The sequence below is a fragment of the Echiichthys vipera genome (assembly GCF_963691815.1).
Source record: "Echiichthys vipera genome assembly, chromosome: 7".
NCBI lineage: Eukaryota > Metazoa > Chordata > Actinopteri > Perciformes > Trachinidae > Echiichthys > Echiichthys vipera.
The window spans coordinates 29,848,582-29,992,760 of NC_139832.1; the positions used below are offsets into that span (position 1 = coordinate 29,848,582).

Genomic DNA, 144,179 nt, shown 5'->3' on the forward strand with positions numbered 1-144,179 from the left:
CTGGCACTAAATGTTTTGCCTTGGGCCCCATTGCCATGGGACTGTACAAGAAGCCCACAGACTTCAAGAGGAAGACACTGCAGCTTCTAACAAAGAAACAACTCTATCTCCATCTTCACAGCCACTGCCTTGATAAACAACACGCAAACCGCATCATGTTTTGATCCATCCTGCCGCAAAAAGTCCCAGAATTCTGTCCAGAGTGGTTACAGTGTGCCATAAAGACTTTTTTGATGTTTAATTATTACCATATAAATAGATGAAATAAAAAAAGCTAGATCGGCTTCAGCCCCCCTGCACTTTGCCTCATTCAGATTGAAGTTTTAAGTGACAAAATAACTTTTATGTATTGTTACCTAGATGATTGATTGTTGAATTCTAAAATTGGATCATAAAATGAATATTAAAAGGCTATTCAACTAAACTGTTAATCCATACTCATGTGTCTGCTGATCAAACTCTGCACCATCTCACAATTTGTCTATTTTAACATTTACAGTTTCCGTTTTGTGATTTCTTTAAAATTAACTGACCTTTCACATTACATATAGTCTTTTATTATTAATATACTTTTTTATATTTTTCAATTTTATTAATATTTATTGGCAGTCACAGGACTGTTGTGCTCGTGGACTGACCAAGTATCATCCTTTTCTACAGCCTACTACTTTTATTTTGAAATTTCAGATCACCCTGTTATAAAGGGCTTTAAAATATTTGTTTATTAAAGTTGCATTTAATTTTCGTTTCCATTAAAACTTTGCAGATGTTTATCTTCCCTAAAACATCCACATTGTAATATTTGATTTTAAATTTTATCTTTGTAATGTCAAAATATTCAGGACTAAATTAACCGTAAGATACACTAACTGTGTTTAAAGGACTGAGACCTGACTGAGGGGAATTGTATGTTCTTTTTCAAAAAACAAAAACTTATTTTTTCAATAAAGTTAAAAAAAAAAGATTTCCTCTAACTTACTATGTTTTGTACTTTTTCAAAAAAGTTTAAATAACCTGTTAAAAACCCTATTGCGTCACTTTCAATAAAGTAAAAAAAAACAACTACTTTTGCCTCCCTTCCGTCAAGCAAGGTGCTTGTGACAAGTGAGGGGCTTGTGCTCCGGATCTGCAGCTGGATAGTATTGCCTGGGAGGTAAGCTGACCGTTCTCCTGCTGCCGACACTGGGCCAACCTCAGTAAAGTCGCAGCAGGAACCGGAGTGAATATCCATCGAATAACCAACTTGAAACTATCTTCACCCGGTCCTTCTCGTCCACCTTCTCCTTCCTGCTCTTCTATTTACAGTCTCAAATCATAACAAAAGTTATCTCAGGACACTTTACAGAGTAGGTAAACACCACACTCTATGACTTATCCATGATTGACCCAACAATTCCTCCATAGAGTACGGTGGCAACGAAAATACAAAATACAATGCAAAATACTATACGCATTACAGAATAAAACAAATATGTGCAAAGAAATAATGAGCATAAATTCTGCACAGAAATTAAGGAGTATGTCTATTCCCAGCATGAAGTAATTAAAGGTTAATACAGGAACTTAGACGTGTAGGGGTTGTATTTAAATAGAGTTATATGCATGCTATTTGAAAAAGAGAGGGAATCATGATGAATGTTAACTGTGTTATATTGGCATCTAATTCATTTGGGGACAGAGGGCGCAGAGACGGGAAGTGCGGGGGCATGTCCAACGCGTACCCTGTGTCGGCTAAGCGCCTGAGTAGACCTGTATAAAGTAGTTTCACCTCCACCAGCTATATCAACATCAAACATGAACTGTAATCAGTAATACAGTAATAATCATCAAGTCATTCTATTCTATTCCATTCTATTCTAGATTAATATAATAGTTACAGTTATAGAGCTAATGCTTAGGACAGGAAAGCCGAGCCGATATTACTATTTTATTTACTATTTCGGCACATTTTAGTCAGGTGATTGCAATTTAAAAAGCTCACTAAATAATAAAAACATCGCTTTGCTTGACTCAAACCGTTAATACAGTATATACTATTGTTATTTCAGCAAATTTAAATAAATATATAACTCATGCCAACTACGTATTTGGACAACATTTACTCAATTTACTAACTACCTAGCCATACGATACTCATGAGATGAGCATGGAGGAGACAGTCTCGTGCTTGGCACTTGGGGCGTGGTCAGGGACGTGAAGATTTCTACATCTGCTGAGTCCTCCCGTGTCCATGGGAACCAAAAATGACGACGTCCTGAAGGGAGCCTGCGACACTGAGCAGCTTTCCAAAGGAATGAATGGGCGCCATTCTTCCCTTCGGCCTTCCATTCTTTTTTCTTTGTCCATGAGTAGCAACCTGCGGTGGACACAGCCAAGTTTATGAGGAAACTATTAAATTATAAATCAATACATTATCAAACCTGTGGTCATGAAAGCTGGGTCATGACCGAAAGAACGAGGTCGCGGGTACAAGCTGCTGAAATGTGTTTCCTCAGGAGGGTGGCTGGAGTCTCCCTTAGAGAGAGGGTGAGAAGTTCAGCCATCCGTGAGGAACTCGGAGTAGAGCCGCTGCTCCTTAGTGTTGAAAGGAGCCAGTTGAGGTGGTTCAGGATCATCTAGTAAGGATGTCCCCTGGGCACCTCCCTAGGGAGGTGTTCCAGGCACGTCCAGCTGGGAGGAGGCCTCGGGGAAGACCCAGGACCAGGTGGAGAGATTAGATCTCCACACTTGCCTAGGAACGCCTCGGGATCCCCCAGTTAGAGCTGGTTAATGTGGCCCAGGAAAGGGAAGTTTGGGGTCCCCTGCTAAAGCTGCTGCCCCCGCGACCCGACCCCGGATAAGAGGTTGAAGGTGAGATGAGATGAGATGATACATGATTTATTTTTGTGATAGCGTTGTCTGCTTTAGACTTAAATTGGATGACCAGGATGACAAAAGAGTAACAAGGGGGCGTCTCTTGACATTTTGAATAGAGCATTAAATGATGTAAAGGAGCAGGGAAAGACAAAGTGCAAGACACACAAGCACACACACACATACAAGAATACACACCAATTAACCTATGTTAAGAAGTCATTTAAATGCTGACTAAAACAATTGTTTATGTTTTTGTCATAATTTTTATTTCATAATGTAGCAATTCCCCCAAGGCTATGCTGTTACATGGCACCCCTTGTGTTAGACTGCGAGACTAAACTGAGCATTTTCTGTTTGTGTTACAGAGATAACAGCTATAAAATTTAGTATCAGACACATGTGACTCGTTTGTATCCCATTTTGAATTGCTGACTTACAAGAGCTCGAAGTTACAGGCAGGAATGTACAAAATGTTACAGCCATTTCCAGTCTCCCCTAATCCAACACAATGTGTTAAAAAGTGACCAAAGTTGGGTAGTAGTACGTGTGTTAACCACAAGAGGGGGCCAGGAGAACAATAGATTTCCCTTTTTAGATTTGAGAGTAGCCCATATTAATATAACAGAAACGACAGGCTGCTGTGATTCACAGTGCACTACAGTCACACAGAGCACGCGGGATCAAAAAACAATTGGATTCATGCCAAAAACCCAAAGACGGAAGCGCTTCGCATCTGCTTGACAGTGGTGCTTTTATTTTGTCAGGTGAACTCACCGCACTTCCGGTCTTAAGCTAGTGCTGTTACTTTGACACAGCTCGGTCCATCAGATGCTGGGCAGAGAGGACAGAGTCCAGGTGGATACGAGGATGATTTACGGCCGCATACTGTTGCTCCTGTCATAATTCCCGGGATAAAAATGGCAACAGCAACTTGAGTTTTCACTCTTCGGTAGAAAAACAACGAAGCTTTGCGGGATTTTATTTCTCCTCACTGAGCGCAGCAATTAAAGAAATTGTCAACTTAAAGGCGCGAAGAAGTTGGTACGTCATTTACTGAGGTGAGTGTGACGCCAGTTGCCGTTGTTCGTTCCTCTTTGATATTCATTTGTACACTGAACTGATGGCTGCTGTGGTGTTTGCTGTCAGAAGGAGAGTTCGGGGCTGCGGAGACGCGCTCAGGTGTCAAAATGTGCAGTCAGTCTGCTGGTTAGAGAGGTTAAACAAGAAACTACAGGAGGACGTGATATTTGACTCAACACTTGACCAAAGGACACGGACAGAAGTGCGCGCGCCCGTGTGTGTACGACAGAGTTGCTACTTTACTGTTTTGGTCTATTTCATTCTCAGTTTAAATCTCTAAATGATTAGCCTACTGTTTACAGTCCTCCCTTCATTTCTATTGGCCACTTTAGCACGAATACGGTAGACGGGACATGTAATTAGACTTAATGACTGTGTGCAAAGCTCACTCTGATGGTAATACATATGAAACACCCCCAAAGGAATTTCAGTCAAAAGCAACTGGACTTGGTTATTTGTCTCGGACAGGGGTGGGCAATTCCGGTCCTGGAGGGCCTCTGTCCTGCATGTTTTATGTTTCTCCCTACCCTAAAACACCTGAGTCTAACAATAATCAAACTGTGACAAGCATCAGCTGCTTGATAACATGCAAACCATTAGAATCAGGTGTGTTAGAGCAGAGAGACACCTAAACCATGCAGGACAGTGGCTCTCCAGGACCGGAATTGCCCACCCCTGGTCTACCTCTCATCCAAGAGGCTTCATCAGTTCATGCACACATCTGACCAGGCTGGGACTGGTCCGTACTAGTACGTATGAAACAACTTCCATACTGTGTTGTTTGTCAGTCAGTGCTCTCTCTCTGTCCTCCTGCAGAGAGGTTATTCAGGAGGATGTGAATGTGACTGGGTTTCACCAGGGTCAGGACAACAGAAGACCTGAGGCAGGCTGCCAGGTTTCTGGCTAGTTTGTGTATCACCCTTCTATATACAATAGTTCATTCATACCTGTGATGGGCTCAAATATGCAGTATAATGCTGTTCCACTCTGTGCAAATGGTATTAGTATACTGACTCACTTAAAGGGGAGGTGATATGGTCTTGATAGCAGGTCCAGGTTGCTTGCAGCTGCAGTAAATAATTCCAAGTGGAGATGGTTCTGCAGTTTATGGCTTTTGGATTACCATTGGAAGACATTTAACTAATGTCTTTCCTGCCTACAGCCTTGGAAGTTATGTTTGGGTTTCTATCTGATAAAACTCAAACACATGATGGAAAAACATGCTATGTATATAAAAGACAGAGCACTGAATCAGTTGACATTAGGGCTGTACAGCATGGTCTAAAATGTATGCCTCGATATAATTTGAAGCATAGACAGTAACGGTATTATATCACAGTATATACATTTAGCTCACAATTTCTATATACACTGGAGATCAAAATTTGAGAATAAGTAATTAATACTTGATTTATTCTGAAATATTGTTGTTTTTTATTGTTCAGAATTTGATTGAATATCAGCTGTGTCTATACCACTGCTCTACCAGCATTTTTCTTCAAATGACCAGGGCACTTCAACAAAAACCTTTATTATGTGAAAAAACATTGATAAAAATGAGAGAACAGTGTTGAATGTGTCAGAAGAGAAGATTTCAACAATGTTTTCTTCTCTAGGATTCAAAAATGAACAGGAAGTTTAGAGGCCACAGCTATGAATGACTTCAGCACATCTGCACCCACAGGACATCACTAGTTTCTCACACTGCTCTGGTTTGATCTTGGTCCATTCTGACTCACACTCTTCCACAGTTCACTAACTGGAGTGGGTTTCTGAGATTTTCCAGAGATTCTCTATGGGGTTTAGATCTGGCCATTTCATTGTTTCAATATTCTTAGCTTCAAGGAACTGCTTCACCTGTTTTGCAGTGTGACAGGGAACATTGTCTTACAAGACAAGAGGCCCAACTCCTGCTGCAGAAAACATCCCCCACACCATGAAACTTCCTCCTCTAGAGTTAACTGACTTATTTAAACACTTTGGGTTCAGTCTTTCCCCAGTCCTATGCCCAACATAATGTTTTCCATCAGACAAAAATAAATTGAACTATAGCAATGTCATGTCATTGGGGGATGTTTTCTGCAGCTTTTGTACAGCTACATGGCAGGGTGAACAGGCGCAGATACAGTCGGAGTGATGCAGAAGTACACAAAGAAGAACGTAGCGGGAGCGTGTGGAGCAAGTAATTGATGCGCTGAGACAGAGGACAGCAGTCAACAACAGCTATTACGGCCAGGAAGTACTCTTTCACATAGGGCCAGTAAATATTCTCTTGCGGGCCGGATCCGTTTTTTGGTTTGCCTTCATGCATTGTGTGGTAACGTCAGAAATGCTCTGCCAATTACACAGTAGAGTCAAATTCCTACCGTCTGTACCTGTTTTACCATACAACCCCTAGTAGACATGAGGGTTTTGTCTGTTAATGGTAAGTGTGAACAGATATTTTTTTGACTTCAATTATTTCATCCATGAACAATGAATGAATGAATGAGTAAAAATATGCTCTTTCAGATAGCCAAAACAAGCTTTGAATGACAGAGTAAATGAATGAAAATATTACACTGGTATTTTCAGTACATCATCACTACCAGTGTGACATCACAGGAGCAGGCAGGGAGGAGCTGCTGGTTATGACACATTAGTATCTTAGCAACAGACAGCATCCTTTTAGCTTGCCGAACAAAACCGCCTTTATGCACACAAGGTGCTGTGTTGTTTATCTGTCCTTAAATGATTCAAGTTATTACTGAGAACAACATGTTAATAACATGTTCAGAGCAACAAGTGTTTCACGATGGATGTTTTCTCTCTTTCTGTCTGCTTTTCCTTGCCTGAGGCTTCTCTATTTTGGAGGTTCTGTGACGGTTTTGATGTGTGTGTATGCTTAATACTGGATGTCATTGGGTTTCCGGAGGGCAGCCATGACCTACAACAGGGTCAACCATCAAGACCAAGGCCTCACATTCTGCATGTTAGTGTACACCTGTGTTTATTCCTCAGTGGGTATTTCTAGCCAAACAGTATCATTAGTCAAGTGAAACTGAAGTAAGTAACTTTAGGGCTGTAAAATCCAAATGAGACTATAGTAATTGTTTTGTTATTGCTTATTTGCAAAAACAAGGCTGCTGTACATTTCCCTTGTTTTTTTTGTTACACATACAGGGCATGACTTTAACTTTTTTGCTCACCAGCCAATAGTGGCCAGTGTTTTTCCAAAGTTACCAGCCATTCAGCATGTTTGCTATCCACAATGTTGTTTTTGGGAAGTCACATTTGATTTGTTTAAACTTGGTGTTTATTTGAAAAACTAGATTTACAACCCTTTTTATTGTAAATGACCACTGTTAACGCCCAAATCAAGACTATATACAATGTATAACACTAGAGTCATGAATTATTCAGCTCTAATAGCAGGATTATTTCTGGCCAAAATTTGGTCTGAGGAGGGCAGGGGAGCAAAAATTTGGTGTACATGCATGTGCACAAGAGCAGAAACGTGCACACTCGTCAAGTAACGCGTGCATGAAGTGCCCAGTCACTGAATACTGAACTAACGTCCACCTGACCTTTTTCATTCACACAACTGTGTCACCAACAGCCCAAGTACCAACACAGTTCCCTACAAAATATCACTCACTGTTTACATTTTTATTATTATTGCCAACCTTATTATTTGTGAGCAGTAAGTGTGCCAGTGCTGACGTCAAAACCCTGAAGTTTAGCAATTTAAAAAGGGATTATGTCAGAAAATAAGATCTGTGACTCACATTTTGTTCAGTCTATCTACATATACGGCAGAGCTGCTTGAGGTAATTTTGAACAGTGGGTTCTGTGAAAAAAATGTTTGTGTGTTTTTTTGGGATAAAAAACCTATAAGCCTATGGGCCAATTTAAAATACATTTTAAAAATAAAGAACAGAGATTCACTACTTTATTGTCATATACACTTCAGTGCACACAGCCAGTGTCTGTAACACACTGATGTAATCAGTTCTCAGATGAATATGCGCTATTAATTAAACTTAACAATAACTCTATAACAATACAATAGATTCGGTCAGCTGGCATGAACCTGAGTTACTTCACCATCTACCTTTATGTCAAACGGGACTCTATTAGCTCCAAAATCCTTTTACGCACATCACAAGGAAATAATATCTGACTATTTAAGCACGTAATTAAACATTAACATTCATTACATTACGCAAAGAACACATGCACAAAATAACACTTTCTGTCTCCATCTCCAACCTTTTTAGGCAAACCACAAGGAAGTAATCTCCGACTATTTAAACGTTATTGAACAGTTCTCCACATCTACACAACAATACTATAGTGTGACGTTAAACTGCATGAATAGATACAGTACGAAAGTGCGCGGTGGCACCATGTACTTACTTTGAGCTACAGACAGGGCGGCAGGTGCGTTCTGGGGTCATGGAGATAAAGTCTCTCATGAGGGGACGAATGCCCAGGGAGTTGAGAATGTCTGTGTGGGCATGTATTAATGAAAGGTGTGTGTGTCTTTTATGGGTCATGGTGCTGCGTACCCATTTCTTCAAAAAAGACAGGCTTGGATGAGATGGGTAGGTACAGACATAACTCGATCAGTTTTCCTGTCTCTGAAAACATGGCTCTTGTTTGTGGCTGGAGATTTTCTCAAACATGATGCTACATCTCGGACTGTGACGCACTTAGGCCCTCTGTCTTTTGTGAGATCGGTAAGCTGCTTGACGATGGCCCAAGCATTTTGAGCTGGAGTTCCAAGTACCAAGCCAATGCCACAGAACTTGAGAACGTTTCATAACCACAACGCCATGCAGGAAATGTGAAACTGGATTTTGGCTAGAAAGGCTGATCTGATCCATCATGCTAGGCTGGGTTGCGGGTGCTGGGACTGGGTTGCGGGTGCAACCGCAGGCAGAGGCGGACGGACAGTCTTCTCACTTACCATTGCCGTGGTTGTGGTCCTAGTGTTCTTCTTTACTGATGCTGGCTTTCCAAAAGAAATCTGGTATGCCTTTCTGTGCCATATTTCCTCCTCATTCTGTCATTAGACTAAAATATTTTAATACATTTTTAAAAAAACAGTGGTGCCTCAAAATTTGTAATGCAGAAAGAACCCTGGATAGGTTGTTTGTAAAGTTGCTTTTGCATGACGACATGCAACCGAATAAGACAAAGACATAAAAAGACACAATATTAGCCTGGTTAAAGCCAGACCTGGCCATTGTAGGGCGTCTGCTCTGATTGAGGATGAATCAGTGTAGGTTACATCCGACACCATGTCTGAGAACCCTCAACCTACTAAAAAGCAAGCATGTTAGAGAATGCCATGTTTCTTCACGGCTTCAATTGGAACACAGAGGGCTCTTCAGCTGGGAACATGGCAACGAAAAAGAGGTAAACTATGAAACAAGAGATAAAGATTTGGTTGGTGCTTTCTTTTTGGGGGCTTTTCCAAACACTGCTGTTGTTTCTTTACATGTTTGTTCCTGGAAGTCAGTTCCTAGCATCTCCTTCCTGATGACTTCACTTGTGTTGTGAAAGACCGCAAGCTTTGATTGGTTGTGGAACAGCGTCTAGTGCAGCGGTGTCAAACTGATCCAGTAAAGGGCTGCAGGTTTTCATTCCAACCAAGCAAGACCACACCTGACTCAACTTATTCAATCATCTGAATCGCCTTCACACAGTTGATTTGACTGTAATCACCTAATCACCTAAAAGGCAAAAATATTGTGTTGTCTGAAACTTGCTAGTAAGAATCACTGTGTTACACACCACTACTGAATTCTACCCACATTTGGCGTGTGGGCAGGTGCTAATGTCAAGCCCTGTATATTCCTTCTTAAAGAAGTAAAAAGGTTACCTTAATTAATTATATTTTAAACTCTGTGATAATGAACCTCTGTAAACCACTGATTTCTGTAGGTAGCACACTTTGGCTGGCAACAGATGGACACCAAGTTAGTTGCTAGCATCTCATTTTCTTTTTGCAGTGGGGTTTCCAGTATTATTTATGATTTTGTCGGCTGTCACTGTAAGACACACATAACACACAATTGCTCTTGTGAAGTGTTACATAAGACCTCTAACAAGTAACTATATGTCATCCTGGACACTAGCCATTTTGTATGTAAACAAAAACCCACATTACAGTTGATTTCACAGAGATCGTGTTAAATGATATGATGGAAATGTCCTTGTTTATTCATTGTTCATTACGTTAAAGAGAGATCCCTGCCCGAGTAGAAAATATTATCAACAAATGAAATTGCATATATTGTTATGGATTACACAACAGAAATCTTCTGCTCACTTTTAAATCTAACGTGTTCACCTGTGAATTTATGAAAATGACATGACACAAATAACAGGTGTATATTTATTGACCACTTGATAGTTCAGTTATTTTCTTTTTACAAATGACATGCTTCACTTCCTCACAAGAATCCATTAGTTCTTGTTGTTTGGACGAAGAGAAGGCCGCTGCACGCGTCTTTTCCATGTCTGCATCAGTGAATGTGTGGTCGACCTCGCAGTCTCCATTTGAAATCCGTGAACGCACATTAAACAGAATTACTTACACCTGGCTTGACATAGCTGCACATTTAGTCCTGGCTGATATCTTAATTCTGCCTTCGTGCAACAGCCCCCTGGTAAGCAGAGGTAGTTAGACTTAGGAGACTGGTGAGTTAATTTCCCTATCATGATCCCCTCTTGCTTGTCCACATGGTGAGGATCGTAGCAAGTGCCCATCTTCTCCACCTTTTCCTCTGTGTTCCCTATCCTGATGAGTGCTTTGTAGCCACATGCTATCACTGACGAAATTCAACCACAAAAGGCAAAAGTAAAAAAAATAGACATATGTTTATGCCAATTTTACTCTCTGTGACTCTGACTGCAGAGTGGTGACAGGAGAGGTCTGCCTCAGGGGTGCAGATGTGACACCTGAAAATACATTTGTTCAGTTGTGAATAATTTAAGGTATTTATATGGGGGGGTTATGTTTTTCAGAAATTGGGTCTATGCACCAATGGTCATAGAGTGTGGTCTTGACCTACTCTTTATGTAAAGTGTCTTGAGATAACTTTTGTTAGGATTTGGCATTGTAAATACAATTGAATTGAATCTGAGCTCACATTGGATGAGGGTACACGCTGTAGAGGTTGCTAGTCTATCAAAGGGCACATATAGACAGAGACAGACTTGTTCAACAAGCATAAACATGCATCATATTTCAGCATAAACAGCCACATTTCCAGCGGCACGTTTTACACAATCACAGTGCTTGTTGACCTAACCATTAACAGCTTGTTAAGAACACACTAAAATGAAAGTTGTCTCTGTGTAGTCTGTTCATCTTAGTTAGCCATGAATCTTAAAATTTGGCAATTGTTTGTAAACTTTAGCTGCTGGCTGAGACAAACCACTGGGGGGCTGCAGCCATTGACCACTATCTGAGCCAAGTTCCGTCAATTCCGATAGTGCGGAAGAGGAGAGCCTGACTGTCTCTGGCAATATATAGATCACATTTGTACGCTGTATAATCGCTAAGATATCGATATAAACGATGAAAAAACATCACTAGGACAGGCCTGCGCAGGTGTCGACCTCAGAGGGTTAACAACCGGCTGCTTTCGGCTTGGACGCTGAATCATCGACGCGTGCTGTTGTGGCATAAGAGTTCTAGTTAACAGTGGACACATTGCATCTTTTTGGCTTCTTCTTTAAGTGTAAAATTACCTCTACCTTTACGGATGTAGTGGTGTGCATCTGCAAAAACGGTCTGTGTGGAACAATGATCCCTGCGCTGAACATGCTGCATAACGTGCGAAACAGGAATTAAAAGAATCATAGAAGCAGAGATGTTTTAATCGAGTAACTCGAGTTACTCGAGTAATGTTTCAGCCCTTATGGTATACTCATCTTACACAGGAATGATGCATCATAGTATACCCAATTTGAATGATTATTGTGTCTTCCTCTCTCTTACCTCACCTTTGACATCACCATTTAGAACAGCTATATACTATATATATCTAGTTTGTTTCCAGCATACTGACACCTAGAAGAGCTACAAACCTTTGTAGAAAGGCTCACATCGCCACGTCACCCACTTTGCGGTTATGTTTGGACTAAAAAGCACACTTTGGTGGGCTTGGTGCTGCACTGGGCCAATATGCAGAAACAATAGTGCGGTCCTTGCACAAAAGCTAGATGGGGCTAAGATGACCAAGTGTTGTTTTAAATTATGTAACTGCAAACTGGACTATCCATTAAAATATCTCTTGATATCCATCACTGATAAAAAAACAAACAAACATCCATCCCTCTACGAACATTTCTTATTGGAGAATCAAAAGTCCTTCTGAAAGACATTTCCCTTTTAAGATGTCACAACAAAGAAGACTTTGTGACACTGTCATGAATTTTGCACATTTTTTCATGGTAACAAGATTCCTTTCTGGTTATGACAAAATATGTCATAACATATATGTTACTTATGCATGTAGCTCAAATCAAGAAACAGTCAGTATTTTGGAAACAAATGTTAATTCTACTTATTTCTCTGTTTTCTTTCATCTAGGATAATTAACTGTGACCTCAGACCATGGCCTACACTCTAGGCCCAACCACCGATGGCCAGACGCGCAGTGTTGGACCACAGCACTGCGTCACTCGGGTAGAGCTGTCCGTCACCGCAGCCAGCCTGCTGGACCGAGATGTAGCCTCCAAGTCGGACCCGTTCTGTGTACTTTTCCATGAGGTGGATGGAAACTGGGTGGAGGTAAGGATGGAGGGATGAGGGGATAGGAAAATAACGGACAGATACAGAGAGAAGTGGAGGAGATATACCAGAGAAAAGGACAGGAGTGAAGAAGAGGCATGTTTTGTCTCCATAAAACAGGTGGGAAAATGGAGAGAAATCAGCAAGTGAGGGGAATGGCAGATTGGGGAAAAAAGGCTGAACTGAGAGTTTGTATATTTGTGTCTGGATCATAAGGAGTCAACCCCATTTCTGATGCTTCTTCACGCTGCTTATTTCAACTCCAGGGAGGTGGAGAGGAGAGGATAAAAGGGAGGCAGAAATACAAAGAAGATTGAAGGGAAGAAGAAATATTTAGAAGTGTAAGAATCACTTTCAGGGTCACGTCCACCATGCTGTCTCTTCTAGCAAAGAAAGACCAAAGGATTTTGTTTGTTGCCTATGTAGCTTAGTTTGCGGGCAGTATATTTTGTGAGCCAAACTCATGATGTCTTTACCATCTGGCATGTGCCCTAGCATGCTGTGCCAAGTAGGCTTTTGCAACATGTGAGCATTCTTCCAACTTTTATCTGCCACTGTCGTCTTGGTTAAAGGCACAATTAGGGGTGCAGAGTTAATGATAAAAGCCTCCACAAGTAGATTCAATAATGGCAAATATTAGCTTATTACAGATATATCTGTGTTAATGTATATGTCAGGGTAAAAAATAACAAATATATGTACATACAGTCTGTACAGACTATGTAGTACAAATTCAACCCAAAATGCGTCTTTAGTTTGTACAGTATCTTGTTATTTTGCCCATTTTCAGCTCCAGTTAATATTTGATTTTCTAAACGTGACTTACCAGTTCACGAGGAATACCAGACTGGAATAAGGTAAAAAGAAATGCAAATATTCTGAATTATGATTTTTGCAATCATTACAATTTTTGGATGGTCGATAAAATGTTACAAGCAGAAAGAGTTTTTTGCTTTCAACATAATGTCAACTTTGTTGCATAGTTGGTCATGTGAGGGTGAAAAACACATCAAAAAACACAACATTGACAATACAGCTTTATCATTTAAATGTGGGATACCTGGGTACATGCCCAAATTTGTTGGCTTTATGGTAGGGCTGGCAAGATATAGATGTGTGTGTGTACAGTACAAAAAAAACAATTTAATTTAACTGTGTATTTTATATATGTTTCTATATAATTTCTATTGCCATGTCAAAAAAAAAAAAAGCAGCCGAATAACGTTACGTCAAAATTTACATCATTTGGACAGATCTTGAATCAGAATTATATTTAAATGACACTTGACTGTACTGTAGATTTATTACTTAGAGCCTTTCAGTGGTGCTGCGTCATTCAGCGGTTGAGTGCAGACACTTTGTACTTTTGTGTTCCTTGTTTGGGGAGCCTTCTCCTTCGCTTTAATTATGTGGACAATATGTGATGCATGAAATGCTGTATTTTCATGGCGTAGAAAAATAAAAACATCAGTGCTAAGTTGAAGTTGCTGAAGGGGAACATGTTGATGAAGTTTGGTGTGTAGGCTGCTGCCTCTAGGCTTTTCTGTAGGGAGCAGCTGGTCAACGGGGCAAACTTGCTTTTCTGTATATGTGTGTGCATGTGTCTGTGTGTGTGTAGGCGAGTGCCTCAGGTTATAGCTAGCTGTCGGTCAGCAGGGCATGTGGCTCCAATGTGAAATTGCCAACAGTTACCCTGGCAACGGGAATGGAAACAAAAGCTTAGTGCTCCTGGAGTGAGGAAGCGATGGAGGAGGCGAAATGAGGCCCGAACCTTTTCTCAGATATTATCCACAGCTCGTTCTTTCTCTCACATCACCGCTTTCTCACTTTCTCTGATCCCCCTCCTTTTAGCATTGTTTTCTCTCTACTCATTTCTCTGATTGTCTTTCTGATTTCTGTCACCAGTCTTCTCCTCACTCTCTGTCTCACATTCTGTCTATCTTCGTCTGTCTTATGAGATAGAGGTGTGAGAAGCAGCTGGGTCCATCAGGGGGAAAGAGAGAAAGAGAGGGTGGGGTTGGGGGGCAAGAGTGTGAGTGCAAGATGGTGTGAGAGAGAGAGAGATGAGCAAAGGGTGGAGGGAATGAGAGGGTGAGGGGAAATAAGTGAGAGAAAGAGAGGATTGAGAAGAAGAAGAGGAAGACAGAGATGAGAATGTGAATGAGCGACAGAAAAAGAAGTGAGACTGAACAAGAGGAGGAGGATCTAAATAACATGTAAGGCCTACAGAAATATGGACATCAGCTATGTAAATGATGTGGGACCTAGTCTGCAGAGTGCTTTGGCTATTTCCTCAATTCCTTTAATTTCTTTTTCTCTACGAACTGTAAATCCTCCTACTAATCTCAACATGTGTTATGGACACAGATATACGCCTGAAATACTGCAAGTAATACTCAAATTCAATGTGATGTTTTACCACATACAGTTGTCGGGTTTAAAATCAGGTCTTTAGTGCAGCCTTGTGTGGCCTTGTAATGTCATTTGCCTGATACATTTGTGTGATACTGAACATGTTTTCAATATTTTGTTATTTATTAGCATATTTAGACTAAGTATCTAAGGTAGGAGTGTCAAACTCATTTTAGTTCAAGGGCCACATACAGTACAATTTGATGTCAAGTGGGCTGGACCAGTAAAACCATTACATAATAATCTATGAATAACAACATCTCCAAGTATTTTCTTTTCTTTCCTTTCTGTAAATAAGTGCAAGTATATTCTGAAACAGACACCAACACTTGGTGTCTCTTCTGCACTTGGACCCAGAGCAAGAGAGCTACTCCGGCTGCTACTTGAAGGATAGCGACCGTGGGAGCGTTTCAGAGGAACATTTTTACTGCACAGCCATGTAGAGACATGAATTGTATGCCGCCATGTGAATAAGAGAAATATAGGGGTGCACCGCAATTTTCTTTTTCAATTGAACCAAACTATAAAATTAAATATGTAAAAAACATGAGTGTAAATATTTGTTAAACTATAATTTATTTAAAATGTAACCGGTGAGGTAGTCAGGTAGTAGCAATGCAGAACTGAAGGCACCTTTCAAATGATTATATAAATAAGCTCAAATAAAAAAATGCCTCTCCGGGAACCATCACCTTATCGTGGTGGAGAGGTTTGTGTGTCCCTGTGAACCTGAGGGCTGTGTTGTCTGGAGCCTAGTGCTCCTGGTAGGGTCTCCCATGGCAAAGTATGGGAGACCCGGACTAAGAATGGTTCACAAAGACTCAATGGACAAACAACGAAGAGGAAGAGAGACCCTGCCCGGAGGAAGCCCGGGGCCCCCTTCTGGAGCCAGGCCCAGACGGAGGGCTCGCCGGCGAGCGCCTGGTGGCCGGGTTTGCCACGGAGCCCGGCTGGGCACAGCCCGAAAAAGTGACATGGCACCTCCCTCCTCTCCATCCTGTGGGCCCACCACTCACAGGAGGAACCACTTGGGTCGGGTGCGCTGCTGCACGGGTGGCAGTGAAGGTGAGGGGCCTCGAGGGACCAGACACGGGCAGCAGAAGCTGGCTCTTGGGACGTGGAATGGCACCTCTCTGTCGGGGAAGGAGCCGGAGCTTGTGCGGGAGGTTGAGCGCTACCAGTTAGATCTGGTGGGGCTTACCTCCACACACAGTCTCGGTTCTGGAACCGTACTCCTGGATAGGGGTTGGACACTATTGTTCTCTGGAGTTGCCCAGGGTGTGAGGCGCCGGGCGGGTGTGGGGATACTCATGAACCCCCGTATGAGTGCCGCGGTGTTGGAGTTCACCCCTGTAGACGAGAGTGTCGCCTCCTTACGCCTGCAGGTGGTAGGGGGGAAAACTTTGACTGTTGTTTGTGCATATGCACCGAACAGCAGTTCAGAGTATTCGGCCTTCTTTGAGACCCTGAATGGAGTCCTGCATGGGGCTCCGGTAGGGTACCCAATAGTTCTGCTGGGAGACTTCAACGCCCACATGGGCAATGATGGAGACACCTGGAGAGGGGTGATTGGGAGGAACGGCCTCCCTGATCTAAATCAGAGTGGTCGTCAGTTATTAGACTTCTGTGCTAGTCAAGGATTATCTATAACTAACACCATGTTCGAACATAAGGATGCTCATAAGTGTACGTGGTACCAGAGCACCCTAGGCCAAAGGTCGATGATCGATTTTGTGATCGTATCATCTGATCTGAGGCCGTATGTTTTGGACACTCGGGTGAAGAGAGGGGCAGAGCTGTCAACTGATCACCATCTGGTGATGATTTGTATCAGAGGATGGGGGAAGATTCTGGACAGACCAGGTAAACCCAAATGAGTAGTGCGGGTGTAGTACTGGGAACGTCTGGAGGAGGCCCCTGTCTGAGAGATCTTCAACTTACACCTCCGGCGGAGCTTTTCTGGCATCCCTGTGGAGGTTGGGGGCATTGAACCAGAGTGGGCAATGTTCAAAGCTTCCATTGCTGAAGCTGCAGCGGTGAGCTGTGGCCTCAAGGTCTCAGGTGCCTCAAGGGGCGGTAACCCTCGAACACCATGGTGGACATCGGTGGTCAGGGAAGCTGTCCGACTGAAGAAGGAGGCCTTCCGGGATATGCTATCCCAGAAGACTCCGGAGGCAGTTGCAAGGTACCGACAGGCCAGAAGGGCTGCAGCCTCTGCCTTGTCAGAGGCAAAGCAGCGGGTGTGGGAGGAGTTCGGAGAAGACATGGAGAAGGACTTTCGGGCGGCACCAAGGTGCTTCTGGAAAACCATTCGACATCTCAGGAGGGGGAAACGGGGAACCGTTCAAGCTGTTTACAGTAAGGACGGGACGCTGGTGACCTCAGCCGATTAGGTAATCGGGCGGTGGAAGGAGCACTTTGAGGAACTCCTTAATCCGACTAACATGACCTCTTTTGTAGAGGCAGATCTGGAGGCTGATGGGGAATCATTGTCAATATCCCTGGCGGAAGTCACTGAGGTAGTCATACAACTCCACAGTGGCAAAGCCCCAGGGGTTGATGAGATTCGTCCAGAAATGACCCAGGACTAGGTGGAGAGATTATATCCCCACTGTGGCCTGGGAACGCCTCGGGATCCCCCAGTTAGAGCTGGTTAATGTGGCCCGGAAAAGGGAAGTTTGGGGTCCCCTGCTAAAGCTGCTGCCCTGCGACCCGACCCCGGATAAGCGGATGAAGATGAGATGAGATGAGATGAAAAAAATGCAGCAGGTAACATGACCTTATGTAAGGATTTCTGAGGAGTCAAACTAAGGTGTCCTGTGTGAGAGTCAGGATCCTTACCCCTAGACTACAGGTGACTTGGAAAACTGGAGTGCTGAGACAGAGACAGGGATAATCCAGTAAGGTATAATTAAAGTTCCTTTACTTGACAAGCCAGGTACAGATATCTAAAAGGCATCCAGGCTAAAGGGTACAAATTCCAAATCACCAAATTTTCAACAAGATGGTTTAACAAACAATATACAGGACAAAACTATATTTGACAAGGCTCAGTAGCCAGAGAACAAAGAGACAATACTCAAGAACTCAACTCACATAAGTTGTGGCCTATTGTTATTTCAAGACTGAGCAAAGACACAAAGGATCAGACTGCTTATTCACTGAAGATCAAAATTAGAGAACAAATTTTAAATACTTGATTTATTCTGAAATACCTTTTTACTGTTCAGAATTTGATAGAATATCAGCTGGCTATACCACTGTTGTACGAGCATTTTTTTTTAAATAACTAAGGCACTTTAACAAAAACCTTTATTTTGTGAAAAAAAAAACACTGAGCAAAATTAGAGAACACATTCAGATACTTTCAGATCCCTCTCAGTAATTGGTGTTAATCTGGTGACAATTTACTTAGTTGTTGGACACACCCTATTTATCTGGCAGCTCTCCTAGTTACTTTGCAAGATGGCAAGCAGCTCTAAGGTGAGTGAAACCCTGCGACAGCCGATTGTCCAGATAAAGGCCAAATGGATGACCCTCTCAGCCATTGCAAGAGAGGTTGGGCATTCTAACTGCATTTGAACGTAAGCTGGGCCTTATCCGTAGCACAATATGCAAGTGCTAGTGTCCTAAAGCAGATGCTAGCAGCTACAGGAAGCCAGTGAAGAGAGTGGAGGAGATGTGTAGTGTGAGAGAACTTAGGTAAGGTGAGGACCAGTTGAGTCGCTGCATTCTGGATGAACTGCGATGAGGTCGTATCCCCCTGATGTTGTGCAACATGTATCTGCAGGATTGGGTTATTGCAGCAGTGTTGGCGGTAAGGGAGAGTTGGTTGTCAAGTGTCACACCCATGTTCCTTGCAGTCTGGGTGGGGGCTACCACAGAAATTTCAAGGGTGATAGTAAGGTCTCGGGTAGAGCTTTTTCCCGGAAGAAAAAGCAACTTGGTCTTGTCTAGGTTGAGTTTTCAGGTGGTGTGTGGATCAATCAGACAAGCAGAGATCCATTCTGCTGCATGTGTTTCGCACTGGGGAAAAGAGAGAGCAAGTTGGGTGTCATCTGCATAGCTGTGATAGGACAAACCATGTGAGTGAATAAAAGAACCGAGGGGGCTGGTGTACAGAGAGAAGAGGAGGGGACCCACGACTGAACCTTGAGGGACACCATTGGAAAGGGTTCTGACACAGAGCCTCTCCAAGTTACCCGGTATGTGTGTTTTTTAGGTAGGATGTGAACAGGGAGAGTGCAGAGCCTGATATACCTAATCGCTGAAGGGTGAAAGGGTGGTGAAGGGTGAAGATAGGAAGAGAGTTGGTTAAAGACAGCACACTCCAGTGTTTTGGAGAGAAATGGAAGAAAAGAGACAGGTCTCCAGTTATTTACTTCAGATAGGTCATGGGTAGGTTTTTTGAGCAGGGGGTTCACTCTCGCCTCTTTAAGAGAGTTAGGGAACCAGCCAGTTAAGAAAGATGTGTTAATAAAATGGGTGAGAAAAGAAAGAAGGTCAGGAGAAATGCAATCTGAGAAGGAGAGAAAGGATGGGATCAAGGGGGCAGGTGGTTGGGCAGGCAAAGGTAAAAAGAGTTAAAACTTGATCAGGAGATAGGGGGTGAAAGAGGAAACCAAAGGGGGTGAAGATGAGGTTGGTGGATGAGTAAGATCAGGAGGTGGGGTGGAAAATGAAGATCTGTCATCTACCTTTTTTATGAAGTAGCTGACAAAGTGGCTTGGTAGAAGGAAGGATGAGGAGGAGGACTTGGGGGTCTCAAAGATGTTAGAGAAGATGGAAAAGAGTTTTCTGGGGTTATATTAATATTAGTCTGATCTGAAAAATGTTGACTGATAGAGGCAGTGAAGGAAGAGAGAAGAGATTGATAGTTAAGCAGGTCATCAGGGTGTTTTAATTTCCCCCATTTCCTTCTGCTGCCGGTATAGTGGCTCACTCAGCTTGCACGTCAGAAAAGCACGGGGCTTTGCGGCTTTGGGGAGGACTTGCGAACCGGCCTTGAATTAAGGGGACAGAAAGACTTGAAAGAGTAGGACAGAGTAGAAAGGAGAGTGTCTGTGGCAGAGTTAGGATGCTTGAGTTAGAAAGAGTCAGATGAAGGGAGGGCTTAAAGAACAGATGAGGCCAAAGAGGAGAGGGACAAGGATCGCATGTTGCGACGGACAGGTACTGTATGTTTATAAGATCTGGTTGTCAAATTGGGAGAGTGGGAGAGAGTTAGATATGAAAAAGTGGTCGGAGACATTAAGTGGAGTTACAGTGAGGTTTGAGGTGAGCAGTTTCTGATAAATATGTAATCGAGATAATTACCAGCTTTGTGAGTAGGTGGAGAGGGAGTGAGTGAGAGAGAAAAAGAGGAAAGTAGAACAAGTAAATTGGATGACTGATGGATGTTGAAGTCGTCAAGAAAAAGACGTGCAGGGCCAATTTCTTGGATGTTTGAAGGAGGACATCTAGTTCCTCCAGTAAACTCTCCAGGTGGACCTGGTGGACAACAATGTTAATTGTACCAGATGAGTTATAGTCCCAGCATGAAATTCAAATGACAGTGAAGTCAATTGTGACAGTGGGTAAAGACAGAAACTTGGCGTTGATGAGCTAACCTGTCCCACCGCCTCTGCCAATGGGTCTGGGTGTGTGGGGTTAAGAGTAAGCAGAGGAGAGAGCAGCAGGGGTGGATGTGTTGGCTGGTGTAATCCAAGTGTCAGTGAGAGCAAGGAAGTCAAGGTATTGCTCGGTAGCAAATCAGAGATGAACTCAGTCTTGCAGGTAGCAGTTCCAAAGGGCCCCCTGTGACAAGGTGTTGGGTGTGTGTGGAGCAGGTGGGATAGATAAAGGTGGAAACATTACAGTATTGTTTTTGAAAGAGTACAAGGCTTGTAGTATCTACGAGAGGACACATGAACAGGAATAGAAAAAAATGCATTTATCTTAAACGAGAGGAACAATGACAAGATTATATTTAGCCCACTTAGCCTCCCACGAAGACTCCTGTGTAGACTCCTTTGCCTTGGTCTTCCTGAGTCTTCTTCTGAAGTGGCTGCTGCTCCAAACAAATGCCATTTTTAAAAAACCAGACTTGAAGCGTGTTGGCTTCAACTTGGATGACCACACCCCCAAAACTGTCTTAAGTAGCCAATACAGCTAGTTAAGAGTCACTGAGCAGGAGAAGCTAACTTTTAACCAAGGTGAGTTTATCAAAATAACCTAATATCTTCTATACTGGTTCAAGAAAGTCAATTTATCCAACAAGTAGAAAGTAAATCAGAACTTAGCTCTAGGCTGAGTCAAAATCAAGGCAACCTTAAGTCTAACTGCTACTAGCTTACTTAAAAATATGAGCAATAGTCCTAGGTCAAAAAACAGCACAACAAAGCAGACAAGTAAACCTAAGACAGCAGATATAGTAATAATCAAGCAGAAAGGCCTAGCTAAAAAGTACTTAGCCTTATTTCAAGCAGCCTTGTAGTTGGAACCCAGGAAGTGAAATGCACATTGTTTCGAAATTGCAAAATACGCTGAATGTGCCAAATCTACTTTTTCAAACTCCTGCTAGGCTGATGGTCCGATCACTACAAACCATGGCATGAATTATCTTTGGACTATCATGATAAAACATCAAAAGACCTTTAATAATCCAAAAAATGGGCAAGATATAAAAAAAAAAAAACCTTCTGTATGGTTCAGTCAAAACAGTACGTTTTTGCTTAACTTCGTTTGCTTAACTTAACTTAACTTAACTTAACTTAACTTGCATCCTACCATTGGACCTGCAGGTCCAAATTGCATGACCTCCGTGGGTTACCTGGCCTGACTTGCGTGGGGGGCCTGGATCCCATTGATACCTGCTTGCAGGTCTAGTTCATTTTGAAGTTTGACTACGGTCTTAAGACATTATTATATTCATAACTCTGGAGTAAGCCAGTGTTTCAACCAAATGGGGATATTGTTATTACTGTCTAATTTATATCTCAGAGGAAAAGGCCTGTTTTGTTGGCTTCTATTTTTTGTCTTATTTTTCAGATAGTAAACATGGACAGATAATATAAGAGAGTAGAAAATAGATAAAGTGCCACAAGGGTTTTATTTCCATAGACCAGTGAGCCAGGTTCAAATCCACAGTGGCACAAATATGAGACATGCACTTGAGCCTGCTGGGCTGCCATGTTGCATCACCAATATCAGTTTTTAGGCCACAAAGTGCAGTCATACTCCTCTGCTCACATCCCATGCATCAGACAGATGGATAAGTGTTGTAAGCATTGTTAGCTCTCTGAAGTAGGTCTACAGCCTGTGTGTTCTCAATTCTTCATTTATAACAATTTCTACAGTCAGAGAAATGTAAAATATTCTGGATAAAAGCATGTAAAAGAAATATTTTTATAGAGGTATACAGTTATTCATGTTCATCATGTATGTGAGAGAACTAGTATGGAAGGAGTAAAATGGAAAGTTCTACAATCCCTAAGTGCCTTCAACAATAGTTGGAACTTAGGGCTGGGCTATATGACGACATATATGGTTTCTATAGCAGCTGTACTGGGCTAAATACTGCATTACTACATTATTAATGTCATTTGGACAACTCTTAAGGTTCTCATCCTTTCATATTATGTCAATTTTGTGCTCAAGTTCTAAGTAAAATGAGAAAATGCTCAGTCCTTTTTATTTTTTACAAAAAAAGGCTATACCATGTGGTTATTCCATACGGACTACCAAAAAACATGTTATAGCATGATATCAATATCGTTATCAAGATATGAAGTAATCTATATCTGGATAGAAGATTTTGCCCATATTGCCTAGCCCATGGAAAAGCAGACTACTACAATGCTGGGCTCTGTGAGGCTGTACTCCGGCCCAGCGATGCTTTGGGCTAGATGCTAATGTCAGCCTAATAACATGCTGATATTTAGCAGGTATAATGTTTGCCATTTCACCAGCTTACTAAATAATAATAATAATTATGATAAAAATAATTAACACAAGACAAAATCTAAGGCAAATGGGAATATGATTAGTTATGCGGGCAAACCAAATTATTGGACAAATCGAAAAGCCAAACAGGTGTTTCACAACCAATACATGAATGCAGATAGATAATAAAAGTTATATTTCTCCTCTCCCCAAATAAATACTATAAAACAATAACAATACATTTTTATTATAAAATATTTAATTCCATATATAGTGAAAGACACTATACATGACACACTAAGTAAACAAGACAAAAGGTCCATTGAGTCAATAGTTATATATAGTTATAGATATATATATATATATGTTTTTTAAAACGTCATCTAAAAACATTATTACACACAGAAACCTTCAGGATGTTGGTGGTCAAAGAGTCTCTCATACAACTCTCGCACAACTGTCTACTCCACTCTTGTGCCGGATCGAATTGCAATTCAAGTGTGATATTCACTAGTCAATGTACAATATATTATAATACCTGCATTTGCATTCTGGATAAGGAAGTTTTCATGTATATGGTATCTTTTATATATACCTAAATTCAGAGGTGGTGACAGGCTAGACATATACTGACCTTGTCTAATTGTGGATAAACACACTATGCAGTGTTCAGTCAGACTGGAGAGTAGCATGGCCTGTGAGTATTAGTCATCCAACCAGCTGGCTTGGAGGACCCAGAGCAAATAACATGACTCTCACAGTGCTGCGTATTACAGACATCCACACACTTTGATCTGTCTGTGTGCCTGTCTTAAAGTTGGATCCACCTGGGAAATGTAGTGGAGAATCAGGTAAATATAGTTTAATTATTTATTTATTTAAAACGCCAACAATCTGAAATAATCTTCTTTGATTTAATTAATTATTGTTTTAACATTGAATCAAATTACCCTGTAATGCAAGGGGGTCACTCACAGTGCTGAAATCAAAGTCAAACACCTCTTACTTTTACTTTTGTTGTCTTTTGGCCTTTTTTATGTCTTTCTTTTGGTTTTATGGTATATTTACCATTTGGGTCAGTGTCACCATAGTTTAATTTCACTAAATGCTGTTTTTCTAACTTGACCAGTGTCTGACAAAGTTAGTAATTAGTTCAGGAAGAGAGCAACTAAATACTCATACTTTGAGCAGTTCTCAACAATTGTTGGATGGTCCTCAGGAGGAATTTTGATAAGATTGGTAATCCTCTGATTTTTCAACCAGCCAGTCTATCGCAGGGCACATAGATTTTCGAGTTTTTTAATTTTTCAACCTGGATCCTAATTACCCATGTATTGTTTTTCTTTGTAAGTGAATCAACAATGGAAAAAAACTGCTGACAGCGCTGCTGTCTTGCTGCTGCAAGTTGAGCTGCAATGTAATCTAACGGGGCATTCATGCACCGTCAGTTTACTAAAAGTGCTTGTTTTTGATGTGCTTTGGTAGGATTTCTTCTACAGTAGTGTCCAAGTCAAAAGGTGCAGTGTATCCGGAGTTATTAGGATCCATTTGTAAGGCAGGCAAGGCAAGTTTTTTTTGTATAGCACAATTCATCAAGGTAATTCAAAGTGCTTCACATAAAACATTAAAAGCATTGGAGAAAAAAACCTCATAAAACATATAAATGTAAAACACATAAAAGGTCATTTAAAACATATAAAGATTTAAAACGCATAAAAGGTAGTTACAGTGCAGTTAACTGAAAAGCAACGGCAAACAGAAAAGTCTTCAGCCTTGATTTAAAAGAACTGAGAGTTGCAGCAGATCTGCTGTTTTCTGGATGTTGTTCCAGATTTGTGGAGCATGAAAACTGAACGCTGCCTCTCCATTTTTAGTTCTGACTCTGAGTATCTGAGAGGTCTGGATGGTTCATAGCTGAGCAGAAGATCTGAAATGTATTTTGGTCATAAACCATTCAGTGCTTTGTAAACCAACATTTTGAAATCAATTATTTGACAGACAGGAAGCCAGTGTAAAGATCTGAGGACTGGAGTGATATGATCAACTTTTTTGGTCTTAGTGAGGACTGAAGCAGCAGCGTTCTGAATTAAGTACGGCTGTCTGATGGACTTTTTAGGGAGACCTTTAAAGACACTGTTACAGCCTGCTGAAGATAAATGCATGGACAAGTTTTTCTAAGTCCTGCTGACACATAAGTCCTTTAATCCTTGATATATTCTTTAGGTGATAGTAGGCTGACTTTGGAATTGTTTTAATGTGGCTGTTAAAGGTTTTTAGCATTACTGTTTGAAGTTGGGTGCTGACTTTTGATTCTTCTTCCTTGGCTCCAAAAACAATAATTTAATATTTAATAGTTTAATTGGAGAAAATTCTGCTCCATCCAATTGTTGATTTTCTTGGTGCATCTGCTCAGTGCTTGTATTAGACTACAGTCGCCAGGTGATATAGATAAGATTTGTGTGTCGTCTACAGGGCTGTGGTAACATATGTTGTTGTTTTTCATGATCTTAGGCAATGGAAGCATTAAACAGAAGAAGCCCCAGAATGGAGCCTTGGGGAACTCCACATGTAATTTTTGCCCGCTCAGATATGTATTTACCTATAGACACAAAGTAGTCCCTGTCCTTCAAGTAGGATTCAACCCATTTTAATACTGTGCCAGAAAGTCCCAGCCAGTTTTCCAGACGGTCTAGTAATATGTTGTGATCAACTGTGTCAAATGCAGCACTGAGATCCAATAATACTAAGACTGAAATTTTGATATTGTCCGTGTTTAAATGGATGTCATTGAAGTCCTTAACAAGAGCCGTCTCGGTGCTGTGATGTGGTCTGAAACCTGAACCTAAAACCTGGAAGACGTCAAAACAGCTGTTCATTAACAAGAAGTTGTTCAGCTGCCTAAAAACGACTTTTTTAAAATGATTTTGCTGAGGAATGGGAGGTTTGATATTGGTCTATAATTATTCATTAGTGAAGTGTCTAAATTGTTCTTTTTTAAGAGAGGCTTGATAACAGCAGTTTTCAGGGCCTGTGGGAAGACACCTGAAAGAAGAGACGTTTATAATATGTAGAAGATCTGAGGCCATGCACTGTATGTTTGCCTAATTTTTTTTTAATTTTGTCATTGAAAAAGGAGGCAAATTCATTGCAGGCCCTGGTGGAAAGCAGTTCAGGTGCTACTGACACAGGAGAGTTTGTTAGCCTGTCGACAGTAAACAAGGCACGTGCATTATTATCATTTTTGGCAATGATGTCTGAGAAGAAGGATTGTTTTGCATTTCTCAATTTTAAGTTGTAGATTTGAAGTGTTTCTTTATAGACGTCATTGTAAAACCTGGAGATTTGTTTTCCGCCACCTGTGTTCAGCTTTCCGACACTCTTTTTGAAACGTGGAATTTCTCCATGGAGACTTCTTTTTTTGACCACTTTCACCTTAGTGGGTGCAATTGTATCAATAATATTTGTAATTTTTTACATTAAAAATCATCAACAAGCTCATTTACTGGGACCTGGGGAGGGTAGGTGTGGCGGTGAAAGCCTGAATAAATGCTCCACGGTTTTCTGTGATATTACATTTTGTGGTGACTTTTCTTTGAACATCACTCTGCACAGACATCAGAAAAAGCAACATCCATCACAGCAACCTTAGAAATGCTCACACCCTTGGACGTGACCAAGTCCAGAGTGTGGCCTTTGTTGTGTGTGGGCTCGGTTACATGCTGAATAAATCCATAGTTATCGATGACGCAATAAAGTTCTGGTCCCCTTGTCATGAAGTTTGTCAACATGAATGTTAAAATCACCAGCAATAACTACACAGTAAAAGTTAATACAGATCATAGACAGCAGTTCAGAATATTCTTCAAAAAAGGTTGCACAGTATTTAGGTAACTTAAGAGCTACATATTCAAAGGAGGCAAAGTTTTCATAAGATATCTGCTTGCATTGGAGGGAATCCTTAAATAGTAATAGTAAATACTGGCTCCCTCTGAAGCTCAACTACAGTGTCTTTTCCTGCAACAAATCATATCACATGATTTCAGAACAGGTTTCTCTTATCTTGAATATGATCACAACAAGGATATGACTTACAGTTTTTAAAAGTAAATAATTTGATATAAACTGGCCAGATTTATTTGAATGACTATTTTTTATCGGCAGTCCTTGGGCAATTTGATGTTCAATTCAGTTAAATTTTATTTATAGTGCCAAATCATAACAAAAAGTTATCTCAAGACACTTAACATGTAGAGTAGGTCTACACCAAACTCCATGACTTATTTATGATCTAGAAGAGAGTTGCAATCTGTTAAAAGTTAAAGCGGAAAAACTGACTCTTACTGTTGCCTTTTCAGTGAACCTCTCCACTGGTGAGGATGCATACCGTAGTCTCTCCAGTTGGATTGCATGTGTTTAAATTATTTTTTGTTCTAAGTATTTCTCTCTCCATATTTCTTGTCTTTTAGCTTGGTCGCACTGAAACAGCTGTGAACAACTTGAACCCAGTGTTTGGAGTGAAGTTTCAAGTGGACTACCACTTTGAGGAGATCCAGAAGCTTCGCTTTGCCATGTTTGATGAAGACAAGTGTGCCACACAGCTTTACGAACATGACTTTCTAGGAGAATTCATTTGTACACTGGGACTGGTATGGAATGATTTCTCCTTTTCAGTTCAGAGTTGGCTCTATTAAATTGGATGACACATTATAAGATGCCATATAATGTATTGACCTAATTTTGGCCTACCCAATCCATTTCTGGTTTATACTTTAAACTTCTGGTCGCTATTAAAGCTCAAAAGTCTTGTTCTTGATCAGTTCATGCAGACTGCTATTCTTTTCTCGCAGTTAGGACAACAAGACCATATTTCCCACCTCTCATATTTTTCTTTAGTTTTGTTTCTTTTGTTTTAATTGATTCTTGTCCTGTTGTTTCTATTTTGAATTGTCCACTAGATTGTGTCCAATAAGAAACTTCACAGACCGTTGATCTTAGCCAATGGGAAACAAGCTGGCAAAGGATCCATTACGGTAAGATTCAGTACTGGCAAGGGATGGGACAATAATAGTTTTTTATTGATAAAATATAAAAAACACTCACAAGTAGGTAACTGTGGGGAATTTCCATTTTCTATTTGCGATTATTGTGAATATAATGAATATCCTCACAAGTGAATTGACCAGAGGATTGACTGCAGTTTACTTCAGTTTTTCCTCTAAGCATAACATTAATTTAGCCACAGCCCATACTGTAAGTAACAGTTCAATATCATCCTCTCATGTGATGAGCCTTATAAAAGAAGTAGAATGTAAATGTTACACGTACACACGTAACATTGCTGTCCATAATGTATTTATCTACCACAACAACAATTAAAGTCATTAAAGGCAAATTATTAATTAGTAAAGGCTATATGGATGTAGAAATATACAGCATATATAGCATTTCCACTGGGCTTCTCTGTGATGCTATTTCCAGTGTGCTTTGGTGACATTTTAAGAGTTTTAAGCACATTTTGATGATTATTGTTATAATATCGTGAATCATGAATCATAATTATATATAATCGGGACATGAAATTTTCCTATCGTCCAATGCCTAGTCCTGTCCCTCTGTGTATGATAAGCTTTCCTTCTGTCTCTCCTATTGACACACACACACACACACGCACACACACACGCACTATACTGTATTATCAAAGGTTGTTGGTCTTTTGGATGCAAGCACTGTTGTTTAGTATAATGTAATGTATTAATTATTATTGATGTTGTTGAGGCTGCTTCTGTAACTGTTGTTGACACCTGTTATTGCTGCTGTTGTTCCTTCTGTTGATTTGAATGATAATAGTTGCCAGTACTTTTGCTGCAGGTAATGTTGTGCTGTAATGTTATTTTAGATAACTGCTCAGGAGCTGTCTGACAACAGAATCATCACTTTGACCCTGAGTGGGCGTAAACTGGATAAGAAGGTAGGCGGTTGGACCCACACACTCTGGACGCAAATGCACGCACACACACTGCATTTGAGAACCACATACTACTTTAGGACACACAAAATAAGCCCACACAGAAATAATTTAAAGTAAATGTTTTCACACCATTCACCTTTGTCTGCCAACTAATGAGCTAAGAGGGGCGCAGATAGTTGGAAATGAAAACCATGCAGGATTTGTATTTATTTGTACTAGTTTATTTCCAATCTTGGACCTATTGAGTAGCTGTTGGTGTATGGTTAAGGCAAGAATGACAGTGGGTCAGACTCAACACCACTTGAATTGTGATTTGAACCTTGATGTGTACCTGCTGTGCACCTCATCGCAGGAGCTCAGAGTATCTTTTTTTAAAATACATTAATTAAATAAACAAAAGGACAAAGAAGGTATTCACCGATGGCAGTGGCCGTAAAAAAATGTTTTTTTTCTGTCTTTGTCCTCTAAAATGACTTGTATATAGGGTTGCAAAATCCTTGGAATTTTAAAAGGGATTAATGGGAATAAACAGGAATTAACCAATAAAATTGGTAAAGGTTGGCCTTTAACAGGGATTTTAAATATAGTTGGGGAAAATATATTTTAGTATTATCTTGACTAAAACAACCAGATGTCATGCAAGTACACTTGAGAATATGAGAAATGCTTCTCCTCAATCACATGCACAGAGGTTTTCTAGAACCCTGGACTATTTAAGGCACACATTTGAGCCTGTGGACTACATACAATTTTCTCTCCTGAAGGAGGAGATGTCTGCGCATTTCTTTGAAATCTGACATTCAAACAGATGGCCAAACATTAGTTGAAACGTCACTACTGCATAAACCAATCGCTGGCTAACTTGTGAAACACTGTTCGACGGGTGAACAACTTAGACACAACACTGGCAAAGAAACCTGAAACTTCCAGCTCAGAGAAAACACAACGCCACAGACAACAGAAACTAATAAAAGATGCTAACTACACTTACCATTCTGATACGTCTGCTCGTCGACCAGTTTAGTGACAATATATTCCTCATCTGAGTCTGGGTTCAGGATGTTACAACTATAACTTAGTTGCAGATTGCTAACATTAGCTCCGTGGACAGGCAGCTTGTTCGTCCATCTACCTGTGGGAGTTGCACCGGCCATACCACGATTCTGTGATCCAAGAGGCTCTGTTGCCCCTCCTCCTGTCTGAAGCTGACTCAAACATGTAGGCCTATGGCTGATTCTCTCTGATGTGCTTAGTCATCTTGATGAGTCGTTAGCATGGTTCACTTTAAACCTTGGGCATCTTCCTTAACCTCCGGTAGAAGCTACAAGTAATCATGAAAGATCTCAAGCCAATGGGACACGCACAGACACAAGCAGCGGTGGCGGAGCGAGGCCAGATGCAGAAACAGTAGATGTGCTTTTCAGCTCCATCTCTGAGTTTTTTGGGAAATCCAAATTAAAGTGTAATTCCGATCTTTTTCGGCACTTACATACATCAAATAAGCCATCGTGTAACAACTATACTATACTACTTCGTTTTATGTGTAGCGATACTTCTCATGCTACTGCAGAGGTTTGGTGTAATTTTGAACAGTATTATCGGTTAAAAAAGCCATCTTAATGCCTTCACTGTGCTGCCCCGAGCTAATCAATGTTAGCCACATCCGGCTGTCAGCAACTCTCCCGGATTTCTCCGTTAATAGTTGTTACAAGAAAAAAAACTGTCTCCATGGCTTATTTAATGTATGTAAGTGCCACCACGGGATGATTTATTGCCGGAATTTCACTTTAAACAAAATTAGAATCATATTTGAGTAGTTTTTTAATACTTCAACACGTGTCTGGAGTGGGACATTAAATAGACTTTTGAAGCAGTTCACAAAAAATATAATAATGATAACAGAGTGTCTATTCACACCCGGGGGAAAAGAGCCTTTGCTACGTGGTCTGGTTATCTACACCTAACCCTCTAACCATCGCCTCAAAGAGCAACAAAGTGTGGTATTGTAGTACCTAACTGTGGGTGAGTGGGTTATGCATTAGTCTTTCACTCAGGAGAACATGATTTGAATACAGTCTGAGACATGATATAAAATTGTTTTGACTTATTATTTTTGCAGTTTGGTTAGATTTAGACAACAAATTTACTTGATCAGGTTTAGGAAACAAAAGTACTTCGTTAGGATTAGGCAAAAAAATGGGTGAAAAAGGCCTTTGCTACCAACATCCGGGAACAGATGGCATACATTGATATTTATAAAAGGGTTTAAATAGCTTTTACCTAAAAATAATACTTTATATGTGAAAGAAGGTCATATTAATGGTTAGTATGATTAAATTTGTCATTTGTTGAAGATAGTGTGATGAAGGGCAGAATTACTTTGAAATAGTCAGTTAATTTTCTATAACTAAGATTTCTTTGTTTCCCTGGCACAAAAGCGGGAATAAGTAACAACAAAATCAAAACAAACAACAACAAAAAAATGATTTGCTGTCAGCTAAATTGTTATTTCAAACATCGGTGTCAGCATCCGCCCAGAATTGACAATAGGTGCATCCCATGTGTTGCAGTTTTGCTGAAGAGAGAAGAAATAAGGATATAACAGGACTCATCTTCAAAAAGACTTTACAACAAACTGTCTCTGTTCTCTGTAGGACTTCTTTGGGAAGTCAGACCCATACCTGGAGTTTCACAAGCAGGGAGAAGACGGCAAATGGATGCTGGTGCACAGGACAGAGGTGAGTCATCGGTCATCAGTTCATCTGTCATTATTGTAAACCAGGTCTTGCAAAAGTTCATACACTGTAACTTTAACAAAAAAGTGTACAGTCCCAAGTGTAGGTAATTTAACTGTGGCTCCAACTGCATTATATATCTGCTGCTGTGTAATTCAAGGTTTACATGCCTCTCTATATCTGTGACTTCAGGTCATAAAGAACACTTTAGATCCAGCATGGAAACCATTCACTGTTCCACTCATTTCTCTCTGCAATGGAGATGTGGACAGAAACATCAAGGTTAGTCATTCGAGTTTCATCTCTTACAAAACCTCTGTGGAATTTGTGCTATGTATATTAAATGTACATTTACTGTTAAATGTTGTCAGTGCAGATTGACAATGGACAGAAGGGCAGGATATAGCATGTTTATGCACTGGTTAGCATTGAATAAAAGTTTGATTGTGTTGTTTCATCATCATATGCTGTGTTATAATCACAAAATTTTGTATAAAGTGTTGAAAATACAATGTGTTACAAGTTAACATTTAAGAAGAGACTTTTTATGATGAACAGTATGGAAAAGAGGGCAAAAATACCAAAGAAATAACCCATTGAGTCTCTAAAAGGAAGCTCAACAAGCTAACAACTTTGACTGGAAAATGGAAAAGGTGATGCCATGATGATATGTTCTACACAATGACAGGTCCTGTGTTATGACTATGATAATGATGGAGGACACGACTTCATAGGAGAGTTTCAAACCACAGCTGCCAAGATGAGTGAAGCCCAGAACTCAGTGGAGGTAAAACATACAGCATTTGACATTAGTAAGATTAAGTATGTGTTTGTCAATTCAAGTTACTGTAATCTGTTGCAAAGTGAATTCAGGCAACAAGGATTGGACAAAAATGCAGACGGTCAAACTACATGGGCTGCGAGCATCCCGCGACACAATTGTCATGGGATGCAGAGCATGTCAATTATATCCAAATGAAGCTGCTACGTGAGGGCAATGTGAGACAGCATAGTTTCCAAACCTGCAGAACCATCTGCATTAGAACTCAATGGTGCCATTTGACAGCTGGCAGCTGCCAAATGTTACTGACGGAGTCTGTGTAGCAGGTAAACAATACACTATTCCCCACTGTTCCCCCATGTATTTTGGCTGTAAGCAGGCAGACAGGATCAGGTCAGTGATTTATTGCCAAAGTAGACATGGGCTTTCAAGCAGCAAGTCCAAATAAGGCAGTAGGTCTGGAGGCCAGGTTACAGGCACACAGGTAACATAAAAACATGTCACAACTTTGATGAAGTGACTGTGGATTTGGACTGGTATATGGTATAGCAGCTGATGAGGGAATGAGGTGCAGGTGTTGATGTGAACAGGGTACAAAATAATTGATTGATTTGCACAAAATAAATGCCATTAGCCAAATGATGGTCATTTTATTTTAGATTTTAGCTATACTGATTTAGCCAAAACTCTGTCCAGAACTGGCTACTTTACAGTTGGATGCATTCAGTCGCATGTATCAACAGTGAAACAGAAAAAAATCATGTAGCCAATGTGGAAGTGCCAAAAACTGCAGTTCCTCGAATGGCCACTCGAGGCTGGCTCCAAAAGGGAGTCATCCCCATAGAGCCCCATGTTAAAATGCCGGACTTTACAGAAGAAATAAACATTTTTACAACCTGGTACAAAAAACATTTTTTTGGCTCTAGCTTATTTCCCTCTTCATGACAACTGTACGAGGGTGAATTTTTATATAATTAGATTACATTAAGTTGAACTTGAATGTATACATAATTAAGGGTTGGCTGTTGAGTGACAGGTGGGTGCCATCCTTCAGCAACCAGGCTTTATTCGGCCCGCCTCAGCTCCATTCACACTACCACTCTTTTCCCTTTTTTGGATTGGTGGAGTCTTTAACATGGTTTACATTGACATGAATGTCCCATTTATGATCTGGTTATTAGAGTATCCCTTTTATGAGTTTAACCGTGTAAACGCCATATCCTGTTTTCAGAAACCTGGATAACCCTTATCCTATTTATGAGAAACTGAATATGCTACCTGGAGTTCTCCAAAAGAAACCGAGATACTGCTGCATGTTTACATCTTATCCTGGCTAATGTGCGCCGCTGACTATCTGCTCAGGTGATGCTTCAGCCAAGTATTGTAACAGAAATACAAACAATAGTGGCAACGAAAGTGTCTCATTCATGGTCTCACTTCTGGAGCAATGAAGAAACAGAGTTTTGTCTTTCGCTAATAAGAGACTGCGTAACTTCATCCAATGATTTGCTGTCCTACTTGGTGATGGTGACAGGCTGACAGCAGGGTGGAGGACATTATAGCAGTTTCCTTTTTTCAGGAATAGCTCAGTAGTAGTAGTGTGTGTGTGTGTGTGTGTGTGTGTGTGTGTGTGTGTGTGTGTGTGTGTGTGTGTGTGTGTGTGTGTGTGTGTGTGTGTGTGTGTGTGTGTGTGTGTGTGTGTGTGTGTGTGTGACACAGTGCAAAAAGTTTTGTGATCCATATTTCCTGCTTTTTTTGTAAACACAATGCTTGTGTAAATAGAGCTCAGTAACTGGGTTACTAGTATTTATCATGTATACTGGGAATATGAATAACCAGATTGCTCTGTACTCATGTAAACACCATATCCCAAATATGATTATAACCTGGATAAGCCTCATAAACTGGATATCCATGTCTATGTTAACCTGCTCAATGGCTCTTTAGGAACCTGTGGGTGACGTCACAGTGACTATGTACATATTTTATAGTCTATGATTGACATAATATGGACAGTTTGGGTCGTAAGTCTGAGCTGCTAATGAATCAATATTATTGAGATTTATTCTTTTCCCGTTTATATTTCTGGTCTGCTAAAGATGAAAAGATGCAGAGATCAGAAAACTGTTCATTCATTAGTAGCTTTGTATGTGTTTGCATGTGCATCTGTGTGTGAGAAAATGTGTGTGTGTGTTCATTTGTGAAACTGCGTGTCTGCATGTGCCAAAGCAGCCTCATGACTTGTTATCTCACTGAGTCTCTTCATGTGTGGTAATGATGTGGACACACACACACACACACACACACACACACACACACACACACACACACACACACACACACACACACACACACACACACACACACACACAATAACAAACTTGGGGGATAGAGAGAGAGAGACGGTGTGAAAGAAAGATGACAAAATGAGAGGTGCTATTGAGATGCTAAACAGCCTTTAGCTGAGCCCTCGTAACACGACAAGGCATTTAGAGCTACCTGTCATATGAATCACCAGCTGACTCAAGGCACGTGAGTTTGAGTTGTGTGTGTGTATGTGTTTGTGCGTATGCGTGCATGCGTGTGCACGCTCAAATGTCTGTCTTTATCAACCACATTGCTATCTAATGTGTGTGTTTGTGTTATTTGCAGTATTACAAAACTGCAAAGAGATATTCTGATGTAAAATCATCCCAGGGTCTTTTTCACCAAATACACTCATCAAATAAGCCATCGAGACAATTTATTTTATGTAACAACTATTACAGTTTGCTCCAGTTGCTAACAAGCGTTTGTCCAACCAATTGCCACATTTTCAAAACTTTTAACACAATTAGCACAGCATCGGCCTTTTGTGGCCATACCATTCACACATTTCATGTCCTTTTCACACAATATGCTATCAGTGAGCACATTTCCACAGTGCTTACATTTTCTTAACAGACAAGCTATACCTCCCAACAAATTCATGGATTGTTTTTGTATTATTTACGAATGTTAATACAGAACATCCCACATTAGCAAAAACAATATTCCAAACCATAGATACGGTATAAAAACCTCTGCTTCTGCAATGATTGAAAAACAATATATCTCTGCTGATAATAAAAAAACAATTAAATAATTGACACACAGCTGATTTATGTTGGGTGAATTGAGCCGACCACAGCTGATTCTTAGACTTAGACTCAGTGGTAGGGCTTTGGGAGGACTTTAAGGAGTGATGTTTTTGGAAACAGAAAAAAGACAAACACAAATACTATAATGTTTGGACGAGGAGTAGGAGCAAGGGGCCCAGGGAGAAGAGCAGGCCCAGTGAGAGATGCAGTGAGTGGAGCAGGAGCAGTGAGAGGAGCAGGTGCAGTCAGAGGAGCAGTGAGAGTAACAGGAGCAGTGAGAGGAGCAGGTGCAGTGAGAGGTGCAGTGAGAGGAGCAGATGCCGTGAGAAGAGCAGGAGCAGTGAGAGGAGCAGTGAGAGGTGCAGGTGCAGTAAAAGGAGCCGTGAGAGCAGCAGGTGCAGTGAGGGGAGCAGTGAGAGCAGCAGGTGCAGTGAGAGGTGCAGGTGCAGTAAAAGGAGCAGTGAGAGCAGCAGGTGCAGTGAGAGGAGCAGGAGCAGTGAGAGGAGCAGATGCCGTGAGAAGAGCAGGAGCAGTGAGAGGAGCAGTGAGAGGTGCAGGTGCAGTAAAAGGAGCCGTGAGAGCAGCAGGTGCAGTGAGGGGAGCAGTGAGAGCAGCAGGTGCAGTGAGAGGTGCAGGTGCAGTAAAAGGAGCAGTGAGAGCAGCAGGTGCAGTGAGAGGAGCAGGAGCAGTGAGAGGTGCAGTAAGAGGAGCAGGAGCAGTGAGAGGTGCCGTGAGAGGTGCAGGTGCAGTGAGAGGAGCAGGAGCAGTGAGAGGTGCAGTAAGAGGAGCAGGAGCAGTGAGAGCAGCAGGTGCAGTGAGAGGAGCAGGAGCAGTGAGAGGAGCCGTCAGAGCAGCAGGAGCAGCGAGACGTGCAGTGAGAGGAGCAGTGAGAGCAGCAGGAGCAGTGAGAGGAGCAGGAGCAGTGAAAGGAGCCGTGAGAGCAGCAGGAGCAATGAGAGGAGTAGTGAGAGGAGCAGTTGCAGTGAAAGGACCAGTGAGAGGAGCAGGAGAAGTAAGAGGAGCAGTGAGAGCAGCAGGAGCACTAAGAGAAGCAGTGAGATGAGCAGGAGCAGTGAGGGGTGCAGGAGCAGTGAGAGGAGCAGGTTCAGTAAGAGGAACAGGTGCAGTGAGAAGTGCAGTGAGAGGACCAGGAGCAGTGAAAGGAGCAGGTGCAGTGAAAAGAGCAGGTCCAGTGAGAGGAGCAGGTAAAGTGAGAGGTGCAGTGAGAGGAGCAGGTGCAGTGAAATGAGCAGGTGCAGTGAGGGGAGCAGGTGCAGTGAGAGGAGTAGTGAGAGGAGCAGTGAGAGTAGCAGGTGCAGTGAGAGAAGCAGTGAGAGGAGCAGGTGCAGTGAAAGGACCAGTGAGAGGAGCAGGTGCAGTGAGAGGAGAAGGTGCAGTGAAAGTAGCAGGTTCAGTGAGAGGAGCAGGAGCAGTGAGAGGAGCTGGTGCAGTGAGAGGAGCAGGAGCAGTGAGAGGTGCAGTAAGAGGAGCAGGAGCAGTGAGAGGTGCCGTGAGAGGTGCAGGTGCAGTGAGAGGAGCAGGAGCAGTGAGAGGTGCAGTAAGAGGAGCAGGAGCAGTGAGAGCAGCAGGTGCAGTGAGAGGAGCAGGAGCAGTGAGAGGAGCCGTGAGAGCAGCAGGAGCAGCGAGACGTGCAGTGAGAGGAGCGGTGAGAGCAGCAGGAGCAGTGAGAGGAGCAGGAGCAGTGAAAGGAGCCGTGAGAGCAGCAGGAGCAATGAGAGGAGTAGTGAGAGGAGCAGTGAGAGGAGCAGGTGCAGTAAAAGGAGCAGTGAGAGCAGCAGGTGCAGTGAGGGGAGCAGTGAGAGCAGCAGGTGCAGTGAGAGGTGCAGGTGCAGTAAAAGGAGCAGTGAGAGCAGCAGGTGCAGTGAGAGGAGCAGGAGCAGTGAGAGGTGCAGTAAGAGGAGCAGGAGCAGTGAGAGCAGCAGGTGCAGTGAGAGGAGCAGGAGCAGTGAGAGGAGCCGTGAGAGCAGCAGGAGCAGTGAGAGGAGCAGTGAGAGCAGCAGGAGCAGTGAGAGGAGCAGGAGCAGTGAAGGAGCCGTGAGAGCAGCAGGAGCAATGAGAGGAGTAGTGAGAGGAGCAGTGAGAGGAGCAGGTGCAGTGAAAGGACCAGTGAGAGGAGCAGGAGAAGTAAGAGGAGCAGGAGCAGTAAGAGGAGCAGTGAGAGCAGCAGGAGCACTAAGAGAAGCAGTGAGATGAGCAGGAGCAGTGAGGGGTGCAGGAGCAGTGAGAGGAGCAGGTTAAGTAAGAGGAACAGGTGCAGTGAGAAGTGCAGTGAGAGGAGCAGGAGCAGTGAAAGGAGCAGGTGCAGTGAAAAGAGCAGGTCCAGTGAGAGGAGCAGGTAAAGTGAGAGGTGCAGTGAGAGGAGCAGGTGCAGTGAAATAAGCAGGTGCAGTGAGAGGAGCAGGAGCAGTGAGAGGAGCTGGTGCAGTGAGAGGAGCAGGAGCAGTGAGAGGTGCAGTAAGAGGAGCAGGAGCAGTGAGAGTAGCAGGTGCAGTGAGAGAAGCAGTGAGAGGAGCAGGTGCAGTGAAAGGACCAGTGAGAGGAGCAGGTGCAGTGAGAGGAGAAGGTGCAGTGAAAGTAGCAGGTTCAGTGAGAGGAGCAGTGAGAGGAGCAGGAGCAGTGAGAGGAGCTGGTGCAGTGAGAGGAGCAGGAGCAGTGAGAGGTGCAGTAAGAGGAGCAGGAGCAGTGAGAGCAGCAGGTGCAGTGAGAGGAGCAGGAGCAGTGAGAGGAGCCGTGAGAGCAGCAGGAGCAGTGAGAGGAGCAGTGAGAGCAGCAGGAGCAGTGAGAGGAGCAGGAGCAGTGAAGGAGCCGTGAGAGCAGCAGGAGCAATGAGAGGAGTAGTGAGAGGAGCAGTGAGAGGAGCAGGTGCAGTGAAAGGACCAGTGAGAGGAGCAGGAGAAGTAAGAGGAGCAGGAGCAGTAAGAGGAGCAGTGAGAGCAGCAGGAGCACTAAGAGAAGCAGTGAGATGAGCAGGAGCAGTGAGGGGTGCAGGAGCAGTGAGAGGAGCAGGTTAAGTAAGAGGAACAGGTGCAGTGAGAAGTGCAGTGAGAGGAGCAGGAGCAGTGAAAGGAGCAGGTGCAGTGAAAAGAGCAGGTCCAGTGAGAGGAGCAGGTAAAGTGAGAGGTGCAGTGAGAGGAGCAGGTGCAGTGAAATAAGCAGGTGCAGTGAGAGGAGCAGGAGCAGTGAGAGGAGCTGGTGCAGTGAGAGGAGCAGGAGCAGTGAGAGGTGCAGTAAGAGGAGCAGGAGCAGTGAGAGTAGCAGGTGCAGTGAGAGAAGCAGTGAGAGGAGCAGGTGCAGTGAAAGGACCAGTGAGAGGAGCAGGTGCAGTGAGAGGAGAAGGTGCAGTGAAAGTAGCAGGTTCAGTGAGAGGAGCAGTGAGAGGAGCAGGAGCAGTGAGAGGAGCTGGTGCAGTGAGAGGAGCAGGAGCAGTGAGAGGTGCAGTAAGAGGAGCAGGAGCAGTGAGAGGTGCCGTGAGAGGTGCAGGTGCAGTGAGAGGAGCAAGAGCAGTGAGAGGTGCAGTAAGAGGAGCAGGAGCAGTGAGAGCAGCAGGTGCAGTGAGAGGAGCAGGAGCAGTGAGAGGAGCCGTGAGAGCAGCAGGAGCAGCGAGACGTGCAGTGAGAGGAGCAGTGAGAGCAGCAGGAGCAGTGAGAGCAGCAGGAGCAGTGAAAGGAGCCGTGAGAGCAGCAGGAGCAATGAGAGGAGTAGTGAGAGGAGCAGTGAGAGGAGCAGGTGCAGTGAAAGGACCAGTGAGAGGAGCAGGAGAAGTAAGAGGAGCAGGAGCAGTAAGAGGAGCAGTGAGAGCAACAGGAGCACTAAGAGAAGCAGTGAGAACAGCAGGAGCAGTGAGGGGTGCAGGAGCAGTGAGAGGAGCAGGTTCAGTAAGAGGAACAGGTGCAGTGAGAAGTGCAGTGAGAGGAGCAGGAGCAGTGAAAGGAGCAGGTGCAGTGAAAAGAGCAGGTCCAGTGAGAGGAGCAGGTAAAGTGAGAGGTGCAGTGAGAGGAGCAGGTGCAGTGAGAGGAGTAGTGAGAGGAGCAGTGAGAGTAGCAGGTGCAGTGAGAGGAGCAGTGAGAGGAGCAGGTGCAGTGAAAGGACCAGTGAGAGGAGCAGGTGCAGTGAGAGGAGAAGGTGCAGTGAAAGTAGCAGGTTCAGTGAGAGGAGCAGTGAGAGGAGCAGGAGCAGTGACAGGAGCAGTGAGAGGAGCAGGAGCAGTGAGAGGAGCAGGAGCAGTGAGAGGAGCAGGTGCAGTGAGAGGAGCAGGCCCAAGAAGACGGCAAGGTAGAGGTGTAAGAATGCGTGGTGGTGGCATTCCAAGGGCTGCAAGAACAGTAGTCAGTGATGAAATGTGTGCAACTATCATTGAGCATGTAATAAACCACTTTCACTAAGAGAGGCTGGTGAAAGAGTGCAGCCCAATTTGAGTCGGTCAAATATTGTAAAACTTTTTTCTGTTCTATCATATTGTAAACAGTATTTCTACTGTACCTCCAGTAAAGAAAGTCCTAGGCTTCATTTTTCTTTCAACTTCATGTTTTTGTTTTCTTCAGAATACTTTTCTTATAATACGCCTCCATTTTGCTGTCAAGTTGGAATCTCTTTGCAACCGTGCTGTCATCCCTACTTTTACAATCATTTCTCTCTTATTTCTCAATCCCCTCTTTACTGATACTGATACTTTTTCTTTCTTATCTCTTCAATCGTGTTTGTGTTTCTTCAGGTGGAGTTCGACTGCATCAACCCCAAGAAACAGAAGAAGAAAAAGAATTATAAAAACTCTGGCTTCATCATTGTCAAGTCCTGTAAGGTGAGGATTGATGGATAGATGGATGGGTTTGATAAAGGATAGGATAACTTTATTATTAGGACTGCAACTAACAAACTACCAATTATTTTCATTGTTGATTCATCTGTTGATCATTCAGTGGCGGATCTAGAAAACTTTACATGGGGTGGCAAAGGGGTTGCAAGAGATCTCATGGGGAGGCTGGTAAGCAAAATACCCATATGTAAATGCTAAAAACATACCATACCATAGTACCACCATACCAGGGATAATTGCAGTCATACCCTCTTCCTCCCTGTAATCTTCATCTGCCTCCTCCTGGTGGTCACTCCCTGCCTCTTTCCCTCTTTCTGAATCTGCAGCCTCTGCAGGATCTCTTCGTCCCTCACATTCAATTCTTCTTTTTTCTTCTACTACACACTAATATACACACTCATCTCCTTCTGTGGCCTTCCCCGGATCTGACTCTCCAGTTTACTGCCTTTTCCTTCTTAATGTCCCTCCTTCTCTTCCTCCTGTGCACTTCTCTGAATTTTCTTAGCAACAGAAATGGCAATATCCCCACTTTTAGCTTTTTCCTTTTCATTTTGATGCTTCAGCTACTCTTCCAGCTCATCCGGCCTGCAAGAGTCAGGATGTGAAAAGCTCTGCTTATCCTTGTATTACATTATACTGTAGCTAATAAGTATAACAATTATAAAATCAGAAAAGATTTATCATGCACACAACAGTTATGTTTAGAAAACCCAAATCCCATGGAATTTGTTATTTTCCCAGTTTGACAATAAGGTATGTGACCTGGTTTAATGTGTGCAACCTCATTGCTGTGATATGGGAGTGGATTTTATATTATTGCTCATACATGTGTATATGAGACATGTGTGTATATATACTGTATATATATATATATATATATATATATATATATATATATATATATTAGGGGTGACGCCGAATAGTCGACTCGATTCTCTCCGAGGAGCTTGATTTCAAATCTCACAGTCGAATCGTCAGATATGCGCAAAATGTGGTTATGAAACAATGGATTATTCAATTCTGGCTCTTGGGGGCTGAATGTCTGATTTTACATGTAGATGCTTGGTTTCTCCCAATAAACCATGATAAATAGCATATTTGGGTATGAATATAAGTCTATTAATAAATACTGTTGCTAAAAATGTGAAAATAACTAATGTGCTTTTAATCTATCTCCTTAATGTGCAGGATTAACCCGCTCCCCCTCGTAGACTTAGTTGTTCTATCCAGGATCGGCACCGTCAGAGCTCATCTTGGCTGGGCTTTAAATCTATCTGGGCGTCAGAAATACAACAGTCTGCTCCTGTTTAATCATCAGCATCATTTACTCTGAATATTTGACCATTTGTTGTTTTTCATTATAGACGTTTAATCCGACACAGTCTGACACAGCACCAAGAAAGTGAAACACGCCGTGAAAGTGAAACTCAACAGTTCTAAATATACCGTTAGCCATTGTCAAAGAAAGATACAAACAGTACACATTTATGTTATAACAACACATACTTTTAATCAGATGCTCCTATCAGAAATCTGAAATCACATCTCTCAGTAACCCTCACGTGCACCTGCTGCTGTCTTCTTCATGTCTATGGCTCGCCACTGGATCAGAGGGTTTTTTCATGAGCAAAAAAACAAAACAAAACGTACTTGACAATTAGACTATAGACAAGACGAGACGAATCAGATTCCACTATGAACATCTTTAGTCGGAGACACCCTAATATATATATCTGTGTGTGTGTGTGTCTGTAGGGAATTATGAGCTAACTAATTAATTTATTAATTAGTGATTAGTTCATTCAATTTTTGATTTCTCGTGAAAGGGGGCATCACCATCAATTTAAACAGTACTGTGTTTAAACCCAACGGAGATCTAATCAACTGAAGGAGTCAGAAAGAAACTCTAATCTCATTGAATAATTAATACAATAATTAACGTTATTTTTTGAATCTCATAAACTGAAGCACCTAATTCTGATGAAACAGTGACAACAACCTTTGCAAAGAAAGAAATATTAATCAGAGACAATGACTTGGGTTTTGTAATTTCACTGATCAACTAATAAATATTTGATTTTAACATACACATAACAATAAGCAACATGAATAGATCATCAGACAATGGCAAAAGCTATGATACTGGGAAGTTATAATTTATTCACCACACTGTAACTTATAAAGAGAAGGGAAGTTATTATAAAAAGTGCCAACGTCTACCAGATGTAATCAAACAGATACCAAACCAAAGCCACTTCTCCAGCTGTTGAAGAAGGGAAACCAGTGAAAGGAGAAGAATAGTGTTGTCGCCCCTCACAGACCCACACAGGCTTCCAGAACACAGTGGTCTTTCCCAGGGTGCAGGACGGCCCAAACATTGGAACAGCGTCCAGAGTCCAAAACAGCACAAACGTCTCCACTAACACCAGAAACAGGGACACATTTGTTTCTAGGATGGAGGAGGATTTGGGGAGTCTCCAGATTTGGAGAGAAACTCTCCGGTGTTTGTATTCTCCACAGCATCTCCCCGTCTTTTCTGCTTTGTTGTTGGTGTATTTCTGTGGCAGTTAGAGCTCCACATCCAGGCCTGGCATGTGTACTACAGCGCTTTTAGCTGGTTTCACTGGTTTCCTGTGGACGCAGATATATCTTGAGTCGAGTCAGAGTGGACGGAAACTTTTTAAGAATGACGGAGAAAAAAAAGGTAGTTTTCAATCGTGTGGACGTATCCAGAGAGAGACACACAAACAACAGAATGCACACAGCAGAGACACACCTAACTATACCATTTTAAGCAACTTCAAAAAATGTTGTTTGTTCAAGGCAAATTTTCATTTAGATCAAGTTATAGCCACTAAACATCCGAGCCAGGCAAGCAAAAATAACTCACTAGATCGTCAAAACAAATCTGTGCACGTTTTGTCAGCTCATAATGAGCCATCTTACCATCGACTCCATGGAATATTTAATTAAACCATTGTGGGTTTTGATCAGCTGACACACTTCTAACTCGGTGTCAATAACTCGCTGAATATCTAATTAGTGCTGTGGCTTTGAGCCCAACAGAGGACACATTAAGCTGGATCACTGAGTCTGTGGATGCCTATTGGAATGACATTAAAGCTGTATACATATGATGAAAAGCTTTCATAATTGATTCTTTTCCTTCTGCACACACACATACAGACATTTACACATACACATCCAGCACATGCACACAATGGCTAATACAGTAATTATATTTGTTGACTGCCAGCAGAGATTAGACTAATGACATTAAAATCCATGCTAAATATTCATTGTGAGTGGAGTGAAATTCTTGTTCAAACAAGATAGTAATTGGTGCTCCACTGGTGGCATGTTAAATCTAAAAAAAAATCTGGGCTGTTATGTCATTTTAACACAATTATGCTAATGAAAAGAGTTAAGAGTTGTTTTTTGATAATGTGCTGTGTTTAGTTGGGTTGTTTACTACATAGTCTAATGGTGTTGCAATAAGACAATGTTCTTATTTGGGCAGAGTTAACAGTGTATTATGAGGGTGAGATTAACAACAGTCTGATGATTTAAGTGATTGCAATGTTTAACATTCCCGCTCTCTTTCTCAATGAAGTAATATTCTTCTCCTCGCTTGCTGGTTATGGTTATTTTCTTAATTTACCCTTTAACTCTTGTCTCTCTAGATTACAAGAGACTACACTTTTCTGGATTACATACTGGGAGGATGCCAGCTCATGTTTACAGTGAGTATAATAATATTAGCATGCCTGTCTTTTTACCTCTGCAATGATATGGTGATGAGGTATATTTTTCTGCACGAAAACATTACGAGTTTCTATTTTAATCCTCCAGAGTTACAGTTGGATCACGGTCATTGACATACAGAAAGGAAAAAGTATGAGGGACAGAAAAAAATGAATGGAGAGGAGTAATAGGAAATTATGAAACACTGGAAAGTGGGTACTTTTGTTCGATTTGTGAAAACAGGAAGACTACATGGAAACAGGTGAATACAGGGAGTGAAATGGCTGAAAGTTGGTGTGATATTAAGATAAAGGGATAGAAAGAGAACGAGGTAGAAACAGATATTTTGGTCTCTAAACTATTGTGTATCCTTGTTGATGTCACACCTTTGAGTGAGTAAGAAAGAGTCCTATTTTGTAACAGCAAATCTCTCTCTCTCTCTCTCTCTCTCTCTCTCTCTCTCTCTCTCTCTCTCTCACACACACACACACACACAGACACTCACACACACACACACCCACCCACACACAGACACTCATACACATATTGAGTGTGTTTGTCCGACAATACAGCTACCTTTCTGATAGATCTCAGGACCATTCCGGCTTGCTAGCTGTTACTGTAACACACACAAATGTACACAAACTATGGAACCCCATGCACACACTCTGTGCCAGCTTTACATATGCACATACACACTGTCCATTATTTTTCTTCTCTATCTTTATCTAACAATTTCTCAGCTTTGTGAGCTAGAACCAGGCTCCAGATGCTGCAGGGTCCAGATAATGTATTTTGTTACATGTTTTGGTATTTCCTTAAAAGTGTGTTCTGGGACTAGAGACCCTGCAGCTCCTTGTACTTTACAGTTTTTCTCGATTGCTAAGACACATTTCTTGAAAGCTTCTCTCCCTTTCTCTAAACTGTAAACACAAACCCCAATTTTCAAGCTACGTTCACAAAACCTCAGACTCTTCTTGCAAAACCAAACTTTCACCTCAAAACAGTTCAATGAGCAGCCACTAAACACTACATAGAAAAATAGAAAACACAATGCTCAGGACATGAAGCTGAATGCATGTTGCAAAACAAAAAAACTTGCACTTAGCACTTTACACAAAGACAAAAAACAGAAATCTTGTGCATTAACATGTAGCACTTGTACAGTACAAAAAACAAAGATCTTTCGCATTTACAGTACACATATTATTTGTTCAAAACAAACAGAAACAGTATGCATTTGCCACTTGTGTACAGTTCGGCATTGTCCTCACCGACCATATCAACATACCTGTCCTCACACCCTTATGTGACAGTCTTTTAATTCTACAAAAAGAGAACATGCAGTTACAAAAAATATACATGGAATACTAGGCCTACAGACAGTTAGACTAACCCTCCATTACAATGCTACAGTACATCGGCACAGTGATGTACTGAAACATATATTTACTAACAGTATACTGTGGTACAGTATATACTGTAATATGCCATACAGTAATTTGCTCTCAACATTTACATACTGTACTATAATGTCAAAAAAGACCTGTTCTCTTCTCTAAATCTTCGGATTATGGTGGACACAGGGAATCTAGCGATGTTTGGTTGTACACTTTGTCCGGCCTCCCTCATGCTCATACCATAGACAAGAACATGGTCAATCACAGTAGCTCTGATTTCGTCAGATATTACTGTTCTTTGTCTTCGCTGACCACCTTGACCACCTTGACCTCCTCGACCTCCTTTCACACAAACTCTTCCTCTTAGATTTCTATCCATTGTAGTGCCTCTCAAATCAGTGCTCTCTGAACTGACTTTATATATTCCCTCACATCATTAGCCACAAGTGTTATCAATTTTGAGTTGTTGTGTTCAAGTAGTGACAACAGTGCTTAAATTGTGTTTGACTTTTGCCACCTGTGCTTACCATTATGCAGCACATGTGCATCACAATGAAAATGTGTTGGTAAGTTGTGTCTAAACAGGTGAAAAGTGCTCATGGTTTTGCCAAAAGAGTGATTGATTCAATCAGTGTGTTCAGGCAACAGAGAAATTGGTTCAGACAACAGGGTTTAGTGTTTTAGCAATTGAGAAAAACTGTAATATTTGTTAAAATCTTGCTTTTGTTTACTACCTTTCCTGATGGGTAAACTTGAAATTAAATGTTTTTGCATGTAAATAATAAGTTATCAGTCCTGAGAATAGTTTAAGTCTTGCATATACTCCTGTTTGGTGTTACGTTGGGTGTTCGGCTAAATGTGCTATCATGTGACCGTAGAGGTGAAGCAACGCCTCTAACGATGGATGCATCATTTAAAAGATCTGTACTGTATAGATTGTTTTGCATGTTTTAGCCCATGCTAAAGCAGGAAGCTTTATTTTGTACGTCACTAATCCATGAAGCAATTGCTGTCTAACATGTGAAACACTATTCGACATGGGAACAATTTCAACACCAGCCTAGAGTGAGTAGAGAGAGAAAACACACTGCCATGATACAGATGTTTCCCCTTTCATTTGACGTGAGCTCTGCGTGAATGCCGTAGTGTCATTAAAGTGAAATTACGGTGTAAAATCATCCCAGGGTCTTTTTCTGCAAATTCAGTCATCAAATAAGCCATCGAGATAATTTTTTTTGTGTTTTAACTATTTTCCGGAAAGACACTAACACAGATTAGCTCAGGGCACTGAGATGAACGCATTCAAACGTTTTTTTTAACCACTAACACTGCTCAAAATAACACCTCTGCAGTAGCATGAGAAGAGTCCCTACACATTAACCGAAACACCAATAAATGTAGTAAGTGAACCCAGAGTTTATTAAAAGTGTGTTTTGAAGACTTACCAACTGGACTCGGTACCAGCTCCTAAAGTAAAGTCCATTCAAGTGGATTACCAAAGTTAATCCAAAAGGAAGGAGCCCATTGATTTATTCCAGCAAAACACGTAAACGCGATTTGTGGCAGTTTGGTGAAAGATCTTTACCTCCAGTCTATCCGTAGTCAGTTGCTGCACTCGTGGAATGGCATTCTTCTTTAATCAGGCCTTCTTTGGGTTCTTTTGGTCAGAAGCTTTTCTAGGAATTATGAAGTCGTCCTTTTCCAAATGTTTGCTGCAGACACAGTAATCCCTCTGCATAAGCGTCTCGGTCAGCTTATAAATTTCCAGATTCAAACAATAAGCCACTGGTTTATCAGAGGATGGTCATCGTACCGCAATGGCAGCCTATGAAAAGTTTCTGGTTGTAAGCTTTAATTTTTGTTTCACACCCGGGAAAAATACAAACACGAAACATTCTCTCTTCACTTCAAGTTGCAGGCTAGTCTTCTTTACCTGTTTCTGTACTCACATCTGCTGTGCGTCTTCTAGCAACACACGCCCCCTGACCCCTGAGATCTTGCGGAATGATTCTGTCCTTCAGGGCAAGATGCTGTCTGGGATTTTTCCAAACCTTTTACCATCTATTATTAACTTCTATTTCACCAAACTGCCACAAACCACAATGTTTACGTGTTTTGCTGGAATAAATCATCAATTTTGGATTGCATTTGGTAATTGACTTGAATGGATTTTATTACGAGGAGGAGCTGGTACAGGGGCCAGTAGGTAAGTCTTTCAAAACACTCTTTTTATAAACTCTGGGTTCACAAACCACGTTGTTGGTGCTTCAGTTAATGTATAATGACTCTTCTCATGCTACTGCAGAGGTTTGGTGTTATTTGGAGCAGTATTAGTGGTTAAAAGAGACGTTTTAATGCGTCCAACTTTCCGCCCCAAGCTAATCTGTGTTAGCTGCATTTGGATGTTAGTGACGCCTGTCCCTAACCTGTTCATACACCAAAAAAATTGTCTTGATGGCTTATTTGATGAGTGTATTTGCCTAAATAGAGCCTGGGATGATTTTACACAGGGGATTTCACTTTATGGGGGGTCAGAAATTTTTTCCCGGAATACTTTCAGTGGCTGCAGTAGCTGCAGTGCACACCTAGTGGCACTTGTGAGCAGTCCGGATGAGTGCAGACGGGCAATGGGAGAAACGAGATGAAATCATTCCGGGAATAAATCAATTCAATTCAATTCGATTCAATTCAATTCAATTTTATTTATAGTGTCGAATCATAACAAAAGTTATCTCAGGACACTTTACAGAGTAGGTAAAGACCACACTCAATGACTTATTTATGATTTACATAGACCCAACAATTCCTCTGTAGAGTACGGTGGCAACGAAAACCTTCCCTATAACAGGCAGGAACGTCAGACAGACCCAGCTCTGTAGAGGACGGCCATCTGTCTTGACCGGTTGGAGAGGAAGAAAAGGAGAGAGAAAGAGAGAAAAGACACACAGATGGACAGAGAGAGACAGACAGACACACTTCCAGAGATGCAAGCAAAGCCTAACAGTAACTATAATAATATTTATAGTAATGTGAATATAACGTATATGTTAAGACAGTTAATACAACAGAATAGTAGAAACAAGCACAGCTGAGGTGACAGAATATGAAAATGATAATAATTATGGTGGCAAACATGATCAATGATGAGTAGTGGCAATAGCAGCTACGATACAGCTACAAATTTTATAGTTTATTAAACTAGTGATAGTATATATGAGTAACAGTGATAATAGCAGCAGGAAGCGTCATGTAGGACCACGACAGCAGGCACCACCACGATCAGCAGAGACCTGCTAGACGACAAAGCACAAACAGCTCCGGGGAAGAAGCTGAATTAGTAACATGCATTGCTGAGACATGAATGGTACAGACAGAAATCACAACACTTCATGACATTATCTGCTGGACTTTACAGTATACATACGGTTTCTTAGTCTTAGTTTCATAGTGGACATTGTGTAATGACCATAGATGATATAAAATAAGTGGACAGACGTGCTTGCAGGTCTGAGTGTGCGCCTAAACCTTACAGTTTATGGTCTAAATCCCTAGTTTCTAGTCTTCTTCAATACAGTATGCCGTTCATATAGTAAATTATGATCCCATTTAGAGTAAATTAGATCAACTGCTTTAGGGCGGGGCTAGGATGTGTGTAAACATAGTTGTATGTGTATCTAAAGCATGGTGTACATTAAAATAGTCGTGACTTGTTTTTGGGTGTTGTCTGCGTGAAAGTCTCAAGACTTGCACAGCGTTACTGTGCCACATGCATAGCTGCATATCTCACTCTCACAAATACAAGTGGTAGTAGTAATAATACAAACAGGTATAAGAACAATAGTCTTTATTTATATTGCCATTTTAAAAGCTAAGCAACAATTTGCTTTATTAGAGAAAAATAAAAATGCAAATGTGAACTTCATTTAATGTAGAAAAAGTAGACGCGCTCATAACAAGTAACTTGCCCGATAATGTACCCCTGAGTTTCTTAATCCTTTTGTTCAGACTGATGGGCCATTTACTATGCCCACGTTTGTATTAACAACCCCCACACACCGTGCAGTCATTTGATTCACTAACACACCTACAGTATCACTGTAACAGTTCACCAACAACAGCTGAGTTCCTCCAGTTCTGTGGCTTCACGTCGTCAGGGCAGATAGAAAGGTTCAATCACGGACCTACAGAATTAAATGGGAAAAGAAAGAAAAAGGAAAGACAAAAGAAAACATTTGTTATTTCACAATTTTCACTTTTAAACAGAGATTACACATTGTGCTTTCTGCACAGTCACGGTTTTTTAAGCTTAAAAAAGGACATGCAGATGTTATATTCTGAGCTGATCAGTGACTTCATCTGTGTAATATGAGCATGACTGAACAATGACTCACAGCACATGAAAAACGGCAACTTTAAAAACAATATCCAGTTTTAATCAGGCTTTTCGATACCAACGGCCAACTGAAGAACGCAGCACAAACCAACAGTTTACTGAATATAGCCTACCAATGGATGATCGCACATATCACATATATATATATCCATAAATTAGAAATTAATTTAATTGGGGTTATCTGTTATTAGGAAAATTAAATGTTTACTGTTATATATAATAATCAGCAAATACATGCAGATATACGGTCGTATATGGAAATATAATATATCTTATGAAGAAAAACAGCTGAGCAAATGCATATAAATGTACTGTGTGACACATTAATGCCAGCTCAGTGTCCATTTTGGTTTAAAAATGGATTGATTCAAAAACACATGTTAACACATGTAAATAATGCTGAAACTGACAGACAACAGGACGGTCATGTCTCGTCTTACTGTTGATTGGGCTTCACAGAATCAGTCCGCCAGTCCACATCAAGTCCTGTGATTTTTATTCATCAGAAATATGGCAAGACATGACTAGCTCATATTTTCGGTTATTGTTTTCAATTAATTGTACCTGTCACTGTCATGTTACTTATTCAGCTGCTTAATTCCTGCGGCACCAACATGCAGAAATACGGCAATGCCACTCTATCATTATAATCGACTTTGTGGTCGGGTGGTGTATTTTCCTTAAATCCAGTCAACAGATTTCCAGCATATTGCTGCCCCCAGTGTCTACAGTTATCAAGTGCAGTCCCGCGCTTACCGCCGCAATGCACTGCCGTGGAGTGACAGGGGGGGCGGTCAAATGAAAGGGGAAACATCTGTAGCTTTCAGCCACTGACGGTTACAAGCTAACAAGCTAACCAATAACAGAAACAGACCGCCATACGAGTCTGCGATCTGCCCATGCACTGCCCCGTCGCCTCCAGTCCCAAGCCGGCTCAAACATGTCGCCTATGTCTGATTCCCTCGATGTGTTTAGTCATCTTGATGGGTGAATTGTATGCTTCTCTTTCTCCTCGGGCCTGCTGGTCGACTTTGGGGAGAAGTTAGTGTGAGCAGTGGTGGGTGGGATGAGGCCAGATGCTCAATGAAAGAGAAAGAGTAGTTTATTACTTTCTACATTGGAAACCCATGTTAATCAAAATATTAATGATAGCATAGTAGTTTTAAATGCTATAAAATGTGTCTGGAGTGGGACTTTAAAATCAAAATATCACAATTTGTAGAACTTGCAAATAATTGCTAGAAGCCATTAATTTCCACATCAGGACCTTATTTGGAATGAGCATAATTTCAGTGCAATGGCAACATTTGCCTGTTCTAGAGGTAGTGAGATGAGCAAATGGGAACTCGTAAATCCTCACTGCTCTTTCCTAATCTTTTGCCTTTTGTCACAGACCTGCAGCTCTCACCCTCACACACACACACACACACACACACACACACACACACACACATACACAAACACACCTAATTCCGTCTTGACACAGATATTCTCTCTTATATTCTCTCTTACAAAGTCATTTAAATACACATGTGAGCATAAACATATAATATCCTCGTCACACTCCTGCTTTCACACTTACACACTACGACCGATTTACTTGCAAACTCCCAAACCACCACACAAATCCAGACACAGTATCTTCTTCATACAGACATTTTATCACACGTACCTCTGCACTCTGTAGAAGACTTGTACTGTGCTCACACGTATACAATATCTTCAAACATGCACCGTCCCTGCTTACGCACACTGACTGATTTAGACATGCACAAGCACACATAATCTTGCAAGAGGCTCAGCCACCGATGGCATCTTCTTCTTGTGTACACACTGCCACTTATATGCACACATTTGACATACACACACATACAATAAGGAGTAGCGGTGTACAAAAACACACCCGTACAGGCACACACACATGCAGAAAGAGCTGTTTTGCGGTGTTCAATCAGACTTAGTATGGCTCTAATCCTAATCTCCAGGAGAGGAAAGTCTCTCCTCTGGGCTGTGGGAGCTGGTGGAGAGATGAACGTTTCTCTGTTACACACCCCAACACAAAGAGACAGCCTGCTACGGCTGATGGGCTGTTTGTAAAGGACTCATTTCAACTGAATCACGCTATTATTCATATCTTATGTTTGATTGTTTATTCAGAGTTGTGTGGAGCATAGTGCCCCTGTCCCTGAGGATTCATGGGAGAAAACTGTTCATGACTGAGAGCACAGACAAGCATCTTCACAGCTCAAGATGTTGTCAGACAAAATTAGTTAAGACCAGTGTTGGGAGTCATTCCGTTACTTTTACTTTTAGAGTTGATACAGTGAATTTTTGTTACAAATACCATTTTAAAAGAATATCTAACAATGTTATTAGAGCACTACAATCTACTGTGAGCCATCCTTTAATGCATGCTTTGACTTACTGGGATTTGTACATGCAGTGGCTGTTATTTGTTCCATAAAACGGGTCATGACGGACACAATACACAATAATACACAATAGCAAATATAAATTGATTCAATAGACCTTAACAGTGAAAGTCTGGCAGTGGACAGCAGCTAGTTGTCACTGGGAACAATTTAGAGTGAGACTAATAACTACAGAGGATGTTTGCACAAGCTCTAACTATTGAAGCTTTTTATTGGACCTGTAAAAACACAGCAATGTTGTCAAACCTCATAATACAATTAACAAATGTGTACTGTAGGTGCAACTGGCATTCCACAGATGACTGTTCATTTCTCGATTAATGTGAACTTTCAGTTTGTTCAAAATAAAGGGGAAGGCCCAAAACCTTTGTTTCTGAACACATGGTCCCCCAGTACAACATTCCAAGGGACCCACACTGTCAGCTTCCATTGGCCAAGAACCTGACCCAGACTGATAAATAGCACTGTTTCACATCAAAGTTCAAGTAACTTGGCAGATGCGGTGTCAGTTCAGAAATGTGATTCAACACCAGCTGAGGTGTTAAATGACGCTCCTCTACACCCAGAGTATTGATAGCGAAATATATTCCTACTAAAGGTATCCCTGAACACAAGCAGTAGTCAAACTTATAACATAAACTCCAAAAATCTATTAATTGATCTATCTAATCTCATTTTATTGTCTTAACTCCAGATAAATCAAATCCAGAAAGCTTCTTTGCCAGCTTGGCCTTACGGTAGAATTTAAAAGAAATATCAGTGTTCATAGTTCTGTATTTTGCATTAGTTTTTTATTTTCAATTCAGCTAAAAAAAGGTTTTGTTTGGTTTAGGTGTAAATAGGTTACTTTTACGTCGAAGGACACGTCTGTCTTTCCTTGAATGAACACTGACCTCTTCGTTCCACACGATCGCCACCTGCTGGTGGACCTGTCTGACTGCACCTTAACATTACAGAATTCAATTCTACAGATCCCTGCGGTAGGACAATATTACGTCACAAATGCACGTGACTTACAAACTCAAAGTAAGTGACTTGCGAATATGCGAACCCAGTTTAAATTGTTTAAATGGATCCGTTAATGCGTAAATATGAGTTGACATGTATTTTTTGTGGTGAAACTATTTCCATAAGTTACATAAATTCTTTATATTTTAAAATCACTATTTATTTTTGTGGATTTAAGTTTACAAAACACAAATACACTGGTACAAATTATTGCACCCAAACCCAGTTTCACGTGTAGTAATGGATCTTTAAATGCGTAAATATGACTATGTATTTTCAGAGTGAGTTATACATATTTGCAAGTAAACAAATACATATCCGTGGGTAGGCAAATATGTGTGAATCATGGTACACATTTGTTAATTGAGTTCTGTAGTTTTCTGTAGTTACCATCCAAACTCCCCTCCATCCATCTCTCTGGCTGTTTAACTGCAAATGAGTAGATAGGTCCTGGCATGAACATTGGCTGATACACGACAAGGCACAGCTGAAAAAACTCCAATGTGAATGTCAGTATGTCAGTTATTTGACAGTAATTTGGCAGTCGTAGAATCCCTCTAATTTATTTCAGTAACAGCCGTTTTCTGCCATATTGCTGCTCTGAAATATACAGTAATGAGATGCTGCTCTGTCGCCCCCTGTTCATTTTAATTACGTGCACTTGCTTGTTGAAACTTTGTTTGTCATGTTATGTTTAGTCTACTTGTATGTTAGCAATTACTAATAGCTTGGGGTGAGGAATAAGTTGGTAACAGAATGGTTTCATCTTCCACTGTCGTCATATTCACAGCCATCAAACTAATAATGTCTGTCACCGGAGAAGACTGGAGGAAAAATACTGTAATAGTTTGGAGGCCCTGTCCCAGTTTAGGCATACATACATATAGGTTCATAATAACACAAATGATTTGATTCCAGGGCCAAAATGTGGCACAAATAAAAACAACAGGAACAAATTAAATCTCCATATAACCATTTTAGAGCCACAATTTACTTGTATTTTAATGGGTTAAAGTTACATTATATTCCCGATATTTAGAATGCTTGCCACCTTTGTACGTTCATGAAAAGACAGAAACAGAATTGTATTTACAGCTATGTTTACCGTAACCTCTATGAAACCCTGAGTGGTTCAGAAAGACTTACAAAAATCTCACCTGGAGCAGGGATGCCACAGCCTGCTTTCTAAATCCAGGCCCGTGAGTGCTGTTTGAGACTGCCAGCCTGTTGGCTCGTTGATAAAAGTAACTCTGAAAATGCATTCTGGTTCTCATTCAACAATTTTCTCTGGGTAAAGGAAGCTATGGCTGCTGCAACAGCTTCAGAGAGAAGACATTGATACACAACTTAGACACATTGTGGCAGTTTGGAATATTCTAGGAGAAGGTGTCTGAGGTGCTGATGGAGGTTTTGCCCTTTAAGGGTGCACTCACACGTACATGCCCAAGCATGATTCATGGTTAAAGTCTAGTTTGTTGCGTCAGTATGAGTGCAACGGAGAGGTGGGCTTCGGCGCAACAAGATTGCACATGTACCAGCACTAGCACGAGCATAGAAGGCGGCCCTGTCGTTATTATGATTTATATAGAGCTGAGTCCTGCGACGAACATTTAAAAGATGAATGAATACAGGTTTTGATTAGTAACGTGACACTGAACATAAGCATTGTAGAAATTAGAAAACTGAAGAAACTAGCTGTAATTACATGGGAAATGAGTTGTTCGCATGTGAAATATAAGCAAACACTATCTGCCAGACTGAATGACAACGCAGATTTCGGTGCCTCATTTCGATATCACTTAAATGTGTGCGCTGCTTTCTGGTGCTCCAAAACAACAAACACGGTAACAAAAAAAAAACCCAATGATACAAACCCTACTTGGAACCAAGATTAGTATGCTACATGGATCTTTTTCCACACGTCTTCCAGGACTAACACACAAGTTCACACTTCTGCAAAACACACAACAGCACCCTAATTCTGTCACCCTGCATCTCCTTGTCCGTCACTCTTGCTGCTCTTTGTGTTCTATCCTCCCATTCATTACCTCCTTTGCCCAATTTCTCTCTTGTACTTGCATATATACCACAATTGCTCTTTCGTCACGCTTCTCCGTTTTCTTTACCCCTGGTCATTGTCCCCATTGAACCAGAACATTGTTCTCCAGACCAAGAGAGAAAGAAGGAAATGCTTTAGACTGTCTTGAAGCTAATAGGAGGGAGACAGAGTTTCTGGGTCGGCTTCCTGTCAGTGCACAACTGTTATTCACCGCCTGAGGAAAAGCTTGTCACTCTTAATCTCATATTATGTTAGGGTGTGTGTGCGTGTGTGTATGTGTGTGTGTGTGTGTGTGTGCCTTTGTACTCTGGGCACGTGTTCAAAGCATCTGTGTGTTCATATATCTGTTTACTGTATGTCACCCTGTGGTCATCTGTGTTAAAAATATGCGTGTGTGTGGTTTCAGGGACATTCTGTTGTTTTTAGACGCAGCTGCGCTACAGGATTTTTTTCATCTGTCTGTCAGATGAAAATTTATTTTTTAAGAAAGAAAAAAAACATGTTAATTCCTTGCTTGGAGACCTTGACATTTTGAAATAACAATATTTGAATGTTTGACTTATTAGAAAAATGAGTAGACAAAGGACAATTTTTTAGTCAAATTAAATGTATTTTCCGGACTATAAATTGCTCCGGAGTACAAGTCACACCTGCTTAAAAATACATAATGAAGAAGGAAAAAAACATATATAAGTTGCACTGGAGTATAAGTCACATTTTTGGGGGAAGAAACCAAGAACCGACATTTTATCAAAGGAAAAGGTCATTCATATAAATCGCCTGGGCAACTACCTGGGCGTGGAGATGTAACTACACCGGTGACAAGCCTCTCCTGGCACCACGTTGCTCCCGTTGCTCCCGCACCCGAACTTGTTCCTCTAGCTGTGGCCACCTAGCTTCTAGCCCATGATTAGCTTTTTTTGTTTTCTTCATTGCAGTTGCTGCTCAATTATTGTTTTCATCTTCAGTGGTAAAGGAGTAATAGGAGTAGTCGATACTGGCACAGCCTAGAGTGCCCTCTGACAGTGTGAAAATATCAAATATGTGAAATTATATATGTTGATATCTAAGTTGCACCTGAGTCTTAGTCGCAGGACCATAGGACCAGCTTAGGACCATAAAGGGGCGCTGTGCATATTTTTACTCAACCCTAGGTCACAAAGGTCAAGGTGACAGGTGTTCTTGCAAGGACATCAGCATATATATAGAAGCTTTGAATGCCAGACTTCAATAGTATAAAATAACTGTTTCCTGCTGTTTGAAGAGAATCTTGTCTGTATCTCCAGTGCGGAAGTAAAGCTGCCCCCTGAACAGAAGATCCTGCTGTATTCTCCTCCCTGAGTCCGTCCTCTGAAAGTCAACACTTACGACATTATTCAAAAATGAATCACAATATCAACTAAATCATACAAATTGGCTGTCAAACAAGGTTTAGCATTAAATAATGCTAAACCTTGTTTGACAGCCAATTCAGAGTCAATTAATTCCTAATAGTTTGATGATGTATTCTGTGGGCGGGACTAGATAAGCTTTTGCTTCTCCGGCTTTCCCATTCGGTCGTGGCAATTGTAAACCAAGATAATGTGTGATGATGATTTATCTAACTGGCATGCCTGAAATAAACAAACAAACAAATAAATAAATGTAAATGGGCATCACAACAGCTGTTCACAAGGTTGTGTTTTTTAATTTTGCATGTGACTGCTGCTCTTCGATGTGTTTAGTCATCTTGATCGTTGGAACAGTTACAGTATCTTGAGCTCAATACTCAACACTTGCAAAAACACTGCACGTTTATAAGATGACCTCTAATCTGTCACCTCTTTGTCTTTTCTTAGGTTGGTATTGACTTCACTGCATCAAACGGGAACCCTCGAGAGCCGTCCTCCCTCCACTACATTAACCCATTGGGCAGCAACGAGTATCTCGCTGCCATTTTAGCTGTGGGACAAATCATACAGGACTATGATACGTGAGTTAGGACTACAGTTATCTTAAGATACAGGAGTTGATCGTTCCCTAATATCCATCTTAATCCCATCATACCAAAGAACTTTTGTACAAAGCTCTAATATGGATGTCAGTAGTGCACACTAGGGCAGAAACAGTTAATCAAGTAACTTGAGTTAGTCGATTACAAAAATTAATCGAGAAAAAACATCCGGAAAAGGCAGAAAATGAGTTTGGGATCATTTCACACTTAAAAAAGAAGCCAAAAAGGTGCAACAGGTCCACTGTGAACTAGAACTGTTCTGCCACAACAGCTAATCGATGATTCTGAGCTGAAAGCAGCCCGTTGTTAACGCCACTCCACCGAGTGCCGCTGTTTCAGTTTAAGGAGAGTGGTTGCCGTAGTGACAGCAGATGTTAAAAACAGGAAGAGAATGCGTAACGTTAGCTGTCCTTGTGAATGCCTCTATGTTTAGTTTTTCATGAATGTTCAACAGAACGTCACCTCCCTGATCAGTCTTTTTAGTTTGGTTTGACTAAATGTGTCAGTGGAGTTTTGTACGTTGTTGTTGTTACAGTAAACAGGAAGAGAGAGAGTCGCTCTTCCTGATAATATCTATATCTAATTTATTTTTTCTTAATTAATCTATTTGTCTTGCCTGTTTAAGTAAACATGTTTGTCACGCGGAATTGTATGCTCCACTTTGAATTGTTTAAATAATAAACTAATTCATGTTAAATTTTTATTGCCTTCAACACATCTCTCTCTCTCTCCCCCTCACGCACATGTGCACACTCAAATACAAACACACACACACCCCTGTTAGATTACCACACCAAATTCTTGCAAAAATAACGCAAATTCTAATAAATTATAATCAATTTTTATCCTATTAATCGATGGAATAATCGGTAGAATACTCGATTACAAAAAGATTCCATAGCTGCAGCCCTAGTGCACACCATCACACACACTATCTATTTTAACTGTTTTTTAAAATCTAAGAGTAAAGGCAAGTTTGTGTTAATGAAAACATACTGTAGGCCACTAATTATTCATAAAACAGTTCATTTACAAATAAAAAGTGTGATGAAAATCACAAAAAGACAGTATGTCCGAATGTTTGTGTGTCCTGTCCTTCAGAAAAAAGGTGTTTCTTAGCAAGAAGCCATTTTACGTTGTTTCATTTTTCTGCCAGCTCTCTGCTAGTAGCTCTGTAAATGGCTTTGAATGTGTTTCTTTGTGAACAAAGGTAACAGGATTCCCTCTGCTGTCTAAATACAGCTTGTTGAATTTGGATTAAAAAAAGCTAACATTCCAATATGTTGTCATGGTTTCCTCCTCAGTGACAAAATGTTTCCTGCTCTGGGATTTGGAGCTCAACTCCCACCAGACTGGAAGGTATGTGTGTGTGTGTGTGTGTGTGTGTGTGTGTGTTTGTTTGTCAGTGTTGTTATTGTTATTTGCGTGTGTGTGTGTGTGTGTGTGTGTGTGTGTGTGTGTGTGTGTGTGTGTGTTTGTGTGTGTGTGTGTGTGTGTGCTAGACCCAGATATACAGGTATGTGGGATAAATGTATGTGATGTGTGTATGTGTTTGTCAGTGTTGTTATTGTTATTTGCGTGTGTGTGTGTGTGTGTGTGTGTGTGTGTGTGTGTGAGTGACCGAAAGCGAAATGGAGGTTGTCATATGCACTCTTACAGTTAGAGCAAGTCTACATCATAAATGCATTTTACACACAAACACACACACACACACACAGATAAAACTGGAAACATTATACGTGCATATTCACATGATTACGCAACTGTCAACCCATCTGTGTTGCCATGGCACTGAGCTGATGAAAAGGACAAAGGAGAGAGAGTGGTGGGAGGGAGGGAGAAAGTGTGGGAGAAATGGACAGTATTTCTCAACAATATTCTACAGTGTAGTGAAGGAAGAGTATCAAGTTTATTGTCTGTGTTTCTTGTGTCCGCAGGTGTCACACGAATTCGCCATCAACTTTAACCCCACCAACCCCTTCTGTTCAGGTGAGTCACTGTGTAAAAGTCTAAGACACCATCCATGACCTCGCTGCTACCTTTGAACATATTAATGACATTTTTACATCATGTTACAATTTTTATTATTATGAACAGACTGATCTGACCAGTATTTGTGAGGCAAAGACAAATATTTTTGTCCAAAAATCTAATAACGATCTCCTAAATTTTCAATTAAACGTATGACCAAAAAACTAGTTGTGAGCGGAACCTTTTACAGTCTAAACAAGCTGTATGTTGTGATGTACATATATTTGGAACATAGTGTATATGTAGTGGTCTTACTGATCTTAAAGGAGCTGTACTCAACATTCAGAACATTAATATAGTAGCAAACAATTTACGTATAACACTGTATTATAATAATAAATAATAATGTAATGGCCTCAGAGAATGAAGTCACTCTCCCTCTGTGTGTGGTGTAGTCTGAGTTTTCTAGTCCGCTCAGCTCATAGAACCATTTGGGCTCTATCTTCCACCTGGGGCCTGTTTCACAAAGCAGGTTCAAAAAACTCTGAGTCTAACCCGGAACTCTGAGTTGATCTACTCTGAGATAGGAAACTCTGAGTTTTCGGTTCCAGAACAGCAGATTTGCGTTAGGTTGATCAACTCAGAGTAGTTTGACCTGGAGTTAAGCGCGTGCACCACAAGTAAAAAAAGACAGCATCAATGGAGCCCTGATTCGACGAGTCACCATGGCAACGGGGAAGCGAAGGGCTACGCTACAACTGGAATTGGAAATATTAATGCGCTCATACGGAGAGTTTGAGCAGGTTTACACCGCTGCAGCAGCAAAAGAGAGGGAGACGGTGCTGGAGGACATTGCGGCTCGGGTCAGTGCGTAAGTTTAAATGTAGTCCAGTTGCAATCACAGTAATATCACAGGGGGAACTGCTTGAGTGGGAGCCTATTCATTTATTTCATTTAAGTGCAACCCCGCGGGGGAGAAGCGCAGCTTAAGATGAAACATAAAAACATTTTTCAAACAGGTAAAACCTCAGCACAGTCTCATGGTGACGCCTCATTTTGAGCACGTTTTACATGGTAAAGTAAATATTACCGTAAGTGGCTGTTTTTTATACAACATATCAATGTTGTATAAAAAACTCCCATTTGCAAAAAAAAACGCAGCGCAACACACAATATCTGCTGTGATATGAAAGCATGTCTGGTTGTTAATGTTGGAAATGTAAGGAGGGATGAGATGGACTGTGACATGAAACGGTGTTGTGCGTATTCAGCCCCCTCGCATTATGGGCGATATTCTGGATCAGAAGGCTATACAGTATAGGAGTAGTTTATATACCGGTAACCAAACTAAAAGCACACACTTTTGAACCTATGAATTGCAAGAAAAGCTGGAATTATATTTAGAAACGCTGAGTCAAATACATTCAACTTGCTCAAAAGATCCATTTCATTCATTTTGTAATTATGGCTGCAGCATATTAAGGACGTCTATGCGCGGTCTGATAATCATCTCCCGACGAATATTTAATTCTCTTTGCGAAATGCGTCACCTTCATTCACGGGATCGTTATCAAAATGACACGCCATGGTAGTGTAAATATTCACCACCTAATATAACTTCTAATGTAGGCCTACTGAATGACTTTTATACGTTGTATACAAAAACTCCCGTTTGCAAAAAAACGCAGCGCAACACAGAATATCTGCTGTGACATGAAACGGTACCGCTCAAACAGAGAATTGCCTGGAAATGCAAGAACATCTATAATCAATAGTCTGATAATCATCTCCCGACGAATATATAATTATCTGCGCAGTAATGCTGCAGCTTCATCCACGGGATTGTTATCAGAAGGACACGCCATGGTAGTGAAATAGTCGCCACCTAATATAACTTCTAATGACTGATGTTTGCAGTGATTTTCTGAAAAAACAGACGGAACTATAGCAGAACTATACTTCGCCAAAACTCGCCCGCTGACTGAATGAATGAGGAAATGAAACACCGTGTGTGGCTGAAAGAGGGCGGAGACAGAGAGAAACTCAAGGTTTTCTGAGAAAAACCTGGTCCCGACCAGGTTAGTTTCAGAGAGCATGTTACCATGGTAACTGACCGAGAGTTTAAGTTACCTCCCTTTGTGAAACAGGCTAGAGTTACCCCTCTGTCTCTGGTTTGAGTTACCTCCCTTTGTGAAACGGAAAACTCAGAGTTTCCCTCATTTCAGGGTTAACATACTCAGAGTTTTCACTAAACCTGGGGCCTGTTTCACAAAGCAGGTTTAGTGAAAACTCTGAGTATGTTAACCCTGAAATGAGGGAAACTCTGAGTTTTCCGTTTCACAAAGGGAGGTAACTCAAACCAGAGACAGAGGGGTAACTCTAGCCTGTTTCACAAAGAGAGGTAACTTAACCTCTCGGTCAGTTACCATGGTAACATGCTCTCTGAAACTAACCTGGTCGGGACCAGGTTTTTCTCAGAAAACCTTGAGTTTCTCTCTGTCTCCGCCCTCTTTCAGCCACACACGGTGTTTCATTTCCTCATTCATTCAGTCAGCGGGCGAGTTTTGGCGAAGTATAGTTCTGCTATAGTTCCGTCTGTTTTTTCAGAAAATCACTGCAAACATCAGTCATTAGAAGTTATATTAGGTGGCGACTATTTCACTACCATGGCGTGTCCTTCTGATAACAATCCCGTGGATGAAGCTGCAGCATTACTGCGCAGAGAATTATATATTCGTCGGGAGATGATAATCAAACTATTGATTATAGATGTGCTTGCATTTCAAGGCAATTCTCTGTTTGAGCGGTACCGTTTCATATCACAGCAGATATTCTGTGTTGCGCTGCGTTTTTTTGCAAACGGGAGTTTTTGTATACAACGTATAAAAATCATTCAGTAGGCCTACATTAGAAGTTATATTAGGTGGTGAATATTTACACTACCATGGCGTGTCATATTGATAACGATCCCGTGAATGAAGGTGACGCATTTCGCAAAGAGAATTAAATATTGGTCGGGAGATGATTATCAGACCGCGCATTGACGTCCTTAATATACTGCAGACATAATTACAAAATGAATGAAATGGATCTTTTGAGCAAGTTGAATGTATTTGACTCAGCGTTTCTAAATATAATTCCAGCTTTTCTTGCAATTCATAGGTTCAAAAGTGTGTGCTTTTAGTTGGGTTACCGGTATATAAACTACTCCTATACAGCCTTCTGATCCAGAATATCACCTATAATGCGAGGGGGCTGAATACGGCACAACACCGTTTCATGTCACAGTCCATCTCATCCCTCCTTACATTTCCAACATTAACAACCAGTCATGCTCTCATATCACAGCAGATATTGTGTGTTGCGCTGCGTTTTTTTTGCAAATGGGAGTTTTTTATACAACATTGATATGTTGTATAAAAAACAGCCACTTACGGTAATATTTACTTTACGATATAAAACATGCACAAAATGAGGCGTCACCATGAGACTGTGCAGAGGTTTTACCTGTTTGAAAAATGTTTTTATTTTTCATCTTAAGCTGCGCTTCTCCCCCGTGGGAATGCACTTAAATTAAATAAACTAATAGGCTCCCACTCATGCAGTTCCCCCTGTGATATTACTGCGATTGCAACAGAACTACATTTAAACTTATGCACTGACCCGAGCAGCAATGTCCTCCCGCACCGTCTCCCTCTCTTTTGCTGCTGCAGCGGTGTAAACCTGCTCAAACTCTCCGTATGAGCGCATTAATGTTTCCATTTCCAGTTGTAGCGTAGCCCTTCGCTTCCCCGTTGCCATGGTGACTCGTCGAATCAGTGCTCCATTGATGCTGTCTTTTTTTACTTGTGGTGCACGCGCTTAACTCCAGGTCAAACTACTCTGAGTTGATCAACCTAACGCAAATCTGCTGTTCTGGAACCGAAAACTCAGAGTTTCCTATCTCAGAGTAGATCAACTCAGAGTTCCGGGTTAGACTCAGAGTTTTTTGAACCTGCTTTGTGAAACAGGCCCCTGCTTTGTGAAACAGGCCCCAGGCCAAGGCAGCGCACAATGCAACACAACTACATTGCTGGTTTGAGACTGATGCAGTTTTAACTTTCACACTCAGGGGTGCGATCAGATGTCAGGATGGGGGGGACACAAAAGTGATTTTCTTTTTTTTTTTTGCCCATATGACAATCCAAACTTCATAGAGGCGCATGTTATTCAAAAAGTACTGCACTACTTACCTTTATGTTTATTGGTCCTCAACAGCCAAAAGTTTATCACTGCTTACTTAACTGTTATATTAGTAAATTATCATTTTAAGGGGCCATGTAATGTCTACTCACACCCCCGTTCTTCTCACTATCTTCCTTTTCTCCCAGTGTAGGGGACTACTTTATGCATGATTAACTGATGTGGATGAATATGAAAATATGAAGCCCTCTTTTTAAAGCCTGCTGTTAATCAACATCTGTGTAAGAAACTCCCCGTCCATTTCATTTTAATAATTTCTTTTTAGATGTGAATCTAAAGTGTGAAGAATGTCACGTCTGAAAAGACATTTGTTCGATTTTGAATTAATTAGGATGTTTTTATTGGAGGGGACAATTCATGTTTTCAGCGCGCAACTATGTGTTGTAGGTCACAAATGTACTTGTGCCCATCTGTGCTCCCGTGGGTGTGTTGATATTAAAATTAGCTGTGGTCAGATGCATTGTTGGCGCATCTATTTAGCTATCTTGAGGCAGCAGAAAGTGATGGCGCCCTTTACCAACAAAAACCTGGCCTAAGGTCAAAGGTGCAGTATTTTCCTGCTTACTCCATATATAGTCATAGTAAGATTTGTCACGGACTGCAGTTATATCTACGACTCTGTGGTTAATCAACCCTGCGAGTCATGAAAAATAACGTTGTGATTAATAGTTGATGGGTAAAATTAACATTTAAATATAAATGTATAAAAAACATTAATGAAAAATAACTCCCACTCCACTGTGCACATTTGCATATACGAAACAGCAACTTTCCTCTGTCAAGTTTAAAACTGCAGTTTTTAGTTATGCTGATTAAATGTCCCACGATATTTGCTGCAGTGACTTTATGGCGCACATGGAGATGTTTACAATTACTGACAGCGGCCTCCGATCATTAAATGAATCCCTACAGAAAACACTCATACATCAATACATACTTTAAAAAGCAACACCCTAGAGAGCGAGTAGAAATAATCCATTCAGGTTAGTGGCAGATGGATTATCTTGATTATAAGAGTATTAAGTGGAATCGGATAACATCAGAGCGCGTCATTGTTTTCCACACATTCACACATACTGTAGCAGCACTCCTTCTCCTCCTCAGTTACACAGGTAATGGGTGTAATTGCTAATATGCAGTCAAATGGAATTGTTGATGGGACAGAGAATTGGGAGATGGTGGAGGTTCTGCTGCTTCGAGCGCGAGCAGATCTGTTTCCTCAGCAGACAACTGCTCACGTCCCTAATACCCCGAACCCGCTGTTTAAATAGCAACATACCCGCTGCAGGCACACCTAGCTTTTTGAGGGTATGGGAGATGACACTCTGATTGGTTTCATTCATATTACACCCAGAACACACCCATGATTGATGAAGCGTCTTATTACAACCATTTTGCTTTGTTTACTTTGCGCCAAGAATATGCGTCGTCGCAAAAGTGGAGCAGGACACACCCTAAACACGACAGTTTCAGTGGAACCACGTAGAAGGTGTCCCATAACACTTTTAAACAGATACTCTGCAACCAATCAGAATTGAGTATTCCCCCAGGCATTGTATAAACATGCAGTTACCAAAAGGTAATATTGTCCAATATATCTGTCCTATATAAACTTGGGCTGGGGCAGTAAAGTCTATTGCAATATTGTACGTGATACAGACAAACTTTATTTCCTTAACCATTAACAAGAACCCTCTGAACCTTTGTCTGCCCTCGATGCCTCACAAACATACTGAATTGTTTTCTGTTTACAGCTCTATTCCATTTATAATAGCATCAGCTGAAAACACTTTTGCTTATCCATACTTTGTTGGCGTCTTTATGTCCTGGACCCACATTTTACGCCAGCAAGCTGCATTAAGTGATAAAAGTTACTAAGCTCTTTCTTTTCTTATGAAGATGTCAAATGTAATAACGTGTAAACATCGGATGTGTCTGCATTTGTTAGGCCCATATTAAAATGAGACTACACTAGTGATGCAGCTACAGAAAGGTTGGCACCACTGCTTGAGAGACTGAAACACATTTAAATTTCTATTAAAAGGAGAGTAAATTTAGCAACTGTTTCTGCTGTTATTGGAAACTTTTGTGGTGTATTGGACTCTGACGTGAAAGCACTTATGACTCTGCAGGTACTGTCCTCAACGAGCAGCAGGTGCTGTTGTGGGCCCTTCCCCCATCCCAAAGCACTCACAAGCGGACAGCAGTGTTGATTTTCTCACTAGATTAAGTGACTTTTCAGACCTTCTTGTCAAGTTTATTTATAAAAAGTAACTAGCAACAAAGTAGCCACTTAGTAAGACCATTACGGGAAAAGGAAGAAATACAGTATATGGTAATCCATTCCAATACATCCCCATGTCATCTTCCACGGCAGCTGAGGCCCGTCAAACCCCCTTTCTCCTCTTATGCGGCAGCACCGCACAGGTACTTAGTAGGGGTGGGGGCAAGGCTGGGACTAACAAAAATATAGGTTTAGCTGTTTCTTTTTTGCTGTTTTTTTTATCCACTCTTGGACCTGGCTTCAGAAAATATTTTTTTTAAGGCTGCCATAACCCCCCATCTGTGTAGATGATTGGCCAAAGCACAACACAACACTTGTGGTTACAGCAATAGTTGTCTTCGGCCCCTGAGTTTTTTAACAAACATTTGTTGATATTGCCCACCTTTCTACTTGCAATTTAAGTTATAACCAGAACACTCTCACTATGAGGTTGGCATGTGGTTTTGAATGAATTGTCAATTCGCAACTAACGACTATTTTCATTGTTGGTGAATCTGTCGATCATTTTCTCGATGAATAAATTTGTTTGTTTTATGCAAAAAACGATTTTTGAAAATTAATAAAAAATTAAAAACTAGAAGAGCAGTGTTGTAAAAGTGATGAGTCCCTTTAGAATAACCATTATAAACATTTTCAGGTATAACCAATCACCTTCCAGATTAGACAACAAGTTAATTTTCCTCCACCTGAAATCAACTGTTGTGCTTTTGATTTGACTTCAGAATAAAATCACCTGTTCCTTGAGGATTCCACTCCTAGTAGTGCATGGTAACACAGAGAATTCACCATGGTTGGAAAGATGCTTTCAAAAGAGTTGTAGATGGGCACAGGTTAGGAGAAGTTTATAAAAAGATTACAGAGGCTTTAACTTTCCCTCTGAGTACCGTTCAGAGTATTGTCCAGAAGTGGAAGGCATATGGCTCCACCGAGACCTGGCCTAGACCGGGCCGTCCCTCCAAACTGGAGGACCGAGCCTGGAAAAGACTGATCGGGAAAGCTACCAAGAGGCCCATGGTGACCTTGAAGGAGTTACAAGTCTTAATGGCAGAGGTTGGTCGATCTGTGCATGTGACAACAATTTCACAAGTTCTACATGTTTGGTTTGGTGGAGAGAAAGAAGCCTCTTCTGAAAAAATGTCACACTTAGTCTCATAAAAAAACATACTGAATATTCTGATCCCATGTGGCAAAAGATTATATGGTCAGATGAGACCAAAACTAAAATTTCTGGGCTGAACTCTAAGCTCTATGTTTGGCAGAAACCACAAAACAGCACACCACCTAAAACACCCCATCCCTACAGGGAAGCCTGGTGGTGGCAGCATCATTATGTTGTGGGCTTGTTTCACTTCAGCAGTGACTGGGCACTTGGTCAGGACTGAAGGGAACATGGATGCTATCCACCCAAATTCTTGAAGAAACCCTGCAGCCCTTTGTCAGACACTTGAAAATGGGCAGGTGGTTCACCTTCAGCATGACAACCACCCAAAACACACCTCCATAAAAACAACACAGTGGCTAAAGGACAGGAAGGTGAATGTCCTAGAGTGGCCCAGTCAGAGCCCTGACCTGAATCCTACAGAACATCTGTGGATGGACTTGAAGAGTGCAGTCCATCAGCGCTCACCACAGAATCTGACTGAACTGGAACAGTTCTGCAGGAAGAATGGGGAAATATTTCCCAGGCTAGGTGCACAAAGCTGGTAGAGACAGATCCAGACAGACTGACGGCTGTAATTAAAGCAAAAGGTGCCTCCACAAAGGATAACATCTGGGGACTCCTCACTTTTCCAACACTGCTTTTCTAGTTTTTCATTTGTAATAAATTTTCAGAAATTTTGAATTTTTTTTTAACTGTGTACAAAATGTGTAAATCACGCTGGAAAAATATATTTTTATGTATCATCATTTCAGGCTGTAAAACATAAAAAAAGACTTTTTCAAAAGGGTATCATGACTATCTATAGGCACTGTATACACTGTGAGTAACATTTCCTGATATTTATCATTTTGATTTGTAAATCATCAGCATATTGCACCTTGTTTAAAAGTACGCCCTTTTAACATGATGCATCTGTTGACGAGGTTATGCTAAATAAGAACATTAGGTCCAGCTTTTCATCATTAGAATATGTGCCTCCAAAAAACACCTTCTTTTTAAGGTTAGCTGGTGAACTGCTCCTCTTTAATCTACGTAAGAGAACATTACAGCTCACCTTTTCTTGCAAAGGCCAATTCAGCCTCCAGTGCACTCTAAAATGAAAAGTTCTAGGCCAATTAATAAAACCTGATTTGGAGGACCGCAGTCAAAAAGTGCTGCCATAACTGATTGGTTGTTGTCATCTATTGATATACTGTATTTTGAAATATCTTGTTATGCATACCATTAGTCCATCGTATTTTACTCTACTGCTTTAGGTGTATATTTTAGGCATTAAAATATGAATGAAGAGAACCAAATTTTTGTATGAACAGAGAACAAGATCCTGGAATGTGTTTAAGTCGCAGTGTTAACTCCCCGGAAGAAGAACATGCAGGTGACTGAAAAAAGAGGCAAGCATTCAGTAAATTAACTCATTCACACATTCAGTTGTCTGGTTGTTTAAGCTGATTGGGAAATAAAATAGCACTGCTAATGAGAAACAATCATTGTCATGAGCTTGTGGTCTTCAGTTAAATATGTCTCACTTGAGTTAAGAGATAAGCAAAAGACACTTTTTCCAGACCTCACAAAACTCTCTTCCTCCTCCGCTCGCTATCTCCTTCCAGCCCTCAACACTTCTCACCCATCTTCAAAATTAAGCTTTGTTGGAATTTAAATTCCTTCTGCATTTCTCTTGGTGCAGGTGTGGAGGGTATTGCCCAGGCCTACTCTGCCTGTCTCCCTCACATTCGTTTCTATGGGCCAACAAACTTTGCCCCCATCATCAGCCATGTAGCACGTTTTGCTTCCCAGGCACTTCAACAAGAGAAAGCAGCGGTGAGTGACAACAACTTACTTATTTATCTGCCTTCACATGTTTGAATTATTCTTCAGTTGACCATGTATAATGCAGACATGAATGATGAGACACATGTTAATACTGTGCAGAGTGTAAAACATATTTGCAAATATGCATGCTGTATTCCAGTACCCACTACGTCAAGTAACCACTACAATTTCATGCCTATACATAGCCATTTATCACAATCCGTCGGAACACTCTCCTCTGTTGACACACATGACCATAATGCTGTCACATGCCCATGTTTCAGACATTGACTACAAAAAAACTATGTAGCATCTGTGATTTTGCAAGGATTTTTTAAGTAATATGCCAATTTTAAACCAGCTCTGTGTCATTGTTTTGTAGTAATCATCTGCACACTACCATGACACGGAACTGGTTAAAAATCAGTAAGCCTCCCTTTAAACAAATGTAAGAGAATAAGCCAAGTTAGCTTCTCATCCCAATCCTGCCATGTATGCGCAGGTCATGAAAGAGAGTTGCAAAACAGCAAAGCTAGATTCGGGTTAATGCTGATGTGAACTCCACTTTCCATTTTGCTATGTATGTGTGTACCTCTTTGGTTAGATCCGCCGCGTTTTGCAGTTTTCTTTATTTTAGGACAACAATTGCATATAATAATTTTCCTTTTGTCTTTTAATGGAATCGTATCATGATGAAATTATATATGGAGATATCATTTTATGTATTTTAGTCATCTAAAAGGATAATAACAAGCGCATACTAACTCAGATTTTGAGGTAATACCATTTAAAGATTGTTGTTTTGTTTTTACAATCAGCTATTTGTGCGCATGTAAAAACTGTTATGCTAATTGTGCACAAAAGTGCGGAAAGAATGAAATGAGAAAATATTCAGTACTACATGTGGTTGTTTCACATAGAATATTTATTTTTTAAATTACAAGAAAACATGTACTAATTTATATTTTTTCTGTATGGGGTCCAGATCTAAACCCCATAGAGAATATCTGGAAAATCCTTGTCAACAAAGTAAAGTCTAAGAAACCCACTCCAGTTAGTGAACTGTGGAAGAGACTGAGTCAGAATGGACGCAGATCAAACCAGAGCAGTGTGAGAAACTAGTGATGTCCTGTGGGTGCAGATGTGCTGAAGTCATTCATAGCTGTGGCCTCTACACTTCCTGTTCATTTTTGAATCCTAGAGAAGAAAACATTGTTGAAATCTTCTCTTCTGACACAATGAACACTGTTCTCTCATTTTACTCACAGTTATTTTCACATAATCAAGGTTTTTGTTGAAGTACCTTGGATATTTAAAAAAGAACACATGCTACTACAGCAGTGATATAGACACATAGGATATTCTATCAAATTCAAAAAATCTATATTTCAGAATAAATCAAGTATTTATCATTTGTTCTAATTTTGATCTCCAGTGTATGCAGATATCTGATTTTACTCTCAGTGGCACCTACGCATTTCCCTTGAGGATTCTGTCCAGTGGTATTTTTATTTTGTTCATTGATCCCTGCTCTTTTATGATAGTTTGCTGTCCAGACTCCTGTGTTTATGTGTTATGAGCATTGTGAACTAGGAACTACTGTATATTCGTATTCCTACCTCTAAGGGCGCACTCACACTGTCCATCCGTATCGTGCCCAAACAGGTTTTACGGGTAAGTCTAGTTTGTTTGACCAGTGTGAGTGCAACCGTACCGCGCCTAGCTGCAGCCCGCTTGCAGTCCATGGGCCTGTTGGGAGAGTTGGGCTTTTGTAAAGCACGTTTGCACATCTACGAGCAAGAGCGTGCGCACGTGTACAAACACGAGCACGAGGCCTACGACGGTTCTGACGTCATTTTATGTGCGCGTATTTGGACATAGAAAAAAGGACGGACCATCATAAATAAGTCATAGAGTGTGGTCTTTTCTATCTCAAGTGTCCTGAGATAACTTTTGTTATGATTTGACACTATAAATAAAATTGAATTGAATTGAATTGAACCATGCGCGGACATTTAAAACAATGGCGGCGAAAGGTTCACGTTGGTGTGATGCTGAGGAGGAGTGTTTACTGCAGATTTGGTCGGATGAAAAAAAAAACAGTCAGACAAGACACACAAAAACTCAGAGGTCTATGAAAAGATTTGTAAACAAAGCGACGCATCGCGATGACGTTAATCAATGCGTGTGACGTGTTACGGCGTTATGACGTATAGGCAGCAAGAAGCATCCGCTGAAACCCAGGCAGTGTGAGTACAAACGGGCCTGGGGTGCGGGGGTGAGAGGGAGGGGGGGACAAGTGCCCTAAAGCACAGGGCACGGTAAGGATGGACAGTGTGAGTGCGCCCTAAGGCACCACCCTCTCTTGTAGTCTTCCTGTGTCTCTGTAACCGTCCACAGTCAATCCTTCAAATTCCCACCCAGACAAAGTTTTGATCATGTTGATTATCATTATCATTCTATAGGGCAAATTACACCAAGAAAACACAAACAAGGCCTGCCACTAAATATTATTATTTACTCACCTCTAGTAGAGAGGCAGTCAGTAGTGAGTGCCTGTCAGGGCTCTGACGGCTGACTGGACATCCAAGTGTGTGCATCTGTTGTCTCCTAATCCTGTGCTGACCAGAGTGCCAGCAGGGTGACAGACTGGAGTGACAACATCTCCTCTCGCCTTCCATCTCATCTCTTTTCAGCTGAGACACCGACTCAGAATTTCACACATTTTCAGGCTAAACAGCATGATAAAAAGGCAACCTCAATTTCATTTTCTCCTTTTTTTTTGTCACTTTACCTGTAGTTTTCCTCCTCTCCAACCTCTCACATGGTTGACTCTTTTATGCTTAGCTCTACTGCTGACAAAGTCAGACGCTTTGGCAACCACTTTATCACCTTCATCTAAATTATCGGATGGATTGAAGTTTGGATGTTAACATGCTAAACTAAGAGGTACACATGTACACACTACATGTTTTGGACTGTGACTACCTGCTCAACATCAGCATTAAAAATGGCATTTACAGTAGCATGCTGTTGTTAGCATTTAGCTCAAAGCACTGTTGTACTTTAAAGGCGCGTTTCCATTAGGGTAAAATGTAGCCGCAGGAAAGTTGCAGGGCACGCCCTCTCAAAGGTTTTCTCGCCGTGTTTCCAAGGGGAATACAGGGGAATGGCGCTCCGTTGTTTCTCCAAGTGCATTACAGTGTGTGTTGAGTGTGTGTGAGTGTGTGTGTGTGTGTGTGTGTGTGTGTGTGTGTGTGTGTGTGTGTGTGTGTGTGTGTGTGTGTGTGTGTGTGTGTGTGTGTGTGTGTGTGTGTGTGTGTGTGTGTTTGTGAAATTGGGAGAGTTGAGAGAGAGCAAAGGGCCACAGGTCAGAATCCAACCCGGCACGCAAGCTCGTGCAAAGATAATTTTCTGTGCTGTGTTCTTCTACACCACTGGATAAAAGTGTGTTGTTGTGTCATCAAGTACTACCACACGTCACATCCCGCTGAGAGTTACATCCAATCAGCAACCGGGCTTCTCTCAGGGCAAACCCGTTTTAGGGTAGGGTAGGGTTTCATCCAGGTCTCTGTAATGGTAATGTGGGAATTGTGGTCAGATAAACTGTCTCCGTTGTGGAAGTCCTCAAAGAACAGAGCAACCAAAATCCTTGGAATGATGAGAAATGCGTCATTCAGCGGATTTCCACAGAGAGAAAAACCCTTAACACAGAGGCTCTACAGTCCGATTCAACATGGCAAATTTTATTCCTTTCTACCTTGACAAAGGCAGCACATACCAGATCCACTTTTTCCATTCTTACCCTTCACAATAAAAGCCCTGCACTGTGTAACTGTTTAGCTGACCTGCTAGGCCGGGCACATTACGGAATGAATGAATATTCACAGGTGAGCATTTCATAGTTTCATGTTATATATCCGTCACACACATTTATTCGTCTTGTTTGGAGATGACCTGCACTTATGAATAAAAAGATGTGCTTGACCCATGGGTTCTCCCAGTATCATGATTGTTTTTGGTTTCTTTAAATGCAAAATTAGTGCCAATTACTTATTGGTAAAATATGTGAGTGGCTTGTAGGTTTGCTTCACTCAACAACCAAAAAAACAATGACTATTTTTTGAGTGGCTGGTAAAATTTGAACATTCGCCAGCCATTTGTCGATGGACATTGAACAAAATGTATTCATCTTTATACTTCACAAATAAGATTAGTGGCACACCTGTAATGACCATCTCTCCTGTTCAGAAAGCCTTTTTTGATAGAAGAGAAAATCATAGCTCAGCTTGTTTGATCTGTGTGTAGTTTCAGTGAATTTCAGCATAATGTATTTCCATCTGGTAGGAAATTGAATCATGAGGCAGTAACACATAAAATCCAAATTGAGAACAAGCCTAGGCTTACCTAAGGCTCTGTCTCACACCAAAGAAGGCTTTCTATTTTGGAAGCAGTTGTTGGTAGGAAGTCATAGAGTATTCCTCAAGGGACAATCTCAAGAGGGGGTTATGCTTCCCGAGTGCACAAAGGTCAGGTAATGTCCGCGCGATGTAAATTTCATCATCAGAGGGTTTATGCGTAATATTGGTGCGGACATCTCTGACTCTGACTGTGCATTTACGTCTGCTACAATACTGCGCTGGACAACCAAAATGGGTGCTGTATTTGACTGCGTGGAGAGATCTGTCACTACCCGCATTTCTACGGTTCAACTTTTAAACAGCCTTAAATCAGTTTGGCCGATCAGTGGAACTGGGCTCCAATAATGGCCAACGGCTGTGGAGTTTCCACCAGTCAAGCTGGGACATACAGTTTTTCATGGAGGCTCCATAGTCAGTGGACCTGAGATAATTTATATGTAAGTGAGTTAACTGTATATAAAACAGTAAGTATATGAGACCAGCACCTCATTTACCAATTTGGCGTGCTCTTTTCCAAGTTCATGAAATCAAATTGCACACTTTAGGATCCTCCTTACCGGGGATAGTGTCTGCTGAAATACATAGCGTTTTTGCATTTTTACCCAAATATAGGCAATGGACCACTTATTTTCAACTTAGGAAACTTTATCTGAAAGGTTTATTCACTCAGCAATCTCAAGAAAACAACTTTAGAATGATAAAATAATTCAAATTAAATAATAAATAAATGAATAATACAATTAAAATGCATTATTAAGGTGCAACTTAAATTGTTCATGTAGATTTTTAATAGATATTAAATACACCAAAGTTTAAATTAGAAATAGGGTGGCGTTATTAAATGGCTGCCTTTTTCTTGCTTAAAACTATTCTTATTATATCGGCCTTTACAAGTAGGCAGAGCAGAGTAGATGTCGTTACCTTGCGTACGAAGCAATGTCTAGAAAGTGATTTAAATTAAATCAGCTGGTTCGACTATGGAGGTGACAGACGGCTAGCCTGACTGCGATCGGATATATGCACTAGTCCAGAACAAAGGACATTCTTCCTGTATTTACTGTCTTGCTCCCGCCCCAGACACATCTGACAAAGAAGCAGAGTGCACGTTCTCAGGGGGGTTAAATTTTGTATGGGAAAAAATACAAAGGAGGTAAAGAGTTATCCAGTCTATTAGACCCAGGGTTGCCTTGTTTTTTGTGTGACCAAAATGGAAAACAGCAACGCGGATAATTCACCCCACACACGGTGTGTGCATAGTTGGCATTTCGGCAGATTATTCCGCACAGCATTTCCTCCACACGCTGGTAAAAAACAGCTTGTAGTCATTCTACGACAAAAAGCATCAATCCTGTAAAAAATTGTAGGCATGCAGCTGGAGGAAGCGTGTCCCCGTCCGAGGTTTAGTCCGTTTCAATTTATTTTCATGTTTCGGACTGCGTGACTACTGCAGCTTAAACAAGACAAGTTTGGGGTACAAAGAGAAGTCTTGCACATGTTGCTGACGTCTGTAGGGCAGCTCAACATGATTTACTCACTAGGGGTCATTCATACAAAAAATGTACGTAGTGACACTCACAGGAGCTTCGGATCTACAAACTTTCAATAAATGGTACATATCCCCCTCTTGTATGTATCCTGTGGCACGTCTCCTGCTTAAATCTGAAGAGAGTGCAGTAGCTGGGTATCATTATGCTCCCACGGTGCTTTTTGTCCCTAATTGTATCCTGTCACCCCGTGGAGAACAAACACATGAGCGAAATACACAAAGGATTGTACTCGTCTGTGTGTTGTGTGCCAGAATCCTTTTGTTTATGTAAGGAAATGATTGCAGGGCCTTTTCTTGTTTTATATTACAGTGAGTTCAAACAGGGGTGGAACATACGAAGGAGTGATAGACAATGAGATGTGACAGCCACAGCAGAGGTGTTTGTAGACCACATGTTGGGGTAGTGGTTTGACTGGTGTGTATGTGTAGAGAATGTGTATGTGTGTTTGTATAAGTAGGTTGTAGGCTGCACAAATCAGCTGCTTCTCTGCCTCAGTGTTCGTGTTCCTCAGATAATGAGAGGACCTGCGACTGCAGACTGTGTCACTGTGTACTAACACACTCCTGTTACTGCCTCTCGCACACACAGGCTGCAGGCCAGTGCAGTTTGTGCGTCTCCCAGTGTGTGAGCGACCCTGTCTGTGTGATAATGATTCTCTAATGAGCGCTGCTGTTAGCACATTAAAGAGACAGGCTTCAGAGCCCTCCCTGTGTGTGTGTGTGTGTGTGTGTGTGTGTGTGTGTGTGTGTGTGTGTGTGTGTGTGTGTGTGTGTGTGTGTGTGTGTGTGTGTGTGTGTGTGTGTGTGTGTGTGTGTCTGTGTGTCTGTGTGTCTGTGTGTGTGTGTGTGTGTGTGAAAAAGTAAGAGTGTGTAAAGTCAGCGTGTCTTCATGTTGTCTGTCTCTTATCATAGAATAACCATTCGAGGCAAGGCAAGGGAAGTGTATTTGTACAGCACAATTCAACAACAAGGTTATTCAAAATGATTTACATAAAACTAAAAATTGGAAAGATTGCATTGGAAAGAAACACATATGAAATTACATTTAAATAAAAATAAAACAAAAATTAATTTGAGTTGTGGCGCGGGGTAGATTGGGTCTTCCCCAGACAAAAGATCAGCTGTTTGATCCCCGGCTCCTCTGGTCCACATGTCGAAGTGTCCTTGGGCAAGACACTGACCCAGAATTGCTCCCTGTGTTGTGCATGGGTGTGAATGGAAGTCGCTTTGGATAAAAGCATCAGCTAAATTAAATGTAATGTATTGTTGTTTTAGTGAATCCAATAATTTGTGGCAGGCTTTGGGGTCCTCACCGCAAAGCCTGCCACACCGACTCTTGGGACACAGAGCAGACCTGTCCCATGTTTAGTCCTGACTCTTGGGACACAGAGCAGACCTGTCCCATGTTTAGTGCGGACTCTGGGGACACAGAGCAGACCTGTCCCATGTTTAGTTCTGACTCTTGGGACACAGAGCAGACCTGTCCCATGTTTAGTCCTGACTCTGGGGACACAGAGCAGACCTGTCCCATGTTTAGTTCTGACTCTGGGGACACAGAGCAGATCTGTCCCATATTTAGTCCTGACTCTGGGGACACAGAGCAGACCTGTCCCATCTTTAGTCCTGACTCTGGGGACACAGAACAGACCTGTCCCATGTTTAGTCCTGACTCTGGGGACACAGAACAGACCTGTCCCATGTTTAGTCCTGACTTTGGGGACACAGAGCAGACCTGTCCAATGTTTAGTGCTGACTCTGGGGACACAGAGCAGACCTGTCCCATGTTTAGTCCTGACTCTTGGGACACAGAGCAGACCTGTCCCATGTTTAGTCCTGACTCTGGGGACACAGAGCAGATCTGTCCCATATTTAGTCCTGACTCTGGGGACACAGAGCAGACCTGTCCCAACTTTAGTCCTGACTCTTGGGACACAGAACAGATCTCTCGCATGTTTAGTCCTGACTCTGGGGACACAGAGCAGACCTGTCCAATGTTTAGTGCTGACTCTGGGGACACAGAGCAGACCTGTCCCATGTTTAGTCCTGACTCTGGGGACACAGAGCAGACCTGTCCTATGATTAGTCCTGACTCTGGGGACACAGAGCAGACCTGTCCCATGTTTAGTCCTGATTCTTGGGACACAGAGCAGACCTGTCACATGTTTAGTCCTGACTCTGGGGACACAGAGCAGACCTGTCCCATGTTTAGTCCTGACTCTGGGGACACAGAGCAGACCTGTCCCATGTTTAGTCCTGACTCTGGGGACACAGAGCAGACCTGTCCCATGTTTAGTCCTGACTCTGGGGACACAGAGCAGACCTGTCCCATGTTTAGTCCTGACTCTGGGGACACAGAGCAGACCTGTCCCATGTTAAGTCCTGACTCTGGGGACACAGAGCAGACCTGTCCCATGTTTAGTCCTGACTCTGGGGACACAGAGCAGACCTGTCCCATGTTAAGTCCTGACTCTGGGGACACAGAGCAGACCTGTCCCATGTTTAGTCCTGACTCTGGGAACGCAGAGCAGACCTGTCCCATGTTTAGTCCTGACTCTGGGGACACAGAGCAGACCTGTCCCATGTTTAGTCCTGACTCTGGGGACACAGAGCAGACCTGTCCCATGTTTAGTCCTGACTCTGGGGACACAGAGCAGACCTGTCCCATGTTAAGTCCTGACTCTGGGGACACAGAGCAGACCTGTCCCATGTTTAGTCCTGACTCTGGGGACACAGAGCAGACCTGTCCCATGTTTAGTCCTGACTCTGGGAACGCAGAGCAGACCTGTCCCATGTTTAGTCCTGACTCTGGGGACACAGAGCAGACCTGTCCCATGTTTAGTCCTGACTAAGGGGACACAGAGCAGACCTGTCCCAGAGGATCTGAGAAGTTTGGATGGTTCGTAGCTGAGCAGAAGATCTGAAATGTATTTTGGTCCTGAACCATTCATCACTTTATAAACATACAGAAGTATTTTGAAATCAATTCTCTGACAGACAGGAAGTCAGCGTAAAGATCTGAGGACTGGAGTGATATGATCAACTTTTTTGGTCTTAGTGAGGACTGGAGCAGCAGCATTCTGAATTAACTGCAGCTGTCTGATGGACTTTTTAGGGAGACCTGTAAAGACACTGTTACAGCCTGCTGAAGATAAATGCATGGACAAGTTTTGTCCTGCTGACACATTAGTCCTTTAATCCTTGATATATTCTTTAGGTGGTCGTAGGCTGACTTTGTAATTGTTCTACAAATGAGTCCATGACTAAATCTAAGTTTCTAGCTTGGTTTGTTGTTTTAAGCATTACTGTTTGAAGTTGGGTGCTGACTTTTGAACGTTCTTCTTTGGATCCAAAAACAATAATTATAGTTTTTTCTTTGTTTAACAGGTTGGATAAAATTATGCTCCATCCAATCGTTGATTTGCTCAGTGCATCTATTCTATAGTCTACACTACTATAGTCTATAGACTATAGTCTCCTGGTGATATTGTTATGTAAATTAGTGTATCGTCTGCATAGCTGTGGTAACTTATTTTGTTGATTTCCAGGATCTGAGCCAGTGGAAGCATATGATATATCTACACTACATGTTGAACAGAAGAGGCACCAGAATGGAGCCTTGGAGAGTTCTCGTATGCAGAATTGATGCATGTTCTTTGAGTGCGTGCGTGCGTGCGTGCGTGCGTGCGTGCGTGCGTGCGTGCGTGCGTGCATTGGTCTGTGCGTGTGTGTGTGTGTGTGTGTGTTTACCATAAATGGTAGGGATTATGATACACTGATCTCCCATTTGATATAATCCATAATACTGGGTTCACAATTGACTTTCCCACATTTGTTTTGAACAAAATTAGATTGAAGACAAATTATGAAAAAGTGAAAAAGATCCCTTTATTAAAATCTACAAACTATATTTTCATTTTTCTTTTTTATTATTTCCAAGCAGAAGCTGAGATCTCTGCACATTTACAATGTCTCCTGTTGTCTTTCACAGGGACAGGGATGGATATTCCAGGGTCCGTACGGGTGCTGGAAATCCTTGAAAACACACACACAAAAACATTTAGTGTGGTGTTTTCAAGGTTTGATAAGTGCATAGTGCTTGAAACTGCTTGAGATTTTATTTCAATATTGGAGAGAGTGAAAACAGCATTTTCTGACATTTTATCATGAAAATGGACTTTTGATGATGATCAGATTATCAGAATATTTGCTGATTATATTTCTGTCGATCTTCTTGTCGAGTTCCTTTCATTTGTCGTTCTGTAGAAAGCTGTCTTAAAATCTAACCAACAGTCTGTCCCTATTTTCAATTTTCATTCATGCCAAGTGCGTTGGCAAATAAATGAATGTAACAGTAGTTGCCAGTTTGCCAAGGTCAGTGCAAATTTATGCAGGCGCATCTGCGCAAGTTGAAAATGTTTCAAGTTGAGCAAAATATTTGCAGCTTCATAAAAAGAAATAACAGAAAGAGTTTCTGAGTTATGTGTTCAGTCAACGGCTGAGCCGAACACAGATACACATGCACACTCCTACACACTCAGCAGCCAAATTTGCACAAACAATGTGAGGTGAAAATATGACTTGACACCTTAAACCTCTAAATATGGGAATTATTACATAAAACTTTTAAAATAGCGTTTGCATTTTCAATGTGTCCAATAGGTTAGAAAGAATAAAAAGGATATACAGAACAATTTCATTATCCATCGATAATTTATTTCAGAAGGTAAAAAAGAGACAAATAAATAAATTAGATTATTTATTAATAGAAAGAAAGCATTCCTTTATTTGCAATTTTATCACTCTGTTATCATAAAAGACACACACACAGGCCCACAATACACAAATGCACCAACTGTTGCCCCCCACAATAATACCCATCAATGAGCAGATCAGTAAGTGCATTTCCTTCCATCTGCTGAGCACTGGCTGAATAGAAACTAAAAACACCTGTCTTTCCATGTTACTGTAAAGGAAATTGTAGGCACACTGTTCCAAAGGTAGCATAAAAGAAATCTGAATCAGGCGTATTTCCATCAACTGGTTTGGAGCAAATAAACCAGGCTGTAATGTAGTTTGGCACTATAAGCTACACTTGGCAATAATCTGCCAGTAAACAGAGTAGTAAAAGACACATTTGCCTTGGCCATCAAACACATCTACGAGAGAGAAAAGGAGAGAGGTCTTCAGGAATTTTTGTTCAACTGGGCAAGTTTCAATAGTTCCTTTATGTGAGGCAGTATTGGCCATGTTTCATGCTGTCTGGAGACAAAGACATACTATGTTGGAAGACGCTGACAGCGGAAAACAGCTGGGGCATGTTGAGTGGGGAAACAGTATTCACTGTTTTGCTACGGTTTCCCCCATCGACATGGTTCCTTGAAATGGTGGACAGCGGCGTGCAACAGCTGTGAGATTTTTTGACAGGTGTGTCAGAGCTGTTAGCCAATCAGAAGTGATGTGTTTGTATCTTAACTTGAGGTATTAAAAAGGCAGTTCACTTGCATACACAGTGTTCAGTTCGGATAAAGTTTTTGATAAAATGTCAGTTAATTTGGTTCAGTTCGGCTTTGCATTGTGCATTAAAATACCGGTATTATAAACTTCGTCAATATGGCCATGCTACACATTGTTAGATTGGTTAAATCTTCCGCAATTCAATCGATGAGTTAATTTTATCTATGAATGGAGCTGTAATGTAGAAAAACGTTTATGCTGGCTTCTATTTCTCTCTCCTCTGTTCAGTGTCATTCAGCTCTCTGTCTCCTTCTTCTTGAATCACTCCTAACTCTCTCACTATCCTTTTTTTTTTTAAATGTCTCTCTTGTCTCAGTCTTTGTCCTAGCCCTCCTTGCCTGCCTCCACAATACTATGTCACTCTGCTTACCATTATTGACAGCATAATCCTAATGACTGTAGCCGACTGTTTTCTTGATGCAGATTTTTCTTCAGGTGACTTTAGAAGACATTTAGGATTCAGCAGTGGCATTAAATGTAAATGAGACTTCACATTTCCCTTTGTGTCTTCTTTCCCTCATTTCATTTGCCATATCTTCCCTTCTACCATCCTTCTTCCCCTCTGCAGCAGTACTTTAACCTCCTCATTATAACAGATGGTGTCATCAGCGATATGGACGAGACGCGTCACGCCATCGTACAAGCGTCTAAGCTACCCATGTCCATCATCATCATCGGCGTCGGCAACGCAGACTTCGCTGCCATGGAGTTCTTAGATGGAGACGCCAGTGTTTTAAGGTCCAACACAGGAGAGGAAGCTGTTCGGGACATTGTGCAGTTCGTTCCTTTCAGGGATTTCCGAAATGTAAGTATTGGTCTCAAAAAATAGGGGGGAGGACGTGTGAAAAAAAAAAGGAATTCTGTTTCAAGTTGTGGTTGAAGTTTACTTTAACAGGGCATTTAATTTGTCATTTAAAGGTCTTCAGTCTTAACACACTGGGCTATGTAGTAAAGCCAATTTTAGCAAAAATATTAATGTATATGTAGATTACTTTACATATACAGACACAGAAAAAAAATCCAGTCTGAAGATGACTTTCCATTAAACACATTCGGTACAGTACCTTTAGAACAATATTTAACCTATGTGGGCATGTACCTAAACACTAGATCTGTTTAGCGTTTCCAACACAGACAGTGCTTAAATAAGGTGGAGTTGTTATCAGATTGGAAGAGCCGAATGAATGGTATGGTGGCCCTGAGAGCTCACAGCACTGCAGCTAAAGAAAACACATGCAAATTAAGAAAACATCGTCATCAATTTGACAAAATATGCGCTGCATTTAGAAATTGCGCTGCCAGGAACACAAATCAATATAAATAACACTGTATTGACTGGTCTGACCATGAGAGACGATGCTGCTTTATTCACTGGACCAAGAAACATTTTGTCATCTGCTTCCACAAGGTTTACAAACTGAGGATGGTTGTGTGTTCAGTGATATATGTGATAACTCCCAAGTGACCAAAAGGTCTCTTACTGCAGGTTTCATGTTTAAAGGTGGATTTTGGACCGTTTTTCACATTAATACCTTCTTTTACCTGAAAACTAGCAGCAACAAGATAAAATACTCAAGTATCAGTACTTCAATTATTTACTTCAGTAAATAAGTTAAGTTAATGGACTTGAATACTTAGAAGAAAATACACAATCATCTCTCTCATCCACAAAGTTTAACGAAAAACTAAAGCTAAAGTTTGGTCTTGTTTCAGTGTCACTGTGACTCCATCTTAGTTGTGTAATGGAGGCTTTACCTAATGACATGATGTCATGCTGTCTGAGTGTGAATGTGTTACCAAATGGCAGCCTGTGCTACTCTTGTATCTGCTCACACACTCCTCACATACAGGCTCTGCTAGATGAGGAGAGCTGATGGTTATCTCAGTCCCAACAGAGACAGTGCAAGTGTGTGTGTAGATGAACATACATACAGTACATGTAAAAAGGGTTAATGTGAGTCATATGTGTATGCTGGAGAAAAGCACATGGATTATTAGTGTGTATGTTTTGCTGGGGTGGTGGGCGAGCTGACTTCCTCTGTAGTGGAAGATACACAGTGTTTGCTGGCTTTGTTCCAGTTGGTCAGTGGGAGGGTGAGAGACAGCAGCCGACACAATAGAGAGGAAGAAATTAAGCCTAGAGTAAGTTAATTCATGGGAGACTTCTATGTGTCTCTCCCTCTCTCTCTCAACTCATAGGTAGAATATGGAGATTGAGCAGAACAACGTCATCTAGTGTCATAAGATCATATTGGCAACAACAAAAAATAATTCAAGTACCTACAGGAGACCAGAGTCTGTGTGAGCCTGTTTTGAACCCATCTCACATCAGAAATCACACCATAAAAACAAGTATTAGAGGAGTTTGACTGACAGTTAGTGTTAGCCGTTAGCGTTAGCCGTTCCAGCTAAGTAAAGATGAAAGTGATGTTAGCGATCAAGGAGAAACGTAGCCATTTTGGCCAGCGTTTTAATGCTGTTAAACTCCTTTATCTCAGTCCATCGATATGAAAACATTAATTAAGACTAAATATATATTTTTATGGAAGAGCAACACTTTTATTCAGTACCCCTCAAAACGCCCTGTTGGTGTATATATATATATATACAGTGCCTTGCGAAAGTATTCGGCCCCCTTGAACCTTTCAACATTTCGCCACATTTCAGGCTTCAAACATAAAGATATAAAAGTTTAATTTTTTGTCAAGAATCAACCACAAGTAGGACACAATCGTGAAGTGGAACGAAATTTATTGGATACTTTAAACTTTTTTAACAAATAAAAAACTGAAAAGTGGGGCGTGCAATATTATTCGGCCCCTTTACTTTCAGTGCAGCAAACTCACTCCAGAAGTTCAGTGAGGATCTTTGAATGATCCAATGTTGTCCTAAATGACTGATGATGATAAATAGGATGCACCTGTGTGTAATCAAGTCTCCGTATAAATGCACCTGCTCTTTGATAGTCTCAGGGTTCTGTTTAAAGCGCAGAGAGAACCATGAAGACAAAGGAACACACCAGGCAGGTCCGAGATACTGTTGTGGAGAAGTTTAAAGCCGAATTTGGATACAAAAAGATTTCCCAAGCTTTAAACATCTCTAGGAGCACTGTGCAAGCAATTATATTGAAATGGAAGGAGTATCAGACCACTGCAAATCTACCAAGACCCGGCCGTCCCTCCAAACTTTCATCTCAAACAAGGAGAAGACTGATTAGAGATGCAGCCAAGAGGCCCATGATCACTCTGGATGAACTGCAGATAACTACAGCTGAGGTGGGAGAGTCTGTCCATAGGACAACAATCAGTCGTGCACTGCACAAATCTGGCCTTTATGGAAGAGTGGCAAGAAGAAAGCCATTTCTCAAAGATATCCATAAAAAGTCTCGTTTAAAGTTTGCCACAAACCACCTGGGAGACACACCAAACATGTGGAAGAAGGTGCTCTGGTCAGATGAAACCAAAGTCGAACTTTTTGGCCACAATGCAAAACGATATGTTTGGCGTAAAAGCAACACAGCTCATCACCCTGAACACACCATCCCCACTGTCAAACATGGTGGTGGCAGCATCATGGTTTGGGCCTGCTTTTCTTCAGCACAGACAGGGAAGATGGCTACAATTGATGGGAAGATGGATGGAGCCACATACAGGACCATTCTGGAAGAAAACCTGTTGGAGTCTGCAAAAGACCTGAGACTGGGACGGAGATTTATCTTCCAACAGGACAATGATCCAAAACATAAAGCCAAATCTACAATGGAATGGTTCACAAATAGACATATCCAGGTGTTAGAATGGCCAAGTCAAAGTCCAGACCTGAATCCAATCGAGAATCTGTGGAAAGAGCTGAAGACTGCTGTTCACAAACGCTCTCCATCCAACCTCACTGAGCTCGAGCTGTTTTGCAAGGAAGAATGGGCAAGAATTCCAGTCTCTCGATGTGCAAAACTGATAGAGACATACCCCAAGCGACTTGCAGCTGTAATTGCAGCAAAAGGTGGCGCTACAAAGTATTAGCGCAAGGGGGCCGAATAATATTGCACGCCCCACTTTTCAGTTTTTTATTTGTTAAAAAAGTTTAAAGTATCCAATAAATTTCGTTCCACTTCACGATTGTGTCCTACTTGTTGTTGATTCTTGACAAAAAATTACACTTTTATATCTTTATGTTTGAAGCCTGAAATGTGGCGAAATGTTGAAAGGTTCAAGGGGGCCGAATACTTTCGCAAGGCACTGTATATATATTCTTTTTAAATATAGCTTTTAATAAAGATACTACGTATTCAACCTTTAATCAGCTGGCTCTTTCAGTGAAACCAACCCGATTTTGCCACAATCTCCGTGAGCCAATCACATTGTTGCATTCAAACTTTAAATCTGGTCACCCCTCTCTGTCAATTGTTATCTTTGGCAAAATCAATGCAACCATCCCCTACCCCATTCACCTCCTGTTGTCGTTGCCAGTGTTGTTCTGTCATCAGAAGTTCCGCTCTGCATCGCATCCATCCAGCTTTTCCTTCATCCCTTCACCACCACCAGCATCTTGACTTACTCAGGGGGATATTCCTGTCTACACATGTCCTCTCTACCCCCGATAGATTTAACGGAGTGATGGGGTCTAATTGCCAAATACTCTCACATTTCAACCTATCCCCAAAGCAATTTCAGTCAAAAGCACCTGGACTTGGTTATTTGTCTAGGAAGACGTTTCACCTCTCATGTACATGAAGTGATGAAGCCTCTTGGATGAGAGGTGAAACGTCTTCCTAGACAAATAACCAAGTCCAGTTGCTTTTGACTGAAATTACTTTAGGGATAACGACGACCTGGACAAATGAGAACATTCACAGGCTTATTTCAACCTGTTGTGCACCATTGCTATGATTTAACCTATTTTCACTGTTAAATTAAGTCTCTCCTGATTGAAATGAAGTTGAGAAAGAATAAGCGTAAGATGAGAGTGACCTGAAATGATGAACTGTGTTGGCAGGCAAGCTTTTACTATAAATGAGTATCTTCATAAAGTTGGTGGTGAACTCATTAGGACGTCTGGGTCTGTCATCGGATCTAAGCTGGCCACACTGGAGGAGGTGGCAGAGGACAGAATGCTGGCAGAACTGCTGGTGATCACGGACAGTGCCTCCCACCCCCTACATAACATGCAAATTAAGCTAAAGAGCACCTTCAGCAACAGACTAATCCTACCCCGCTGTACGAAGGAGCGATACAGGAAGTCATTCCTGCCAGGTGCTATCAGACTATAATTTATCTGCCTCTACCAGCACTACAGACACTGAACTGATCACAGACTTAACCTGTTTTAAATATTGGACAATAAGGACAAATCACAACCAGGTGGGATAGATAAAATAACTTTTAGTATGAATGAATGAATGAATTTAAATATGATTCAAAACAGTTTGCTGATTCTGTTCTCCTGACTTCCTGACTCCTCAGTCATAATGTTCATGCTCCGCCCTGACTGAGACCTAAAACTCTGTGCAACTTGGTGGAAACAATCTTTATATGTTCCTTTCACTGGATATGAGGAACCTGAATCAGACAACACACAACCGTGTTGCATTGCACTTAAAAATAATAGAGCTAGTTTGGGAAAGTCACTTAAAGCAGAAGCTAAATAGACCACATTAGCCAGTATTCTAACCTTTTTCAGCCTTCATGTTGCTCTGTGGTTTTGCTTTTGTAGAAATGAATGTGCTCTTTGCTCTTTTTCTTCCTCAGGCACCCAAGGAGACCCTCGCCAAGTCGGTCCTGGCTGAGCTGCCTCAGCAGGTCACCCAGTACTTTAAACAGAGGAATCTACCGCCTGCCAACACGGCACCGAAGTGAGACGCCACAAAGACGAGAGCCCACCTGCTGTACAATAGCTCGACAAATCCTCTCTTCTTGTTAACGGCAAACATGAAAGTGTGTATATCAGCTGTGAACAAAAATGAGTTGTGGACACAAAAAAAAAAGCAAACACTGAAGACATCCCTGGCGTTTTAGTTGCAAAGTTGTTACTGGTTAAATAATGTTTGGTCAGTATCCAGTGTGAATCCTCCACAAGTTATTTCTCTGTTTCTTAAAGCTTTCCAGCACATGGGACCATGATAATAATGTGTAAATTGCAGGTGTCTCAAAATGATTTATATTTATATATATATATATATGTATATATATATATATATATATATGTATATATATATATATATATACCTATATATATATTTATATACATATATATATGGATATGCAGGTAGAACACTGGCCTTTTTTTTTTTAAGAAATGGAAAATATCTTGATTTATCAGGATGTAGGTTTTTTTTTGCTTTTTGCATGTGTGTGTCTTGTGATTGGTTGTGATTGATGCCATGTGATACATGCAACAACTTGATGTAAAGTCTAAGCTGAAATTGATCAGTGGTCGAATTCCCTCGCGTGGTCGTATGATGTTTAGCAGATCAGATGAAGGCCGTTCCCTACTGTGCTCACGTGTGGTGGATTCACAGACTCAGCATGAACAGGGCACTATTTCTTCACCCCTGCTCCGTGGTCAGGGGAGGAGCTTTATTTTGATGTTTTGATCAGCAGTCATCTGAGAGGTGGCTTTGAATGCTCCACTAGGCTTATGTGATTCCAGTGGACAGAATCAGAGGAGGGTGCAGCCGTAGTGGCAGCTGTAGCATTAGCACAGGAAAGATACAGTTTGAACTCCATTAAGCTGTTCAATATAGGGCCATTTTGCAAAGTCCTTGTATTATGACTTTAGTTCATCCTGCATGTCGCCAATATCTACTTACTGTTTACGAACTGATGCTGATGATCACAAACGCATGTTTGTTCCTGTTCTGTTTTCTTAAATTATGTATCAGATTTTGTAAATATTGTAATGAAATTCTGAAAGGGAAGGAAGTGTTACATGGCAAAGACAGACGTGTGGAGATGGCTGTTAGAGTTTTAATGATTGGAAGCAGTGAGGAATCTCTGATATGCATATATATCGAATGTATATTTACATGGCGCTGTTCATGTTCTGACATGTTTTTATTGTACTTTTTATGCAGTGCTGAATCATGTACTAACTCTACTACTTTGTGTTTTGCGGTGTATCTTTGTACCAAATGTGTTCTATTCATTTTATAAAGTTGTGTCTCTGTCCACACTCAGGTTAATAAACTGAAGGAAATGTCACAAGTCCTGTGTCTCTGCATATAAGAGCAGCACACCACAAACAGAATTAGAATACCTTAGAATAATGTGTCTTTGATTAGAGGCTCACACAGGTAAACATGGCCGATGGTGTTATAACTGATAACTCAGACCACAAAGGGTAATTATACAGTCAGTGCCAAAGCCAACCACAATGCAGGTCTGCAGCACCTAGGCAGGCTTTTTTGTTGCTAGATTTACATTGTTTTGCTGGGGCAGTCAGTGTGGGAAGTAGATCGCCGTACCAGGTATTTTTAAGTTTAGTCATACAGTTTTTAACATTTAATGTGCATATTTTGGTTGGTTGCTAATACACAGGCATGAAAACGGGTTGGAGGTGAAAAGGGCGAGATCGATACGACACGGGGGGGGGGCGGTCTTTGAGAGAACCCTATTTAAGAAATATATTCTCATGAAATGCGAAACCACACAACTGTAGTAGCGCAAAAAATGGGTTTTCGAAAAAGTGTTTTGTCAAAATGAATATGGGTGAGAAGGGGCAGTGGTTAGAGCAATCGCCCCATGTAAAGAGACTGAAGGTCCTCAAGGCAGCTGCCACGGTTCAAATCTGACCTGCGGCCCTTTGCTGCATGTCTCCCCCTCTCTCTCGCTCCCCTTTTCCTGTCTGTCCAATATAAAAGGCTTGAAAAACTGCCAACAAAATAATCTATAAAAATACAAAATAAGTATTGGTCAGCAGATCTTTATCTCTCTATTCAAAAATGCCTTTTCAACCTCTTGTTCGAGTCTGGTATCTTCGAAATCTGGTCCTGTTCAATTATTATCACTAGTATCTCTAAAGAGTAATTTACTGTATTATGTACATGGGAGTGGGTGTGTGAGGGGTCTTGCCACACGACGACCGTTCACACCCTTGTGGGATGAGGGTTATTTTACGTCTAACTGTAGAGATGTGATAGTGAGGACCGGATGAAAAATGGCTGCAAGGAGATGCAAAATGACTACAAAGAGACATAAAATGTATAATTATTTATTGATATTATTGCATATTATAATATTCACAGTTGTTTATTTGGCATTCATTTATTACTCTAAATCAATAATGGAACTATGAATAACGCGAAAATATTTCTGCTTTAAATTTGAGTCACACACAAACCCATTTTAACCAGTTTCACTTAAATCGTCCCAGGGTCTTTTTTGACAAATTCGGTCATCAAATAATTGAGAAATTCTGGAAACAGCCGGCAGTAGCTAACAGTGATTAGCTCGGGGCAGCATGGTGAGTGCATTCAAACGTCTTTTTTAACCACTAATAGTGCTGAAAATAACAGCAAACCTCTGCAGCAGCATGAGAAGAGTCCCTACACAGAAAACAAAGCACCAATGGGCTCCTTCCTTTGGGATTGACTTTGGTAATCCACTTGAATGGACTTTACTATGAGAGGAGCTGGTACAGGGGCCAGTAGGTAAGTCTTTAAAACACTCTTTAATAAACTCTGGGTTCACTAACTACATTGTTTCTGTGAAGGGACTCTTCACATGCTGCTGCAGAGGTTTACTGTTATTTTCAGCACTATTAGTGGTTAAAAAAAAGACATTTTTATGCCTTTACCGTGCTGCCCCGAGCTAATTTGTGTTTGCTAACAGCTGCCGGTGCTATAAGCCGAAAAAGACCCTGGGATGATTTTACGCCGGAATATCATTTTACGCCGGAATTTCACTTTAAGAGTCGAGTCAGAAACAGAAGGCTGGGTGGTGACATGAGCATCATATCTGTCTAACTTAAATTGCAATCCACTGCTTCCAGTTAAACACAGTGAACTCAGCTTACACAACATGTGATGTCAAAGAAAAGGTTACAGAGATAAAAAAAAATCCTGAACACCAGATTTCGTCCTCATCCTTCTTCCATTCTTCAGCCTTTTTCAGTGTGTGGATTTCTTAGTGCTTCAGCACAAACCACCTTGAACATACTGTGATAATCGCCAGATTGAAAAAATGTGCTCGCTGGCGACAGATTTTCATCTGCTCGCATTTGTCACGACTCAAATTTTGAAGTTATATTTTGTTTGTGTATGCTGGTTACATTATTTGTTGTCATAGCAACTCCTTTCACAGCCACACCAGTGATAGTGAAGCTTCAATGCTTGTTACTGGCCATGAACACAAGCTCACATTATCTTCCAGTCATATCATCGCTCTGTTTAAACAGGCTTTGAGCCACTCTCTAACCTTGAGCAACACACTCCTACAGACATGTTGTCTACGAAAGAGGATTACAAACGTTGTTGTTTAATGACACTGACACTTCAGTACATTTTGATTTCATCATATCAACCAGCTGTGTTCAGCTTCAGATGCAAAATCATCCTGCCAAGGTTTTAATGAGAACTGAACACATCCCACGATCCAATTACCAAAATTAGTCTAGATCTAATCCAATTTTACACATTTCATCATTTTAGGGCCCATGTTGGTCTGGCTCTGAACCACTTCCCAGATCTGTAAACCCCCAACAACCTCAAGGTCTTAAAGGTTGAATATGTACAGTAGAATCTTCATTAAAAGCTAAAAAAAAATACACATTATTATGCTTTAAGAATAAAATTATACACACACATGTTTACACAGGCAGGTTTAAAAGACAAATTAATCATCATCATTAATTTAGAAAATTAATTAGACATAGATATAAGTAGGACTCTCTCTCTTCCTGTTTACTGTAACAACAATCAACATATAAACTCTACTGACACATTTACTCAAACAGAACTATAAAGACTGATCAGGGAGGTGAGGTTATGTTTAAAAGTGTCATGAAAAGGAAACAGAGGCAAGGACAGCTACGCATCTGCTGTCACTATGGCAACCGCAGACTCTTTCAGCTGAAAGTGTCCAGTTAACAGGTCACTGGTTAAACCCATACACCGGTCTTCTAGTTTGCACAGTTTCAGACCTGCAGTGGATTCAGCCCGGTCCACTTGACATCAGGTTGGTGCATGTCAGTGTTTCTGAGGCTGTAGGCTGTTCTCATGTCTCATTCTGCTGCTGGGGTCTGTGCTGACCTAAACATTAACCTCCTCAGTAGACCTGCCCCCACAGGAGTCACACTTGACCAGGTCTTTCCTTTAATTCCCAAATTACGTTACAATTGCATGTTCATGTGTACAATTTAAAAAATTTCTTGGGGGAGAGACCCCGAACCCTCGTCTGAAAAGGGCTTCTGGGCTACAACCGCGGATGCGCCTGGTTACAGGTGTGCTAAATCAGTGGAGCACTGTATTCAGAATCAGAAATACTTTAATAATCCCTGGGGGAAATTATTTAAGTTAATAAAGTTTAAAAAAGCGAACTCAAAGGCTTGAGCAGTAAAAGGCAGCATGCAACTTTCACGTATGCGCACTAATGTCTGCATTAAAGTAGCACTTAAAAACTTAAACTGTTATTCTGGTGCAAAATCATTCCATGGTCTTTTTCGGCACTTACAGACATCAAATAAGAAAACAAACGCAAAATATATTTTACCCACATGTTGTTCACTTTCTGAGCTTTGCCTCAATGCTGTTAAGTCAGTGTACGTCATACGCTTCATTGATCTGATTGGTTGATTGCGCCCGTATGTTGGTGATAGACAGATGGTTTATACAATCAGAAACCAGGATTTTCACCCCTTCCCAAAAGATCTCCAAACCAGAGTTTCCGGATGGATAGAGGAGTCAGGTTAGAGAACTTATGCTGCTGCAGAGGTTTGCTGTTATTTTCAGCAGTATTAGTGGTTAAAAAAGCCCTTTTAATGCCTTCACCCTAATGCCCCAAGCTAATCCGTGCAGTCACTTCCGGCTGTTAGCAACTCTACTGGATTTCTCCCTTAATAGCTCATACATGAAAAAAATTGTCTCGATGGCTTATTGGATTTATGCCAAGTTAAAAAAAAAACATGGGATCATTTTGCACCAGAATTACACTTCAAGCTCAGCCACATGCATGCTGCACCACTGTGCTTTATAGGCTACTAAAAACTTTTGAATCCATTGTATACACTATTACAGTATTTTAAAGCTGAAGGATGGGGTAAAGGATTTCTGAAAACACACAAAACACAAAGTACAAGGGGAAGCTCTTTATTTCTCTTTGATCAGACCAACAAAACAAAGCACCAACACCTGAGACAGCAGCAAACAGTGAAGCATCTTTCCAGCGCAATGCCACTTTAAAACAAACTAGTGTTGAGAAAACACATCACATAACACAAATAAAAACATTATCTTCAAACCATTCAGACATTGCATTTGCATTTAACCCAGACAGAGAGCGAAGTGTGTCCTGCCCTGGCACCTCTCCTCTGCTGCCGATAGCTAGAAGTGAGAGTCACTTGACACAGTCTAAAGCAGTCTCCTCCTTGCTCCACAGCTGTCAATCACTGTTCCCTCAGCCAACAGCACAGCTTGCATTCACTGTGACTTGGGTTGGGAGTAGGAATGGGTGTGGGGGAAGGGGGGGCAGGATGTCGTCGGGGTAGGCCCTGCAGGATTGGTTGCTCGGCTTAAACTGCGTGAGATGTGATTGAGGGAAGGAAGGGTGGAGGGATCATTTTTGAGTGCCACAATAGCAAAAAAAAGAAAAAAACACAAATAGATGCACAGATTTAGTTCAGACTAGAGTTTAAGTCGGTCCAAATGTTACCGTTTATTAGGATTATATATTATATTATATCAGTCAGCTGAACTTTGTCTGATGACAAAGAGCAACAGTTCAACTCACAGCTGTGAAAACAACAGGAATACTGAACATGTTTGTTAGGTGTGTGTGTTGCTAGTATAGGAGTTTAACCCTGAAATGAACTTGCCTGGCCTGCAGATACACTGTTGAATGAAACCACCAAGAGGAAAGGTAGAGAATGTGTAATCAAAGTGTGTGTGTGTGTGTGTGTGTGTGTGTGTGTGTGTGTGTGTGTGTGTGTGTGTGTGTGTGTGTGTGTGTGTGTGTGTGTGTGTGTGTGTGTGTGTGTGTGTGTGTGTGTGTGTGTGTGTGTGTGTGTGTGTGTGTGTGTGTGTGTGTGTGTGTGTGTGTGTGTGTGTGTGTGTGTGTGTGTGTGTGTACCTGGCCTTTATATCTTTGTCTTTATCCTGCGAGGATACCTTTTCTGACTGTTTGCTAGCCTTTCTGAAGGCATGCAAACTTACTGCACGTGTGTGTGTGTGTGCTGGTGTATGTCTATCTGTAGGCCCTGCTGTGCCGAGGGTGCGGTAACATGATTGCGTCCACGCTACCTTCGCTGTCCGAGCTGCTGTCAGAGTCGCTGCTCCCGGAATAAACCCAGAGTCCTGGTAAAACGCCGACGCACACAGCTGCTGATGGCAGGTGTAATACGCCTTGATTGGAGCTCAGGGGAGCCGAGGGGGTCTTCGCCGGGACTGTTTGCTGATCTTCAGCTCCCCCTGCTCCTCCTCCTGCTCCCTCCTCCTGTTCTGAACAGCACAACATACTGTCAGATTCAGAGCTTGAACAGAGATGAACATGTGGAGGGTAGGGGGTTATATCATGGTGTGTGTGTGTGTGTGTGTGTGTGTGTGTGTGTGTGTGTGTGTGTGTGTGTGTGTGTGTGTGTGTGTGTGTGTGTGTGTGTGTGTGTGTGTGTGTGTGTGTGTGTGTGTGTGTGTGTGTGTGTGTGTGTGTGTGTGTGTGTGTGTGTGTGTGTGTGTGTGTGTGTGTGTGTGTGTATAATTAGGGGTGTGACGGGACCCTCAGTTCACGGGACAAGATGAGATTTTAAAATAGTAAAAAGTATTTTCTTTACAGGGAGTTGATTTTAGCAGAGAGCTGTGGTGGTGCTGCAGGTGTCTTTGAATAGTACTTGTGTTAGCCGCGGTGTAGCCTACGGTACTCATGGAGGTAAAGCTCGGGAGCTGCCAACAGACTTCAGAGACCGTCTAGCCCGTTATATATGCGGAGGCTTCGGGTCCGTCAGGTGCCAACAATGTGACAATAACTTGTAGCCTGATGTTAAAGAAGCTGCGGGAGCCTACGTGTTTGTGTTACGGTGCTGACGGCACTATCTTCTTACTGTGCGTACATATTGTTCCTGTATTATCTGTCACTGTTATCCACTTACATATTGATACGGAGAGACATCTGGTCACAGTCTAGAGCCCTGTGTGTGCTTCAAGACTCTGAAGACGAGTAGAAAGAGGCTAAGTTACCGGTAGCTTTGGGGGTATGACACATGCGCAGTAAAATCTGATCTGCACTACCATAGAAAGAGAACAGTTCCACTGCTTATGTGCCATATACCCAAAACACCGCCATCTTTTATTGGTGTCCTTGCCTCTTTCCATAGCCTTGGCCTCTATCCTCCCAAAAAACTCTCCGGTTCCATGCGATTCACGTGAATGACCCAATTGTAGCAGAAAAGCGACAAGTTTGCAGGTATGAAGGACCAAAAAAATGAAAAATTTGGTATACATGGTTTAACAAGACAAATCGTCTATATAACCAGGTTTCTCAAAATCATCTGGTAAGACAGCTGAGACCTAGGATATAAGATTAGTGGAACTAATTAGTTTAAAGGAGAGATATCAGCTGTTCATGAGCCATTCCACTGACCTCGAAAGTCTAATTAGTCATACAGAAACTAGATCTGTTACTCTAAACCTGCACTGATCAATCTATTTATTATATTATCAATGCCAAAAAGTAACACTCAGTGACATTTTCGTGCAGTTCCCCTCAGCTCTGTGGACCATTTTATGATTTTTCATCTCACAATTGTGGATTTGTGACTGTTTTTATTCACTCGCACTGTTATCAGCCTAGCTTCAACAGCCGCAGCAGCAGGCTGCTCTATTTAGATTTGATAACCCCACTGTGCACTCCCTACTCAGCACCAAACTGCTGTCAGACAAAGCTGGTGAACTAGCAGGCATTTAGCATCTGAAGAGCCAGATATTTCCCTGGAGTTGGTAGAATGCACTAGAAAGAGAGTGAATATTGGACAAATGAAAGCTAATGTTGTGCCACGTCTACATGATCTGCGTAAATAGGCAAATGTTTGCTCATCGGTTTTCTGGCTGAACAGCCCTTAAGATGCGAATGAGTGAGTGTTACACCACTGGGTCAAAGTGAGTGATGATGTCCATTTGTCCGTCGAGTTGGAGCTTCTCCATTGGTTGTTCTTTCAAAGTGAATTGGTGAGCTAGCCAAATGACCTCAATATGCGGTTGTTGCCAATGCTGTTTTGAGCATTTTAACGTGTGGGCTTTTGGCAGCGCGGGCAGAGTACATGAGGATGAATGGTGGTCTGGTCTGTCCTATCATTTAGCAATTCAGAAATTGTCAAAGAGGTGCACAATCCAATTTCTGTCCACTTCAGACATTCCACCTTATAGGCTGTAGCCCACCTGTGTGTCTCTCTCCATTTCCTGTTTTTGCTGCTGTCGTGATATCCACCTTCTGTTTCTTACTGCTGTCTGACGACTGGGAGGAACTGGGTAAGAGAACAAAGAGATTTTGAACATTTAAAGCTGCTCTAATCAGGATTTCCATGCCAACAACGGGTCAAATGATTGAGTGCCATGTGATTGGGGACATTCACAGGGACAACCCACAGATTCTGCAGTTGCACTCAGTTCTCTGGAGCGTTTAAGCATCTTTCAGCTCATTGTTTTCGCATTTTTGTCATGTACAACTTAACTGGGAGGTTCAGCCTTAAAGTTGTACTCTTGTAAGACTCAAGATATGTTGTTTCTAGCAGCCTCTTTGGTAGTAAGACGTAACTGCAGGCGAGCCTGTTCTTTCAGAGCCTCCATCTTGTCAAGATCGTGGTATTTCGTTTTTTGCTCTTTTGTAAACTTTATTGAAACACATTCACTTCTCTACTTCCAGTCCGTACCCAACATGTTACACACACACCATAACTGTTTGGTGACGATCTGGGTCAACCGCTGTCAGCAGAGTCACTATCATGGCCGCTTATTTACATCTAGCGAGGGAATGTCTCCACAGGCACAGATATTAGAATACTCAGTAAATAAGGCAACAAGTGCTTTCATTAGTGGGTCATATGATCAATCACCATTGATTTTAACTCACTCTGTGATAAAGTACACCTTTAACACAGTAAACAGACTTTGTTTGGATCAGATCCTTGCAAAAATGACACCATGATCATTTCAATATATTTTTCAATGACAATGAGAACAATAATGGGAAATCGATCATATGCCAATTGAAACATCAGTAGAATAATCTTCCTCATAGCGTGCAGCCCCGATAAACAGTATTGTGAAAAAAAGCTGGAAGCTCATGGTTAACTTACTAAGCTGTTCCTCAAGCTTTCAGCAGGTGGACCTGTATTGTTTATACATGTATGATAGGCTGATTTAAGATTAGGATCCTTCTATTTACGGGTTAAGTAGATAATTAAGATTTGGTGGAAGCCACAGGAATACTTAAGTACGTTTACATTTTTATCACTCAGAATAAGAATTCTGCTCTGTTCCATATGAACTTAAGAAGGATAGTGTGCTTTTACAGTATGTTCTGCAACCGCCCCCGCCAAAACTAAATCAGCTAAGGCATGTTTAAAGGATGTGTGTCTGTGTCTACCTGCGTCTCTTGACGGCTCCAGCCAATAAATGGGCCTGAGACAGGTGGCTGGTCCTTTGCTCTGCCCCCGACTGTTTAGGTGCCACCTTCTTTTCAGGCTCTTTGCGGCTTTCGGAGGATACGTGCTTCACTAGAGCGCTGTGACAGTACAGAGTTAAGGTGAATAAACCATAAATGAGCCTTGGAAAAGGAGAAAAGAGTAGGGCTCAGGGGCAGGTATAATCACATAGCCTATTCAGCAGCAGTTCATTCAACAAGTTGCGTTCTGTTCTCCCTTCAGGGGGAGCCATTACATCTCTCCATCAGTGTGCTGGAAAAAGTGAGCTAAAAAAAAAAAACAGAACTCATGCAGAATGGCAGAGAGATGTGACACAGATACAAAGCCTAAAAGAAGCCCAGGAAAAATGGACAGAGCTCAGGGGACATGAAACCAGGTTGAGCTGCAGAGACAGAGGAAACACACAAAGACGTAGCACACAAAGTGTAAGACAAATGGGGCAGATGGATGAAAACAGCAGGCACAAATTGGGGCATTAGGTACAGTATATGTGAGATAAGCAGTCATGAGTTTTCACTGCACATGAGAGTGCCTGTTCACAGCAACTGCTTTAAATGGTCACCGTAGTTACCAGCCTATGATACAGTTTCCACGACAACCCATTCTTTCTTCATCTGCAGACAAACCTGTCTGTCAGAAACCTGTATGTCCACAAAGACAAAGAGAGAGTGACGGGAAGGAACAGATGAAAAGCACAGAGAGCAACAACCAACGAGTAAACCTACTGGACATATGTAAGGCACGGTGCCTATGGAGGCATGGGTCTCTACTCAATACATGCATAAATTCAATATTTTAATGCTTCTTTCATGGGCTCAAATTTGAGGTTATGGAATGCAGCGCTTTTAATGCAGATGGGATTTGGCAAGCAAAATAGGCTGGTTTCAGACCTCTGACCTGCTACCCACATCTAAGATTTGTTCAGCGACTGCACCCACTTATAACTGCTTTCTCCAGAAACAGTCAGCCAATCAGAGGTTGGTAGGCAGACTTCTGAATGGAAATGCCATCTTCCTACATAGTTAGCTAGTAGAGCTAGATTGATGAATCAGCAAGGTCGATATATTGGTGTATTAATACAAATTATTTTCTAACTCGGCCTTCATTTTGATCTAATTGATCTGACTTGTAAGGTTTTATGACTGCATCGCTATTGCGGTGACAAAATCTGCCCTCAGACAGCCCACTCCAGGTTAGATAAGAACCATAGCTTTAAACCCCTTGCTCGTGACAACAGTTAGTTCTTTAGATAAAGCTGAAGGACAAAGTTATAGACAGACCCATTTATGTACAGCATAGAGCTAGTATCACACATGAGCATGGGCACATGTAGAGTGTCTGTGTGTGTGTACGTGTATTTATGCACAACGCCGTTACAGCAGGAGCTCGACTATGGTGGAGCTGTGCTTACCTCTGCCAACACACATAAAGCTGCTTATCATTTATGCACCAAGAGACTTCAATATTCACAGCATGGATGTCCTTCAACTGCTGAAAACAGCATGAAGTGCACAAAATTACCTGAAACCAGCTTCACTGCTTAGCTTAGGGAAGCATAGAAACACTTAGTGAGAAACACAATATGCAGTGCTTTATGGAGAGAACTATTTCTCTGCTAGAGCGCTCCAATCACACTCCTCACTATGGACACTTAGTTTAAGAGCGGTGTGCAGGACACCTGGCTCTCATCATGCATTTTCTCACCAATGCATTAAACAAACATTCACACTGATTCCCACAGGTGCATGATGCACCTCTGATATAAATGCTAAAATGACACATGGATTCATCAGTTATCTGACAGATATTCATCAACTCATGGTTTTGTTTATTTAGAATGTACCATTATACAGATTAGCCGGGTATACAGTAACAGAGTTGCTTGCTTTTGATGATTTCATTTTCATTAAAAGTAATTACTGTTTTCTGCTTGGCAATGGTAACTTAGCTTAGGCACTTACGTAACTAATACAAAAACAAACAAACAATCTGCTTTTCCTTTATTCTCATCTTAATACTAATTAATAAGTGTTCTTAGATTACATGTTTTTAAACTGAGACAGGTCATCTACAGAGCACATCAAAGACAACTGTAGTTCAGTGCATAATTTTATCTGCTCTTTGATACAGTTGGAAAATGCTAAGTGGACTTCTATAGCGCCTTTCTAGTCTTCTGACCCCTCAATGTGCTTTTACACTATTTGTCACATTCACCCAGTCACACAGACATTCATTGACGGATAGCAGAAGCTACCTGCCCATCATCTAATAATGTAACCATTCAAACCCCATTCACACACTCATGCGCAGCCACAGCCTCCCACAACATATGTTGTAGAAAGGCCCAAACTTGCTATCCTGGTCTAAGATTCCCACAATTGGAAACTGGCAGCTGTAAACATATCTCACTGTATGAGGACCATTGACATATTCCAAGTGATATGATAATCTAGGACTTCTATCAGCAGGAAGTAGTTACTACATCCTCACAGCTGATTTCTCCCACCCTCACATGTACAGTAGCCTGACGCAAACAATGTCACATTTTCACAGAAATGAAGCAGAGATGCGTGAACTGGCCAACTGAAGCAAACAGGAAAGAATACAGAAGGTACTGTAACACAATATAAACACTAATAATACTAGCATCCGTCACCCGCCAAATGGGTGTAAATTGTTGTTAGTGGAGCATACATTTAGAAAGAAAAAAACTATATAAAAGCAACCTTTTGGCTACAGAACTGTTTTCATTTTGATTGACAATCAAAGCTCACCACATTCTAACCAATCAATAAAAATATACACACACACATATACGCGCTTACTAGTTACCGAAACTTCACTAAATATTAACTTCAGTTTTGTCCCCTAACGTGTTGAATAACATAATTCTTTACATTAAAAGATGTCTAAACGTTCTTTTATTCCATAATTTGGTGGATATAATTCATACGTGGCAGGTACATTTTCTTAGTGGCAGAAAAAGTAACTTGTCTGACAGTGACAGGCAGTGAAAAAAGTTCATATAAAACGACTACTTCGTCAGCATCATCAGAGTTTCTGTTTCAAAATAGTGTATGGGATGGAAAGTGTGTTTTTTACGACTATAGTCAGCCAGGAAAACTTATCCACTGTACTCCACAGGGCAGTGAGGGTCTGCTAATGTTTTTTCCTGACGCCAGCATATTGTTTATTGCTTTGCAACGGGTCTCCTACTGTTGCTAGCATATTTATGGGCCTTTTAGTCCAAAGGCGGTTTGGACTAAAAATAAAGGAGTGTGACCTTGACCTTTGACCTCCAAAATCCAATTAGATTATCCTTGAACACCTTTTTTTTCACCAAAAAACTCAGCACCTGGCAAAGTAAACATATTTAAGGGATATAGTTGAAGGAATGCATCTTCTTTAGAAATGAACTCTTTGACTTCCTTGCTGTAGAGGTAGTTTGTGTTTTAAGGTTGATTGTAGAGAATGAGCAGAACACCTCCATCTAGTGTCTCAAGATCATAGTCGCAACAACAAAAAATAACTCCAGCAGTCGGGTTGCCAGGTTTGTTGCAGAGTGTGTCAGTGATCAGCCTGCTCCATGTCAGTGATGAATCAAACAGGGGAACCACTCATTTAGACTAATCTATTCATTTACAACAGTATTTAACATTAGCCAGTCTTCAACTGGAAGTCTTTCTTTCAGTGCTGTGTAATCCATTAGCTAGCTCTCAACTCAAAAGGATACTTGTTTCTGTAGCAACAACAGACAACCCTGGCAACCAGCAACGCCCAATGCTATTGGCTGCTACCATGGAATCAGAACAGGACAGAAAGTCATTGTCAAACCCTTCAAAAATGTTTTAAAATATTAATTCAGACTAAATATATTTTTTAATGGAAAAGCAATACTTTCATTCTGTAACCCTCAAAACCTTGAGCTTTTAATAATTCTAGATTCTAGATATTCAACCTTTAAATTTTAGTTTGATTTGATACTCGAGATGATAAAACGCAAACATTCAGAAAATTCAGACAGATTGTGATTAAACGTCAGCATCTCAGTGCAGCACATTGCTGCTAGTCTCATCCAATCCTCATTTCATAAACTACATGCACAAAGTGCAATTTCTAAAAAAAACTGCGACTCCTGTGACTTCAACAACTATTCAGTGCTTATTTCAAACCAGCCAAATCTGTTATTTTCGCTCACTAAAATGGGGAAAAACAGATTTGTATATTTAGGCAAATAAACACAGAGTGAACTTTTTTTTTAGTGTACACCAACATGTGATAAAAGGATATTCTGTATTCCAACAGTTCCTGTTTCTCCTCATCCCTGCGTTGCTTCTCCACCAAACACTGTTGCCGGGAGACCTCGTCCAGGAAGCTGGTCTCCTCCTCATCCAATCCCCTCACCATGTTCCCTGTCACCATGGAAACAAACATGCTCTCAACACATGACAGTAGAGTGAATGCATTTTTCAGAAAACAAACCACAGGAGTCTGTGTTTAATCCACACACAACAACCTGCATGTAAAATGAAGTGAGAGAAAAGGTGCGTTTCCACTATGGTCGACTACCCTGAATGAGGCGGGTTCTATCTCGCCAAAAACGCCCCTAATTTGCATGTGAGTCGCTCAGGAGGCTGTTTGACCTAGTAGAAAATGGCCCTACTACTGCAAGCACGGTGCAAGCCTGTCTGTCAACAAACACTTTTACACGCCTCGAATCTTTAAGATGGAGTGTTTTCTTCCATGGTGCTTGTACATAAGTTGACTTTGTGAATCATACGGGCCACCTTAAATCCAACTACAACTATTCTGTATTTCTCTTGAGGAACAACACGCCACTGTATCACTGATCAGCTGATCACAGGCGATCGAAACCCATTCAGTGATACGTCACCTCCGGAGGCCTTTTTTTGTAAAGGAAACAAGGCCATTTGAAAGGGCATACCCTGAAACTTTCTGAGCGGCCACTCTATAGGGCTAGTTGAAACCCGCCGAAAGAAACAGACCTTCATGGTTAAGGACAGTAAGGTGTGTTCACTCTTCACAGATTTAATGTTGATTTGACACTGTCAAATTGTTTTAAACATACTTAAAAAATTGCTATTGTGCCATGTGCAAAATTTTACTATGAATGTTTGAATTGAACGAGTATGAGTTCTTTCCCAATTCTTTACTCATCTCATCTTCAACCGCTTATACGGGGTCGGGTCGCGGGGGCAGCAGCTGTAAAATAATGTACATGACAGGATAAGGCTGCAAATCTGACATCTGATCCATCCAAATGTACAAATGCTCAAAAAAATACTCCTTCACGATTTTTGACGTGCGACTTCCTTTGCAACCTGCATTCCTGCAGCAGGGCCGAGAGTCTTAGGGCGTGCTCACATTATCCTTTTGGCCGCGGCCAAAACCGGTTTTTCAGCTAAAGTCTAGTACCTTTAAGTAGTGTGAGCGCACCCGCTCCGCGCTCAACTGGGGCCAGCTGGGCCGCCACGGCCCGCTTGAAAGAGGTGGGCTTTAGCGGAGCCGTTTGCACATGTACGAGCACGAGCGTGCGCACGTGCACGCGCACGAGCCCTACGGCAGTAGCGTTATGTCCGCCTGTTCGGACATGTAAATAGAAGGACGGACCATGCGCGGACATTTAACAACAACAACAATGGTGGTGAAAGGTTCACGTTGGTGTGATGCGGAGGTGGAGTGTTTACTGCAGATTTGGTCGGATGAAAATATTCAAAAACAGTCGACAAGACGCACAAAAACTCCGAGGTCTATGGAAAGATTTGTAAACAAAGCCACACACACGCGATCAATGCGTGTGAGTGTTACGGCTTGAAGGCGTATGGACAGCAAGAAGTATTGGCCGAGGCCCTGGTAGTGTGAGTACAAACGGGGCTGGGGCGCGGGGGGGAGAGGGAGGGGGGACAAGTACCCTAAAGTCCGGGTCTCGGTCCGGGAGGATAGTGTGAGCGCGCCCTTACTTGCTGAAACCATGAGCAATATATGAAGAAGAAAACAGCGCCATCAAGTGGTGACACTAGGAAACAGCTACACATGTGGAAATAAAACAAGGAGAAAAGAATAAGTGGGGAAAAATTGACATGACGGCTAATGTTAACTTCCCTTCAAAAATACAGCAAATACTGTTTTACATTTGTGACTCTGAGTTCAAATAAAACTGAATCAATATTTATTTAAAATATTTAAATCATATTTTAAAGTAACGACGGACAATAAGATTAAGGAACTTCTGTCTGCCGACACCAAAATCATCACACAAATTCAAGGAACGGTTAGTGATCAAATTATGAACGAGCTCGGTCAACTTGGTGTAACCTGCGTCATGTCCTGCCTCCTGCATGCCTTACTCAGCCCCCCCGTCTAAAGCAGGCAGAGTATCTGACACAGAATCTCCTGTTGTGTGCTACATGTGTGAGAGGAAGACGGAGTTCACAGGAGAAAACGGCAAGACTCACTGAATTTAAATTGCTCCTCATAATCCTCTTGTTTCTTGTCTTTCTGCTCCTGCAATCGTTCAAAGAGGGAGCGTGGGTCATAATCCTCCTCTGGGGCCTCTGAGAAATACACAAACAAATATATTAATATGTGCACAGCTGTATGTATTCCAGAAGTTTGGTGCGTTTTGGATCTGTGTGTAAGTGTGCGGGTTCTTCTTACCCTCTGGATCCTCAGGTTTCCTCACTTTCTCCCATTCTTCCTGTCTCTTCTTCCTCTTCTCATCAAGCTCAGCTTCCGACACAAACTTCCTGCTGAGGTCGACGCCCGGTGCCCCTCCCTCTTCCATAATAACTGACCTACACACAAACACACAGATATACCTTACTTATTGTGTATCATTCCACAAACTATATTTACTCTAGACTCGATAGGGGCCATTTCTGTTGTTCCCCCTAAGAGACTTCATGGTGAAGAAATCAATGAGGGATGAAACAGTTACTGGCTCAATGATAAACCGGGGTAAAAATCACTGCTGTAAGTATTACCGTTTCAAATTTGAATTATCGGAATACCACACTGACAAAATCACTGCAAATACTTTCCAGAATCAACAGGTCACGTGGGTTTGTTTTGCTTCAATAAGAACCTGGGGGAAGGCAGTTACACCACTGCTGAGATTTTTCAGCCTTCTGACACTCAGAGTGGAAAGATTTGAAAACGCCCCCCCGTGGCGTTGTCGTGTGGACGGACCTCAGACCTCTAACCCTGGTCACATAACAACAGTGCTGCTGCGTGAGAGGAGAGAGACGGACCCATAGACTGTTTACTGAACTGGACTCTGAGCCACATGCATGGGACCAAAAGGGAGACCATAGATTTCTCCCTTTTCCCTGATGCTCTGAATAAGGACCTTAATCAGTCGCTAGGAGCTTTTTATAAATAACGTTGCCAAAAAAGGTCGCAAAAATAGTGAGACAGTGCTTTGGGACGGCGAAGCGGCTCCCAGCAGCACCCTCTGCATCAGAGTCCAGAACAGCACAAAAGTCTCCACTAACACCAGAAAAAAGGGACACATTTGTCTCTAGGGTGGAGGAGGATTTGGGAAGTCTCCAGATTTGGAGAGAAAATCTCCGGTGTTTGGATTCTCCACAGCTTCTCACCGTCTCTTCTTCTCTGTTTTTGGTGTATTTCTGGGGCAGTTACAGCGCCACATCCAGGCCTGGCATGTGTACTACAGCGTTTTTAGCCGGTTTCACTGGTTTTGTGTGGACACAGACATTGCTTGAGTCGAGGCTGTGTGGACGGAAAACTTTTTAAGAATGATGGAGAAAAAAAAGGTTGTTTTCGAACCCTCAGACTGAAGTGTGGTCGTTTTTTGTTTTTGATAAGAGTGCAGAGAGAAACATGATAAAGACAGTCACTGTGTCTGCAGGACATGCAGAAAGAAAATTACTTTGAAAGGCTGTTATAACTTTAATATGTATGCAAACAAAAGTGCTCCAAATCGTATTTGTTGCTTTTCAGTATAAAACTTTTTCAACATTTCCGGCACATTTTAATAATACCGTGATAATACTGATATCTGTGATCAATTTGGTCACTATAATTGTGATTTAAAAATGTTTATATCGTTTTATCTTCAAAGCAAATAGAAGAGATTTTCAATGATTGATTTATTATTTTTCTATGTAGTCCAGCAAAGTAATAAATCAATTTCTTTCATTGACACTCAGTTTTAGTCCCACGAGCAAAAAAATTGTACTTTTAAAACCACGGCTCTGAACTCCTGCACATTACCTGTGAGTATTAACTCATCATAACCACCAGAGACTACAAGTCAGAGAGGCATCTGTTGAATATGGAAATCATAAATAAGTCACAGACTGTGGTCTTTACCTACTCTGTAAAGTGTCCTGAGATAACTTTGGTTATGATTTGGCAATATAAATAAAATTGAATTGAATATGCAGTCAATAGGTTTAACATGCAAATCCCCTAAGGAGAGGGCAATAGCATACTGCTACTATATTCACCAATGCAATATTAATTTGTCTTCATGGCATAGAGGCCCCAGCAGGGCTCCAGACTAACTTTTTTCATGAGGAGCACTGCGGCCCCCAGCTGAAAATTTTAGGGGCGCAACCAGAAGTTTTAGGGGCACATGCGGTAAATCAATAAAAGATGCAGCAATTACAATGTGCTGTTTCAAATTCAGTGTCACATTTTGATTGTGCTCTTTTAAAGATGAAACAGAAGGTAAATTTGTATGTTCTTCGGGTCAAATTGACCCGTTTCAAGTTTTTGGAATAAAAAATAAAAAAATTCTACCATAGCTTATTTTATGTCATAAACATGTACAAACCAAAAAACAATAGAGCACACATGCTACTATTCCCAGCACATTTACATCTCCCATATGGTCTTCAGGTCATCTCACACACACACACACGCACACGCACACGCACACGGTTTGCTCTCACTGTCCCCACTCTTTACCCCTCTCCACCAAAGAAAAGAGGTATCACACTTCCATCGATGTGTTCTAGTAAACACTGGTTTCAATTATCAAACATGCATGTTATACCAATTGAAATTTAGATGAACGCAATATATGTTGATAGTTTACTATGTCAATTTGAAAATTCCCAAAAGTGAAGCCAAAACAAGAGGACTCAGCTGAGCTCAGTCTGGAATGGCCTGGCTCCCCCTTGTGGTCACATTTAATCATCACAAGTTCCGGAAATTACAGCAACTAAAAGAACGTTTCGTTAATGAAAAACCGTACGGATATTAGAGCCGATTCGCAATGAGGTGGCGATCCAGTTAAATCACGATAAAAGCTTTTGTGTTATTTCGGCTCAGTTGACTCACTCATGGCGGCGGCGACGATAACAACATTAGCCGCTGATGGTAAGCCTTTTAGTTCAGAGGGCAGACTCGAGTACCGGTGCAATGATTTATCGTCAATGCATCAATCAAACAGCAGTGTGACTGTCAGGCCCAGCGGCCGTCTGTTGTGTTTACGAGGCTCGTGCGGTAAAGCTGAGGACGTGCAGATGCCTTGTGTGCTAGCGTTAGCTTCATTAGCGTTCACGCGATCAGCTGTCATCCCCGTGTGCAGCAGAACGAAGCGTCATGTTGGTAAAGACTAAGAGCTGCACAGACGAGCACACTTAAAATTCAGCTTATATCCCTTTCATATCACGTTGAATCATTTCTGTGTCACTCACCAGGCAACGCTAGTCGATGTGTGAACCTGCTCCAAATCAATGACGTTGTGTGTCACGGTAAAAATACCCCGTCACGATTTTTTGACGTGCGACTTCAGTTCCGACCTGCTCTCCTGCAGCAGGGCCGAGAGTCTTCTGTTGAAATAGACATACTTGCTGAAACCGTGAGCAATATACGAGCTAGGCAACAGCGCCATCAAGTGGTGACACTAGGAAACAGCTACACATGTGGAAATATAATTTACAACAAATGGTACTTCTATAGCGCCTTTCTAGTCTTCTGATTACTCACGGCGCTTTCACACTACTTGTCACATTCACACAGATGGCAGTGGACATCTACATACCATCTAATCTAACCATTCACTTGTGTTGCTTTCGTCAACGAAAATTATGACGAGATATCTTCGTCAACGAAATCATCACGAAATATCACGTCACGAAAAACTAGACGAGACGAAACGAAAATTCTGGGCATGTGACGATGACTAAGAATTTCGTTGACGAATAAAAACGAGACGAAATGTCTCTTAATTTTCGTTGACAAAAACGAGACGAAGTAACGTTGTTTCGTCTCGTTTAGTCACGTTATTATTATTATTATTTTGTAGTTTTCTCCCAGTCTCGCCTCTGGGCGACGTCACTTCCTCAATCCCCACACGCGCATTATTTAAATTCTGAAGATGCCGCTGCTGTGGGTCATCGTTACCGTTAGAGTTAGCGACAACAGACAACTTAGGTAAGTCGAGTCATAACATAACGATACTTTCTGTTTTATTAAGCTCATGCGACATGAGGCTGCGGTTAATGTGTCAGGTTTTAACGCTAGCTTTAGGGCAGGGAAGTCAAATACATCAGAGGGCCAAAAAAACAAGGCCGAGGGCCGGACTGGTTCAATGTTTATTAAAACATATTAAAATGATTGCATATAACCTATTGAACCAAGACCAAACACAGTGTACCGTATTATATATAATAATTAAATAAATAATCCCATATTTTTGTATGGCTCCAGCAGTAATTTCAAGTGAAAACATTTTTCAGCAGGCTCACAGACAAAAACAAAGTTCCTTCAAAGAGAAAAAACATGTCCTGTACATCAAATGAATAAAGCAATATTTTCTTATGACTTTAGTTATTTTAAGGAAAACATTTTCAACAGGGAAACAGCAAAAAAGAAAATGTCCTTCAAATATAAAACCTGTTCCTTAATATCAAGATAAAGACACACAGATTTGCCTTTTACCTCCGTTAACATGTGCTCTGCCTCCCACCTGCTTGTGTGTGTGTGTGTGTGTGTGTGTGTGTGTGTGTGTGTGTGTGTGTGTGTGTGTGTGTGTGTGTGTGTGTGTGTGTGTGTGTGTGTGTGTGTGTGTGTGTGTGTGTGTGTGTGTGTGTGTGTGTGTGTGTGTGTGTGTGTGTGTGTGTGTGTGTGTGTGTGTGTGTGTGTGTGTGTGTGTGTGTGTGTGTGTGTGTGTGTGTCCTATCAGACTGACTCACTTATTCTAGACCTGTACATGCTGTAAACTACAGATATCTGCATGGGTTTGGCTAAAGGAAAATGTTGGTTTCGTCAATACTACTAGGTACTTTTATTATATTGATTAAATATAATTGCATCACTAAAAAGAGATTAGTATGCAATTTTCTTTGACAAAAACTAGAATTAGTCGACTGAAACTAGACTAAAATGCTCAGACTTTTAGTCGACTAAAACTAGACTAAAAGTAAAACAGGCCGCCAAAAACAACACTACCATTCACACCACATTTACACAACCATGCGCAGCACAGTGAGCAATTCAGGGTTCAGTGTCTTGCCCAAAGGACACAACCAAGGAATCAATATGGAAATAAGAGTCATTGTTTTCTGTCAGGTAGAAAGAAAGGTGAGCGTTTTGCATTGCATCATGAACTGAGGTTTTATGAGTTCATGAGTGAATCTGCAGGTCCACAGTAAGTGAGAAACAGTTTCAGACTGCAGGAATAACACTAATTTTGAACTTCCAAAGGTTCAATTTCACAGGAAAAAACATGTGAATCAACTTAAAAGACATTTCTATCACTTCATTAGTCATGAAAAAGCTTTGCTGTAGAGGCCACACAAATTCTCGCCTTTTTATTCTTTCTGCTGATGAGAGGTTTGGTCACTGCAGAGTGGGCTTTCACTCTAAAAGTTTTAAACGATGAGACACTGTGTGCAGAGACAGATCCTTGTCCTGTTCAGCACTGAACTGGAGACCAACTCCAGCTACAGCGTTGAACTAATTCCCCATTGAGAGTCTTCTCATAATCCTGTCCTCTCGTGCACTTGTTTTACCTGGACAACCGGCCTTTTTGAGGGACTTAAAGGAATCTGTTCTCTAATTTGATCTCCAGTGTATATATTTCTTTTTGAATATATATATATATATATATATATATATATATATATTATGTAGAATATACTATTATGTGCAACAAGGTGGTGTGGTGCTTTTGCCTCACAGCAAAAGGGTTCCTGGTTTGAATCCCGGCTGTGGCCCTTCTGTGTGGAGTTTGCATGTTCTCCCTGTGTCTGCGTGGGTTTTCTCCGGGTTCTCCGGTTTCCTCTCACAGTCCAAAGACATGCTCGTGTTCGGTTCATTGGTGACTCTAAATTGCCCGTAGGTGTGAATGTGAGTGTGAATGGTTGTCTGTCTCTGATTGTCTCTATGTGCCCTGCCATAGATTGGCGTCCTGTCCAGGGTAGACCCCGCCTCACGCCCGATGTCAGCCGGGATCGGCTCCAGCGACCCCTACAGGGACAAACGGCTGAAGATGAATGAATGATAAAATGTTATGATATGATATATCATTTATATCTATTCATCTATACATATATTTGTCTATCTATCTCTATCTATCTGTCTATCTATCTATCTATATATCTGTCTATCTCTATCTATATATCTGTCTATCTCTATCTATATATCTGTCTATCTCTATCTATATATCTGTCTATCTCTATCTATCTGTCTATCTCTATCTATATATCTGTCTATCTATATATCTGTCTATCTATATATCTGTCTATCTATATATCTATCTATCTATATATCTGTCTATCTATATACTGTATCTGTCTATCTCTATCTATATATCTGTCTATATCTATCTATATATATATATCTGTCTATCTATATATCTGTCTATCTCTATCTATCTATCTGTCTATCTCTATCTATCTATCTGTCTATCTCTATCTATATATCTATCTATCTATCTATCTATCTATCTATATATCTGTCTATCTCTATCTATCTGTCTATCTATCTATCTGTCTGTCAATCTATCTCTATCTATATATATATCTGTCTATCTATCTATCTCTATCTATCTATCTATATATATATATATATCTGTCTATCTGTCTATCTATCTGTCTATCTCTATCTATCTATCTGTCTATCTATCTATCTGTCTATCTATCTCTATCTATCTATATATATATATCTGTCTATCTATATATCTGTCTATCTCTATCTATCTATCTGTCTATCTCTATCTATATATCTGTATCTCTATCTATCTGTATCTCTATCTATATATCTATCTATCTGTCTATCTATATATCTGTATCTCTATCTATCTGTCTATCTATCTATATATCTGTCTATCTCTATCTATCTATATATCTATCTATCTATCTATCTCTATCTATCTGTCTATCTATATATATATCTGTCTCTCTATCTATCTATCCATCTATCTATCTGTCTATCTCTATCTATCTATCTCTATCTGTCTATATGTCTATTTGTCAGTAAGCAGCAGTTAGCAAATAGAGTGTGATTAAAATAATGTGCAATAAAATGTTTAAAAATGGTTTAAAATGTATATTTACAAAGTGCTTCCATTAGTGGGTCATATGATCAGTTGTTTTTACTCACTCTTTGATGGATAGGAACTTAACAGACAATTATCTAGATGAAAATCTTACGGGTTATATCTTTTAAATCTTGAGAGAACTGTAACTGTACTAACATGTAATGTAATAATACCACACTGTAAAAATACCGTGGGAAAAGGTCCATCACTTAAGTTAAAGTATGTAAGTACTGTATAATCAATATAATATACTGTAGGGATTTGTACAATGTTTTCAAATTAAAAGAGAATGACCTCTGAACTGTGTACTATTAACATTAGATTATTGTTACTCATGAATTAATATAAAAGCATGCTTTGTTCTGTCCAACAAACTACAAACCTCAAAATGATTGAATTAGAAAGAAAAAGCAGCAAATGCTCAAATTTTGCATTCAAAATTACTCAAACAATTATGAAAAACGTTTGTCTGTTCATAACCTGGTCAACTAACCATTTATTCAACAAATCAATGCAATATTTGTATATAATGTTGCATAGTTTAATCTGTCAGAAAACAACATATTTATAAGTTCTTCATATGTTTTGTTTTGAATGCAAAAAAAATAATTTGTAAAGTAACTAAAGCTGTCAAATAATTGAGGTGGGAACAAATATAATATAAATGTAGCGGAGAAGAAAGTGGCATGAAAAGAAAATATTCAAGTAAAGTTTAAGTACTTCAAATGTCTAAGTCTTTGCAAGTACAGCACTTACATTCCACCGCTGGCTGTAATTCATAGGCTTTCTTCACTCATTGACAAACCATGCTAAGCTATATTTGCTTTGTGGCACACTTGGAAAGGAATTTAGCAACAATTAAACAAATAGTTTATATAGTATATAGTTATATATATATATATATATATATATATATATTACATAATGGATAATTCAAACCTGAATGTGTGCCTCTCAGTGTGTAATCTGTTTCTGTTTGATGTTCCCATTCACTTTTAAAGCAGGTACAAAGTGCAAAGTACACAACAAGACGAGGCAGGACTATAAGAGCGGAGCTAAACTTTGAAAGCCAGTAAATGAGCTTGCCTCTTCTGTTCAGTGTGTTCCACCATGCTGGCTTCAATCATCCTGCTGGGGCTCTGCGTTGTCTTCCTCATCCTTCAACTCAGATCCCGGAGGCCCAAGAATTTTCCACCAGGACCCCCTATCCTGCCGATCCTGGGGAACATTTTGCACCTGAGCCTAGAGAACCCCTTGAAGGACTTTGACAGGGTGAGAAAAGCTGTTGAAATGAATGATGTTGCTCTTCCAATTCCAATTAAATCATTATGGCATTGATGTTTAATTACCAATATACTTCAAATGTGTCTAAAATTATGGTGCCACTGGGCAGATTTTCCTGATAGTAGTAATGATTTTCAGAGTTACTGTACTGCTAATCTTTTAAACTATGAATGAAACCTCTTGGCTGTAAGAGCAAGATAAAAACAAGTGGGATGGCCACTTGAATCTCTGCTCTGTATAATGTGCAAATCTAAGAGTAAAGGTTACAACAGGTTGTCTGTACAGAGGTGACTGCCTGTGTACTTAGACTTATGACGCAGACCCTACACATTGGGTGTTGTCTAACTTCCACACAGTACAAGGCTTGGTTTGTTTTCAATACAATATAGCTGGTCGAAGGAGTTAGTTTTGTGTTGCTAAAGTCTTAGCAGTTATCTCAGTACCGCGCAATATAAGCAAAAGTACCGATCTCCATACAAGCTGTGTCTAGTCAGAACTGCTTCCTTCAGGGCGGAGATATAGATTCCCAAAGGCCAGATGCAATAGATTCAAACATACATTCTTATTATGTGCAATGAAATCACTTCATTTGCCTTCTCAACGTTCGTTGTTGATGGTTGTCATAGTGTCTCATTATTTGTTCTTGTTCTTATTTGCTGGTTTTACCTGTTTTTATACTTAAAACTTTATACTTAGTGCTTCTTCGTGTTTGTGTTACTGGTTTACTGGTTTGTCTGTTTTGCCATGATGTAAGCATTAGCCAAATTCCAACTAGCTAGACTGGTCTAAGTGGGCAAATATGCTGTTGTGAATTCAGCGGATTGCCCATTTAAAAAGTAAAATCCACCCGGAGTTACATGATGCATGTGTATTTTAAACACTGACGCGTTATCTTGTTCTCTCCCAGCTGAGGAAGTCTTATGGAGATGTCTACAGTCTGTACCTCGGTACCAAACCAGCTGTCATCATCAATGGGATGAAGGCCATGAAGGAGGCTATGGTGACTAAGGGCAGTGATTTTGCTGGAAGACCTCAAGACCTGCTAGTTAATGAAACCACCAAGAGGAAAGGTAGAGAATGTGTAATCAAAGTGTGTGTGTGTGTGTGTGTGTGTGTGTGTGTGTGTGTGTGTGTGTGTGTGTGTGTGTGTGTGTGTGTGTGTGTGTGTGTGTGTGTGTGTGTGTGTGTGTGTGTGTGTGTGTGTGTGTGTGTGTGTGTGTGTGTGTGTGTGTGTGTGTGTGTGTGTGTGTGTGTGTGTGTGTGTGTGTGTGTGTGTGTGTGTGTGTGTGTGTGTGTGTGTGTGTGTGTGCGCGCGCGCGTGTACATTGTATGAAGGGATGGGGAAGTTGGCAGTGGAGCCCTATCTGAGAAATGTATCTCTTTTGATCAAGAGAATGTGGTATCTAAGATACATTTGATCAAAATAATAAAGTGTATCATGATGAAGTTTTGTTAGTTTATCATGAATATATCTGAAAAAGATGGAAACAAGCATACATATGCTTTGTATGTATGTTTGTACAGTATGTTATTCAGTTTTCAAGAGAAAAGGACATGGAGTTTTAACTGACAAGGCAATCAAGATTCAAGAATTCCTTTGTTGTCCCACACTGTTGGAAATTTGGATTGGGTTTACACCCATGATGCATCTTTGAAACATTCCACATACATAAGGACACACATAATAATACAACTTACACTGATGTTAAGATAGATAAAAAGCAACAAGTTTTGAAGTCTATTAAAGCCCCCACACACACACACCCTCAGAAAAGTCTTTTTCTTTTGTTTCTGTCCTCTAAAATGTATGACATTGACTGTAATGACTTGTATCTATTAAAGTTTGTCACCAGAAATGGGTTTTCACATTCCTCTACTGAAGGAGGACATGACTGTGCACATCACTAAATGGAATTGCCATTCTAGTCTTCTGACTATTCAAGGTGCTTTCACACTACTTGTCACATTCACCCATTCACACAGATGGCAGTGGACATCTACAGACCATCTAATCTAACAAATCACACCACATTCACACACCCATGCGCAGCACATGGAGCAATTCGGGGTTCAGTGTCTTGCCCAAGGACACGTCGAAATGCCGACCGGGGAAGCTGGGGATCGAACCGCCCACTCACTGTCACTGACAGTGACATGCTTTTTTTTACCTTTGAACTAAATGAATTAACTCTAATGTGATGAAACACATCAATGCTGATGTTAATGTTGACATTTCTCACCAGAAATGGTTCGACCCACCACCTACTTATTTAAATCAGCCCTAAGCTAATGCTGATGTAGAGTCGACCAGTTTGGACTTCTCTATGTCATCAAATCTAATCTAACACTAAACGACCTGTAAACTCACTGTATGCTCTTGTGTCACTACACCTGTTGTAGGAGTGATTTTGGCAGATTATGGCCCTAGCTGGAGGGATCATCGTCGCTTTGCTCTGATGACTTTGAGGAACTTTGGTCTGGGGAAGAATTCAATGGAGGAGAGAATTCATGGAGAGATTCAATACATCCTTGAAACACTGGAAAAGAGCATTGGTATGTCATCTGTAGGTCCACGCAATCCTCATATAGCTGGAGAGGGTAACTTGAATCATTGACACTGACATCTGAGACGCACAAATACTCAAGGTAGATTTTGAGCATGCATTTCCATTCATTTCAGGTGGAATTTTAGATAGTGCTACTGTTATTTATTCTTTAGTGTTCTTATACAATTCTGTCATACATTTGTCTTTTACAGGCAATACCATGAGTCCTCAAGTTATGTTTCATAATGCGTCCTCCAACATCATCTGCCAGGTTCTGTTTGGCACTCGCTACGAGTATGATGATGAGTTCATCAAAGTGATTGTTCAATGCTTTACTGAGAATGCCAAGATAGCCAATGGACCGTGGGCTATGGTGAGTCAAACCTGAATAAAGCATTCGCTTCTGGGGTCAAAGCAAATATGTAGGTTTCCATCATCAACTTTGGTGATCTTTGACCAGCAAAGTCACAGCCTTAACCAATAGCAAAGAATTGTGTTGTTGACCCCATTTGGCTGTCATTGGCATTACATCTTGCAATTTATAAAAAGTCTAATTTATAAAACTTCCTGCAAATCTCTCACGTGTTGAAAAAATTAAAGTTGCAAAGAAACCTTTGACAAATATTTTCGTCTCTAATAGAACGCTGTATTTGAATTTTGCGCAGTGAATGTTGCCGCAGACACTTAAATGTATTTCTGTGCAAAGCAGCAAATACAAGTGCTTTCATTAGTGGGTCATATGATCACTCACCATTGTTTTAAGTCACTCTTTGATAGACAGTAACTTAACAGACAATTAACTAGATGAAAATCTTACATATTATAACTTTAAGCACATCAATATCTGCTTTGATATCGACTGAAGGAACTAGGGAATGAATCAGCGTGTCTGGCTCTGTAGGAGGTAGGAGACAGACAAACCCAGGTTTTTTAAAAGAACCTGCCAGCGAGCAGGGTCACAGAGGATCGCAGAGTTTAAATTGTTATTTCCCTCATCTCAGGGTAGACAAGCTTAGAGTTTTTATCATGCTTTCTGAAACAAGGCCCAGAGCTCAGAGGTCTGTTTGTATACAGTTAAGATGGAACGTTTTGCCCCTGGGGGTGGAAGTCCAGAGGAAAATTCAAAGTGTCTCCTGTGTGATCTGAGAGAGGTCAAAAATGAAATGCACTTTTTGTTCTGATGTCCATTAGATGACAATTTCAGACAAAGGCTTTTCTTTAAAATGTCTGCAGAATGTCCTGATGTGTCTTCTACGTCTGATGAATGTAGACTTCAGTTCCTGTTTACAGACAGGGTTTAATCATCAGTTTGAGTTAGATGCCTACCAACAGCATGGAAAAGTAAAAGCATAGTTGAGTAATGGTATCTGAGTATTTTTGTTTATTTTGATAGCTGGTCCAGCCTAAATTTTGTTTTTATAGCTGTAATGCCTGAGTAGTAGGTCTCTGTTTATTTTGCTTTTTTGAACTGTCTTGTAAGCCCATAATAAATTAAAATAATTTTTTTTACAGCTGTATGACTCTTTTCCCATGATTCGTAGCCTGCCACTGCCCTTTAACAAGGCCTTTAAGAATGTTAAGGTACGTAAATTGGACTTAGAGATGGAACGTTTTTTTGTTCTCTAGCTAGTTTCAGATTTTCCTCATTTCCTTTCTCTCCCTCTCATTCACTATTCTATGTCCGATGTTCTGGTCTCAAATTGTTTGATCATGCATGATTCTAAAAAAACACCAAATCCTGCCTTACACTACTTCAAACACAACACAAATGGCAAAGAGACAAACCGGATCTGCAGTTAGACTCCGTTGTGATGATTGTTGACTGCCGGCGATGAAAAACCCTTTGGCCTGTAGGAAAAGGGACCGGCCTACTACAGAGCAAAGATGGGATTCATAACAGCTGAAGTTTAAGTCGAAGACAAGTCATATGTCAAACTTGTAGGTCATTGGATCCCACTTTGAATCATATTTCTGATTTGCAATTGAGGGGCAGCTGCAGTAAAGATTTGCATTCTTCTTTCCTCATTCCCTTTTCTCCACTTCCTCTCATTCCCTCGTTACTGACTGGCTTTGGTTTCCACACTTGTCATTCCTGATTAACTGCACTCCCCGTCTTTCACCATCACATGGGCTGGAGGTTCTGAGGAATTTATCTTCCTCATTTGGTCTTATCCCACGTTCATATAAGTGAAACTGAGAACTTTCATTCGTCTTTCTTTTTTTTAACATGTGGAACTGATTTGATTTGTTGTTTTGCACTGTGTTCATTACACTGACCTCACATATAGTACATGGTGACAACGAAAACATATGCATTTTGTCAGTGTAAAGAAAAAAATCAAATGAATACAAATAATAAACGTTGACTTAAATGTTTTCAGATTTGCCAGAATCTTGCGTTAGCTTTGCTGAACGAGCACAAGAAGACCAGAGTCCCTGGAGAGCCACGGGACTTTCTTGATAGCTATCTGGATGAACTGGATAAGGTGCGTGTGTTAAGAGTCTTTAGCACTTTACACACCAAGGCTCAGCCAGTCGAACGAGATGTGGCATGCTGGCATATCTGAACGCTACAACTAAGCTTAAAGAATGTGTGTGTGTGTGTGTATGTGTATGTGTATGTGTGTGTGTGTGTGTGTGTGTGTACGTGTGTGTGTGTGTGTGTGTGTGTGTGTATAAGTTTAATGTAAGTATGTATGTAAGTAATGTGTGTAAGTATAATTGCATCTAATGTCTGTTTTTATTAAATCCACCATTCTCCTCTAAGAGAGGTGATGATGGTTCTTCCTTTTCAGAGGAACAACTGAAGATGTACGCTCTAGATCTTCACTTTGCTGGGACTGACACTACCTCCAACACTCTGCTTACTGGTTTCCTCTACCTTATGACCTTCCCACACATACAAGGTATACCTGCACATGTAAATCACTTTTCTGCCATTGGCTCCATAGTTCTACAATTGTCTTTAATCTAAAACTCAACTTGTTAAACCTAACAATTCATTTTGTGCTCAGGAATTATTTCTATGAAAGTCTTAAACATAAGGCATTCTTTTCATGGAGACATTTTAAAAAAGAAAAACACCAACCAAGAATACACCAGAGTTTTGCCGCAAATGTGGACAAAGTTGTCACTCCAGTTACAAAAGGACAGTAAACCTATACTGTATATCATAACAACAGTTCAAGTACTCCTACAGTCAAAGCACGTCTTGGCAAAACAATAAAATTCCATAGCTTACTAATCGCACTATAACACGCTATATATGCTGTACAAATATAAACATTGTTGTATGTATGTATGTTTGTACATGTATGTATGTATATATGTATGTAATGGTCACAGGGACATGGCCACAGATCTGCAAAATCCAAAAAGCCCATTTATATTGAAGAGGTAGTCCTTACTCCTCCAGGCTTTCTGTAAGACCAAAGAGCTGGTCCCCTCACTGCTCCTCCTTCATCTAGGGACACACTCCCACTGTCCATGCGTACCATGCCCTGTGCTTTAGGGTACCTGCTTGTAGATTTGCAAACGTGCTTTACAAAAGCCCACCTCTCCCAAACGGGCCGTGGACGGCAAGCGTGCCGCACCTAAGCGTGGTACGGTTGCACTTACACTGGTCAAACAAACTAGCCATGAAACGTGCTTGGGCACGGTACGAATGGACAGTGTGAGTGCAACCTAAGGTTCAACAGTTACCTACAGTCTCATTTTCAGCAAAGTGGCATTGGCATTCCAGCATAGGCCTCTTTCACAGAAGAAATATTTATGTGTCACAGTATAAAAAATAAAATTAATGATGGCTGAATTAGAGGAAGAGAGACCCTGCCCGGAGGAAGTCCGGGGCCTGGCTCCAGACGGCTGGGCACAGCCCGAAAAAGTGACGTGGCACATCCCTCCTCTCCATCCTGTGGGCCCACCACTCGCAAGAGGAACCACTTTGGTCGGATGCGCTGCTTACAGTAAGGACGGGGCGCTGGTGACCTCAGCCGATGAGGTAATCGGGCGGTGGAAGGAGCACTTTGAGGAACTCCTTAATCCGACTAACACGCCCTCTTTTGTAGAGGCAGAGCTGGAGGCTGATGGGGAATCATTTTCAATATCCCTGGCGGAATTCACTGAGGTAGTCAAACAACTCCACAGTGGCAAAGCCCCAGGGGTTGATGAGATTAGTCCAGAAATGCTGAAAACGCTGGGTTTGGAGGGGCTGTCTTGGTTCACACGTCTCTTCAACATTGCGTGGAAGTCTGGGACAGTGCCAAGGGAGTGGCAGACTGGGGTGGTGGTTCTTCTGTTTAAAAAGGGGGACCAGAGGGTGTGTGCCAATTACAGGGGTATCACACTACTCAGCCTCCCTGGTAAAGTCTACTCCAAGGTGCTGGAAAGGAGGGTTCGTCCTATAATCGAACCTCAGATTGAAGAGGAACAATGTGGATTCCGTCCTGGACGTGGAACAACGGACCAGCTCTTCATGCTCGCAATGATCTTGGAGGGGGCCTGGGAGTATGCCCATCCAGTCTACATGTGTTTTGTGGATCTGGAGAAGGCATATGACCGGGTCCCTCGGGAGATACTGTGGGAGGTGCTGCAGGAGTATGGGGTGAGGGGGTCACTTCTGTGGGCCATCCAATTTCTGTACACCCAAAGCGAGAGCTGTGTCCGGATCCTCGGCAGTAAGTCGGATACGTTCCCGGTGGGGGTTGGCCTCCTCCAGGGGTGCGGTTTGTCACCAATCCTGTTCGTGATATTCATGGACAGGATATCGAGGCTTAGTCGTGGTGGGGAGGGGTTGCAGTTCGGTGGGCTGAGGATCTCGTCTCTGCTTTTTGCAGATGATGTGGTCCTGATGGCATCGTCGGTCAGTGACCTTCAGCATTCACTGGATCAGTTCACAGCCGAGTGTGAAACAGCTGGGATGAGGATCAGCACCTCTAAATCTGAGGCCATGGCTTTCAGCAGGAAACCGGTGGATTGCTTACTCCAGGTAGGGAATGAGTCCTTACCCCAAGTGAAGGAGTTCAAGTACCTCGGGATCATGTTCACGAGTGAGGGGACGATGGAGCGTGAGTTTGGCCAGAGAATCGGAGCAGCGGGGGCGGTGTTGCAGTCGCTCTACCGCACCAATGTGATGAAAAGAGAGCTGAGCCGGAAGGCAAAGCTCTCGATCTACCGGTCAATTTTCGTTCCTACCCTCACCTATGGTCATGAAAGCTGGGTCATGACCGAAAGAACGAGTACGCGGGTACAAGCGGCCGAAATGGGTTTTCTCAGGAGGGTGGCTGGAGTCTCCCTTAGAGATAGGGTGAGGGTGGGTCAGCCATCCGTGAGGAACTCTGAGTAGAGCCGCTGCTCCTTTGCGTTGAAAGGAGCCAGTTGAGGTGGTTCGGGCATCTAGTAAGGATGCCCCCTGGGCGCCTCCCTAGGGAGGTGTTCCAGGCACGTCCAGCTGGGAGGAGGCCCCGGGGAAGACCCAGGACCAGGTGGAGAGATTATATCTCCACGCTGGCCTGGGAACGCCCTGGGATCCCCCAGTTAGAGCTGGTTAATTTGGCTCGGGGAGAGGGAAGTTTGTGGTCCCCTGCTAAAGCTGCTGCCCCCGCGACCAGACCCTGAATAAGCGGATGAAGATGAGATGAGATGAGATGGCAGAATTACATTTAGCTACTTCAGTTTCAGGGTCATTTTTACCTCCTCCCAAAGGTATGGTCAAAGATGGATCGGTATAGCCAGGGAAGCAGACAAACTCGCCACGCTCATGTTTTCATTTGCACGCACAGATAAGTCTGGCCCCCCCTCCCCCCTTATTTCATATGATGGGGGTGTCATGCTTGAATGTGTTTACTGGATGGCATTCTCAATCCAGTGCAGCTTACCAAGCTCACAAAACTCTGATCAAACTGTCAAACTGGGCAAATATGAATCAAGAATATGTTACTGTATTGCCTAAATCTCCCCTTAACTTTTTTTATAGAAAATCATTTCTTATTCATTTTCAAAAATCTTGAAAGAAATTCACTTGAATGTTGTAAGGCAAAATGTGTAAATCACACTGGAAAAATATATATATTTTAATGTATTATCATTTCAGGCTGTAAAACAAAAAAACTAACTTAACTAACTTAACTTTTTATAGCCACTGTACATCAGCCAGTAAACAACAGGAAAAAGTAGACAAAGGCTTAAAGTATGTTTTCAAACTCAAGTTCGTCAGTAAGATTATTGAAAAGTGTGTTTTTTTAATTATTAAATGTCCTACCTGTTACAGTTTGTGGTCAAGTGGTCAAGATCCATATTAAAAATGTTAATGTATGGTATGGGTTAACATTACTGTCTGCTGATATAATTTTAGATTTTCAAATATCGATATCTGTATGGGCTCCAAAAGTCCTTTTTTCTGTACAGACACCCACTTAGAGAGAGCACACAAACCTGATTTTTAACAGCAATAGGAGTACATAGAATGTTACTTCCACAGCTGCATACAGGTTTACCTTTCACTGACTCCGTCATGTTGTTTGTGTAATTGTCTTCACATTTTATCTCTCTGCTGTATCTCTAAGAACGTTGTCAGCAGGAGATAGATGTGGTGTTGCAAGGGAAGGATAAGGCCAGTTTTGACGACAGACACAACATGCCTTACGTGCAGGTAAATTATTACACATTTCTCAGAATAATGGTGGATGTCAGTGGTGTATTTGGAGCACAATTAATTGCTTTTTTTTAGTGGCTGAGCTTCGGAGAGCCTGCATTGTTTTTCTTCTGCTGCAAATCGGATAAAGCATAAAAACACGTCTCAATCTCTTCCTCCAGGCTGTGGCCCATGAATTGCAGAGGATAGCCAACACTGTTCCACTCAGCGTCTTCCACTGTACAACTAAAGACACAGAGCTCATGGGATATTCCATTCCGAGGGTAAGAAGCAGCTGGTCGGAAATAGTTTTCGACAATTGTGACAGTGGAGTGAAGTGTTGTGGAAATAACTGTCACTGTATTGTATCTGCACAACATCTTGTGGAGGCAGGCAGTGATAATATGAACGGGACTTTTCTGCAAATCAGAATTCACATTTGATTTAACTAAGAAAACAATTTAGTAGGTTACAGTTCTCAGTAGGTTACATATTTTCCAAACAGACTGTACCATGCTTAAATAAAGGTAGGTACATTGACTTACTTGGGTAGCTTAAATTAATCTAAACCTTTTATCATTGTTTCTGTTTGTGCCCTTTCCTCTTTAGGGTACAATGATCATCCCTAACCTGACCTCAGTGCTGAATGAGGAGGGGCAGTGGAAATCCCCCAATGAATTCAACCCTGAAAACTTCCTCAATGACCAGGGAGAGTTTGTGAAGCCAGAGGCCTTCATGCCTTTCTCTGCAGGTATGAGAGCATAAACCTCAGTATTGTCACACCTACAGTGGCTTGGACAGACACTACGGCACGGTTTTGCCAAAAGGCAACATACCCTTTCTTTGCACTTATTTGATATTCAAAAATCAACTCAACACTGACACTCAATATTTCCATAGTACCTGGGTCATTGGTTTAACCAATTATGTACTTGTCACATGACATATAAATCCTATAAGTCCTTTTATTTCCCAAGCTGTCGAACACCTGAAGGAGAGCTCCTCAGTCTTTGCATATATTTGCAACATTTGAAAAAAATACTGAATACTAATATCTGGTATAATATGACCTGTTTTTTACCATGTAAATCTTGTTTCAAGTAAATAAATATTCCATAATATCCAAACACGGATAGAGGTAAAACTCATGTAATTTTAAAATCATTTAATTTTGCATTTCACAAGAAATGTATTGTTACAGTTTTGCCATATGGCAACATACCCTAAAGCAGCTCTCCAAAAATATTATTTTATAAAACAAATTAAATGATAGATTTTAAAAAGTATGCACTGGAGGGTTTGAATGAATGAATGAATGAATGCTTTATTTCACACATGTGAAAAATAAATTACACTTGAAGCACTCGTCATTGAAACCCTTTGTATGTTTGAAAAGGAGTAGGAAGAAGCATTAGCTTATTAATTCCTACCCCTTCTCCACTTAGTATCTAGTACTATAGGTTTTTTTACTTCCTGTTTATCCTTTTTTTCTTGTTTTTTTAATAAGCTCAACAAAACAAACAATCACCAACAAACAACACAATAATCGCTTGTGTAAAAATAAATAAATGACCAGTATGGCAAAATGTGAGAACCCTAGTGTTTGTCATAGCCCTCTTCTTCCCTGTACCTTGTAATCACCATCTGTTTGTACCGCTGTTTGAATTTGCTCATGGTTGGACATTGTCTGAGCTCCTTCGCTAGTCTGTTCCACAGTTTCACTCCATATACTGAAATGCAAAAGGTTTTTAAAGTTGAGCGTGCATACAGATGTTTTAGATTCAGTTCCCCCCTCAGATTATAACCCCCTTCTCTCTGAAAAAAACATGCTCCAATATTTACTGGTAACGAGTTTTTGTTGCTCTATACATGATTTGTGCTTTTTCGAAACTGACCAGATCAGTGAGTTTCAATATTTTTGATTTTGAGAATAAGGGGTGAGTGTGTTCTCTGTACCCAGTGTTATGAATTATCCTGATTTTTGCTCTTTTTTGCAGAATCAACAGTGGTTGTAGTGTTGATTTATAAGTATTGCCCCAAATCTCACAGTAACTCAAATACGGTAATATCAGTGAGTTGTAAAGAATGTGGAGTGATTTGTGGTCCAGAAAGTGATTAGCCTTACTTAATACTGACATGCTCAGTGACAGTTTACTTCGAACATGCTTTATGTGAGGTTTCCATGTTAGTTTTTTTTTTCATAATTACACCCAGAAATTTATTTTCATGTACCCTTGCCATGTCCACCCCTTCTATCTGTATTATTGCTTGAGTCTTCATTTTACAGTTCCCAAATAACATGAATTTGGTTTTGTTTAAATTTAAAGATAAATTATATAAACCACCTTTTTAATTTACACATTTCTTCAGTGATACACCACAGAAGCTCCTGTAAATTCTCCCCTGAGCAAAACATGTTTGTGTCGTCAGCAAATAGTACCAATTTCAACATATTTGAGACGTTACATTTATCATTTATATATAGTATAAACAGTTTGGGACCCAGCACTGACCCCTGGGGGACACCACAGGCAATGTCCAAGCAGGATGAGCTATAGTCTCCCCCTCTTCACAAATTGACTCCGGTCCTTTAAATAACTCTCATCCCAGTGCAAAACTATCCCCCTGATCCTGTGTCGTTCCAGTTTATTGATTAATATGTCATGATTAATTGTTTCAAAGGCTTTTTTAAGATCAATGAATATTCCAATTGCATATTGTTTATTTTCTATGGCATTAGTAATCAAACTGATGTAGATGACTGAGGGTTTTTTTATGTCTCAGGTCCTCGTATGTGTCTTGGAGAGGGTCTAGCTCGTATGGAGCTCTTCCTCATCATGGTGACTCTGCTGAGGAAGTTCAAGTTCATCTGGCCTGAGGATGCAGGAGAGCCTGACTACACTCCTGTCTATGGGGTCACTCTGACTCCCAAACCTTATCGCATGAAGATCCAACTCAGGGAAAAGCAGTAAGGCTGTCTGCAGACCTGCTGTAACTTGGGCTGCGTTCACACTGCACGTTTCTGAGTTATTGCTCAAATCCGTTTTTTTTGTTTGGCTGTTCACATCACGTCTTTAAATGTGCCCTGCTCATGCTCCTGAAGTGAACCGCATAAGAGTTGTGTTTACGGAAGGGAACATGGCAACAGCAACCGGTTACAATAAGACCCTTCAGGTGTAGCTTGCACAGAAGTGTCCCCCCAAATACTAATGAGGTCTAAAACTTCCCTCTCCCTCCACTGGCCGCCTGCTTCACTGCTGTCCTCCATGTTTGTTTTGACTCTGTTCCTGGCTCCTGCCTTTGGCACATTTTTTTTTTTGAATCAACTTTATTTGTCATTGATTTACCAAACAGTGCAGCACAGGTCAGAATGACGTCATTAAATGCAACCTGGCTGTTCAGATTTGGTCACATTCAAAAAATTCCGATATGTATCCGATTCAGTAGCACATTTAAAAGTGTCTGAAAATGTCAGATTCAATGGGACTTGTGCTGTTCAAACTGTCAAAAGCAAATGCAATATGGGTTGTCCTAGTCACTGCAATAACAAGCTGAATATGACAACACAGTGAAATATGCCAGGCATTGTATCTTTATTGTATCTGCTTAGGCTACAGGCTACAATGGGCTTTTAATATTGTGTATTCTAAGCATGTTCTACTTAACCTAACCAAGTTGTTTGTGTGCCTAAATCTAACCAAAGCTTAACCAGAGCACTGTGATGTCATAAAACAGAAACAGAAGTCTGAAACCATTTTGGAAACAACAGACAAATGGTGTTGTCATGGCAATAGGGGCGTCCTCTCAGGAAACACTTTCATGAGTTGTTCATTTTGCCATTTTATTTCTGTCTTTCTGCTTTGATACGTATATTTAGCACTTACCTATGTATTAAAATGCCATGCTTGGATATAATTGACTTATAAGGGATTAATATGATAGAGGCCATTCTGGTCAATGTGTCACATGTTAAGTCTGGTGTGTAACATTTCTTGCAATAGCATTTTAATGATAGAGATTATTGAAGAGATCCTCCAACGAGTTCAGTAGGCACCAGCAAGGAGAGGACTCGCCTGCTGTTGGACGTTAGGCCCCCACTTCTCAGCTGAATTTGTGGCGAGGTTGAGGAAGGTGCTTCACTCCACTGTGCACAGGTTTCACCGTCAGTCCTGTCCAGCCCGTGCCTCTCACCCCGGTTGCCCACCCAGGGACGCCAAATTGTTTTGGAAATGGATTTCTTCAACAAAGATCAACAAACAGGATCAGGTTTTTCTCAGTGGTTTATTTTGCCAAAGCATTTTCTTCTGCAGATAAAAATATGTTCACCCCTGCTTCCTCACAAAGCCTAGAGTCTGGCAGAAATGACACTGAGCCAAATTGTGCTCCGTCTTTTAAAAGAATAGATAGCATGAGCTAAGCCTCGGTTGGGTGACGTCTTTAGACCAAACAAAACCTGCCTCAGACATTCCAATTCTGAACATTCTGAACCTCTCTCATCACAAGGTCTTTAACACAGAGTGCAGATGCACACATATGCCATCATACCATCAAGAGTTAGTTATTTGCGTTATCCATTAAGAAGGTGAGACAGAGGAGACACTGGACTGTGTCTGACCTGACAAAATTATGATTATGAATTACAAATATCCAAAATTCCCACAACACTGTATTCTGACCATATAATCACACCTCTGTCACAGTGTCCATGAAAAACTAACTATCCTGATATACACAGTATATATATTACTATATATATATATATATATATGTATATATATATATGTATATATACTAAAATAAAAGTGCATACTTCATAAAAGGTATAGATTGACTGGGGCTGTTCTAATGGATTTCATTATGTTTCAGGTGTATCTAATAAATCTAATACAATACATTTTAAACATTTCTGTAGATGTAAAAACACTGTAGTGTTTTACATCTAAAGATTGTATGATATTGTACCAACTACGCATGAAGGTCAGCAATAAGAATAATATTTTTCTTCTTTCTGTTAATTTGTCTCTCTTTTCAAGTCAATAAAATAGTGTAAAATGATGCTAGTTTAAGCAAACAGTAGACTGTACAAAGTAAGTAGTTAGGATGGTAAAACACATTAACTTTAACAAGTTGTGACTAACCAAAAAGTTGCAGTAACAACTATGTGTCAAGGTAAACAGCTTTACGGTCCCATCCTTCACCATCCACTGCAGACTCACACCACCTCCTCATCTGTGAACTGTGTTTCTGGGATGTAGGAAGGTATATGCATGTGAAGTGAAGCAGTTTTGGTTGTAAAAGATAATTACTGTAATAGTATCCTTTGAGATCATTTTTAGTTAAGCTGCAAAGGCTTCTGGCTTGTTTCTGTTCACCTTTAAGTTAAGGACCTTTAGAATAGCTGTGCCAGTCTGGGTCCAATATAATTAGATTCCTCAGACCATTTAATGTAAACACAGCTCGGCTACTGCAGTTTCTGTAAAATGAGGGCAAAAAGACAAGACAACAGATAGTTAATGGCTGCCTCAAGTGGACAGCGTTGGATAAGCGATTTCACATTCAATGTCATTTAGAACATGAAAATCGCTTCATACGTCTTATCTAGATGTATATAAAATAGACCGGTTTGTTTTCTAGAATATGAAAGAGGCAAAGGTATCCTTCTCTCTGACTGAAGCTCAGATCCTCATTTTGGCCACTCAAGGGCACATTTTTTACTGTAGTTCAACAAGTGTTAGACTTCCCCTTACATAAAAAAAATAAAAGAACAAATATTGGGTTGGACAGACAAAGCGCCATTTAAAAACAGCAACAGGGGGTAAAAAGGGGGGAAAATGACCTCCTCTAGCACCAACATAGTTGTGGCATTACTATTACTATTACTGTTATGATCAATTTACAAGACTAAAAACAACCACATCCTCCTGACCTTATCTATCCCTCTTTTCTTTGTCATTATAAGCCATCCTCATTACAAACATACCTCACCTTATCTTACATCATGTCATAAAACACGAGCCAAACTCAACCCCAGCTCAATGGAAACAGTTTGAACACTGTTCAATGTCTCTTTGTCTTCTTGTAATGTTTCAGAGCGCCTATTAAAAAAAAGCTTTAGAGAGAATCAACATTGAATGAACTGTAACCGGGGCAAACAAGCGAATATTAACTGAGGCATTATTATCACATGCTTTCAATTGTTTAAGCATATATAGGTGATCATGTCAGAATGTGCCACATACACTGAAAAAAAACCCAACAACAACTGTCTACCTATGCACACCACTGAGGAGAGTTTGTTCAGAGAGTGCAGTTTTATGGTGTCCTACTTCACTTTCCTATTAATGAACACACTTTGCAAGCGAAATGCTCCCTATTATCAAAATACTATGAGTCCTTAACTGTAGGCCTAACAAATATAGGGGCAGCTGGTTTGACAACAAATAGACTGGCGTCCTGTCCAGGTTGTACCCCACCTCACGCCTGATGTCAGCTGGGATCGGCTCCAGCCCCCCGCGTCCCTGTTAGGGACAAGTTATAATGTCCCACAGCGGGATCATCCCTATGTTCCCGAGCCGCATAAGCCTCTGCCTCCGCTGATTTGATTCAGCATTTTGTTAGGGTTGGAGGGTAGTGTTAGGAATTCGGCACTGATCTTGCATAAAATAGAAAAACGGGAAACAAAGGACAACAAAGGACGAAGGAAGGATTGAGCACAGAGTAAGTAATCTCCTGTTTAAATGTAAGATAACAACAAATTAACAGCTTTTTTGACAAAAAATGACAATTTAAGCATGAGTTTATCAATGCTGAGTTAAACACCCACATTCCCCCAACCCGTTCACAGTCTACTGTATGTGTTAAGTGATCCCTCCACTGGGCTCTGGGTATTCAGAGCTATAATGTAAGGTTCATCATCAGACAGGACTGAGGATTAAGGCGTGTCCTGTGAGGAACATTTAGTGTTAAGTGATAACTATAATGACGGTATCAACTGGTTGATTAAGTAAATGCAGTAACACTGCAGGCCACATGACTGTGCAAAGGTTGTGTGTGTTTTAAAGCCAGCATACTGGAAGAGCAAAGGGAGTGTGAATCAGTCAGAATCAGAACTTCATGATGTTTGCATCTGTGGTTCTTCTTTTAGCAGCTGTTTTGCTGCTGCTGCTTCTCTTTCAGACCCACAGGCCCAAGAATTTCCCTCCAGGCCCTCGACCCATCCCCATCTTTGGAAATGTACTGCAGCTCAATCTGGAGAACCCTATTGCAGATCTGCAGAGGGTAAGTTAAATGATGTTACCAAGAGAGTTGTACTTGAATTTTTGTTGAATTTTAATGTATGGGTTATTTAGGATCTATTAACCTAAATGTGTAAACTTCTGTAGAAATGATTATTTTTGCATCAGTGTTCAATTTTAAAGGACTTAGTTTCTTTAGTTTTTAGTTTAGGATTAGGAACATCGTGGATTATGCCCAATATAGTTCTGTTATATAAAATGATATGTTGTTGTGACTGTAAGGCTTGTCTGAGCTGAGCTCTAACAAACAAGAAATGCATCCAGGCTGACTCATTCTGTCATCCTCTACTCAATCATTTAACAACAATGAAATCTCGAGGAGTAAATGTGTGTCAATTGATAAATATCTGTCACTGGATATATCTGTAATATGCGTCTCTCAATATATGTGTCTCTCATTCAAACTGCTACTTGTTGGATAGTCGCTACTCCTAACTTGTTCATCAATCATTACAGTGGCTGATGATTGCACTGAAATAAGGTCAATCACCTAAGTCCCTGTCATTCTAATCTACTGTGTCACTGTCCCCAGCTGGCCAAGCGCTATGGTGACGTATACAGCATTTTCATTGGTCCCAGGCCTGCGGTGGTCATCAATGGACTGCAGGCCTTGAAAGAAGCCCTGGTCAACAAAGCAGCTGACTTCTCTGGCAGACCACGAGACCTATTGGTTAATCATGCTGTACACACTAAAGGTATAGAGAAAGTGAAGAACTTTTGTGATTTATCAATTCCACTGTAAGCCTACATCCTTCTATTAAAACAGAGAATATGGGAAGAAAGTTCTTTTAGCAAAGAAATAATCATAACATAAATACTGTCAAACCGGGTACATGGTAAATTTAAAGTCTTTATTATGGCACCACCTGGTGGTAGCAGTTGTTGGTAGATGTTGCAGCAGTACTATCAGCAAAATATACTTAAAGTGTCAAAAGTAGAAGTGACTGATATGTTAAATATGACATTATTCAAGATTCAAGAAGTTTTATTGTTACTGTCAAATTATGCACTCGGGTCCCGGTGGGGGAGCAAAGATAAAGAAGAACACAATAGAACATACACAATAAATAGACAGTAAATAGATGTTATAAGTATGTGTAAGAGAGGTAGTAACCCAATCTAATCCAATCATGCTAGGCTGGGTTGCGGGTGTAACTGCAGGCAGAGGCGTGCAGACAGTCTTCTCACTTACCCTTGTCGTGGTTGTGGTCCTAGTGTTCTTCCTCACTGGTGATGGTTTTCCAAAAAAAAATCTGAAATGCGTTTCTATGCCACATTTCCTCCTCGTTCTGTCATTAGACTGTAAATATAGTCTGCTGCTGCAATGGATGTTTGCTGATGGAACGAGCGGGAAACCTCTTTACTTGGCGACCACAAGCCTGCATGACACTTCTATAAACCTGTGTTGATTAGGCGTTAAAAGAATTAAATTAAAATCTGAATTACACGTAATAGCCTACATGTGTCAAAATTATTTCCCAAAATATTTATACAATTCAATTCAATTCAATTCAATTCAATTGTATTTATAGTGCAATATATTGTAATAATTTTTGTTATTTAAGATGTTTAGAGTAGCGTCAAGCTGCCACCACCTTTGTTAACCCGGTCTGGTCCGGTATTAGAGGTCAGAGAGAACCCACCACAGACAGATATGTATAAAAATAGACAATCTTTATTTCCAATTCATTTTTAAGTTAGGGACGTTTGCACTCAGCAGGCCAATGAGGGCAGCTCCAGCAGGTCAGGCAGGTAACTCCACCATCCGGCGACACAAACACTGCACAAGAGAGAACACACCCAGAAAGGGACACTGCACACAAATCACTTCACAGCAACTAGAACAGGTATCACACTACACACAATGGGAGCTCAAAATCACACGGGCTCCTTAGGGACCACTACAACACAAAGGGTCGAAGGGGGAGATAGAGCACTGCAAGAGCAATGAGCCGCCCTTAACGGGGCGCTGGCACACTGACGTCAGTTAATTAATAACTTTTCTTTAAGAGGGAAATCATATAACACATAAAATAAAGGACTTATCCTGCCCCGGTCTGGTGACAAGACACATCCCCCCCCCCCCCCCCCCCCCCGCATGGGGCCTAGGCAATGGAACTGGGCTGTGCACCGGAGAACAGGCTGCTCAGCTGGCAGGCGTGGAGTCGTTCACCGTGGTTGGCGTCACTGATGTGGCTGCCCCCCCCCCCCCCCCAGCAACTAATGCCACCCAATACAGCACTTCTGTGACTCTCTCTACTATCTAATAGGGACCTTTAAACCGCCTCTGCAGTTTAGGACACAATCCCCTCCTTCTAGCCTTGTTAAGAACCCACACAAGTTCGCCTTCAGAATAAAACTGAAGACTCGCTCTAAAGTCAAAATTGGTCTTTTGCTGATTTGACGCTTTAGCCTGATGCTTCCTTACTGCCTCTACTACTGTAGACAGTGTCTCCACCACATGGCCGACATATGCACTGACTGAAGAAAATGCTTCCCCGGCCCCCACATCAAGCATTATGTCCACTGGCAGTACCATCTCCCGCCCAAACAGTACCTTATATGGAGTATAACCTGTACTAGCGTGTACACTGCTGCGATATGCCATCATTACATATGGTAACAAAGTGTCCCAATTGGACTGATTTTCCTCCACAAACAGTGACAGCATACACAACAATGTACGGTTAAATCGCTCAATTAGACCATCTGACTTGGGATGATATGGTGTAGTTCTTGTTTTGTGAAAATTCAAAAGTTGACACAATTCCCTGAACAAGGTCGACTCAAAAGGCCGCCCCTGGTCAGAATGAATACTACGGGAGGGCCCAAATCTAGACACCCCCTCCTCCATTAACACTTTAGCAATAGTATGGGCCTCTTGATTAGGCAGGGGATATGCTTCTGTCCATTTGGAGAAGTAATCCCCGACATCCAAAACATACTTATTTTTGCGAGATGTCTCTGGCAACGGGCCCAAAATGTCAAGTGCCACTCTTTCATATGGTCTTGAAACTGTGGATACTTGGAGGGGGGCGCGAGGAGCGCAATCCTGAATCTTCCTGGAGGCATAGTCAACACACTGTCTGCACCACTCTTTCACATCACCAAACCACCCCAACCAATAAAAGCGATCCTTTACTTTCCCTTGCAATTTCTGTATCCCTAAATGACCACCTGTCGGGGAGTCATGCAACTGAGCTAAAACTTTGGGGACCAGGGCCTGTGGGAGAACAACCTGAACCTGGGATGCTGCATCAGTGTTTGCAGGGGGCGCCCTTACCAAACGTGAATCCCTAATCTGAAGTTGAGGCCACACAGGAGCATACTTCTGCAGGGGCGAGTTCTCAGGAATAACCTTCCCCTGTGTTTTAAGCTCAATCAACTGTTTCAGCTCATCGTCCTCCTGTTGGGCTTTTGCTATTTTGTCACCAACCAATTCCTGACCTGCTGGTGAACTAGCCCCCCCTTCCTGCACAGCACCCACGCTGGGATCTGGAAGGTGCTGCTCCATAGTGTCACACAGTACTCGGCCAGATTGGGGCAGCTCAGCTTTAAAGGCAGGCAGCCTCGACATGGCATCTGCATTGGCATGTAATGTCCCGGCCTGTGGACAATTTGGTATTGAAAACTGGCCAACTGTTCCACCCACCTAGCCAGCTGTCCCTCCAGGCCCTGGAAATTATGTAAGGAGTCCAAACATCTGGACATAGCTGCTTTCAACAGGGCATAATTACTTTTTGCCTCCCCAGAGACCCCATTATACATATCAAGAGCATAACCCGACAACAATTTACATTAGCAGCAAACTCAAATTGTTCCACCCAATCAGACCATTCACGGCCCACCCCAGTAAAAACTTGGGGCATAAACACCGGGCGTGGAATTGCACCAGTTGGAACAGGCAAAAAGCCCATACTACCAGAGGGATTATTCTGGCTAGCATTTGCTTCTAAAGACCCCTGCTGGGGTGAGATACTCTCTGCCTCTGACATTGTTCTTTAATATATTTAATATTTATATATTTGATCCCCCCGCTGCCACCAGTGTAATAATAGCACCGCAAGAGCAATGAGCCGCCCTTAACGGGCCGCGGGCACACTGACGTCAGTTAATTAAAAACCTTTCTTTAAGAGGGAAATCATAAACACTCGGACATTAACTGACAAGACTACAAGTAAGTTTGTATGAAAAATCATTAAAATAAAGGACTTATCCTGCCCCGGTCTGGTGACAAGACCCCCCCCCCCCCCCCCCCCCCCACATGGGGCCTAGGCAATGGAACTGGGCTGTGCACCGGAGAACAGGCTGCTCAGCTGGCAGGCGTGGAGTCGTTCACCGTGGTCGGCTGCTACATGAGAGCACAGGTAAGGCACAACTACTCCCCGGTCCCTCGCTACCTAAAGGAGGTTTCTGTCCTCCCCTCTTGATACAGGGCTGATCGACACGACAAACTCCCCTACTCAGATGTCTTCACTGCCGGCAGCACTATAAGCTGCGAACAGCACCCACCCGCCACAGTGCCACTGGCTCCCAAAAAGCTCAGGCCGACGGCTCTCACATCCTCCCGTCTCTGCCACCCTCGCTCTCTCTCCCGCCCGTTTTCTTCCCAGCCGCTGACCCCGGTGCCTCCTCCCCCTCCCAGGTGAACTGCATCAGCCCTTGATTGCCCCCCACTCCGGGGAGTTCCTCCACCCCACGCCACTCCCTCACTACACTATATTTAATACATTTTTTTAAAACCAGTGGCGAGAGGGAGAACTGCATTGATTTTTGAAGCATTTAAAAAGTATTGTGAATGAACTTTTTTTTCTAAGTGGACCTTTTTTACATGCAGCTCATGCTCCTGGGGTGGTTCTAGCAGATTATAACTCGGCCTGGAGAGAGCAACGCCGCTTTGGTCTGATGACCCTGAGAAACTTTGGTCTGGGGAAGCAATTGATGGAGCAGAGCATTCTGGGAGAGATACACAACATCATGAAGATATTGGAGCAGCGTGTCGGTATGTCCATATTTGTTTTTATTTAGACCAGAATTGACTTTTTTGGCCACGGTCATGTCAAAGAGTCATTTGTGTTGTTTTTCCAGGTAAATCTATGGATCCTCACATGTTGTTCCACAATGCAGCCTCAAACATCATTTGCAAAGTTATCTTTGCTAGGAAGTTTGACTATGACGATGAGTTCATGAAGTTTTTTGTTGGCCTTTTTCATGAGACCTCCAAAATAATCAATGGGCGCTGGGGCATGGTGAGTAATTTTTGACAGCAAAATCATTCCATAACATAACATCACTACTGTAAATGAAGAATAACATAATGTGTAAGAACAGTGTGTGATAGATGGATAGATAGATAGATAGATAGATAGATAGATAGATAGATAGATAGATAGATAGATAGATAGATAGATAGATAGAAAGAAAGAAAAACTTAAGGGCTTCTTAAAGCTTTGTAATTTTTTTCATTTTTTCCCCTCCCATACAGATTTATGACTCTTTTCCCATTGTGCGCAACCTGCCACTGCCCTTCCAGAGAGCCTTTAAGTTATTTAAGGTACGTCTTGTAAAGCATTTATTTTAACAAACAACCCAGTTGCGTAGGCAGAAATAATATTTTAGGTGGGCCAGTAAAAAAGTGGCTGGGCCATCTTTTCCCAGAAAAAATGACTTATTAACATTTACAGCATAACATAGGCCTACATCAGACAGAATTCTCACTTTGATTGTTGCTTCAGTACCACGGTCAGCTCATGAGTAACAGAACATGCACAGATCATACAAATTTGCCGCTAAAGCAAATCAAAAAATGAAAACACCCAGTTGATGTATAATTTCTGAAAGAACAACACAGCTTTAAGTTCTATTAAACAGACCACATACAATGAAGTATGGATGAAATTTGGCTTCTGTGCAAAAAAATGAGCTACTCAAAGCAATTAAGCACAGTTGCTTAATTGCTTTGAGTAACATTAGGTAACATGAAATTCCGTCACAAGAAAATATGAAGCAGTGAAAAATTGGTAAAACAACAGGCCTATCTTTGCTGCTTTCATGAACTACAAAACAAGGCGCAAGCATCAAACACAGAGATGATCTCATCATAGTCCAAAGAGTCACATTTCCTTTAAAGGACAAGAGGGCCAGGTTGTTGAGATGGGTAGTACTCACGGATGCTCTGAGGTCCGTTTCAATCCGAACAGTCTCTCAACATTACAAGAAGTCATGGGAAGGGTGATGATGACCCGAAGTAGTTTGTTGAGGTTTGGAAAAATGTCAGGAGCACAAATGTCCAACACTTCCATGAGGAATGGAAATTCCAGTCCATTCTTTACTTTCCAACGCAGTTGCTCAATGAATACCGTTAATTCAGCATCCTCTACAGTCGGCCTGTCGGAACCATAGGAACTAATTTACGGCCTCCGACAAATTCATTCATCACCTCCGTTTTAATCAGAAGACAAATTAAACACACACAACAAGGCAACCATCAATACAATTTTAAATTTATTTCCTTTCTCACGAACATATTTATATTTTTCTGTAACAAAATATATTTTCATCAAACTTAGCTGGGTCAGGCGGGCCAGTGCCACCTAGGCCCATTACTGGATACGCGTCTGAAACAACCAATTGAATGATGTTTTATTTAAGAGATAATGGGCTGCAGATTCAAATGATGGGGAACCTGGTAATTTCTGTAGTAAAGGCCAACAAAATGTCCTGTCAGCCAGAAAGTATCACTCAAATGGGGTCTCTTCAACATTCCGTGGAAGTCAGGGACAGTGCCAAGGGAGTGGCAGACCGGGTGGTGGTTCCCCTTTTTAAAAAGGGGGGACCAGAGGGTGTGTGCCAATTACAGGGGTATCACACTACTCAGCCTCCCTGGTAAAGTCTACTCCAAGGTGCTGGAAAGGAGGGTTCGTCCTATAGTCGAACCTCAGATTGAAGAGGAACAATGCGGATTCCGTCCTGGACGTGGAACAACGGACCAGCTCTTCACTCTCGCAAGGATTCTGGAGGGGGCCTGGGAGTATGCTCATCCAGTCTACATGTGCTTTGTGGATCTAGAGAAGGCATATGACCGGGTCCCCCGGGAGATACTGTGGGAGGTGCTGCGGGAGTATGGGGTTAGGGGGTCACTTCTGTGGGCCATCCAATCTCTGTACACCCAAAGCGAGAGCTGTGTCCGGATCCCTGGCAGTAAGTCGAATTTGTTTCCGGTGGCGGTTGGCCTCCGCCGGGGGTGCGCTTTGTCTAAATCCTGTTTGTGATTTTCATGGACAGGATACCGAGGCATAGTCGTGGTGGGGAGGGGTTGCAGTTCGATGGACTGAGGATCTCGTCTCTGCTTTTTGCAGAGGATGTGGTCCTGATAGCATTGTCAGTCAGTGACCTTCAGCATTCACTGGATCGGTTCGCAGCCGAGCGTGAAACGGCTGGGATGAGGATCAGCACCTCTAAATCTGAGGCCATGGCTCTCAGCAGGAAACCGGTGGATTGCTTACTCCAGGTAGAGAATGAGTCCTTACCCCAAGTGTAGGAGTTCAAGTACCTCGGGATCATGTTCACGAGTGAGGGGATGATGGAGCGTGAGTTTGGCCGGAGAATCGGAGCAATGGGGGTGATATTGCAGTCGCTCTACAGCACCGTTGTGACGAAAAGAGAGCTGAGCTTTGCTCGGAAGGCATGGGTCATGACCGAAAGAACGAGGTCGCGAGTACAAGCGGCCGAAATAGGTTTTCTCAGGAGGGTGGCTGGAGTCTCTCTTCTCGAGAGATAGTTCAGCCATTCGTGAGGAACTCGGAGTAGAGCTGCTTCGTTGAAAGGAGCCATTTGAGGTGGTTCGGGCATCTAGTAAGGATGCCTCCTGGGCGCCTCCCTAGGGAGGTGTTCCAGGCACATCCAGCTGGGAGCAGGCCTCGGGGAAGACCAAGGACTTGGTGGAGAGATTATAACTCCACACTGGCCTGGGAACGCCTCAGGATCCCCCAGTTAAGGCTGGTTAATGTGGCCCGGGAAGGGAAGTTTGTGGTCCCCTGCTAGAGCTGCTGCCCCCGCGATCCGACCCCAGATAAACGGTTGAAGATGAGTGATGAGTGATAAAATGGGGTGAGAGAGAGAGGGGGAGACATGCAGCAAAGGGCCTCACGTCAGAGTCAAACGCTCAGCTGCTGCCACGAGGATCTTCAGCCTCTTTACATGGGGCGACTGCTCCAACCACAGTGCCACCGGCCGCCTTGCAGTGACATTAGTTTTGCAGGTTTGGTCATAAACCAAAGTATTTGGTATGATGCTGCTGGGTGAAATGTCAGACTATCATCAGTTACTACAATTTATCAAGAGGTTGACATAAAAATCTGTACCTATTTCCATGGAAATTAATTCAATAGTTAAATGGGTTGCAGTTCCGTAACAAGGTGATTAGATTTGCTGTAAAATGAGAAAGTCTGTCCATCTTGTCGCCTGGTGGGCGGGGCTTGGTTTTGCCCCCACTTGGTCACAAACTCATTTTACAGCTAAACCGAACATTAAAATGTTTCTGAAAACACTTTATGTACAGTAACAGAATGTTGATTCATATTTGATGAGTGTACCTAGTTTGACAGTTTGATCACTGACACTGCGTCAGCTACAGCTCTAATTGGTTGTTGGTTAAATGCAGTGGAATGTAGCAGATGGCATTAGCAGCACACAGAGCAGTAGGTGGAGCCAGAACAACATGACTTTTTCACAGATTTTCCGTCTCATTGCGCTGTCAGGATAAAGTGAAAAAGCTTTCAACATGTGAAAAAAACAATTGTTTTTAATTGTACTTCCCAGATTGCAAATGAAAGACGTTTGGAGGAGTTGGCTGAGCACAAAAAGACCAGAGTGCCTGGTAAACCACGGCATTTCATAGACTGCTACCTGGATGAAATGGATAAGGTGTGTGTGTCTTTTTGGTAATAGAAAGAATTCTGTTCAGAGCAACCTGAACTGGCATGCTGGCTAAGATATTTTAGCTGTGGTGGTGGTGACAGAAGGAACAGTAGGTTATGTACTTGCTCTTTCTCTTTCCTGTCTTCCTCCAAAGAGAGGAGATGATGGCTCATCATTTTCGGAAGACCAGCTTTGTGCATTTATGTTGGATCTTCACTTTGCTGGGACTGACACGACTGCCAACACCCTGCTCGCTGCCTTCCTGTTCCTTATGAATTATCCACAGATACAGGGTATGTCTTTGAATCACCCGACCATCTCCACTTTATTAAGACAAAAATATCCCAATAACTGTTAAATGGAATTGACATAACATTTTGTTCTGACATTCATGGTTCCCTGATGATGTGTCCTGATGACTAAGACTCCCTTATTCTTCCTATAATACTATTATTTGTGGTTATGAGTGAAATATCTCTGTTAACTAACTATTAAATAAATTGCCTCTATATAACTCATAAATACACTTTAATTGATCATTCAATGTCAGTGATCCTGAAACCAATCACTGACTTTGATCCAATGGAAACCAGACCCCATCTTGCCCAACTTGAGTTGACACTTACTTATCATCTACATTGGTCCTCCTCATGGTTTTTGAATCAGATGACACATTTCAGGCTGCTACATAGCTAAACCTTGTCCCCCTCTGTCAATGTTTCTCTTTCCTCAGAGCGCTGTCAGCAGGAAATAGACAATGTTCTGGATGGGAAGGATGAAGCCAGTTTTGAAGACAGACACCAGATGCCTTATGTTCAGGTATAATGATGATTTCAAAAAGTGCTGTGAAGTATAAAATCGTATCTGCAATGTTACAATGCTAGTGTCCTAACTCTGTCATGCAGGCTGTTATTCATGAGATCCAGAGGGTGGCTAACACTGTTCCTCTCAGTGTTTTCCACAGCACCACTAATGACACAGTGTTAATGGGATACTCCATACCCAGGGTAAGTAGAAAATATAATTTGTGTCATTAAAATTAAAACAATATCCCTCTAAAATAGTTCTTTTAAGTGTTGATCAGCAAAGTACTATTCAAAGCCACATAACTTAATATTAAATTCAGGTGGAGATTTGTCTGTATAGAATAATTCAAAAAGATGTTTAGACTATTGACATATAAGCCCGGTTCACAGTGGCCGGGCAGCCACGATTGTGCTCAGTGCTGGACCAACAAAAAGGAGTTGCCATTAGTCACTTGGACAGAAATACATGGGGAAATAGGTTCCAGGTTAAAAAAAATACAGAAATTGCCCTTGAACCCCCTGAAGAGGAGAAGTTATGAGGATTACTGATAAGTTAGAGGTCTATTTAAAAGCTCCACAGGATCCATAGTAGTGAGACTTTTAGTTAAAGCTCTAAACTTTGATAAACCTCTTTTTAAAATTCTTCCAGGGAACCATTATCATCCCTAACTTGGACTCAGTGCTGAATGAGGAGGGGCAGTGGAAATCCCCCAATGAATTCAACCCTGAAAACTTCCTCAATGACCAGGGAGAGTTTGTGAAGCCAGAGGCCTTCATGCCTTTCTCTGCAGGTGAGTGAAATGATTATTACATCCAGAGATCGATTGAAAGAATGGTTGGGAGGTTTGATTGAAGAGATGTCATGTGGTTATAGAACATATGTGGGTATTTTAACCTGCAGGTCCTCGTATGTGTCTTGGAGAGGGTCTGGCTCGGATGGAGCTCTTCCTCATCATGGTGACGCTGCTAAGGAAGTTCAAGTTCATCTGGCCTGAGGATGCAGGAGAGCCTGACTACACTCCTGTTTTTGGGACGACTCAGACCCCCAAACCTTATTCGATGAAGGTGCAAGTCAGAAAGACTATACAAAGACAGAAGTTATCCTAAAACTGAAAATGGCTTATCACGTACGTTATGTACAAATTTCAACTTTTCATCTTTGTTATAACTGCATCAGCATTTTTAAACAATGGAACTGTGTGTGTGTGTGTGTGTGTGTGTGTGTGTGTGTGTGTGTGTGTGTGTGTGTGTGTGTGTGTGTGTGTGTGTGTGTGTGTGTGTGTGTGTGTGTGTGTGTGTGTGAAAGGGCTCACTTTTAGTGACAAACCACAGGGTCTCACCTACTCTGCAGTTCCCCTCAGCTCGAATCTCATTGGAGCTTTATCATGTCTTTCAGTTTGTTATTTTTTATAGTGCACGAGTTAAGTGTCTGGTTCAGACTCATCGCTCTCATCAACCTGTTTTTAGCTGTGACTGACAGCTGTTTATTTTCGCAGCACCAAAACATGCAGCAAACATGAATTTAATGGAGTCATTTTTCTAGTTCTAATGTTGTTGCTCTGTAACTCCTGGATGTGTAAATAGGCAACTGGTAACTGTTGAGCAGCATGTAAGTCATTTGAACTATATAATGCATGTGATGTTCAGCCTGTTGTGATGTTTTGCCCTCCAGTGACCAAAAAAATTATTATCACCTTGAAAAGTGGCATTGATTGATTATTTTTTTATAACTGTATTTATAATAACTGTTTTAGAAATGACAATATAAAAAACAGTGTGACAGAGTGTAAGGAGTCACTCAGAGTGATGAACTTATAGAGCATCATCACCTTAATCTGTAGCTCCTCTCGGCTCTATGGGGCTTGCTGTCTGTCACTCTCACCTGCTCAGCTTCAAACGGCAGACAGACAGTTTGCAACCGGCTGGTAAACACAGTGGAGCTGAATGATAATAATGTAAATAAGCAACTGTCTGCTAACTAGTTTGCCATATCAACTTAAAAGTTGATGATGCGTCAATGTTGTTTACAAAAATCAAAAACCCTGATTAATACAGCTTTAAATAAAATATAATATAAACTACAGCGTGACCTGTGAAAACACTGCAAAAGAACAGATTGTCTGTGGTTGAGTCTGAATAATGGAGAGGAGGTGACAGACTCTCCAAGGGATGCATTGTATAAATTAATGACCAGAGGCAGGAAAGATTTCCTGTGGTGCATCTGGATGCGAGGAGTCTTCTGCAGAAGGTGCTCCTCTGCTGGGCCAGTGTGTCATAGAGAGGGTGTGAGACATTGTCCAGCATAGACCAGAGCCTGGACAGCATGCTCCTCTCTGTCACAGTCGGCAGGGTGTCCAGCTCCTCCCCCACAACATCACCAGCCCTCCTGATCACTTTGTTCAGTCTGTTGGTGTCTGCGACCTTCAGCCCACTGCCCCAGCAAGTGACAGCAAAGAAGATTGCACTGGCCACAACAGACTCATAAAACATCCTCAGCATCGTCCGGCAGATGTTAAAGGACCTCAGCCTCCTCAGGAAAAAGAGTCGACTTTGGTCCTTTTTTAGTCCAGTTCAACCTATTATTGAAGTACACCCCCAAGTACTTATACTCCTCTACAGTGTCCACAGGGACCCCCTGAATGGAGACAGGGGTCACAGGTGTTTTCACCCTCCTCAGATCCACTACAAGCTCCTTGTTTTAGTCATGTTGAGGTGCAGATGATTCAGCTCACTCCAAGTGACAAAGTTGCCTACAACAGTCCTGTATTCACTTTCATCCCCCTTTCCAATGCAGCCAACTATTGCTGAGTCATCTGAAGGTGGCAGGACTCAATAGTTGAAGTCAGAGGTGAAGAGGACAGTCCTTTGTGGGGCCCCAGTGTTGCTGACCACCCTGTCAGTCACACAGTTCTGTAGGTGTACATACTGTGGTCTGCCCATCAGGTAATCCACAATCCAGGACATGATGGGGGCCTCCGCCTACATCGCAGCAATCTTCTCACCCAGTAGAGCCAGACGGAAGGTGTTAAATGCACTGGAGAAGTCAAAGAACATGACTCTCACAGTGCTCGCAGGCTTGTCCAAATGACTGTAGACTGTTCAGCAGGTAGGTCATGCAGTCCTCAACTCCCAAACGGGGCTGGTAAGCGAACTGTAGCGGATCAGTGAAGGGCCTGACCATAGGCCTTAGCTGCTCCAGGACGAGTCTCTCCATGGTCTTCATGATGTAATCCTGAGGGGGTCTGTAAGGAGGAGGAGTAGGGGGAGGTAAAGTGACATTGGTTAAGGGGCCGGCAGCAGTAGAGTCATGTGGGGGATGGGCCGCAGTATCAAACCTATTGAAAAATAGGTTCAGTTCATTGGCCTGGTCCACACGGTCCTCCAACTCTGCGCTACCAGTCTTCTGGAAACTGGTGATGGTTCTCATGCTCACTCCGCATATCCCTCATGTTGTTTCGCTGGCGTTTGTTCTCCAGCTTTCTCCTATGATTGTCTTTAGCCTCCCTGATTTCAAGTCAGAGTACCCCTTGCACGCTCCTCACCACGGTTGCTATCTCTGAATGCTCTCTTATTTTCATTCAGAATAGCCTTAATGTCCTTTGTGATTCAGGGTTTATTATTAGCATAGCAGGTTACAGTCGGAGCTGGGACATTGCAGTCCACACAAAAATTAATGTAGTCCGTGATGCAATCAGTGAGCCCATTGATGCCCCCATGCCGCTCACAAAGTGCAGGCCAGTCAATCACTTCAAAGCAGCCCTGCAGTTTCACAAGCCTCAGACCACCTCCTCACAGTCCTTGTGGTCGTAGGCTTCCTCTTCACCAGAGGCACATAGCAGGGTTTAAGGTGAACCAGGTTATGATCTGACCTGCCCAGAGGGGGGAGAGAAGAGGAGATGTATGCATCATTAATATTAGCGCACATCAGGTCAAGAGTCTTCTCCTCTCTTGTAGGACAACTCACGCACTGTTGAAAGGCTGGCAGAACTTTATCCAAGGAAACGTGGTTAAAGTCTCCCGACATGATGATGAGGGCACTGGGGTGTTGAGTCTGGACTGCTGCAGGCAGAAGTCAGGTTTTCAGAGGGAGGGATGTACAGGACAATGGGGATGACATGCGGGATTTCTCTGGGCAGATGGTATGGATGGAGTCCAACGGCCAGAAGTTCAACATCCCGGCTACAGAGCTGTTCTTTAATGGTGATATGACCAGGTTTAAACCATCTGCTGTTTACTAGAACGGCAAGCCCCCCTCCTTTCCGCTTACCGCTCTTGATGCAGTCCTGGTCTGCCCGAAGTTTTGGTCTTTAATGTCCCTGTGCAGCCATGTCTCCTTGAAACACATCAGACTGCACTCACGGTACTCCGGGTGGCTCTACGTTAGCGGCGTCATCTGAACGGTACATTACCCATCACAACAGAGGGGAGACACAGCTTAAATCTTCTCCTCTCCATAAGCCCGTTTTTTCTTCCGCAAGCGACACTACGTCCGCTCTGATTAGCTGTTGTGGCTGTACTCGCTAAATGGCAACTACACACAAAATATGAAATCAACCAGTTAAATTAAGCTACTATTTAGTTTTAATAGTAATTAACATAGCAACATATTAATTAATGTTAATAGTTAATTAGTTAGTTAATTCCATTTATTAAGTGCTAGCTTAAGCAGTGCACTAGCATTAGCTTTAGCGATAACCACAGCTTTAGCGTCAGCTTTAAAGTTCCAGTTCCAATTTTAAGTCATTGTGCATTGGCATCTCTTCCAAAGAGGGAGAGGGGTGAAGAGAAGCACACATAGTGGGGAAGACCATAAAGCACACGACCAGCCAACTGTTAGAGAGAGAGGAGCAGAAAAGGAACTTAGCACCTGGCTACAGCAATTAATGACAGAAGCATTTCATCACTCACCAGTGCTCTGGTCTGCAGCGGTAGACAACCCCAAATGATCGGCTCGACCGCGGTGGAGATGCTGGATCTTTTAAAAAGCAACAGTTTTAATTAAATGAAACACGGACAAACAAATGCAAAACAGCCCAGCAACATTTGCCTACCTGCCAAGTGGGCGTGCCGAAGAGGCAGAAAGCGAGAGGTCGGGAGGAGGGACACAGCCTGCTTTTATCCCCTTGGTAAGGACAATGATTGGCTAATAAGCCAGAGGGGCTGTGGTGCAGCCAAACTAGGTTTAATATGACTGTAGTGCCTCGTACCACTACATTTTTATAAATGACAAATATCAGTTGTTCATGTTGTACTTCAGGGTGGCGGTTCGGAAAATTGCTTTTGGATAAAATGTCTCATTTGAAGGTACCGAAAAAAATTGGCTTTTTGACAGGCTGTATTTGTCCAACATAGATGCAAAGGACGCAAAACACTTTTGTCCTACATGTCATTAAGCAATTTGAGGCCCTTATTGTTAGGAACTGACCCTGGTAAACTGGACCCAAATGCAAGACCAAAAGTGATTTAATTGATGAAATAATATTTACAAAGTGCACGAAGCACGAGGGGAAAAGGAATGGGGGTTGTGAGTGACGATGAGCTCTCTCAAGCGTGCCCATTGCTGGTGAGGTCCGTAAGATCTGCACGAGGAGTTCCAACCCTATGTAATGGCGTCCTTCGGGTAAAAAACAATTCACGAAGAGGGAAACAATGGCCAGAGGCAAAGCACATGCAAGAGAGGAGGGGAAGGCGAGCAGGCAGGTGGGCTGGCAGGCAGGTAGGCAGAAACAGATGACTGCAGCGGAAAAAACACAGGAGCGAGTTACACACAATTCGAAGAGCAAGGAGGAAACATGAGACAGCGAAGAATCCGATGCACAGCTCACTACCGCTCTGACTGATGAAACAATCTGGTGACGAATGAGTCTCATGCCGGTCTACTTATACTGAAGCGGAGATGATTATTTGAGATGAGGAACACCTAGTGCTGTCAGCAGGAGATCATCACGCCCCCAGCTCCTGGATGCACACACACTCACACACAGACATCCACAGAGAGGGGAGTGACATGTAGGAAAACCAACAGGGGAAAACAAACACAGAAACAAGAAGGAAGAGGAGGGCTGCCATGAAGCCACCATGACACTTATCTGACTATACGCGAAATATAGGGTTGGTGCGGGAAGGGAGAAATGCATAGTTATTCAAAACTGGGGCAAGGATCGAAGCCCTTTGCAAGCCGTGCTGCTTCCTGAACTGGATCCAAGTTTTTATGGTATTGGCGACAAACGGATTAGGTGAGACCCCAGTTATGGGGAGCTGTGAGCAAATCGTAGAACGCAAAGGACAGGGAAGAAGATGTTATCAGTATGAGCCCACCGCGGAGTCAATATAAAAGTTAATTAATGGTGCAGGCCTGAAAGGGATAGGGGGACAAGTCTAGACAAGTCTGACTTGCATTTATCTAATAGCGGCTGAAAGTTCTTTTGAAATAAGTCCCTGAAGAAGCTGGTGATTAACGCCAAATACTTGAACCCCTTTTCAGCTGTTTTCAAAGGAAATACGGATTGTGGGAGTGTTCTCGCCAAATTATTGATAAAAACTAACTTTTCTCACTTTTCTGAATATTCAACTTATACCCCGATAGGTGCCCAAACTGATCCAGGATTGATGAAACTGGGGGGAGGAAGGATGTGAGGTTTGAAATAAATAAGAGAAGGTCATTAGCATATGAGGAAAGTTTGTGGACTAGACCAAATGCCTTCAAACTCATTCAGATGGCTAATGGCTCGATGGCTATGTTGAACGACAAGGGCGAGAGCAGACAGCCCTGCCAGTCCCACCGTTAGTGTTTACAAATGCAGAGGCTTACATAAAGAAGCTTAAGCCAAGAAATAAAATTAGA

General features: G+C 41.6%; 4 protein-coding genes across 4 annotated transcripts; 3 read left to right on the forward strand and 1 right to left on the reverse strand.

The window, feature by feature from the left end:
* Nucleotides 1-12,550: 12,550 nt before the first annotated feature.
* cpne2 (copine II) lies at nt 12,551-86,329 on the forward strand (the record flags this gene model as incomplete). Its single annotated transcript, XM_083916284.1, has 15 exons — nt 12,551-12,727; nt 27,529-27,708; nt 28,018-28,092; nt 28,959-29,030; nt 31,685-31,768; nt 31,958-32,047; nt 32,454-32,552; nt 40,398-40,484; nt 44,183-44,242; nt 57,374-57,507; nt 58,833-58,887; nt 59,466-59,517; nt 68,872-69,005; nt 81,046-81,282; nt 86,222-86,329. The coding sequence occupies 15 exons, from the start codon at nt 12,551-12,553 to the stop codon at nt 86,327-86,329; spliced, it is 1,644 nt and encodes a 547-aa protein (XP_083772410.1).
* A 5,431-nt stretch (nt 86,330-91,760) lies between these two features.
* On the reverse strand, nt 91,761-106,141 carry psme3ip1 (proteasome activator subunit 3 interacting protein 1). Its single transcript, XM_083916792.1, has 8 exons — nt 106,007-106,141; nt 102,996-103,132; nt 102,794-102,892; nt 100,607-100,729; nt 96,260-96,398; nt 95,053-95,138; nt 92,926-93,123; nt 91,761-92,203 (listed from the first exon to the last, which is right to left on the reverse strand). The coding sequence occupies exons 2-8, from the start codon at nt 103,120-103,122 to the stop codon at nt 92,199-92,201; spliced, it is 777 nt and encodes a 258-aa protein (XP_083772918.1). The 5' UTR covers nt 103,123-103,132; nt 106,007-106,141; the 3' UTR covers nt 91,761-92,198.
* Nucleotides 106,142-110,964: 4,823 nt separating this feature from the next.
* On the forward strand, nt 110,965-123,287 carry LOC310949294 (cytochrome P450 2B4-like; the record flags this gene model as incomplete). Its single annotated transcript, XM_083916690.1, has 11 exons — nt 110,965-111,126; nt 112,046-112,208; nt 113,539-113,691; nt 113,897-114,057; nt 115,197-115,265; nt 116,066-116,170; nt 116,452-116,590; nt 120,248-120,333; nt 120,498-120,599; nt 120,925-121,066; nt 123,100-123,287. 11 exons carry the CDS (start codon nt 110,965-110,967, stop codon nt 123,285-123,287), a joined length of 1,470 nt encoding a protein of 489 aa, XP_083772816.1.
* Nucleotides 123,288-127,431: 4,144 nt separating this feature from the next.
* On the forward strand, nt 127,432-138,442 carry LOC310949484 (cytochrome P450 2F2-like; the record flags this gene model as incomplete). The annotated part of the gene is made up of 11 exons (XM_083916958.1): nt 127,432-127,593; nt 128,143-128,305; nt 132,448-132,612; nt 132,699-132,859; nt 133,096-133,164; nt 136,431-136,535; nt 136,684-136,822; nt 137,263-137,348; nt 137,435-137,536; nt 137,985-138,126; nt 138,237-138,442. The coding sequence occupies 11 exons, from the start codon at nt 127,432-127,434 to the stop codon at nt 138,440-138,442; spliced, it is 1,500 nt and encodes a 499-aa protein (XP_083773084.1).
* Between the last annotated feature and the right edge of the window lie 5,737 nt (nt 138,443-144,179).

What these genes read in the sequence shown, in the direction of transcription:
- psme3ip1 (XM_083916792.1), bottom strand. Translation starts at nt 103,122, where the DNA reads ATGGAAGAGGGAGGGGCACCGGGCGTCGACCTCAGCAGGAAGTTTGTG. An exon ending in TGAGGAGCAATTTAAATTCA is followed by an intron (nt 100,730 to 102,793) that starts GTGAGTCTTGCC and finishes CCATGGTGACAG; the next exon opens with GGAACATGGTGAGGGGATTG. An exon ending in GGAGCCGTCAAGAGACGCAG is followed by an intron (nt 95,139 to 96,259) that starts GTAGACACAGAC and finishes TCTCTTACCCAG; the next exon opens with TTCCTCCCAGTCGTCAGACA.